At 38.6% G+C, this 144179-nt stretch overlaps 3 protein-coding genes and 1 long non-coding RNA gene across 5 annotated transcripts in view; 3 read left to right on the top strand and 1 right to left on the bottom strand.

Moving 5' to 3' along the window:
• The window catches only part of nrp2b (neuropilin 2b), an 87088-nt gene extending 52666 nt beyond the window's left edge, over positions 1 to 34422 (top strand). The window contains exons 8-17 of one of the 2 annotated variants that reach the window (XM_051906934.1): positions 4636 to 4780; positions 6539 to 6888; positions 7635 to 7779; positions 17622 to 17699; positions 19572 to 19715; positions 22090 to 22355; positions 22487 to 22583; positions 24139 to 24171; positions 30294 to 30356; positions 32465 to 34422. In XM_051906934.1, coding sequence (XP_051762894.1) covers positions 4636 to 4780; positions 6539 to 6888; positions 7635 to 7779; positions 17622 to 17699; positions 19572 to 19715; positions 22090 to 22355; positions 22487 to 22583; positions 24139 to 24171; positions 30294 to 30356; positions 32465 to 32769 — 1626 coding nt within the window. In that variant the 3' untranslated portion in view covers positions 32770 to 34422. Of the gene's footprint in view, positions 1 to 4635; positions 4781 to 6538; positions 6889 to 7634; positions 7780 to 17621; positions 17700 to 19571; positions 19716 to 22089; positions 22356 to 22486; positions 22584 to 24138; positions 24172 to 26592; positions 30027 to 30293; positions 30357 to 32464 lie in introns of those variants that run through there. The other variant, XM_051906935.1, reaches the window with a different exon arrangement.
• A 45761-nt stretch (positions 34423 to 80183) lies between these two features.
• LOC127518305 (uncharacterized) lies at positions 80184 to 89859 on the top strand. Its single transcript, XR_007931529.1, has 4 exons — positions 80184 to 80390; positions 81456 to 81503; positions 82360 to 83350; positions 89475 to 89859. It is a non-coding gene; the product is annotated as an uncharacterized LOC127518305 (long non-coding RNA).
• A 1618-nt stretch (positions 89860 to 91477) lies between these two features.
• abcb6b (ATP-binding cassette, sub-family B (MDR/TAP), member 6b) lies at positions 91478 to 130191 on the top strand. Its single transcript, XM_051904775.1, has 18 exons — positions 91478 to 91957; positions 92074 to 92272; positions 96234 to 96326; positions 96429 to 96621; positions 96753 to 96874; positions 97394 to 97503; positions 97605 to 97670; positions 97748 to 97873; positions 97968 to 98044; positions 99560 to 99623; positions 100199 to 100284; positions 100410 to 100467; positions 100583 to 100687; positions 118332 to 118506; positions 119072 to 119184; positions 119266 to 119360; positions 127104 to 127172; positions 129189 to 130191. The coding sequence occupies exons 1-18, from the start codon at positions 91871 to 91873 to the stop codon at positions 129328 to 129330; spliced, it is 1980 nt and encodes a 659-aa protein (XP_051760735.1). The 5' UTR covers positions 91478 to 91870; the 3' UTR covers positions 129331 to 130191.
• Positions 130192 to 130735: 544 nt separating this feature from the next.
• On the bottom strand, positions 130736 to 138819 carry si:ch211-67e16.11 (uncharacterized). The gene is made up of 5 exons (XM_051904779.1): positions 138692 to 138819; positions 138413 to 138544; positions 138130 to 138293; positions 134095 to 134331; positions 130736 to 132535 (listed from the first exon to the last, which is right to left on the bottom strand). Exons 2-5 carry the CDS (start codon positions 138480 to 138482, stop codon positions 132347 to 132349), a joined length of 660 nt encoding a protein of 219 aa, XP_051760739.1. The 5' UTR covers positions 138483 to 138544; positions 138692 to 138819; the 3' UTR covers positions 130736 to 132346.
• Positions 138820 to 144179: the final 5360 nt, after the last annotated feature.

Genomic DNA, 144179 nt, shown 5'->3' with positions numbered 1-144179 from the left:
GTCTTATACTTGGCAAAATCATGGTGACCTGTTAGAGGCTGCACTGCCATCTATTGACATGGATCAGCTTGATACTTGTGAGTTTTAGACAGTGTCTACACAATAATTAATTCCCTTAAAGGTGCAGTATGTATGATTTCTGTCCGCTAGAAGTCACTAGAGGCCTATTCAAAACAAAGGCGTAGCTTGATGACGCCAAGTTTGAGCGCGGAATCTTGGGACATGTGGTCTTCACCTCAAAGGCTGGTGCAAAAGAATAGGGATAGGACTCGGGAAGAAATCATGTTCACGGATGCAATTATTAACGTTACTGTAGTATGAAGCAGAGCAGGACCGAGTGTTGTGGGAGCTGAACGAGGCCGCTGGAGCGATTGCACAACACACGCCTCACGAGCAGCGGAACTTTTATTATGCCACAGTCGCCAGCGCCGCTTCCGCTTTTCCGGTCATGAGTATGAGGTAACGCAGCTCTGTTTATCTTATTAGATACAATTGAGAGTGTTGAAAATGATGTTATAACGTTACTCTGTGCGTTCGCTCGGTGGCTGCTGTGAGACACTTGTTTGAGACACACTGCAGTAAGCTAGATCGATTTTAGAATATCATATTAATATTGGATGGCTTGTGTTGATAAATGGCATGCAATTAATTTTAAAACGTATTGTATGATGGAGAAAATGCTGTATTACTGTTACTAAAAATAAAGCTGCATCTGATTATGCTATGTTAGCTACTTGACAAAATAGTGTGTTTCTCTGAGGCATGGTAAAGCATGGTACTCGCAAAAAAAAAAAAAAAAAAAAAAGAAAAAAGAAAATTAGATTTAAACAATAAGACTAAGGCAGACCGAGGGTTAACGCGGGTATGACGCAATTGACAGGCGACTCCTCACAAGTCCCGGAGCCTTGGTTAAAATTGCAATTTTCTCACGATTTACAAATAATTGGAAACATTTGTTATATTGTAAGTACTCAAGTGAACAAAATATATAACACTGGCCTAGTGGTTTTTGGATATTTTACTGCAAAAATCTTACGTATTGCACCTTTAACCGGTCCAAAAAAAGTAATCTTGGCCATCACTACTTAGGATTTTCTCCATCATCAAAACTACTCCAACTCGCGTATCAACAGAGGCGGCAGGATTGCCTATGATGTTTAGTGACACACTGCAGGTTCTACACTTCCCAGACCCTTAGTGTCTCAGTTTTTAATATTGTTTATATCATAATTTGGCTAATTTGATAATGCTTTCATCTGCCAATAAGAGTACTCTCAGCTTCGTTTAAAACATTTTACCATGTTTAAATACCCTCTACATGATAGTAAAGCAGAAAAACTAAAAAACGTCTGCTTGTATCTAACACCAAATATACTCAGACCCCACTCACATACAAAACATCATCACCTGAGACAGACAACACATACCTGATACTCCCCACAGACTGCATGCTGGGAAACACTAGCAGCCGTGCCGGAGGGAACGTGATATAAGTAACGTACGCAAATGCATGATTCATGAAAGTAATTTAGCATAAACCTTCCGATGACGGCTGTGTCCATTTGTTATGTCTCTGGCTAGAGGCACGCTTGCACACACAGAGAGTACATCAATCAAAGATTACGCCTAGACTGCATAGTGAGAGAGAAACAACAGAAAAAAAAGACAGTGTGAGGGCAAAAAAAGGAGGGAAAGGGTGCGAGGGTGGCCTTGTATCAGTAGACGGCCCGTGACAGCAGGGTTGACAGCAGTTCTCCTGTTTCGGTGTGTGGGAGTCTGTCATTACCAGAACCTGTGTGTCTGTCAACACAACACCGGTCAGAGGCCATTGTAGCTCAGGGATGCAAAGAAAACATTAGCAGGTGCGCACGTGTGTGGGAAAAGTGAAGGAAACAACAAAGGTATAGTTTCATATTGCTAATATATGTTTGGCTAGAAGCAGTATTGGACTCCGCCTCCGCTATAGATTGACTGCTGCTGTCAGAATTTGAGACTTTATGTCATTTCTGTCATTCCTCTTGCTTCCCCTTTTCCTCTGTCTTAGAGGACCAGTGGGAAATCACCGTTCTTCAGCTTCATCTCAGCCTGCTCCCTAACGTCCTCGCAGTAATTGGACTGCTCTATCCTGTTATGCCTTTTAGTTTCTTCTGTGCTTTTTGATCATTTTGGCATCTTCATGGTTAATACTCTCTTCTTTGTGCTTGGAACTTTATCCATAATGACCAGTATTCCTTCTGTCCCAAATCTCATGTGATATACATCTGTTCGTCTGTTATGAGAGTCTCACAGCTCCCAGTTTACTGCTGGATTGGATTAAACAGGTTGGCTAAACAGAAGCCAGGAACGGGAGCCGTCCCGTCAGGGGCAACAGTAAATACAAACATTTTGAATTATTATTATTATTATTATTATTATTATTATTATTAAATTTGTAATGTTGTGGGTGGTTGCTAAGCATTTGATAATGAGTTCTGAGTGGTTTAGTACTATATATGTGGTTACTAGGGGGTTCGGAGTCATTGCTAGGTTGTTACTAAGTCAAAAGATATGGCTCAGGTCCTTCCTTTAGTGCAAGTCTATGGCCTTCCTATCATCCGCCAGGTGAAAACTGTAAGTCTGAGTGGTTAGAAAAGTAATGTATGTTAAAGGTCCTTTTCCTTGGATGTTCTTAAGAACCACAAGCCAATGTTGTTTTTGTTAACTAAACTATTAAAAATAATTTTCGTTAATTGAAATAAAGCTGAAATAAAATAAAATATAAATATTAGATGAACATCTTAAACAAATGAAAATTAGAAATGTTAAGTTCAAGTACTAAAATTTCTAAATCTAAAACTTAAATAGATATGAATTAAAGCAAAATAGAAATGTAAAAACATAAAACTAATATAATAAAAACTATAAAAACCTATAACAAAATTATTAAAACTTAATCTAAAATGAAATATAAAAATGTAATATATTAATAAATAATATAATAGTATATAAATAATACTAAAATAACACTGCCATGAGTACGGCTTCAGAATATTTCACAGGCTTCTTGATCTAGCTGCGTTTGTTTTTTTCAGAAGTGCTGGGTGTGTGTTAGGTTATATCAGTGAATCGTGAGAAATAGAACTCTCCCACACACTAAAGAGGTGATATATTACACACTGCTTGCCCCCAGTCGTCACACACACACACACACACACACACACAGCACTTGGCTCTCACATACTGCGCTGTGTTGAAAAACTTCAGAGGCAGTGAAGGGGCAAGGTCACACACTCCATCATGAGGTCATTAAACAAAAGCAGATTGCTGCGATGCATGTCTGCATCTATACTGACAACAGCTTTACACACTTCCTTGTTCTCCTAAAGCATCTCTCGCTCTCCTCACACACACTTTTTCCCAAGGTTTCACTTTTTCTGTTTCTGCCCCACCTCCTTTGCTCTGTTCAGTTTCCATTTCAATTTCAATTTAAAATGGAAAAAGTTTATTGGCATGATTGTTGTACATACAATATCACCAAAGACTGACTGATCTTTATCTAGATCTATCTATCTATCTATCTATCTATCTATCTATCTCTGTTATTATGTTAATAGTTTTATAAATATTGCCACATATAAATGTTTCATATACCAAAAGATGGCAGGTAGATTTGTAGTAATCTGTGAGTTATGATGAAATATGTGAACAAATTGAACGATTGTCCCAGGTCTCCTCTGCTTAAACATATGCACAATGATTAATGACCACAGGTCCTCAGTTCATAGTTTTCTTTTTTTATTTTATGATATATTGGGGCGATTTACCAAAGGTCAGAAGGTTTTTTTCTTCTCATTTTTCTAACCCGCCTTTAATCTCTTCCTACAATCTCCACACAAGCCGGCCTAGGACGGACCTGACCTAGGCCAGCTGGCCCGGATGTCATTGGATCCTGAGATGGGTCAGGTCCTTGGGGTCCAGGCTTTGTTTCTGTGTGTGCAGTGGAGCAGGACTCGCCCTCTTCTAGTCCTTCTTCTCTTTTCTACTTCCTCTCTCTGGAGACAAAGACCCTGACAGAGGCTCATGTCTCTGAGGAAGAAGGAGAGATGGAGATTTGCTATCAGAGCTTGTCATCTTGTCCATCCTCAACATCCCAAGATGCAGTGACTGAAGCACATGGCATATTACTATGATACCCTGGGAACTGTCTGCTGAAATACTAATCATCCATCTGACATACTGATGTATACAATGACAACACCCAAAAACATGTGGTTGTGCCTGGTTTTATGTCTTTATGTGACAACATTCAAGCCCATATAGAGTGACAACTGATTTTTCAAACACTCTCACACTATCTCACCCATATTTGTGAGCTTTAACTCATTCCGGAGGAAACAGCATTTCATGTTTGAATTTACGATGCTAACATTGGCGTCTATGTGTGTACACAGTGGTGTGTGTATTTTGACAGCGATTAAGGTTACAATCTCACTTGACCCCAGTAAAGAACTTACTGCGCAAGAGTTTGTGCTTGTTTGTGAGGTTAGTTTGTTTTGAATGAGTGGCCTCAGCCAAACCACCTCCTGAATAGTTGTAAATCTCTCTCTTTTCTCTCTCTCTCTCTCTCTCTCTCTCTCTCTCTCTCTGTCTCCTTAGGTTTTCCATGCAAACGCAGACCCCTCAGAGGTGGTCCTGAACCGGATCCCTCAGCCTGTCTTAGCTCGGTTTGTCCGCATCCGACCTCAGACATGGAAGAATGGAATCGCTTTACGCTTCGAACTTTACGGCTGTCAAATCACGGGTCAGTAAAGCTCACACTACACAACTTTCCTCAATTCTGCAAACAATCTAAAATGTTTGACCAGCCCTTAAGGGAACTGATTTGTGGTTGTTACCTTTTAGATTGTCCTAAAAGTCCCAATAAAATAGCTAGAAAAAGACAAACTTTGAATGTTGGATTGTCTAAACATTTAGAAGAAAGTTGATTTTGCTATAAACTTAATATCACTACACTTAATTTCAACATTTATTCTCCTTATCCAGTCCTGTCCAAAGCATGCTGGGAACTAGAAATAGTAATTTCTGAAGTTATCAAGACAATTTCAATAGGTTACGACAACGTAATTTAAAAAAAAAAAAAAGAAAAAAAAAAAGACAATTAATGCAGAAATTTGAGTTTAAATTACAGACGATATTAAGTTAATGTAATGATCAACATTATTATATCAACAGAACTCTACAAAATAATGTTTGCAGGTTTATTTAAAACAATAAATTAGAATATTTAACTTGCAACCATCAATTTTTTTAAGTTGTAGTAAAATGAATTACTTTTTAGAGTGTAGACTGTATTTAAAATATATTTTTTATATTTCTCCATTGTTTTTAATTAGATTGTAGGTCTTTCTCTCACTAAAGATAGATAGATAGATAGATAGATAGATAGATAGATAGATAGATAGATAGATAGATAGATAGATAGATCGATCGATCGGTCGATCTCCGTCTCGTGAACTTTCGTACGCAGCAGGCCCACAGATACTGCACGTGACAAATATTGTTCCAGACACCCACTGTGTCCCTGTCAAGTGAGCTCAGATGTGTATTTATCAGAGCTCTTTAGGGTCCTGATTGAGTTTGGCTATTTATGGAGATGGGGAGATAGCAGTCATCTAATTCTGTTAGCATGTCCTGCAGCAGAAGAAAGAGGTGAGCTGCTTTTGCACTGATGTTATCAGAGACATCACACTCCATCATTACGCTATTAAACAGTGATTCGCTCCTATTTTCGTCGACACTGAGCAGGACAAATGCGCTTTTAGAGACAGGGTCTTTTTCAACACTGACACAAACGACGTACGGACACGCCACTGGCCTCCATATTAGACCTGCTGCAGTCCCGCGGGGGCCGTTGTCCCTCGGGCATCCAGCCCAGAACAAGCTGCTCTCAGTGAGGCGTGTCGCTGCCCTTCCTGTCTTTCCCACGAAAGAGTGATGCTCGGCCCGCGGGATATCCGGCAGTGCCGAGCCTATAAAGATGCCCATGAAGCCATCGATCATGTTCGTGCCGCTAGCCTCGATCTGTGTTTTACTGCTCTTTCTGTCTGAGTGTGGGTGTACCTTTGGGTGTAATTCAACTGAGATTGTTAGGATGGGCTTGAACCAGATGCCCCAGCCTGTTTTACTGTTCTTTTGTTCTGTGTTTAAGCCATAGGCCAAAATCAATCATTTATTTCTGGTAGCTTTTGTATTTGTGGCGGTTGAGCCAGAGAATGGCTGTTTTGGGCTGAGTGGGCTTGCTTTTAACTCTGTAGAGGTGAACCGAACAAAACTGGAACACGAAATTCTTCTTGTAATAAATCCTACACACAAACACCCACTCCGGGGGGGATGTACACATAAAAAAAAAAACGCACCCACACATGCTCTGTTTATTTATTATTTACTCCTAAGGCCTCTCTCATGACATAACAACATGAAACATTGATCTCTCCAGCCTTAAAATGTCAATTCCGCTTTGCTTCACCATAACTCATCTGTTTGTCCATCCTCCATTCAGACGCTCCATGCTCCGAGATGCAGGGAATGCTCTCTGGCCTCCTGCCAGACTCTCAGATCTCAGCCTCCTCTATGAGGGACATCCACGGGGCCACAGGTGCCGCCCGGCTGGTGGCCAGCCGATCAGGGTGGTTCCCCAGTCCCGCGCAGCCCGTGGCTGGCGAAGAATGGCTGCAGGTAGACCTGGGAGTCCCCAAAACCGTACGGGGTATCATCACGCAAGGCGCCCGTGGGGTGGACGGCAGTACCAGCGCAGAGAACCGAGCCTTCGTGAGGAAGTATAAACTGTCCCATAGCTTGAATGGAAAAGATTGGAGCTACATTATCGACTCCAAGACCAATTTCCCAAAGGTGAGAAGTAAACAAGATTTTTTTAAGGTTCTATCTATCTCTTAATCTGCTTTCAAACTATGGTCTAATAATCAGTTGAGAAATCAGGTTAAAGGGTGATAATTAATTGTACATATTTTCTAGCTGGTCCAGTTTGGTTCAGGTTGGTTCTAGATCAGGATTGCTCAAATCAGGGCTACTGTCCTACAGAGTTTAGATCGAAACCTGATCAGACTCAACCATTTGAGGAACACTGGTCTAGATGGTTGATCACATGGGTGAACCTGGGTTTGACCTGGTAGTTCATTTTAGTCCAGAGCTGGTTAAATCAGTTAGACTTCCTTGGACCAGTAAAAACCCTGCTTGCCCTTCGTTTTCCAGCAGAGGACTGAAGTGAAGAATATGACTGGAGTTGAATTAGGTTAATTAGTTAATCGTGCAAATTTAAATATTGTGGGTCGCTGAAAAGGCTACAGTAATGAACAGTTCACCAGAATCAGATTATTAACAGACTTATTTCATTCTTTCCTGCTCATCTCAGCGACTCAGCATTTCACTTCTAGATTCCCAATCTCCCACTCTGAGAGCAGAATTCAATTATGCTGCAAGCTTTGATAACATTCCAGTGAAATCATCCACAGTTGTGTTAATTAAAACCTGAGCTGCAGAGCTGCGTCAGAGACTCAGAAATACAGAGAATATCCACTAGCTTTCCTCTCTCAATCACACAGCTGTGCTAAAGTGCTTTTGTGATTCTGCTCCTCCAGATTTTTGAGGGCAACACACACTATGACACCCCAGAGATCCGTCGCTTCGATGAGATCGTGGCCCAGTTTATACGGGTGTATCCAGAGAGGTGGTCACCCGCCGGCATCGGAATGAGACTGGAGATACTGGGTTGTGACTTGCCAGGTAAGTTTTTTTGTGTTTGTTTTTGTTTTGTTTTTTGGTTTTAGTTTGGTTTTTACATTCTTTATTCTATGACTTTGGACATGACACAAAGCAGATTAATAATAATCACGATAAACTATTCATCCGCTGAGTAATAAAGTTCTTTTGCTCTAGCTGTAGGCTGTTTACATTACCTGTAGCAACTTCACATTAATAAATAATGCAAATGATGTGTGGTCACAGGTGTGTGTATTTATTGGTTATTGGCAGCAACTTCAATGTCGTTCATCCCTCCAGATTTTTACAGTCAGAATTATCAGTTTCAGCCCCAGCTACAGCAGTAGAAAGAAACAGCCACTCTGTCAATTCCATCTTTGCTCTCTGTCCCCGATGTCCTTCACATCTCCTCCTCCTGAATCTTTTACCTGTCACAGCATGATGATCAGCCAAAAGGACACACGACTGCTCCCTCTGGACCTGGCCTGGGCTTTATAAAGCGGCAGGCCGAGGGGCAGTAATCGACGGGCTGTCTTCATGGCTCTGTGTCTGCAGGAGTGCCGGGGGCGAAGGAGCATTAGAAGAGTTGCTAGAAAGGACGATGTGGGTGGAGGCCAGGGGAAGCCTCAGGGCTGAGTGCCCAGGTTTATTAGCATGGAAAGACTGCAGGAGGAAGAAGGCATGATGAAAAGTCAGACAGAGAGCCGGTGCTGGCTCAGGGTTAGTTGGTGGCACTTTGCAGGCAGAAGATGAGATCCGCAATGAAAGCTTCATGTGTCATCGGCGGCGCTTGGTGCGATACTGGCACAGGTTTGTGGAGCCTGTGGGTCATAAATGAATGAGAGCGAAAGATCAAGAGAGAGAAAGAGACGATAATCAAAGCGGATGAAAGAAATAAGGCAGGGATCAAAGCCAGTGAGTTAATGAGTGACGAAAAATGGACTGACGGCCGATTGTGTTTGTGTACACACGGTTATATTTGCGTGAGGGAATGCGATGACAGTGCGGTGAGGCTCTGCAGCGCACAACTGCGCACCAGATGTTCGAGACACAGGGGGCTCAATCTACCCCACTCACTGTTGAAACTACAGCCCCAGTTCCTAATCTCCACAATAAATCTAATCACATACAGATCCCGAGATACACAAACACACTTGTGTGTTATATACACTTGCATGTGACTTTGAATTTTGTGTATTTTCCTTTCGTATTTTCGTGTTTCCGCCTGTACGCACAACATTATGGTTGTTTCGTTTCCTACCATCTGTTAAGCACATCCACAGTCATCCATACCAGCACCGGTCCTCAAAGGAGCTGTTTGACAACAAAAAACATACAGACCTACAGTTTAAAGGGGTCATGAATTGAGAAATCAAATTTTTCTTGAGCTTTTGATATATATAAGAGGTCATCATACTATAAGAATATCCTGTAAGTTTCAAAACTGAAAACTTTCTTGTTAGTCCACTTAAAGCTTTTATTGACACCTGGCCCAGTGAACGACTCGTCCTGGAATGTGCCTGTCTATATCATAGATAGGTGAAACGCCGCCTCCACAGAAGAAATCAATGCCTACTTCATCATTGTAACGTTAGCCCCGCCCACTGGTGTGTTAGTGAGATGAGGAGGAGAGAAGAGCGAAACAGGACTAAAAATAACATTACCTTTCAAAGGATACTAATGCTAGGAATATGGTTATTTATTTTCAACAATGTGAATGTCTTAGTTGAGCATTATTTATTTGTATTCGGTACATTTCACTGTGGATTCTTTGGTAAATCAATTGCATTTCGGCGCAGGCTTTGCAAACAGACTTATACGATATGGACTCGAAAGTAATGCAACAACATGTCAGTAACTGTGTTAAATCTAATGCCTGATCTGATATGTAATGATTTATGTTCAGTCAGATGTTCTTTGTCTATGTGTCAGTAAATCAAACCAGTGACTTAACAGTCAACTTCACATTGTTTCTCTGTGATTACATTATATATAGAAAGCGATCAAAGAACACTCCCTTTGCAATCGCTGGAGCTGTCAATCAAACAGCATGAGTTTATCAATGACTGAGTTCTGGACTTGTGCCAAAACTCTCGTTTTATTCAACGAATCTCCTAGTTAAATATTAAAGTATTCATTAGTGTGCAGAAATTGAGTTGCGATGACGAGATCACTGCTTTCATGCGCTCAACAAAATGTCTATGATCGACTACAATGTTCATCGATGCAACTTTTCATGCCACGATCTCAGTATAATGCTGTAATCAACACTTTTCACAATTAGATAACTGTGAGAGCTGTAATAGTAAAAACATTCTAAAAGTTTTCGAGAGAGTAATACCAGCTATTTCATATGCAAAGATGTTAGCCAATCACAGCAGTGGGCGTTTACACTGAAGTCTCACAGCAGACACGTCCCTTAAAACAGAGCGTTCAAATCAGAGGGCTAAAATCAGGGTGGGAAAAATGCCTTTTATTTCTAAATTATGACAATTTTTGATGTAAAAAGCATGCTAACATTATAAGTGCACCCCAGGAAACATTATAAAACAATAAAACAGCACAGTTCATGACCCCTTTAAGTGTTGTTTTTTGTTTTGGTTTGTTTTTTGTTTGTTTGTTTTTACATTTTTTACACTATGACTTTGGACATAAGACTTTGGACTGGTCACAAAGCAGATTAATAGTAATCATAATAAACAATTCATCCGCTGAGTAATAAAGTTCATTAGCCTAGCTGTAGGCTGTTTACATTGCCTGTAGCAACTTAATATGCAAATGATGTGCGGTCACAGTTGTGTGTATTCATTGGCTACTGGCAGCAACTTTAATATGACTCATCTAGTCAGATTTTACATTCAGAATTAATTGAAGATAATAAACACACCGTCCCCAGCTACAGCAGTGTTATATATACTTTGATTTGTGTGTATTTTTTCTTTCATACTTTCTTCGTTTCCGTCCGTACGCCCATTATTAACACTGTTTCATTTCCTACCATCTGTTAAGCACATCAACCGTGATCACTACCAGTACCGGTCCTCAAAGGAGCCGTCTGACAACAAAAACATACAGACCTAAGGTTTGAGTGAGATTGTCCTAATTCGGCGCTATAAAACAAATTGTATTTTTGTAAACTGTGGTTGTTTGCAGCTGTGGTGCGAGGGTGAGTGACGCAGGGGCCGGGGCTGCTGTTGTTCTGATTTTAAGGGGCCGTGGGGATTCGTGGAGAGAGAGACACGTTAAATATTCACAGGGCTACATCAGTCTCGCTTCACTGCACAGAGATGTTTACGCCAATCACACACATCTGCCACCACGTTCATAGTCATCTACTGACTGAACACACAAATGCACACATTTAATTTCATAAAGAGAGATTATTAGAATTTATTATTACATGGCGCTCTGGAATACTTGATTCTGATTGGTCGATTGTGGCATTCTGTGGTCAAGTACTGCATAGCTGTATAATTGACCTTTGTTCCCAGCAACCAGTTTCTCTCATGCCACAGTCTTTTTCTTCTCACATGCTACAATAATTTAGACTCAAATCAATATTACTGTCCATTTTTTTGGTAAGGAGCTTTGTCATAAGCAGGATAATATAAAGTCAGGTACTCTGTGACAAAGTTCTGATCACCCTGACAGGGTTTATTTGGTGATAACTATACATTACATATTTATTACATACATTATATAATATTACATATATCATACTACTTCTGTATACTGTACAAACTCATACAAACCAAGGTCATACATTCCTGGAGTTATTCTGAGCTGTGGCTAAGCTACAATTTTGTCCCCAAATCCCATCACTCTCCCAGAGGAAGGAAATTTGGAGTGAGGGACACGAGGAGAGAAATAATGAATTGATGAATAAATAAACAGAGGCGTGGCAGACAGACCTTGTGTGAGCAAGACCGTGAAAGACACAGAGGGACTTTAGATATTTCAATCAGGCACCCTTGTCTATTATTCATTACTGGACTCAACGTCAAGCCAGAGGTTCCTGTCTCCGGGAGAGAGAGGTAGAAAGAGTGAGGACAGTGACCTCTGCTGGGTGCAGTGCGTCTCAAAATTGAAGCTGCAGGGAGACAGCTTCAACACAGTGTCCAACCCTTGAGACTAGGCTAGCCTAGACTTCTCTCCCACACAGGGTGAGTGAAAGTGCTGAGATTCAGGAGAACAGGGTTACTGCAGTTCACGGCATACTGTAGGGGCTTCAAACAACACCTGTGAATGGGATGGCTACACTGACTGAAGGTCAGTTGATCAACTGCCTTAGCATATATCAGCGTATATGTATGAAAAGAATGAGTACAAATGTATCAAAAAATCACCACCTTGGAATTATAAGGTTCTATCAACATTCTGAGCGGTTTTGATATATTGAGCTTCAAAGTTTTTGCATTCCATACTCCTTTGTAGATAAAAACATTTTTGTTTTCTAAATAAAAAGTCCCAACATAATGTAAATAAGTTGTCAGAGAAAAAAAATATGTGAATAACTCAATTTTTATAAAAATGTCTGATAGAACCTTATAATTCCAAGGTGACGAAATGTGATTTAAAATGGCAAGTAAAGGGTTGGAAATGAAGGGTCAGTATTTTTTCATGTTTTTGAAGAAGTCTCTTATGCTCACCAAGACTATATTTATTTGATGAAAAACAGTAATATTGTGAAATATTACTACAATTTAAAATAACTCTTTTGTTTTTTAATGTTTTATATATATAATTTTAAAAAAGAAAACCCTTATTTTAAATTGTAATATTAGTTATTATATAGAGTCAAACCAAAATTTATTCAGACACCTTGAACATTTCATTCATTATTACAGTTTATTCACTATAGTTTAAAAGAAATGGCAATAAAATATGACAAGATCTCAGAGTTAAACTGTGTCAGAAAAAAATTATCTTAATTATGTCAGATAACACTTAAGCAAAACATGGTCAGGTCAAAGTATGTGAATAACTTTTGGTTCCAAATTTTTATAAATTTTACTGGTAGTCCACTGTATGAAGAATTTTTGGGTATAATATGTCACAGTTTACTTTATTTTGCTATCCTCACTTACATAAATGAACTATAGTGTCCTGCACCCATTAGTAAAAATATATCAAAAATTTTATCTAGTGTATATCTAGAGTCTGAAATTGGTTTGACTATATATATATACATATTGCTGGCAAAGGGCTTTACCACTTGAGCAAGCTGACTTTCCTGACTTGTTGTTGAGTTAGCTGACTTGTTGACTTGTTGAGTTAGCTGACTTAAAGGCACTTGAGTCTCAGTTCTGCTCTAACCTGTTACTCACACATTGTACTTACTGTATGTTTAAAGACAACATAAACACACCACATACATGGTAAACAAGAATGACACACACCTGAAAAAGAGAGAATGTAAACTCAGGATGTGCAGAGCTCACTGATCACTCTCAGATGTGCAGGCGAGGCCTGTGGCCGTCCATCAAGGGAACAGTGGGTGTGGTTTAGGACACAGCATTCCACTCTTCGTTCCTTGCCTGGGCAGCTGGAGATGTGATGGAAAATTGTTTCCTGTTCTTCTCATCTTTGACAAGGAGAGTGTAATCACTTCTCTCTGCTCTCTGGCTCGACCTCATTCTCTCGGCAAAACCGAAGGTCTCCCTCACCATCTTTCACTGCTATCTCTCTATCAGGATGGATGCATGTGAGCTGAAGGACGACAGCTCCCCTCATCTAGTTGAATTGGCGCTTTGAAGTTCTCATCCACATGTTTCTGTTTAGTGTAGTCCCCCTACACAACCCATGTTTGCACAGAGGCATTTACCCACAAAGCCCATACGTCATTCTTCATATCCTCCCAGTGTAAATATTTAGGTTGATCTCCTCCCCTCCTCTTTTTCCATACAGCACATCTTCCCTGTTCTTTATTTTATAATGCATGCCTACTTTGGTCTTTCCAGTGTACAGTACAGCTCTCCTACTGGAACCTGAAAGAAAATTCAGTCAAAGCCTGTATGACTTTCTTTCTTCTGCAGAACACAAATGAAGATATTTTAAAGAATATTTCAACTGTTCTTGTCCAAACAATGACAGTCAGTGGAGTCCAAAAACAAAATTGGAGCCCTTTGACTTTCATTATAAAGACAAGAAAATATAAATTTTTCAGAATATCATTTTTTCTGTTCTGCAGAAGAAATAAAGTAATGCAGGTTTGGAACAACATGAGAGTGAGCAAATGATTTTCCATCACACTCTCATGCCAATTCATATCTATTTTGTGTTTTGTTGAGTTTTTGTATGATCTGCTTATGCCCCACTGACTTAGTTCATGCTTTGTGTTTTTTTTTTCTAAAAAGTCATACGGTTTCATATGAATCAAATATGTGAATTCATATAAAATCACCAACTTGTAGAATAGCTACGTTTTCTCATGAGATGGGTTGAAATGTTAATTTTTGTGTGAACTATCTCTTGAAATCTTATAGTTCTAAATAATATTGTGATGTAATCACTCCAGTTATTGTTTTGCCATTGTTGTTTAACATGATTAACATATGCAACACAACTGCATTTGAATATTTAATGAGGCAAGCATTATGAAGGTTTACGATTGGTTATCTGGTGCTAAACAACTCGCCGTAGCATTAAGTGCAGTGTATAACCTTAAAAATTGTTTTGAAGATGACCCTTCTTTATTTTATAACTGTATATTCTTACATTTGAAATGTTTGTGATAAGTATTCACTCTCTATCAAGCCGGTTGAAGATTGTTTTTTTTTTTTTTAAATCGCCGCTGTTGTTTTGCAGCAAGGTTCTCTGAGGACATCTGATGTGAATATGAACACTTATGGCCTGAATATTTCTAGGCATGTGAAGCATATTTGATATTCATCACCTGGAGATGATTTGTTGGTTTAACTGAGCTCACAAGGAAAGTCCTTATCAGAGGCCAAGCACACAGGCCTGTCTGAACTCAGTGTGTATCTGTGTGTTTGTATTTGGGGAATTTACTAGCTGAGAGATAAACATGATAAACCTTCTGTTACTCTCTGTGTTCAAAAGACACAGAGACAAAAGCTTTAATTAGTTCAGTGCCGCTGGAAAACGGCTTTGTTATTGAATTCTGGAGGCCAAAAGCCTCGTCTTTCAAGTTGGAAATGTTTAATTAGTTTGCCTATGAATAAGCATCAGTGTTTGTGTGCGTGCATGTTTGGAGCATGTTTAATATTTCAGTTAATGTGGTTGTGTACTTGAACACATTGTTATAATTCGCTCACATCAGCTTTTGATGATCACTTTCACAGTTGCTGATCCGATCTGACTCCTGTTCTCTGTTTGTTACTCCACACAATCTCCCAAACGCAAATCAGTCTTTGTTTTTCCTTGTTATGCAGTCTCTGCTCAAGATCTCAGTCAGGCGCTGAAGTATGGCCAGTCTGCCTGCCAGGGGCACATTTACTCCAAGGCTTTCTATGTAATTGAACATTTTTTCCATCTTGCTATGAAAATGCTGAGTCAGAGATTGCCGAGGCTCAGCGGGGCCCATGAGGCTGGAAACAGGGCTAACTCCGCTCTGTGCCCTGAATACAGAGGTTAAAAACAAGGTAATCCTTCAGAATGAGGAGGAGTGACCCCAAAACTAGCCCTTGCTTGTAAATATCTGGTCTGTCTTTGAGACTTGGAAATATTTCATGGCCTTAATGTGTTATCAGGCTGTGGAGGAAATCTCAGGCGACGCCCAGAGAGTTCTGGGATCCAGATCAATTGGCTGCATCAGTAGAGCTTTAGAGCATATTGGAAATCTATTGTCGTGTCTTGCTCTGATCCATAGCTGGAGCTTCAGGTATAGGGAGAAATTAGCAGCATATTTCACATAGGGTAAATAGAAATCATATTAAGAGGAATATAGGGTGTCAGTCCAAAAAAAATGTGTAAAAAATATTGAATATTGTTAAAGATTATTCTAATTTAGAGGTAAATGAAGAGACTTGTTGAATGAGCCTGTGATACTATGATGGACCACTTGTGCTCATGTCGGCTTAGTTTGACCTCGCTGTTAACACACCTTTAATGGAAACATATATGGTTCCATATATGGAATCCGTCTGTGATTAGTATATATATATATATATATATGTATGTATATACTAATCACAGATGGATTCGATGATGGTGAGATCAGATCTCCGTGTGGAGCACCGGCTGTTGTCAGACTTATTGTGCATTCAAAAATCTCGCTGGATTATTACAATTAATAGCAAAATGATTGTTTGGAAATATGAACTGATATTTCCTACTGATACACTACAGCAAAAGATATAAATAACTGGCTTAAAACCCTTTTTGGGTTGTGGTCGTGAAAATACTGACGTGCCTAAGAATTTCAAATAAATCCTGTTCCTTCGAACTTTCTATTAATCAAAGAAGCTTAAAAAAATATGGTTTGAAGGATGATGTGACACTGAAGACTGAGTAATGATGCTGAAAATTCAGCTTTGCCATCACAGAAATAAAGTAATATTTCATAATACTACTGTTTTTACTGTATATTTGATCAAATAAATGCAGCCTTAAAACAACATGATATAAAAAACTCCTTGCAAAAACATGAAGTCTTACTGACCCCAGATATGTGAACAGTTGTGTACATTAGATGGGACAGGAGTGTGTCATACTTTTATGTATGTGAAGCTAAAGAATGAAAGGTGTGTTACCTGACAGAGAGTTCTCAGTTCCCAGATTTCCAGGACTTGCTGGGAGGTTAATTGCATTTGTAAAGGGCAGAAAATTAATAGAGTTTAATGTCAGAAGCAGCCAGCTGGTGCATCCCTTTCATGTACGCACCCGCTTATAGAAATTAATAACATATTAATATTACAGTAGGCCTCTCCTTTTCATGTTGTGCTAAAGTGTCTACATGATTAGTGTTACGCCACTCACGTATTTACCAATTAAGCAGGGAATTGTTAAGAGTAATGACATTAATGACTTTAAGAGCTGACAATCATTACTCATTTACGCCTCGTTGTCTCTAAATCTTCATTCGCTTGATCCCCCGCAGGGAACGAAGAGAGATGCAACGGCTGATTTAACATTTTCTGTCATAACAAATTATCACCGCAGAAACCACGTAAGAGCGCTGTTGCAATCACCGACACTGAAAGTTTTGTTGTCGTCTGGCTTGTCATTTTGGCCAAAACTCACATCACTTATAGGCGAGAGATGTGGAGAGAAAGAAGAGAAATAAAGCTTAAGGAGTCAACTATGTTGCTGTATAAAAACGAAAGCGAGCGAGAGACAGTCAGAGGAGGGAATGTCTTTGGAAGTCTTGTGACTCATGGAAAATAGCTGTGGCAGCAATGGTTTCACTTTTAAATGCATTGTGGGTAACTGGTACAGTAACTACAGTTGTCTGAGGTGGAATGGCAATGGTGATGGAGCTATCTACAGAATATGCTCTCTCTCTTCACAGTAAATAGCTCTCAGATGCTCAGAATTTTTTTCTAGTTGTGGTTTTCTAATATTCCTCTTATTGTAAATGCACAATGTGCACATGTGGTGCATGTGCACATTTTTAATTGTCTCAGTCTGGTTTACGTGTGTCTGGTGGTTGTGGCCACTTTTTTGGGGGACAGATGCTGGTGTGCATGCTTGCCTGTGTGCGATCATGCGTGATTATTCTGTCATTTCGTATTTGAGGAGTGTTTGCCAGACACTATGTGTGTGTGTGTGTCTGGGTTAGGGAGATTTTCGTATTCATCACCACTGGTACAATGATTTTCTTTGGAGAACATTATTTGTGCCTTATACATTTTTCTCAGTCTCAGGCTTATTTCTAAAATGTATTGTTTTTTACTTTCTTTTAGAATCTACCACTATTCCTGACACTGCCACGCCAACCCTTCCCCCTCAGGAAGCGACAGGTACCGCCCACAGGACACCAGGTAATCAAACAGAGCACCTTACTTGCAGAATACATTACTATAGTGCACAAGATCAGATCTTGCTGTAGAGTGAATATCAATATATCCAATCAGATCAATATATATTACAAAGACTCAGTACTTGGCTGACATGTAATGGGAATATCTAGTAGAGCATATCTAATTAATGAATGTTTATATAAGCAATTTCAGTATATCACACATGCACTTTTATTTACAGTACTCTGCTGTGTAATTGCAGCTTTGCTTTTCCCAGAGCTCTAATAACAGATTGCCGCCCCTCCATTTCTACACACTTATGTGTTGATGAGTAGAGGCTCGCAGCATGAACGCTAACATTATGCTAACTAGCATAGCAGCATGCCTTTGGATGGATGGCTGATGGAGGCTCGCTAAATGCTGAGACACGGTGCTCCATGTAGATGAGGCTGTCAGTGTCTGCATGTTAATAAAGCAGCAGCAGCAAGGCCAATCTGTGCACATACAGTAAGGCTGAAATCTGTGCACATACAGTACAGTGAAACAGGAATCTGTCACGTACAGTGAGACAGACAGCAGTCTCTTACGTAGAATGAAACTGGAAACTGCAGTGTACAGTGAGGCAAGAGCCTGTGCACATTCAGTGTAAGGCAGTCTTTCATATACAATGAGACTGTAAACTGTCATGTGTAACCCCTCAGGTCCTACTCGACATGCGATGTGCGGGCCTCGAACCCAGGTCTCCGGTGTGGGAGGCGGGCATGCTAACAAGGAGGCTAAAGACCGCAGCCCACACCGGAGACCAGGGTTCGAGGCCCACACAGAGCGGGGTGAGTAGGACCTGAGGGGTTACATTGGTGCCATGACTAGTGAGGACAGTGGTGGGAGTGAGTGTAACGGAGGCCAGCTAGTATGAGCTGTGCAGATAAACCTCACTGCCTTGCCTCAAGAGGCGCACTGGCGACTGACGCTAGCCCTTAAAGGCTGCAGTTTTTAGTGCGGGACTTGAGGCAAGGGAGTGAGGTTCATCTGCACAGCTTTTACTAGCTGGCCTCTGTTACTCTCACCCCACTAAACCTCACTCCCATCCGAGTCACGGCACCAATGTAAACCTTCAGGTCCTACTCGCCATGCACTGTGCGGGCCTCAAACCCTGGTCTCCGGTGCGGGAGGCGGGCATGCTAACAAGGAGACTAAAGACCACAGCCCGCACCGGAGACCGGGATTTGAGGCCCACACAGAGCGGGGCAAGTAGGACCTGAGGGGTTACATTGGTGCAGTGACTAGTGAGGACAGTGGTGGGAGTGAGGTTTAGGGGGGTTAGTGTAACGGAGGCCAGCTAGTGTGAGCTGTGCAGATAAACCTCACTCCCTTGCCTCAAGAGGCGCACTAGCGACTGACACTGGCCCTTAAAGGCTGCAGTTTTTAGTGTGCTACTTGAGGCAAGGGAGTGAGGTTTATCTATACAGCTCTTACTAGCTGGCCTCCATTACACTCACCCCCAAACCTCACTCCCATCCGAGTCACGGCACCAATATAACCCCTCAGGTCCTACTCGCCCCGCTCTGTGCGGGCTTCGAAACCCGGTCTCAAGTGTGGGAGGTGGGCGCGCTAACAAGGGAGTGAGGTTTATCTGCACAACTCTGTGAGACAGGAATCTGTGCACATACAGTGAAACAGGAATCTCTCACGTACATTAAAACAGTATTGCTTGGATAAAAACAGCACTAGTTAGGCTTAATTAAATAAGCTGTGCATTTAGACATATATGTATAAAGACTTTTTTGAAGCAGGAAAAGAGGACACATATAGTATGTGTGTGTTATGGGAGAGCCTACAACAGGGTCTGAGGTCATGGAAAATGAGTATGGTTTGCTTTTTCTCTCTTCCCAGCTCCCACCACTCTGTCATCTTTGGGTGGTCTGTGTGACTTTGAGCAGAGTATGTGTGGATGGACCCACGACCCCATGTCTGATCTGAAGTGGTCGTTGTATAGTTCGTCTAGTCCTAGTCTGGACCTGACATTGGGATCTGACAGTAAGTACATCTTAATAAAAGATATTGCATAGCTTAAAACAAACTAAAAAATGTTTGCACTAATCTCTTCAAATATAAACAAAAACATTGTGAATATTTTGGGATAGCATTGGGAATATCAGGAACTTTATGTGCTTGATTAATAAGAATTGTTGAGAAAATAAACAGGGACTGCAGAAGAAGGTCTAAAGGAAGTCTTGTAATGTATGTTGACCTACTGTGACCGTACTGCACAAAAGACATTTTTAGACCTTCCTTTGCCCTTGTCCTCTTTATGAATCCACACACATGCGCTTACCTCTCATTTTCCATCCATCCATCTCATTACTGGTGTGTAATTAATGTGATGGTTGAAATCTGGGAATAGTATCTGTCACTCTCTCAGTCCATCCTCGTTCTTCCTCTGGGAGTTTGCTCCTCTCTTCACATCCCTGAGCTTACCTGACCTTTATCAACCCTACGTGAAAAAAAAAAAAAGATGAGTGCTTCACTAATTCTGCATGCACACACACACATAGTTCTCCATGTCCTCACTGCTTTCCTGGAGTACTCTGCCTTGTGAGGCTGTTAAAACAATCCTGCGCTGTTTTCCATATGTCAGGTTTTAAAGAGAGTTCCAGTAGTCAAGAGGAAAGAATCCTCTCCTGTTTTAACCATTCCCAAACCAAGTGCACCCCCAAGCCCAAGGTTTTCGCCTCTCTCTCTCTCTCTCTCTCACACACACACACACACACACAATCTCTCTCTCTTTAATGCCAGGGGTGTCATGTCACATTCCTCACCTTCTCCAAACAAACTGTGTAGATCCCCTAAAGTAAAACTTCTAGATACTCAAGCTCGATTTTACACGCAGTTGGTTTCCAAAATGTGTCTGAATGCAATTCATAATTCTTAGCATTGTTGCAAGTAGTGCTTTACTACTGTAGCTACAGTCTTTCAGGTCAAAGGGTCAAGGTTTGGTTGGTAAACCCCAGCTTGTAGACGATGTAAGTACATCATCTGGGGCCAAAAAGCAACTTCCTCCATTGGCTGCCAGATTCGAGTAGATGTTTTGTATGGAAGCCTGTTTCTTCTCAGTAAAGGACAGAAGTAAAAAAAAAAAAAACAGATATGAAGTCACATTAAGAATTACAATTACAAGATTAAAAAGTCACAAAGTTCAAGGTGGAAACAGACTTCCATAGTTTTGCCAGTGATGTTTTTGCATATTTGTGTGGAGTATGTTTCTGGCTTCCCACCATCCTCAGACAAGAGCTGCTCAACTCATTCACTTTATAGCACAGCTCACTCCCATAAAACGATCCAACATCACAGTAAGCCGTGCAGATCCCATGGCTCCTGGAACAGCTCTCTGAGCATTCCAGAGTGTTCATACCCCAGTGTTTTAACCAGGAAACGGAAAAACAGAGGGCCAGAAAGGGTTAATACGCAGTCAGCCTAATTAACTCTAGGTGTAGAAGGTTCCACTTAAAAACAATAATCCCAGAAGTACCTTTCCCTGCCCTCTGGTTACCTCACAGGCACATCAACCTAAGCTAAACTGTGCCTGAGCTACGGTGAACTTTCCCTGTGAAAGGGTAATTAATTGTCCTATATGTATACCCAAGATCAAACAGAGGAAGTTCTTTTGCTTTAATTAAGTGCATAATCTATTTAGGCATCTCATAAAGGAACACCAGCGACAGCCTCATCTGATCTCTGATTTCAGTGCTGTATTTTCAATAAGTTTGGGATGAGAAATGTGTCAAAGTAGGACGAACGGAAATGACTATGCCATTTCTCTATACATCAGTGGAAGGTGGGAGCATTCGAATCATAGCTGAGGGAGAATGGGTAATGATGATAATTTCTGGTGCCATGCTGTCCAGTCAGATCACTCACAGAGTGTTTCCCAACCTCCTCTCTGATTGTTGTTTTCCGCTCTTCCTCTTCTCTCCCATCCATTTTTCTTCCGCTTTACTGAGACATCCACAGTGGGATCTGACAGAGATTGTGTTGTAAGGACTCTTTCCTCTGAAAACAGGGGGGATGTGCTTTTATGTCTGAGCTGATTTTCTGCTTCCTTCCCTCCATTAAAAAATAACGGTTCAATTATTTATTACTCAGCAACATAAAAAAAACATACCAGATTGTTCAGTGCAATGTAACGGCGAGAAAGAAACAGAGAAATTGAGAATTACATTTTGGCTTACAATGATATCACTAAGTAGGACATGTTCCTGGATCTACATCCTGGTTGGTATAGAGTTAAGGTTTTGGTTTAGGGAAATGAATAGGGTTGGGAAGTTGTTGGAACATGTTTCTTTGACAAGAATGTTGTCCCAAGACCAACAAAAGATGTTTAACATCAGCACTTGTTTCTTTCTCTCTACAGATTTTGGGAATTTCCTGTACGTGGAGGCGAGTCCCAAGTCAGAGCCGCAGCGCGCACGGTTAATGAGCCCATCGGTGGGACCCGAGCGCCGTCCCGTCTGTCTGCTCTTCTACTACCAGCTTCAGGGTGAAGGTCAGGACAGTCTCCGTGTGCTGCTCCGGGACGATGACCAGGAGGAGACGCTGCTCTGGGCACTGAAAGGAGACCAGGGGCCCATGTGGAGGGAAGGCCGCACCATCCTGCCTCAGTCCCCTAAAGAATATCAGGTGCATAGATACTCATCCGTGATGTATATATAATGATAAACATTGACTTCAGAGTAATACAGGATGTGAATTGATACCAGTAACAAAACGTACAGTCTTTAATTCTCTTTCTTTTGCTTTTAATTTGCAAGGTTGTCATCGAGGGCTTCTTTGAGCGAGGCAGTCAAGGGCACATCTGGGTCGACAACATCCATATGAGCTCCAGCATGGAGCTTGAGCAGTGTACACGTAAGTATCAACATCTGGATCTTTCTTTGTCTTGCTTTATTTATCTCTGTCAGCCATCATCCACCATATTTGTCACCAGGGACCAAAATGCCAAGCACCAGATGCAAGCAAAATTTGCTTTGACAAGTAAACAAAGGGGAATTTTCTTTAAATTTAGCCTAAAATGAAAATGAAATGAAATGAAATTACTTAAATAAAATAGGGAAAAAATCAGATTAAATTATTACATTTGTCACAGGGATTTGCATTTATTTTTATATTTTAAATATTTATTTATATTTTAAAAAACAGCAAAATAGTTTCTGTTTTTGGTAACACTTCATTTTAGGGTCTTTTAACTAGTTGCTTATTAGCATGCATATTATTATTATTATATTAATGCCTTATTCTGCATGACCTTATTCTACATTCTTAATTCTACTCAATACCTAAACTTAACAACTACCTTACTAACTATTAATAAGCAGTAAATTTAGAGTTTATTGAGGGAAAAGTCGTAGTTAATAGTGTATATATGTTCCCCATACTAGTTTTTGTCACATTTTGTCAGATGATCCATTCTGACCGCACTACTGTGGCTTTCCATGCCCATCCTACTCTTCCCATTCAAGCCCAAGAAAAAAAATTAATCACATAGAAAGTGTTTTTCAAGTGCTCGGCTCACACAAAAAGCTGAAAACTAGGCCACGCTCACCCTGTGGGCTCTGATCTCAATCTATGTTTCATTAGTTTCTTTTCCTTCTCCTCTCTTATTTGTAAACAGAGCTTTCCAGAGCCATGCCAGGGAATAACCAGGCAGGCCTGCTCTCGACGGTGTAGCTTTTCACAAACACAGAACAGACATTAATGTCGAAACAAAGCTCTTCGCTACACGGCCAGTCACTCACAATGCTATGAAGGTTATTTACTAAGCAAAACATTGCTTTTCCTCTGAGGTCATACGACTTATTATACCTAAACAATGATCAGCAAAAGTAAGATTAGTTATGAATCAAGATATTGATGTGAGCTGTCATTCAGTGGCTCACGAACACGTTTCCGCCACAGGCTTTGGGACTTGATCTTATTAATTAAAGCTGTTCGGTGTGTATGCGCCAGCCCCTGTGTCGCTGCCAAATCTGTCCCCTGCCTCTCTGCAGAGTTCCCTTTTAAAGCGACTACATTCCAAACATTCTGAACCGCCATTCTGTTTCTCTGGCAGTCTGAGTGTGTGCGCGGCACAGTTTGCCAAATGACATACAGTCCAATCCCATTCTCCTCCCTTCTTCACTTTTTCTGTCTTTTTTCTTCTCCTTAACCTCCTGTTTGTGATTTCAGACCCCTCTACAAAAATATTAAATATATTTAGCCAATCAGAAGGGCAGAATTCATAGCACGTAAGAATTCATTCTGTCAAGGAATTGGAGCTCTAGAGTCATTTATTCATATAATATTAATCACACTCAGTCATATGTCAGAATTCCATCTGCACTGTTGTTATTTATGTGAATATATTTTATTTGTGCCAGTTTTCTTTCTAATTTATCTTTTTTTTTTTTTTTTTTTCTCGTTTCAGAACCCTTCGCTGCATTCCCCCCTGAAATGACTGGTGAGTTTCTGGCATATTGTCATTTCCTGTGCCAATGTTTGTGCTTCCTGCTTGTTGCCTAGCAGCTTGCATCACCTAAAGTGCTTTTAATAATCATTGTAGTTTTGATTAAGCTTCACACCAGCAGCACACAGGGATTCTGTAGAGTCTGTTTCCAATCCCACAACAAAGTTTAAATGAGTCTGATTCAACACCGATTTTGTGTGTTTAGTTGTTGATTCAGTGACGTTGGTGTCTTGATGTCAAAGCATTACCGTCATCATGGTTATTGTCCTCACCATCATTTATTATTGTCATACAGACATTTGGAGCATGGGCTGTATCCCAGCATGCATCTGTAGCCTCACATCATGTGCTGTGTTACTGTATATGGTGTCGTCATGCTAAACATCATCAAATGTGGCCTGTAGATTCAGTTGGTGTATTACTCCTCATATGTCACCCCTTGACATTTCAAAAACATTTCTCACCAAGCTCTTCCTAAACCAAATTAATACATAAATAGCTCTATAATCATACTGTACATTAAATATGATCTCATTAGTAGTAGTAGTAGTATATAATAAGTATTACGGAGTGTCTATTTACACTAAGTGCAAATAGCGTCCCTTGTTGGCAAATGCTATTTACACTAGCTCCGCCCACCAATGTCTGGTTGGAAAAAGACGTGCAGAATTCAATGTCTTCAGTGGTGCGGAAGTAGCGAGTAAGGCTCGCAGACCTGACTTTTAATGCGATCGACCTAGTCACCTAGTGTAAATAGCACCTTTCACCTAGTGTAAATAGCATATCGCTAAGAAAATGCTGCTATTGTCACTTAGTGCAAATAGAATATATTGCTATTTTCAATTAGTGTAAATAGAATATATCGCTATTTTCAATTAGTATAAATAGAGTATATTGCTATTTTCAATTAGTGTAAATAGAATATATTGCTATTTTCACTTAGTGTAAATAGCATCTATCGCTAAGAAATTATGCTATTTACAGTTAGTGCAAATAGCCACTGCCTAATTATTATTGTTGTTGTTATTATTATTCTTTGTTTTTATTAATATTATTATTAGGAAATAATAATATTAATATTTTTCAATAGTAGTAAATAGTAGTTTTAATAATAATAGTAAATAATATTTTTAATTTTTTTTTTTTTTTGTATTGCACCTTAAATACATAAATTGCTATTCAAGGTGCTTCACAGGTCAGAATATAAAATGAAAAAAATAGACAAATCATTTTCCCTATGGAATTTTAAGAAACATCTGAGACATAGTTGATACAAATCATCACGGTGAACTCTTTTAGAACTATTTCAGTCTCCTGAAAGAGCAATATCTGAGCAGCAGCATTTTCCTCTGGGGTGACATTGCTCGAGTTGTAAACTGGCGAAAAAACATTCACAAATTTTCTATACTGACAACACTTCAATGAGAAAAGCAAAGCATTCTAATATTGATGGTACACCTTATCCTTGTATAAGCATTGTTCTGGTGGTGTGTGTGAGCTGCTGTGCTGCTATGGATGTCATTTGTTTATTCCCCAACAGCTGCATGATTGCGGTCAATCAGATTCAGCTGCAGTGGAATAATCCTCATACACTCCATTTTAAATGATTGTGGAGCGCACAAGCCCACTAATATCCAATTCCTTTTGTAACTAACTCCCCTTTTCTTAATTGAAATGGAAATAATTCCCAGTGTAAGTAGATTTGTTTTCCCATAGCAGTTCCCATAGAGTCAAAATTCCTAGATTACATGCGTGTTTATGCATAGACGAGGGGAAGAGGACATGGAGGGAATAGAGAGAGAGATTGGTGGAGGTTTGTGTGTGTGTCTGTGTGTGTACACATGTGGTGGGTGAGCAGTTTTCATGCACTGCTGGGTTGGGTTCATGGAAGACTTTGGCTTGAGGCAGATGAAGCTGGCACAGATCCATGCATGCAAGAAAACAGAACTTTCCCCCTAGATTGAAAAACTACAGAGCACGCGCACACACACACACACACACATACTTGCCAATATACCGCATTACAAAAGAATGGCTGAGAGAAGGTGCTGGTGTCTTATGACAAAATATGCTTTTATGACCTTCACATTTGATTGCATAAGAAATTAGCACAGATTCCACCATGCATCAGCACATTTCAAGTGAACTGTATCATCTGTTCACACCCCATAAAACACATGTCTGCATTCTTAATGTGATTTAGAAGGACAAAACTCTATCTGAATAATTATCGAGTCCCTGCGAAGGGGCCGCTGACAAGTGACGTGCATGTGCATTTGCGTGTCTGTGTTTGTTTTGTTTGTATGCAGCACCAAATCAGAGCAAAATCATTCACATACAATCCAAGATGGCTTGAAGCTATGCAGTCTGCATGCCTCTCTACCCCAAGCCAATTCTTCTGTGTCTCTCCACCAGGGGGAGCCTCACCTGGCTGGAGCGACCCCACTGTTGACACGACAGTGTCCCTGCAGCCCATGCCCACCTACTGGTATTATGTAATAGCCGGAGGTGGCGCCATTTTCCTCCTGGGCTGCGTCACGTTGGTCATGGTGCTGTGTTGCCATCGCTACCACCTGGCAGCCAAGAAGAGCCAGCACTCTGTGTCCTACCAGAGCACGTATACAGGACAGTACGGAAGTGGTGGCCTCAGGAATCTCGCCGGACCTGGGGTGGAGCCGATGCTAACGATTAGGTTAGAGAAGCAAGAGCCCTGCTCCCAGTGCTGAGACAACACCGACGAATCGCTTCCTCCCACTGTTTCACAAGGACACCTGCATGGTGCCCCTTAAAGTTGAGGATGAGGCGAAGAAGATGTGGACTGATATAAGCACCAGAGTTGTCGAGTTCTCTGTGACTCTTTTGTGGAGCTCCAGTGCTGGGAAGGAGGAGATCTGCTGTGCCGAAGGGACATCCAGCCAAAATCCTGACTGGCAGGGACCCCCTTTCCCCCTTCTCTCTCTAGCTGTATGTGTGGATGGGAACCTTACTGTGAAAGCTCTAATCTCCTGTTCATGACCAATCCTATTGTACAGTCAAAAGAACTCGGCAGCATTGCCAAACTCTGAGGAGAGCCTGCGAACAGCGACGGGAGAGAGGCGTCAGAACAAAAAGGAAAACGGGCAAACATTTCCTTGCATGTGTGCCTCATCTTATGTGCACATAGGAACACTCAAGGAGTTCAACAAGAAGCTTCAAAGAGACAAAAGCATGAATGTCAAACACTCTGGGACAAATGTTCTTGCTGGAGAATCAGGATATGTGCGGAAGGCTTAGGTACCACGTAATGTACTGAATTTTTAAACTCCTGGTACCTCCTTTGACTATTGAATGAAGATTCTTAAAAGCATTTTGAGGGCTGTTTGCCTTCTCAGAGAGTTCATTTTGAGTATCTGTCAATGTGTGTCTATATATAAACTCTTCTTTTCTGAAAGTCACTGGGGCTTTGGCACTTAGAGTACGTCTGAAGAGATACAGTATGTTTTCCGCCTATATGCAAAGGTCATATGACCCCGCCTTAGCCAGCCTACTCCTCTGATTGGCCGACCGACTGACACAACATTGGCCTTAAGACGCTTCAGTGGCATTGGGCTAGTTCAAGCCGATCACTGTTCTCATTTATTATTTAATCCTTTGGTATTCATGCTCAGCCGAGATCAACTTAAGTGTATATGCAGCTAACTGATGCACTGACTTTATTTTTATAGCCAACGCTAAAGCAGTGTGTGTATTTGTGTGTTGTTCCCCCAGAGATTTTGATTTACACATAGTCTTGTAAAAGAGCAGAAGCGGAGAGCTTTGTAAATCTGCCAAATGTTAGACGGTGCAGGAATGCTTCGCTAGCTGATTTTGCTTCAGGGAGTGAGTTGGCACGTTAGCATGTTAGCTGGAGCCCATCTCCAAGTCCACCTTCTATAGTGTCACTCAATACACCTGCTGATGTCTTACTGAATCATTAACCAACCTCTTATCTGTATTTTTAGATGTTTTTTTGCCGTTTTATCAGTTGAGTTTGATAACAGATAGGGAAAAAACAATTAGCATTTTGTTTTATTAGCATTATTTGCATATGACAATCTTGCTACAGATTTTTTTCTTTTCTTTAATGTATCAAAACATATTATATATGCAGGAGAACGTTTTAAAATGCACATAAAAAATTTTCCCTGTGTGCTGCGAGTATTCGCTTTATCTCTTTCATGTGCTACTTGAAACGTAGCGGTATACCTCTGAAAAAAAAAAAACATGCTATGGTCTGTCCAAGTACATAGTGTTCAGTGTTTTCTTCTGCACCAAACAAACACACAAAATAGGCGCCATCAGAGCTCAGGATGGAAATTCCCCCAACAAAACATTTTCCTCTTTACACATAAAGAGTCTGAGGCTTCATCCATTACTGAAAGCATCTGTCAGGCAGCCACGTCAGATTTTGGCTTCATCTAAAGCAACTGGGATGAAAGGAGAAAGTAAATCCTGATATCTTGTTATGTCCTCCATCTGGCAATAGGTGAAAATAATCCCCCATCACGGACGGGCTGGCCCTTTTCTCGCCCGTTTATCTGCTCTTCAAGAAAGAATGTGTGGGGAGATGGAGGGCGAGATCAAAGAAAAGCCTGCTTTAAATATAGACCTTCTCTGCAAAATCCAGGGTCTGAAGGGGTTTGTTTGAAACACAAAAGCACATGAAAGATCCTTGCAGACAGCCAGAGAGACCACCTGACCCGGCAGGCACATTGTGGAGCATTGTCTCCTCTTTTCCAACCTAATCCTCTATACAGTAGAGTGTGTTCTGGGGAGATGGGACACACGGCAGCTTTTCATGCGAGACATCAGTTCAGTTCAGTTTTGAGTCAGGTGGTCTCCGTTGCGCCGCCATATTACGAAACCTCTCGCTTATTTAAGGCAGATTTTGCGATACGCAACACGTTTCTTTGAGTTTCTGTGGCCCACCCACCCCAATTGAATGTGTAACAACACTAGTGTCAAAATTGTCTTGTCTCGTCTTTTTGTTTTGAGCAAGATGCATTTTTCTGTCCTGGATGTTTCATATGCCTGTATGATTAATGTATGAATTTATATCAAACTTTTAACTCAGACTAAACAATTGTGATTCTGTATGTTGTTTTTAGTCTGAATGTATTAATTTAATTTCATTCTCAGTTTTTCTCTTTACTATTTATTCTGAGTTGCTTAAAAGTGACATGTCAGCTGATCATAATATGTTTTTAAATTTATTTTGGTTTTTTAAAGGTTTCTTTGAACCATTTCATATTTCTAATTAGGTAATGGACCAGATTACATTTTCTTAAGCCTGTCATAAGCATTCTTACTTGGAGTGTCTCTGATAGTACCTGCACAAAACAGCATATGCTTTCACCCCTCCTCAGAGACAGAGACAGGAAAAAGAGGGAGACGTCTAAAGTGTCTGTCTGGAGAAACTGAATTTTAATGTGCAAAAAAATACTCCAGGTTGTATGCTCTGTATGTTTTGCTTAAAAAACAGGTGAAATATTCCACCTACAGAATTTGAACTTGATTAAATCAGTTCGGTCTATTGAAGTATTTACTCATGTTTACTTAACATGAATTTTTGATGTTCATTATGTCGACATTATGCTTAATTTGCATCAAGTTCTGATAGGTTTGTGGTTGTGTGCACTTTTTTGTCCTTTGTGAATGTGGGGCTTTGACCCTGCCATCTATATAAGCTTTTTCTTTCCTCTCTACAACGCAGCATTTTCAGCCTGTTTAAATACATACAGTATGAGGTATATTTTAGCCTGTTGAATTTCGTGGTCTTGGAAATGTTGTATGGAATGTTACAATAAAGTGATATTTTTCTACAAACTGCAGCTAAAGTGGTTTGCGCTCTTTTTTTTTATGGGATTTTGATGATTTGATGAGCTGTTTGTACCCAAGTCTGTGTGATCATCAGTGTACAGTTTTTGCTATTTATGTTGGCCATTTTGTGCTCACACATAGTACTGCTGTTATTGGCTCATGGAACAATAATGCACATGTTGTTTTCTTGGAATGTACCAAAAGAGCTTGTTTTCATGTAGCCTCGACTCAATTTGACATTGAGTGTTTCATTTGGGTTGTGTTTGTCTTCCAAACAGAGCGAAGACCTGAAGACCTTGGAAATAATCGTCTATTCAATGGCAGAGAGCGCATTGGTCAAGGTAAATCTATTCATCAACCTTCAAGCGTAGACTGGTGTATTTTAATAATAAACACAAATGGTGTCTTAAACCAGAAACAGAAAGTACACAAATGCGGATGTGAAAGCCTGGCCATTGTAAGCTCACATATTAAGACTTGATTTCAGGGAATATCTTAAATTAAGTTTATTTTGCTTGCTCATTGGCAAATATTCTAAATATTCTTATTTTCAGCATTAATCTAACAAAATTTAGTGAGCTTTATGAACTATATGCGAGTGGAATAAACAAAAAAATCAACTTAATTCAAAAGTTTGGGTTTAATATGATTTTTTATTATAAATAAATTGTTTTATTCTGCAAGAATGTATTAAATTGATCAAAAAAGAAAATTCGGTAACACTTTATTTTACAGTGCCGTAGTTACACGTTACTACATGTACTTACTATAGTAATAACAGTAAATTATGCATAATTACAAGTAACTAACCCTAAACCAAACCCTAACCCTATCTGTAACTTTATAGTAAGTACGTGTAGTTAATTAATAGTATTCAGCACTTATTTGAGTAATTACAATGTAATTATGGCACTGTAAAATTAAGTGTAACCGAAAATTATGTTCTTTTGAATTTTCTATTCATCAAAGAATCCAGATAAAAAACTGTATCACAGATTTGATAAAAAAAATATTAAGCAGCACAACTGTTTTCAACATTATTAATGATGAGAAAAGTTTCTTGAGCAGCAAATCAGCATATTAGAATGATTTCTGAAGAATCATGTGACAATGAAAGACTGGAGTAATGATGCTGAAAATTCAGCTTTGCCATCATAGGAATAAATTATATTTTAAAGGGGTGATATAATGCCACTCTTACAAGATGTAAAATAAGTCTCTGATGTCCCCAGAGCGTGTATATGAAGTTTTACCTCAAAATACCCCACAGATCATTTTTATAGCATGTTAAATGTGTCACTTTTTAAGGGTGAGCAAAAACGCTCCATTTTTGTGTGTGTCCTTTTAAATGCAAATGAGCTGCTGATCCTACAAAGAGGGCAGAGTTTCAAGAGCTTGTGTTAGCAGTGCCAATTACCTCATGCAGAATCACTAAAAATGTCAGAAACTGTTCAGCCTGTTATGTTCAAACCGGAGTCGGACATTGATGGAGAGACTCAAGAAATGACAACATGTAGAATGCAACAGGATGTTTCTGTATGGTTAGTTGATGAATTTATGTAGCTGATGTGGAGTTAACCATCTTAAAGTCATTGATTAGCATATTCTGTCATGATAATCTTTAAATCGCTTGTGTGGGAACTGTTGTAAGATCCTACAGAGCCAGAGAATATATGCTGCATGAAGATAGAACAGGTATTGTTTAGTTTAATTGCAGTTATAATTTATGTTGGCATCTTGCTTTTATGACATGCTATTGCATTTGTGTTATGTACTGTATTGCAATAACATGGCCTCACCTCCTTTGTTGCATGTCCTCGGGGGCAGAGTTTATGTAAATTTTAGGGTAAGTGATGTTACTAACCCGGGAAGAAGCTTGTTGTAGTCCCTACCAGCCGTTTGTTGTAGTCCTTAAACAGAGAATTCTTTAAAAGAAAATATCTCCCTTTGCTTTGAACTTTGAGCGTCGTAACTTTGCAGACGTTGTTTTTGCTCTAACAGCAACATCAAACACTAACTAAAGTTAAAAAAAAGTGAAATCGCAATGAACCACCCCTTTAAAATATATTAAAATGGAAAACAATTATTTTAAATTGTAATAATATTTCATAATATTACTGTTTTTTGATTAAATAAATCCAGGCTTGTGGACATAAGAGACAAACATTAAAAAATGTTACCAACCCCAAACTTTTGAATGGTAGAAAACCTTATTCAACACAATTTAATTTTCATTACTCCAGTAAATTTAATTAATTTTAAGTATGTTTAGATATTTTTACTGGAAATTTGGACAAAAGTACTGATTAAGCTCATGTTTTGCAGTGAATGGCATGTGAAGTCAGTTGCATTTATTTCAACCCCAACTGTTTTTTATCCAAAAGCCATTTAGGTCACATTGATACTTGCAAAATTCAATAACTGATAAACATTCTATTCCCATTTCCAGGGTTCCCTTTCCCTGACTGGACCACGCCCAACCCCTCACGAGAACCTCCGGTGACACGGTTCTCAGAGAAAGACAACGCCTGGCTGTACACCCTTGATCCTATCCTGGTCACCATCATCGTCATGAGTTCCCTAGGTGTTCTGTTGGGGGCGGTATGCGCCGGTCTCCTGCTCTACTGCACCTGCTCCTACAACGGCCTGTCCTCTCGCAGCACCACCACACTGGAGAACTACAACTTCGAGCTGTACGACGGCATCAAGCACAAGGTGAAGATCAACCAACAGCGCTGCTGCTCCGAGGCCTGAAGGAAGCCAATCGGGAGAGGCGCTCTGTCCGCTCGTGAACTGGTGCCAGCCTGATCCAAAACTGTGAATGGACCTTGCGCCGCTAATATAGGGCTGATCTCTTACCGGGATTGTGGAAGGATCACTGGGAGCGTAGAGGCTTCCTGTGGACAGCTCAGCTGGAGTGAAACATGATCAACACATATCAACCTAATGACTTCCCCCCCCCCCCCCCCCCCCCTTCAAAAATGAAAAAGAACTTTAAAGAAATGTATATTGATATAGATTTGTAAAGAAAAATACAATCTAATAATGCTTAATGGAAGTTAGAAGAGAGAGAGAGAGGCACTAGGACTAGAAGACAGACCGCTTGTGAAATCTCGGCCTCTATTGTGTGAACGCTGTGGCCTAGAATATTGTGGACATTTGCTTTAGTTTAGACTCGTGTCTTTTTGCTGACTTGCTTAAGTTCCCATCCCATCCCGTCTTTTGCCACTTTCTACAACTGTTTTGAAGTGTCAACGCCTCTTATGAATGTTTTATACATAAGTTCAGTCTGTTTGTAGCATAATGTTTTTGTTGTGGCCATTAGACAGTGAGGAAAGAAAACACGCTGTATTACATTCAGAAAAAAATCCTTTTAGATTGAAGTATTAGGATTGTCTTTTGTGTCTTTTTTTTTTTCCTTTTTTTTTTTTTTTTTTGCTTTTGACTGTTTGATTTCTAAGCATAGCGTTAAAGACCCTGTGCTGACAATTTCAAACTTATTTATCGCAACCTATGGATTGCTAAGGATTCAGAGCAACTGAGCTAAAGAGTGTTAAGAGAGTGGAAAGAGAGTGAGAGCATCTTCTGTTCTCTCCTTCTCTCTTTACCCTATTCTCGAAGGAACAAAGACTCAAGCTGGCAGAGCGACTTTGGTGAAGGAGCTGGAAAATCCCCAAGCCACTTTCATGTACAAACAATCGAGCCTTAAGCAAACTGTTTTGGAGGAGAGCCATTTTGAAACACCAGTCCTTGGGTTTAAAGCCACTGGGGCCTCGGAGGAGTCAGGCCTTACGCTTGCTTTCTTTCATTTCACCTGTCTGTTTACTCCATGGTTTATTTTGGGCTGCTGAAAATGAAGGCTAACAAGACCAGGTTTGGTGTAAGCCTGGGAGAAGGGTGAGAATTTCACAGAACGTTTCACCTCGAGGTGAAGAGAGCGATAGAACGGGTATGCGCATGGGGAAAGAGTGTGTAAATTTCTTTATTGTACCTCGACTGGCCTCTCGCTCCCCAGAGCCACGCTGGGAGTTCTGTTGACTTGTGGGTAAGCGGGGGGGTGAGGGGCTTGTCTTATTAGGGAGTGCGGAAAGCAGCCGGAGACATGGATTGTTCAGTTGTTGGGAGAGAGAGCGATGAAGAGGGAGAGATTGTGTGTATTCAGCTTGGTTTTCATTGGACTCTGTTGACTCTTTTCCAAGTGCCTTGGAGCTCTGGCCTGTTTTGGCTTTGCTGCAGAGCTGTGATAGTATTACCTCGTCTGTCTGGGACAGGAGGCCAACACCAAAAGACATGGAGATCCCGGCACTGGTCAGAACATTCAAAAATTGTTGTTTGTAGACTTTGTACAGAAAAAAAGGTTTTTTTTTATTGTTATTATTATTATTTAATAAAGTATGATTAACGATACATGTGACTGGTGTGAACTTTATTTTCATAGAGGTCTATCTGTCTGTCTATCATCAATCCATTTATCTGTCTGTCTGTCTGTCCATCCGTCCATCTCTGTTTATCTCTCTGTCAGTCTGTCTGTCTGTCTATCATCAATCCATTTATTTGTCTATCTGTCCATCCATCCATCTCTGTTTATCTCTCTGTCAGTCTGTCTATCATCAATCCATTTATTTGTGTGTCTATTTATCTGTTTGTCTATTTGTCTGACAGCCTATCAGTCTGTCTGTCTGTCCATCCGTCCATCTATCCATCATCTGTCTCTCCCTTTGTCTATCTATCTGTCTATCTCTCTGTCTATCAGTCTGTCTGTCCCTTTGTCTACCTATCTGTCTGTATCTATTCAATTCAATTCAATTCAAAATTGCTTTATTGGCATGACTGTAAGTACAATATTGCCAAATCTCTCTATCTATCGGTCTGTCTGTCCATTTATCTCTCTGTCTCTCTGTCCCTTTGTTTACCTATCTGTCTGTCTGTCCCTTTGTCTGTCTGTCTGTCCCTATCTCTATCTATTTGTCTATATCTCTGTCTATCAGTCTGTCCGTTTGTCTATCTGTCTGTCCCTATCTCTATCTATCTGTCTATCTCTGTCTATCTCTCTGTCATCAGTCTGTCTGTCCCTTTGTCTATCAGTCTGTCCCTATCTCGATCTATTTGTCTCTATCTGTCTAACTCTCTATCTGTCTGTCCCTATCTCCATCTTTTTGTCTCTCTGTCTATCAGTCTGTCCGTCCCTATTTCTGTCTCTATCTCTCTGTCTATCAATCTGTCTCTCTGTCTGTCTGTCTATCATCAATCCATTTATTTATCTGTCTGTCTATATCTATCTGTCTGTCTGTCTGTTACCCTGTCTGTTTATATATCTGTCTGTCTACCTGTCTGTCTAATTACTACTCATCTATTCATCCATCGGTTCATCTATCATCTTTATCATATCGTATCATATCATATTTATCTACACACACATTTCTCTTTATTCCAGCTCTACTGAGTTTCAGTACACATCGATCCTGCAGGAAAAACTCAAACACTGGTGGGGTAAATTTCACATCAAGTCCATTTCAGTCCCATTTAAGTTCAGCTCATCTCAGACAATCCATTGAAATCTGTTTGCAGTCTTAATTCAGCGCCTGACCTCGCTGTGCAGCTGTGTTGAGGGGAGACAGAGGAGAGGTGAGCGTCCCGTCTCCAAAACACTGTCAGTTTATAGACAGCCCTTCTGACTAGACCACACACAATCCAATCGAACGCATAACCTCCATACATGGACAGAGATTCAAAAATAGCGTCCCTCCATGACTCATTAAATATATTGACTAATGATCCATGTGTATAATTATTTTGTTCTGGATCCTGACAGCCCCTAACCAAATAATATCATGAAGCGTCACTTATGTGGCTCATTCAGGAATGTGCTGTCATGTGGATGCTTGCTATCCTTCCTCATTAACAGCGATGCCACATTTGAGAAATGCAAGTCATCATCCATCAAGGAAGAGCAAGGGCCACAGAATTTGTCAGTGATCAGGGCTGAAGTCTTTGCTGACTCAGTGTTGTGGTTTCTCTGATATTACGTGATGTTTGGGTTTGTTTGGTTGAGAAGGCCTTGAATTGGACCCCAAACGTTAGTGTTTCTGGGTGGGATTGTTTCTCTCTGCTGTTTCTTTTGATGATCTTTCTAGAAACCCAAGATATCCTGAGCCAATACTCTCATTACAGCTCACATTAGGCTCTGTTTAAACAACCCTGCTAAGATCAATGAAATACATTAAAAATTGAATTGTTCAATAAAACAGCAGAGGACAGAATAAATTATCTATAAATGATCTAATATTCTTTGTAGCTCCGGACATTGAAAGCAATTTTTCATTAAAAAGGGGATGTGTTGGAAAGTGTAGCTTTCTTTCTGGTCTGTGTTGTATATATATCTGACTCTGGGATTTTCCAAATGATTTAGCTTATTTTCTGATGATTTTGCCATAATCGCAACTTAAGTTAATTTGTTCTTGTTCCTGGCCCAGCATGTAATGTTAAAGATCAATATACTCTTAACAAGACTTCTGTAAACATCTTTGCTGTCATAAGAGCTTTCATCTTTTTCATAATAGGTAAAGTCTTTGCATTGCTTTCTTGCCAAAAGTAAAGATCCAGAGTAAAGCTCTCACGAGTCACAAAAGCTGCTGATGGGAATGAATGTTTTACTATAGACAGACTGGGATGTGTAGAGAGCTGTCAGGAGCGTTTGAATCAAATTCAAACATCTTCCCAGTGGCAGATGGCTGGAGACGGCCTGAGCTGTCAGTGACAAGAGACCTGCAAAGGGGACAGATGCTCTTTTTGTATATGAAAATGACGAGGTCCATCACCAAAACTGTGTAATTGTCATGTCTCTCATATTACTCCACAGCCTCTTTCATCCCACATAAAAGTTTAAAATCAAATCAGTATTTAATGTCCATTTTAAATGTATTTGGTAAGTTACATAATTGGTAAACCACATCAAAGTGGGATAGAGAGCAGTCAGCCAGTCATTAATGCAAAATCAATACAAGCTATGCTTTATGCTGGGGTTTATTTTGTGATAGTGATGGCTGAATGTACATATAATTTATTTATATACTGTATATGCTTATGTAAAATTAATAAATTGGTTTAATTTCAACTTAATTTTTTTTAAAAATTAGTTTAACTGCTGAATTTATTTACAATAAAGTATTACCCATAATCCTACAAGTGACATCCACTAATTAGAGAAGCACCTGTTATCATGAAAATGGGTTTTGGCTGGACAACAAAAGCTTGCAACATAGTGTCATCTCATATCAGCTAATAACTTGTTAGACTGTTTTCCCGTATAAATACAAAGTTCTGTCATGAAACTCTAGATGGCACAGGCTGACGGGTCCTTAACTCAATTTTCTTGCAATCACAACATTCTCTAGGGCACAGCTGATTGGTTCCTGCTGTATCAGTAGCCAATGAGCTTGCTGCTCAACCTTCAAATACTGGTCAGTAGCAGTGCAGCGCACTTTCAGAAACCCTCCACCTTCCGCAGCTCCACCTGTATAGATCTGTTATGGTAATTCATGTACGCTATATTGTACAGCAGCAGCGTGTCTTACTTGCTCACAGCAGCGTGTTGTGCATGTATTGGCAGTAGCAAGTCCCGTACTTTCTCTGCAGCAGCAGCAGCAGCAGCATAGCAGATCTATTCTGCCAAGACCAAACATATCAACATTGTCATATCATTACCATGCCAAACCCAGCAGGTACCTTGATATCAATTTTATGTCAAATATAAGTCAAGACTTGATCAATGCTGTATAACATCATTTCAAATTCAGTTTGGATGGCAATTTCTTCCAGTGGTAATTGGGTGAAAATGAGTTAATCCCACACTGAAATTGGTTTAATGTATATGTTGGCCAATATGTTTGACGTTCAATTTACATCAATTCAATGTCATGTTTTAGACGTCAAATTGATGTCATATTGATATCACATTGACATCAATGATTAGTATGTTTGGCATATGTCGTCAGCTTGATTAAGTTTATATAGCATTTTTTCTTAAATGAGCCCTCAAAATGCATCAATTTGGCAGATCTGCTTTTGAACCGTGTGTAGCTGTTAGATTTGTGCATGTGCCCAACTATAACAAACTGCTGTGGGTGGACTTTAACTTAAATAGTTAAATTAAAAAAAAAATGTATCAGACTGGTTTCTAATTTTATTCACATTACCAATGCTGAAATGAAAGCAGTGGAGTGGTTATTACATTTACCAAAAATGATACTGATTTGCTGATTTACTACACTGAACTGTAATTCTTTATTACAATTACAAAAATGACAAACAGCATTTTTCTGTAACCCCACATAAAGTACTGTACAGTATATCCTTATTTTTATTTATAGTGATGATACCATAATACTGTATAATTACAATACATTTGCTGTAATTACAAAGTAATTGTAATACCACATTACAGTGCCACGTCGGGGTCAAAAGCTCATATGGCCAAAATACAAACCCGATTCCAAAAAAGTTGGGACACTGTACAAATTGTGAATAAAAAAGGAATGCAATAATTTACAAATCTCATAAACTTATATTTTTTTCACAATAGAATATAGATAACATATCAAATGTTGAAACTGAGACATTTTGAAATGTCATGCCAAATATTGGCTCGTTTTGGATTTCATGAGAGCTACACATTCCAAAAAAGTTGGGACAGGTAGCAATAAGAGGCCGGAAAAGTTAAATGTAACTAACCCATATAAGGAACAGCTGGAAGACCAATTTGCAACTTATTAGGTCAATTGGCAACATGATTGGGTATAAAAAGAGCCTCTCAGAGTGGCAGTGTCTCTCAGAAGTTAAGATGGGCAGAGGATCACCAATTCCCCCAATGCTGCGGCGAAAAATAGTGGAGAAATATCAGAAAGGAGTTTCTCAGAGAAAAATTGCAAAGAGTTTGAAGTTAACATCATCTACAGTGCATAATATCATCCAAAGATTCAGAGAATCTGGAACAATCTCTGTGCATAAGGGTAAGGCCGGAAAACCATACTGGATGCCCGTGATCTTCGGGCCCTTAGACGGCACTGTATCACATACAGGAATGCTACTGTAATGGAAATCACAACATGGGCTCAGGAATACTTCCAGAAAACATTGTCGGTGAACACAATCCACCGTGCCATTCGCCGTTGCCGGCTAAAACTCTATAGGTCAAAAAAGAAGCCATATCTAAACATGATCCAGAAGCGCAGGCGTTTTCTCTGGGCCAAGGCTCATTTAAAATGGACTGTGGCAAAGTAGAAAACTGTTCTGTGGTCAGACGAATCAAAATTTGACGTTCTTTTTGGAAAACTGGGATGCCATGTCATCCGGACTAATGAGGACAAGGACAACCCAAGTTGTTATCAGCGCTCCGTTCAGAAGCCTGCATCTCTGATGGTATGGGGTTGCATGAGTGTGTGTGGCATGGGCAGCTTACACATCTGGAAAGGCACCATCAATGCTGAAAGGTATGTCCAAGTTCTAGAACAACATATGCTCCCATCCAGACGTCGTCTCTTTCAGGGAAGACCTTGCATTTTCCAACATGACAATGCCAGACCACATACTGCATCAATTACAACATCATGGCTGCGTAGAAGAAGGATCCGGGTACTGAAACGGCCAGCCTGCAGTCCAGATCTTTCACCCATAGAAAACATTTGGCGCATCATAAAGAGGAAGATGCGACAAAGAAGACCTAAGACAGTTGAGCAACTAGAAGCCTGTATTAGACAAGAATGGGACAACATTTCTATTCCTAAACTTGAGCAACTTGTCTCCTCAGTCCCCAGACGTTTGCAGACTGTTATAAAAAGAAGAGGGGATGCCACACAGTGGTAAACATGGCCTTGTCCCAACTTTTTTGAGATGTGTTGATGCCATGAAATTTAAAATCAACTTATTTTTCCCTTAAAATTATACATTTTCTCAGTTTAAACATTTGATATGTCATCTATGTTGTATTCTGAATAAAATATTGAAATTTGAAACTTCCACATCATTGCATTCCTTTTTTATTCACAATTTGTCCAGTGTCCCAACTTTTTTGGAATCGGGTTTGTAGCTCAGTTGGGAGAGCGTTAGACTGACAATCTAAACACCAGTGCGAGTGTTTGTGTGTGAGAACAGCCGAGTGGTCTAAAGTGTCAAACTCAAGAAGTTTCACTCTTTTCAGCATTTTATTACTTTTGTGTCGTAATATGACATCAGTGTGTGGATGTCAAATGGACGTCAAGTTTTGCTTTTTGACGTCAATGATTTGCATATTTGACCTGTTTTTGACGTCAATGTTTGATGTCAATTTGATGTCTTTTCAACATCAATTGCCCACTGGAAACACTCAGAGAGTTGTCATGATAGAAATGTCATGATAGGGACTGTCTACTTACATACGCAGATAGGAACAGGCCAACTGACTGGTATGTAAAGTGACTAATAACAGTTTGTTTTGTTCAAAGTCATGTTTAGGGGCAGGAAAATGTTGCAATAACAGACCAGCATGCAGTCATACATCATTCATTCAGGATTGGCAAAAAAAAATTAAAGCAAATAATGGAGCAACAATCTGCATTAAAAACACTTAAGAAATTAGTTGAAGATGCGTGTAAAGTTTTCAGAATATTCTAAAACTAAACTAATAAGCACTGTATGCCATTGGTGTGTATTTCATCAATATTAGCCATTCAAATAAGACTCACCCAGTACACATCTGTTTGGAGCACTTCTCTTTTATTGCCCACAAGCTATTCAGGTGATCTGAATACAAAACTTAATCTGCTGGCTTTAATTTCAGCATAAGTGCGTTCATGTTTTCTTGCTGCAGATTGGTGAGGTACTTCACCTGATCTTTCATCATAGATGTGAGAGGATATACAGCTAATGAAATGGGATCACTCTGGGATCCTTTCATGTTGGCAAAGTGTTAGTCAAACTTGGAAAATTATAATTTTCCATATCTTGTAGGTAAACATCTCTTTTATGTGGCTACTTAAAAACAGCAGTTTTGAGCCTGACTGTGACACAAAACAGTCACACAGTAAGAAATATTTTCTCTATTTAAATTGTCTTACTGAGAATCAAAATGAGTCAAAAAACTTTCCTTAATCTAGTCTAATTTAATGTACTTTAATATTCTGCCTCTTTATTTTTTGTGGTTTTAAAAGGAAATAAGTCTGACTCTCATTGTCTTTCTCCACACTGAATTCATTTGGAAAATGTGATGGCAAAGACCACGGACCGTATCATATTTTTGTGAAGAGATTCCACACCTGCTTTTATATCTTCTATTTCATCATGTTCCAAGACCAAAAAGTTCCAGAACGTTCTTGAGGAAGGGTGTCTTTGAGTTCAATTTGTGAGCATGTGCTTGTTTATCACCAGCTGAGAGCGGCTCTTATTATTCTACCCTGAAGAACTGTTTAGCTTCAGCTCATGTAAATATCTACCTAACAACAGATTTACTGTCATGTTGAACAAAACAAAGCACCAACCTGTCATTTTTTTTCTTCCTATACTGCACCCCCTTCCCCTTTTAGGGAGATTGTCAATGCGAACTGCCCACCAACATCTCCCTTCAAATGGGCATGTGGAGAAGGACCTATGCTATTTTCCATTAAGCTTGTTTAAACACCATAAGTGGCATGTTTGGGTTGATGAAAGCTGGTGTTAGCCTCGTCTCGATGCGCTGTCTGCCGCCGTTGAGGTATTTGGCAACAGCGTGCAAACTGCTGCTGAGATCAGAAGGGCCTTTGTATGTCTCACGTTTCCCTTCGTGCCGCAATTAAGTTTCGTATAGCTAAGGTGAAATCAACACCACCCGTCATATTCTTTCTGTAGTTTCACGTCTCGGTTATTATTTCCCTATATGCAAATGAGGAGATGTGGGAGGGGGTGAAGGCAGGTTAAAAATGGCCAGTCATATGACTGTCAGAAAATTAGAGATGTCTTTTGCAGGCTGTTCGCAGTCAGTCTTTCTCCTGCCGCACTCCGAAAGCCTCTGACTCATCTGCCTCCAGCAAAATCAAATTACATTTCTGTAAAAAGGCTTTCTCCCTCGCTTTCCACACAGTGATTGTTTTGAAAATAATTATTTGGGATGTTTTGATCATTTAATATTGTTGGTGAAAGTTGGACGTTCGGTTGTTGTGAGGGAATGGACTTTATGAAATATGATTATATTGATGCTGTAAAAATGCCTTCATCGATAATGACGTTATAAATCATCTTTGGTACTTATTATCTATTCAGACGATAATCAAATTCACGTCTCACTGGGAGAAATGATAAGGTTTGTGTGAGTGTAAATATGTGAGTGTGTGAATAAGAGAGTGAAAGGGCTGCTAGATCAGTTTTTTAATTGCAACATCAATAATGTGATGTTTTATTTTGTTAGTGTTACCTTGAGATAGTTGGATTGGACATCAGAGTCTGGGTAGACAGTTTTTTCAAGCAGAGGAAGAAAGGAATATTGTAGAGTAAATACAGAATGCTAGAAGGAAGGAGACAGATATTCGACTCTGCAAAGTGAGATTGCCAATTATTTCCTAAACAGAAGCAACAGAGAAATTGTCATTTGAAATGCAAACTTTTGACAGATGACACATAGAGAGAAAAGATCCTCTAAAGCAGTGACGGCAGTGTGTTTTTGTGTGAAGTGTATGGTAACAAAGCGAGAGAAAAACAGATTTCGTAGTTGGAATAGAAACAATGAAAGTCTATGAGATGTCCTCAATAATATACCAAAACTGAGTGTTGGGCGATGATTGGTAATATCTTGAAAATGCATTTTGATGCTAAACTTGTGTTCCGAATGTAATTTTTATTTTCATTACACCACATCACAAAGCAACTGTAAGGTTTAAAATCAGTTAAGAGAGATATCCAAAATGTCGTTGTGGGGCCTCCACAAAAACAATTATGTTGAACTGAATTTTGAGCAGAAACACAATCTAAAAGTCATTTAACCTGTTAGCATTGCACTGTACCACAAATACCATTCAAAAGAAACCTTACTTCTCAAAAACGTTTCAGAGAAAATAGCTACAGTACAAATTACATGACAAATGTTTGCTACATTAAGTTTTTTATAAATATGATGGCAATTAGGCAGCTGTAATTAATAGTTAGCAAATTCATGTACCATGGTATTTATATAGTAGGCTGCTCGGTGGTTCAAAGAATACCATGGTACCAACAAGCAAAAAACATGGCTCTGATGATTATATATTCATGTATCATATGGCATTTGCACTGTAGACCCCATTAGCTTAAATTGTAGTTTTTGGTACTAAGTGCTGTGTGCTGTTTCGTGTTTGTGTTATTTTGTTTAGAATTAACTGTCCAATTATTCAGACTGAATTGCAAACCGATTTAGACCGTTTCATTGAATAGAACTGACTCAAACAAGTGAAACATTCATCAGGCAGCCATTTCAGTTAAAAGGATTTAAACTTCTGACAGAAAATATGGACATGACACATGGCATGATCGCTGAAATACTGACAGAAATATTGTGTGTTCAGTAAAACAACAAAAACATACAACGGACAATAGGCATGTTTTTAAGCTAATTAAAATGATACAGACTAACCTTAACTGTGTAATCTGGCATTTTCTCTAAAAAAATCCAGTCATCACCAGTGTGCAATGGATCTTGTGCTAGGCTATGCTATAGGCTGCGAAGGCTCCACTCATTCAATCCTTCGTGACCCAGGAAACTAAGGGTGCATTGGTAGGCTGTATTTGAAGGAGCCTTCAAGCTTTCGTCGCGCCACTGTGATGCATTCGACCTTCAAATGCAGCCTTCAAAGGATGGCCATGGACCACCATAGTCGCTCGAGAACGGGGCTGAAGTAAGTTGCCAGGGGGACGGACGAACTTGCTGCTGGCCGCCTGGGTTGTGGAGGGGTGGCTGCTGTGAGGAGTCGTCGCCATTTGCCGAGGCCGGAGCCTGCTGCCATCCACCATGATGGAGAGGAGCAGGGAACGGGGGACTCCTGCCGGCTGCCCAAACCCAGAGGAGCCGTCGCCGTCCACCAGGCGGCAGAGGAGTGTCGAGCCATCCACCGAGGGCTATCCAGCACCACCGCCAGGCATCGCGAATGAGTTCACCCAGCTAGTGGAGGACCGGATGGCAGTTTTTTTTTTTGCCTCTCTCGTCTCTGTCGCTCCTGATGCTTCCGTCTCCTTTTCTCTCGCCTCGTCTGTCCTATCCCCAAGGAGGGGGGCAGTCTCAAGGGTACCCCCCCGGCCTGCAAGGGGTGATGGGGGTATGTGGCAAGCAGGACAAGGCCAAGGGCCATAAGAACGGGGTGAGGCCAGTGGTGTAAGTGTTAATGAGCGTCACCTGCATGCTGCACTGGTCTCAAGTTTCTCACAGAGGAGCTCCGGGAGCATAAAAGGAGGAGCGATGACAGTAGTGATGACTTTCGTTTTGTGTTTCTTTATTTATTAAAGTATTGTTTAATGTTCGTTTAATGTTCCCGCCTCCTTCTTCCCTTAACAACATACCTTGCTACACACTGATTCATTCATTAATGAAACAATGGATCAGGCAAGTCATTGAATCATTCACTCAGCCGTTTCGTACAAAAACTCAGAACAATTCGTCACAATGCTGTGTTGCTCAGGGAGGCGCAGGCTTGATTTGGAAATTTTTTTGTTGGCAGAACTAAAACAGACAATCCCAGTGCTACTTTCTTATAGCATCCATAAAACAGCTGTTGAAAAATACCAGAGTTTCCTGCTATTTCCGTTGAGATTCTGAAGCTTCTGTGGCAACAGATTTGTGTTATATTCACGTCTATGATGCAAGTCAGTACAATTAGCAATGTCACATTTAATTTTAAATTAAATCATTGCACAATGGCATGTTTAAACTACATATACTAATAGATCACACTAGTACATCCATTTCATTTACAATCTATAGTATACATTGCATATAAATGCTTTTAAATGTATTTTTATTGTTGTACAGTGCTGTCAGTTATTTAATTCTGCTAATGACACACATCTTTGTTCACAGGATTGTTTACAGCATTTTAAAAAACCTTTACAGTGTTATAAAGCCACAAAAATGGCAGGTTTTTGGCCCTGTATGTGTATGAAAACAGCTGCAAAAGGTTCAACAGAGTTTGAATACCTACTTATTGTCCCTCACAGTACACGTACACACACACAAACCCATCCCTCACCCAGCACTTTCCCCACCTTTTAATGGGCTTATTTTTAACATTCCACTGCTTCAGCAAGGCCATGGGAACACAAGAGGAAAACATTACCGTTACCCAGAGGGCGGCTTAGCCAGCTCCAGTGGGTATCGAGGGGTATCATTACTTTCCCTCTCAGGTTCATTCAGTGAGTAAGCACTGCTAGACATGTTTAATCAATCACAGCCTATTGAAGCCCTTCATTTAGCCCGTGTGAATGTGTGTGTATGCAGGTGGTGTGTGAGTTCCAGTATGCAAAGTAAAGAAGCTGGTTTGTGTGTGTGTGATTGCTCTGGAATGGCATATGAGCTCTGTGGTCTTTCCATCTCTGCCTCCATCTCTGTGGTGGTGTCTCAGCCAGGGAATGGAGCGCTGCATGGTCCTATAAACTGCAGAATAACAACCCCCTCAGGAGAAGGAATTACTGACGGCCCCAGCTGCTCAGGCTACAGCCCACACACACATACGCAGACAGAGGTATGCACCATAAACACTAACCCATGAACCTTTGATAGTGTTTACCATCATGCATTTACAGTATATGAAATGCAATGACCCCCAAAAACTATTTGGACACTTATGTCACAGTCAAAATGTATAAATGTCATTGTATGACAAAAGCTAAAGTTTTTTGTTGTTATTTGTTTGTTCTTTGGTAATTTTGGCAATTTTTGATTTAGTGGATGTATGAAGTCAGTTCTCCTTAAGTTAACACAGATGTCCAGAACAAAATAGCCAGGTCTAGTTTTATATCACATGACATGATTGTGACAACATGATCAGATTCAGAAATCGGAATCAGAAAGAGGTTTATTGCCAAGTATGTTTACACATAAGGATTTTGTCTCAGTGACAGAAGCTACCACAGTACAGACAGAATGACAGCGACAAGACAGAATAAAATAGAGTAAGTGAATTAAAAAATAAACATAAAAATATAAAAAACACAATATACAAAGTAGACAACTGACAATATATGTATGCACAGATATGTTATATACAAAGGGACTATCCACTAATCCACTAACAAGTGTCCAAATCCTTTATATGTATATATGTGTATATATTTATATATATATTGAAAAGTTTTGCTGCACAGCATATATGCTTTTGCTGTCTAGTAAAATATATTTAATGTATAATAAATATTTTTATATTTAATAACATTCATATTTTTGCTTATTTTTAAATGTAAAGGTATAAAAGTAATAATACATATGTACATTTTAATTTTATATTTAAAATATTAATAATTAAATAATTATTACTTGGTTAGATTTTCTTCATCAGGGGTTTTCAAATGTTTTGATGCCAAGGACCCCCAAATATGATGAGCTCCTTATGAGGAACCTCTATCCTAATAAAGGCTTATTTATGCAATGTGAAAAAAATATTAAGCGTCATATTACAAATACAACATGTTGTTTCCCAAATGTCATATTTTCTAAAGCAAATTTCTAAAATATTATCTGGTGAATATCTATTTTATATTAAGTTGATAGCATGTCTTTTTTCAACCAACTATTAGAGTATTGTTAGATGTATAAACCTTTTAATTTTTTACAGTTTAAAACTATGGCTGTAAATTGAATAAAATTATTGTTATTAATGTCATGATAAGTATGAAATGAAAATTTGAAAATGTGTTTAAAATATTGTATTAAATATCTACAATCAGGGACATTTCCTCCGAGGAGGCAAAGGAGGCAGTGCCTCCTCAAAAAAATAGAATGAAAAAATAATCCATATTACAAAAATAAAACAATGCAAATATTACAAAATGTGACATTAAAAAAGTGTGTAAAGTCACTCTTATTTCTAAAGGAACACTGTCCAACAGCGACACCCGCAGGTAAAGTTACAGCGGTAGTCTGCGTCTCTCGTGCCTCCCTCATAGAAAATCAAATCAATAATCAATTTTGTGGGGGTAATTGAGAAAGAATGGGGGAAAGTCACATGCGAGGAGGCAATGCCTTCATCGCGCTATGATTGGATATGGTCGGTTATGATTGGATATGATTGGTTTGTGCGATAAATCCCGCCTCATGTTTAGGAGCGCGTTCCGCCCGTCAGTCTGAATGAACAAATGATGGCGTCAGTGGAAAGACTAAATAAAAAGTAAGTAAACAGCTCACCCACTTAGATATTACCGCTTTATGTCACGTCAAAATCAAACTTGAAAAGACCTGAAAACATGATGACTGCAGGGGGGTTTTAGTGCAATCAGCTTGGTGAAATTAAAGATACATCCTAGTGTCTGTGACCGACAGTGTTTACCGAGCATGACTGATGATCCGAAATAGCCTAATTGACTATTAAAAAGAACAGCTAAACATCAATACACAAATAAAATATATTGTTTAAATTCTTACTGCCTTTAGTTAATATTTTGGAATAAATGTAAAAATGCTTAAACACTAACTTGATGAGATTGACTTGGTTTTAATAAATAGAACATCCATTACATTGTTAATGTAAAAATATTAGGCTACATTAAATATTAAAAATATATTTGGTTTCTTTTTTTATGTAATGTAATGTAATGTTCATTTAATGAGGAAAATGTGACAACTTAAGAGTAATGTACTTGAATTTACATTTGATTTATATAAAAAAAAAAAAATGAATGAATAAAAATGTGAGGACTTTGCCTCCTCATTTCAGAACACCACTGCACGCCACTGCTGCATATCTAATGTAAATGTAGATATATAGGCTATAAATGTAAATCTAATTAGTATTTTAAATTATGTTGAAAATTCACTCTTAATGCATCTTAATCTTACTGCCACAACATTTTGTGCATTCTTTTTGAAAGGGTGGCATAAGTGTTCAAATACTTTTTTGGGTCCACTGCATATTCTCTGGTGGTTTCATTACCTACACGGTTAAATCTGACACATCTTGCACTCAACAAGTGTACTTTCCTGTTGATTCGCCGAACACACCGTCTTCACCTTACCACAGGTGAATTCACACACCAAACACTTATCAGCAAAGGGAGAGACAGACAGAGAAAGGTGTTTTCACACACATGTGCTGTAACACCTATCCAATTTGTGCACATCAGAAAGTGAGAGAGAAAGAGATCAGTGTGGCATAAAAATGGCCTCAGCTTCTTAACTACAGGCCGTGAACCGTCTCATTTCTCCTCTCCTGTTATTACACTGTCAATCTGTACATACGTGTGAGGGTTTTTTTTTTTCTTCAAGATGGCATGAACGGACTCTCTCAGTCTTTGGTAACCTGGCTGTGAAGTCTGGCCGATCGTTTCGAGACATAATTCATTTCCTCCATTAATTTCCTCTGTGTTGTTTTAAAGAGTGTATGCATGACAGTACACACAGCCTCGGGGTGAACACACATATTCGCGCCCCTCTACTGCACACAAACTCTCTCAGACATCTCCACCTATACAGACCTGCTGTTACCATAACCATTAATTTACATGCTGTGTAGGAGGAAGATGTGTGTGCATGCGTGTTACAGAACACTACAGCCGTGTATGTTAGCTGAAACAAACCTGTAAAACAAAGGTATTATTAAACTCTAGCAGATGTGCACCTCAATCTTCCTCCTTCCCTCTTGTGTTTTCCGGTGTGATAAAGCAGCAGGCAGTAACAGGTTGTTTTTCTACCTGAATTTGTTTTTGTTTCAGATGTTCACTCCATAGAGAGATCCAGGTGGCTCCAATGCTAATTAAACTCCTGGGCATTCAGTACGGTAAGAGCAGATGCCAGCAACTGGTCTGTGAAAGCCATCTTCGGTGGCTCTGATAGAGAGGAAGGTGATTTATCGTACACATTGCGCACAGATGTGGTTTTCCATTAAAAAACTAAAGTACAGTATGAACATGTGGAAATGTTGAGATCTTGGACTGCTGGACTTCTGAGATGTCGTTCAGCGTTTCCTGTAGCACCAGGACTGAAACATGGTTGCTAGGGTTTCTAGCTGACGTCTTGCTGGTAACAGGCCATTACCAACTGATTTGTCTTCCGTTAACATGCCCATTCATCTCAGTGGCAGTTGCTTGGCTGGCACATGCAGCACCAGAAGTACACAATGCTGCCATCTTTACTTTGTGACCACTCATTTTGTGAGCCTGAGCTATAAATGCCATGTGACTCATCACTTTGGAATCACTGGAAAATAACATCAGTCATGGATGCACCGATACCATTTTTTAAGGACCGAGTACGAGTACCGATATTTTTTTCTGGTACTGGCCGATACCGATGCCTATACATTAATTAATTAATTGGGGGGGGGGGGGCAGTTTTCCAAGCACAACACAGTGAGACTAATGAATGTAGGACAGACTAATGAATGTAGGACAGCTTCTTTATTATTACTCCAATGAAAAAAGTAATAATTTTTATGTGCTTGTCACAAACTTAAAGCACAAATTTCACAATGTCCAATAACCTTCAAAGGGCACAATTTTCCAGTCATAATAAAAAACAAACATCAAGTCTTTTTTTTTAACCTGCCTTTCAAAAAGTGTTAAACAAATATTACAGAACAAATGTTTTTAACATAACACTGTGAACCAATGTAAACAACCTAGGGTCCAGATTTCTCATGGTGGAATGGACGAGTGGGCAATATGACCATGATATGAGTAACTTTATTTCACGATATATATATATATTGTGATATATAAATATATATATATATATATATATATATATATATATATATATATATATATATATATATATTTATGTATGTATGTGTATATATATATACATAAATTTAACATATTTTGTTGTTTTATGAACATTAATGACACACAAATATTTAATTAGGCTACAGTTACAGTTCGCGTTTAAAGTTATTAAAGCATTTTCCCGAGAAGTCGCCGGCGCAAAGATAATACGGAACTACGGATCTACTGCTTTGTGGATAGGCGGAAGTTAACTGACGTCATTGTGAAAAGGGCCTTTTGACCATTCAGGCGCAAGGAGAACTGATCGCGCGCCGTCTGAGAGAACTGGATCTCGCGCGAGAGAGAGAGAGAGACAGAGAGAGAGCGCGCGCGCTTCTGGTCTGTGTCATTCAGCGCGATTTGCATGCAGTTCGCAATGTGTGGGTTGTCATCAAGCGGCAACCTCCCCCAGTTTCTCGTGAAGCCAATACTGAAGTGACTTAAACTGCAATTCATCGACTTTCCGCTAGGGACAGAGTCCCATGTTAAAATGGCAAAGTTTACAGCAAAAAAAAAAAAACATTTTTACAGCCTGGATCAAATTGTGGTTTTGGTCTATACTGCTAACTCTGAGGGGGTGAATTTTTTTTATAACTCATCCGTTTAAATTATATTAAGCCTTAAAGTTCTGCATAATTAAGGGCGTGGTCACTTGAGTGACAGGTAGATTGCCGCTGCTGTCTGTGAGCCATCATGTCACCTCAGCTAATTCGAGCCACTAAATTTGGCATTTCTGCCGTATTTGGGCTTCTTTCTGGATTATTTTATACAATTATAAAATAATACGACTTGCTGCGTTAATGGTCGAGACTCGAGACAGATGTACGTCTGTGTAGATGTGCTCGCATGCGGAAGATAAACAGAACACATGTTGGACCGTGGCATTGGCTTAAAGTTTTGTTTGTGAGATTTACTACAATGACAATGGTCAGGTTGCATAATTTCTTGAAGAACGATGATGGAGAGCAGATCATTCAGAAGAAATGTGATGCAAACAATGGATAATATATCGATATTTCATGGCTTTAACACTTTTGTGGACAAAAAGTACTGTTTTTTGTTTTTCAATGGACACTCATGGACATTTTACCCAATTACGACGGATTGGATTGATCTCGCGATCGCTATTTCATTATAAAGGTATGAAGTCTCGTTTGATTTTTCGTGTTGTTGTTTGCACACCCGACACAAATTAATTACTGGTGTTGGAGCATCTATATCTTAATAAAAGACACGTAGATTGACAGTAAACCTTTAGAACTTTCTAATGATATAACTTGTTATCTTCATTAATATTTTAGATAGTATCTAAGATAGATAGATAGCTCCTTTGCCTGCTAACATGATCACGTCGAGCTAGGTGGGCGTGGTTTCAGCGCCTCAGTTCCAACCACGTCCCGCCTCTTTGCCCATTTTCAGTTATCCGGGAGTGACATGCGGTGACGCGCAGCTAAGATGGCAGCGGCCTCATTTTCGCTTCAAAAATGCTCTTCAGAAATCTACGGGTGACTTTAGGAAACCAGGGTATTGGAAATTAAATACCTCTTTATTACACAATACTAATTATTGTTTGGGTATTAAAGGCATAATTGATTCTTTTAGAAAAAATACTAATATTTCTCATACCTTAAATTGGGAATTGTTTAAATATGAGTGTCGAAAGTTTTCTATAAAATTTAGTAAAGATCTTCTAAAATCAAAAGGATTACAATTTGAATCTATATTAAAAGAAATTAACCGTATTACTTGTCTTGCCAATCCAAATGATGCAGAGAAAGAAAGTTTATACTTATTAAGAGAAAAATTAGACTCCTTTTATATAAAAAGGCTAAAGGGGCCTTCATTAGATCTAGGGCCAAATGGCTAGAAGCCAGAGAAAAAAACTGCATACTTTTTCAATTTGGAAAAAAAGCGAGCCAAACTTAAAAAAATTTCCTCTTTGTATATTGATGACACTATTATATCAGATGACAAAAGAATCTCAAAATTTGTTTCAGACTTTTACCAAAAACTATATACATCATCTTTTAACCCTGATTCAAGTGATTTATTTTTTAACAAGATACGACCTTTCACTCCTTGTATAAGTATAAATAACAAAAATCGTTGTGAGGAGGAAATGTCATTGAAAGAATTAGATGATATCATTAAAAAAAAAAAAAAAACACCTTTTAACAAAAGCCCAGGACCCAATGGTTTACCTTTTGAGTTTTACAGAGTTTTTTTGGGAAGATATTAGAGAGTTTATTTTGAATGTGTTCAATGAGTGTGCAGCAAATGGGGAACTTACAGAATCTATGAAACGGAGTAATTACACTAATTGAAAAACCTAATAAAGACATTTTGCACTTAGACAACTGGCGCCCAATCACACTCCTTAACTCGGATTACAAATTGTTAGCGTCTCTATATGCCAATAGGTTAAAACCATGTTTGGAGGAAATCATATCTGTCACACAGTCTGGATTTATGAAGGGAAGAAATATTTCAAACAATATTAGAGTGGTCTTAGACATTTTAGATTATTCAGATTTAGTAAATGAGGAAGCTATTATTTTGTTTTTAGATTTTTGTAAGGCTTTCGATACCGTTGAGCACAATTTTATGTATCAGGCCCTTAGTCACTTTGGTTTTGGCCCAACCTTTACGAATATGATGCACACATGTTATAATAATATCTCAAGTAGTGTTTCTTTATCTGGTGGTACGTCTTCTCGTTTTGTTATCCGAAGAGGCATTAGACAGGGATGTCCTATTTCCCTGTTTTTATTTTTATTAGCAGCTGAAACATTAAATCTTTACACTCTGCATTGCTCCCAAGTTAGAGGTATTGAGATAGGAGATTTCACTTTAACCATTAGAAAACTTGCTGATGACACTTGTTTATTTTTGAAAAACAAAGATCAGGTCCCTGTTATTCTGGAGGCACTCAAACTGTTCTCTGATGCCTCAGGTCTGTCTGTGAATCAGTGTAAAAGTGAGATTATGGCTGTACACCACCTAGAAGACTCATGTATATCTGGAATACAGGTTAAACAGGTAGTTAGATACTTGGGTATTGTAATTAGTAAATCAGCCTCAGAGAGAATCACAGAGAATTTTTCGCAAAGATTACAAAAAACAAGAAATATTTTTAACTGTTGGCTCCAAAGAAGTTTATCTATCCAAGGTCGTGTATTGATTTCCAAGGCTGAAGGGATCTCCAGACTTGTATATCCTGCATTGTCTCTTTATGTAGATTCTAAAATGTGTGCTGCAGTTGATAAAATTGTATTTAAATTTATCTGGAGAGGCAAGACAGAGTATATCAAAAGGAAAACCATAATCAGAAGTGTATCAGAAGGAGGACTAAATGCTTTAGATTTTGACACTATCATAATGTATTTAAAATTAATTGGATCAAGCACTGTCTTGAAAATAACTTTCCATGGTTCTTTATTCCCAATCTAATTTTCAAAGAATGTGGTGGTCTTAATTTTCTACTTGCCTGTGATTTTAAATGCACTAAACTCCCAATTAAGTTGTCTAATTTTCACAAACAAGCTTTGAATGCCTGGAAATTAGTCTACAAACATTTCTCTCCCAATTCCTGTGTAATTTGGAATAATCAATATATATTATTCAAAAACAAAACCATCTTTTGGAATGATTGGTTTAACAAAGGGTTAATTTTTGTTACAGACTTGATAAATCAGTCAGGTGACTTATATAATTATAATGACTTTGTTAATTATCTTGGGACAAATGTATCTCTTAAAGGATATTTAAAACTCATTCATTGTATCTCATCGAAACTACTCTATCTTATAAAAAACGAAAAGATGTATAATCCTGTAATTGGTTCTCTTCCTGCTCTGACTGTTCGGGGCCTTTCCATTAGGGATAAAAAATTTAATAATATGTATATCAGAAGAATATTAACCAGAGAAAAAAGTGTTTCACCTAAGGCAATGGTGAAATGGAAACAGGATTATCACTCCATTGTTTTTCAGAATTTGTGGTCAGATATAAATAAATTTGTAATCCCTAATAAAGTCAAAGAAACTCACTTTAAAATAATAAACAGATACTATCCATATAACAATTTTATTAGTAAATTTAAAGAAGGGTTTTTGCCATTATGTAGTTTTTGTAAAGAAGAAACAGAAACAATTGTACACTTATTCTTCAGTTGTAATTATACCAAATTATTTTGGTCCCAAGTTTCTGTTTCTTTTTGACTTGTTTTACAAGTTTGTCACTATAACTGATGTAATGGTCTTGTTTATGGATTGTGATACTGGTTTATTGGAAATGGATAATATAATTAAACTTCTTATTCTATTAGGGAAATATCATATACATAAAGCAAAATGTATATCTACTGTACCAAATGGTAGACTATTTTCCACTGATTTGAAGATTTTTTTTATGACTCTCTAACATCAATACAGAACAATCGAAAAGCTGTTAAGACATCTAAGCTGTTGAAAAGGATACTTAATGTAATAGAAACATGTTTGATTTGTGATATAAGATACAGAATTTTGATTTAACTGTTTTATATATTCAAATGTCTTTGAATATTCAAATATTCAAATTCCCCTACTGTTGTTTCAATAAAAAAAATAAAGAGGAACATATACGTGGTCATATGACAAAAAAAAAAAAAAAATTTTCCATATTTTTTTTTACAGTCTATGGTTGTCATCATTAATTTTGAAGTATTTCCACACCCCTGAGGCTGACATTATTTCTGCTGCTGCCGCCGGTGTCTCTGTACATGGAAAATTCTGCCAGTTACGTCACGTAAGGTATCGGTCTTTGGTATCGGGGGATTTTTACGAGTACGAGTACAAGTACATGAGCTTGGTTTAGGCCCGATACCGATACTGCTATCGGTATCGATGCATCCCTAGAACCACAGATGATGCTGATTGGTTGAGAGCACCACAAGAATGCGTGAAGTCCAAAAACCTTTAATAATAACTATTGTGCTAGTGATATTGTGCCATGCTAGTGCATTGGCTACGTTTTGAAGGCACTAGGTGTGGAGAAAAATGTTTATTTCAAATCTATTTCCTGCAGAAAATTGTAGTTTGTTAGAATACTGAGCTGCTTTTGAATTATCATCAGTGAAGAAACGTAACAGTCATCAGTGAAGAAACATAACAGTGTAGTTACAGTATGTGCAGGTAACCAGCCAAAGCTGTTCACGAGAGTGCTATTGGTTCTGTGATTAGTAATTAGACTTGCGATTTTTACATGGTGGACAATTAAATGGGTGAAAAAAAAATCCATAGACTTACTGTGAAGTGGGGATGGAGTGTTGTTATAAACTACAGAAGTGCTAGTGCATTAAATCATTAACCAGATGAATGATCTATCAATATAGACCTACTATTTAAACTCGCTCATACTGCCAAAAATTCCAAATGTCATTCAAAGTATTCTTGTTCGTAATAACCATTATGTAGAGGAAAGGCATCAGTGTTAAACTGCTCATTGCATCATGTAATTAAGAACTATCAATGTATGAATCAAACCCACTAAGAGTGTCAGCAGTTTCTTTTCCATGCAACATTTTATTTTATCCATTGTGTTTAGAGACAAATCATATTGAACATTGAAATCACTCCATTATATGTCCTGTCTTGCCTGCACTTGAGACTGGTGATGTGTGACCTTCACTGACAGTGTTCACTCCTATTGGTCATCGCTCCTGAAAATCATCCTTCATTTGCATTAAGTTAAATAATCCTGAACTTTGCCTTGTCGCTGGACATGGCTTCACCTTGTCACCAAGGGTCGCTGTTGCTTGTATGGCCAAAAGTCACCAGCTCTTCATTGAAAACCAATGACATCCTGTGGCTTTGTTGGGGATTCTTAATAGAGACGATTGGCACTTTTTACTTGGGCTAGGAAGCAACCACCCACAACACCCTAGAATCATGGCGACAAGTTTTGCGTGGACAAGCACCACTCACTTTTCTTCAGATAATGTACATATTTGGCTATAAACACTGTGTATAATGAACTAGTCAATATGTTGATCAGGTCACCTTGATTTTGCCAAGCAAGACATGTTCCTGGATCAAAGTATTTTGTTGATCCTGGAACAACATTCCTGTCTGAAAATTTAGTCCTAATCCCTATCCCTACCCCTAAACCTAACACTATCCATAACTTATCCCTAAAATCAGAGGTGAAATGCACTGATGTAGAAGCACCTAACTCTGGCTGTAAGTGTAAACTTGACATAAACCGTAAACTTGTCCCCCAGATCTGACTAGTTGATTGAAATGTTGTTCCATATGTTGTACTTAGTGAAATAATGCTCACCATGTTGGTGCTAGGCATAATCCTTGTAAGTATGATCCAGAAAAAATGCATCAGTTATGGTTTATGTGGCTGAGAGGCCACACTCTATCAGATGAACTCAGCCTCCTCAAAGCCCTTCAGTTGGTTCTTGAGTGATTAAAGCTGCCTATATGTTTGATCCCATCCAAGTGTGTGTGGTAACTTGTGACCTTTTGACTGTAAAGACTCAAGTCTCGCTTGCCTGAGTAACTTCAGAGTGGCTCCATCCTGCCTGGCAACAGTGGCAGACAGACTATAGAAATGGATTTTATCTTCTAAATCAAACCGCTCTGTTGACCCAGACAGCCAGACAAGAGGATCATACCACACAATCTGGCTGGTCATTACGAGTAACAAGAGATTAAAATCAAAACAACAGCAGCAGCTGTCAAACAGCAAACCGTCACCATAGGCAGAGGTCAGTCTCTGTTACAACATTAAAGTAATAAGTAAATTGTTAAATATATTTTTTGGCTTATAAATATAGAACAGAGTATAGTAAACAAATAAAATAATCCATGTGAAAAAAAAAATGAGTGGAAAGTACAGACATTCTGACCAGTTGTCCCAGATTAAGCCAGCATGCCATCAGCACCAGGTCCTTCAGTTGGGGTCCCCCTCGGTTGAAATTGCGGGGGCCCCTCTAAAGGCCCCTAGAATCATCACCACCTTTTGACCTGCTAGCGGCAGCCCTGACCACCTGCCTAATATGCTGTTGGTCCACCGCATGCTGCCGAACCACCGAGGCATGGACTCCACTAGACCCCTGAAGGTGTCCTGTGGTGTCTGGCACCAAGACGTTAGCAGCAGGTCCTTCAAGTCCTGTAGGTTGCAAAGTGAAGCCTCCGTGGATCGAACTTGTTGGTCCAGCACATCCCACAGATGCTCAATTGCTCAAATGTTCCTCAAACCATTCCTGAATAATGTGTGCAATGTGGCAGGGTGCATTATCCTGCTGAAAGAGGTCACTTCTACCAGAGAACGCCATTGTCAGGAAGGGGTGCACCTGGTCTGCAACAATGTTAAGGTAGGTGGCACATGTCAAATTTACGCCCACATGAATGGCTGGACCCAGGGTTTGCCAGCAGGACAGTGCCCAGAGCATCACACTCCCTCCACCGGCTTGTCGTCTTCCCACAGTGCATTCTGGTGCCATCACTTCCCCTGGTAAATGGCGCACACGTCCATGTGATGTAAAAGAAAATGGGACTCATCAGACCAGACCTTCTTCCATTGCTCCATGGTCCAGTTCCGATGCTCATATGCCCTTTGTAGGCGCTTTCAACAGTGGACAGGGGTCATCATAGGCACTCTGATTGGTCTGTGACTACTCAGCTCCATATGCAGCAGGGTGTGATGCACTGTGTGTTGTAACACATTCCTCCCATAACCATCATTAAAATTTTGTGTGACTTGTGGCACAGTAGACCTTCTGTCAGCTCGGATCAGACAAGATAGCCTTTGTTACCTTTGTGCATCAGTGAGCCTTGGATGCTCAATACCTTGTCGCTAGTTTGTCCTAACTTGGACCACTGTTGGTAAATTCTCCCCACTGTTGACCGGAAGCAACCCACAAGCAGAGATAACCTGACCCAGTTGCCAAGCCATATTTAAAGTCGCCCAGATTTATATTCCTGCCCCATCCAACACCCTGATTATAAGAAGTGATTGTTTGCTTACCATCTAATCTACCCAGACCTTAATATGTGGCCTTGTAAGGAGGCGATCAATGATATTCACTTCACCTGCTGTGACTGGTCATAATGTTTGGACTCATCAGTGTATAATTTATATAATATGTATTATAATGTATTTTAATAGAAACTGTCTACTATGCATTTAGTAAAAGACTGGGTCTAGTATGCTGTGCAGGCCAATATAGCATTAGAAGAATAGCATGGCTAAAAGTGGCTTGTTAGCTCTCCACTGAGATGAGTCAGGGCTGCCCACAGGTGGCTCCATTAAACTGTCTCTACAATAATGACAACACATCTAATAAACAGTGGCACCTCTGTGAGCATCTACAGCCAGAGATTACACATTCTCTCACTGTGTGTCCAGTGAAGGATACTCTAAATCAGTTCAATTAAATAAATAGAAAGCTATATTAATATGATAACAGTATGCATGCATGCAACTGTGCGTGTTTGCATCTCATTTGTCTCAGTTGTACTGTAGGCACTCCATTAAACACTCTGTGGGGTGGGCTTTTTCATGTGATGTTTTAAAGGCCAGTGATAGGCCAGTGGTAAACAAAATTTTTTTTAAAAGAGATGTTTGGGGACATTTTCTAGCATTTCATGGCATTGTTAGTTCATCAGATAATGGAGAAGAGTATTATACTCGGCCATAGTATATATATATATAATGTTGATATGTTTGGTCTTGGCGGAATAGATCTGCTACGCTGCTGCTGCTTTTATTGCTGCTGCTGCTGTTGATTATCGCTGCTGCTGCTGCAGGGCAAGTACGGGATTTGCTACTGCCAATACATACACAACACGCTGCTGTGAGCAAGTAAGACATGCTGCTGCTGTACAATATAGCATACATGAATTACCCGTAGCAGATCTATACAGGTGGAGCTGGGGAAGGTGGAGGGTTTCTGAAAGCGTGCTGCACTGCTAAGGCAAATGCTACTCATGTATTTGAAGATTGAGCATGTGAGCTCATTGGCTACTGATACAGCAGGAACCAATCAGCTGTGTCCTATAGATAATGATGTGATTACGAGCAGGTTGAGTTAACGACCTATTAGCCTGCGCATCTAGAGTTTCATGACAGAACTTTGTATAGATATTCAGCCTGCAAAATAATGAATTGTTGTTTGGATGTTGTTGTTGTTTTGTTGTTTTTTGGATGTTTCCGTGCTATTATCATTTTATTTGCATAATTCCTTTAGTGCATTGGGTGTTTAGACAACAGACACATTTCTCAGTGAATTTCCCCCATGTGCTGTAAATTTAAAAATTCTTCACACTGCTCTTAGGCCCCTGTCATCATAGATCAGAGAGGTCAGATCTAAGAGGACTTAAGCCACACAAAAATAACCCAAAACATTTTCTCATTAGCACACTGGCTGCAAAGTGAGAACCCTGAAAATACTGGATTAGAGAGAGGGGCATCTAATTGTGATTTTAGGCCTGTCTGTTGCCGCCGGCAACTGCCCCCTCTGAAATTTCTTCTGGAGGTGAGAGGAACATCTTTGACAATAGGTGAGGAAATAAAAGGAAAACAAAATTGTTTTACTGCAAAAAAATAAATAAATGTGGTGAACTCCCTGTTGACCAGATGGTGACTTTTGTGAAATCTCATTCACATTCTACAGCGCAAGGCATGTCTGGGAATGCGGAGTGTGTCCCTGTTAAAAAACACAACCTTTCGAATTGATTTTTCCTTTGACAGTCATGTTTTGTGCCATAACCAACACTTTGAGTCAGAATGTCATTCAGGTCTGTGTTGTGTGGAATATATATCAAGCAAAGTAGGGAGGTTTTAGCACAATATCATCCCTGTGAGGATTTTTTTTGCAGGTGAAAATGTAGCATTGCAGGTGGACAGGTCTTAAGAACTAACACTCTCTACAACCCCCACCAGCAGAGGACGAAAGGGTGGGCATACAGCTGGACATGAACGATAAAGTGTTCTCTGACCTTCTTTCGTACATCCTTAATCCAGCCTGAATTGACTGATAGACGAGTGCGGTGGTGTCTGACCAAACCAATGATTGGGTGAGATACAGGTACAGAGTGTGAATGGACATTTAACTGTACTTACAGCTTTGTCGGTAGTGATTACCTGATAATGATAGTGGTGATGGTGAGATGACAATAATCATGATGGTAATGATGGCAGTAAAGATAATGATGTGATGCTGATGATGGTGAGATGGCAATGATGATAGTGATGGTAATGATGAGGATGATGTAATGATGGCGATGACGATGATGCTGGTAACGATGATGATGTAATGATGAATATGGTGCGATGACAATAATGATAGTGATATGGTAATGATAAAAATAATGATGTGATGATGAGATAATAGTAACAATGGGGAAGGTAATGATGACAATAATGATGATGCTGGTAACAGTAATGGTGATGTAATGATGAAGATGTTGGTAATTATGATGATGTGATGATGGAGATATGACAATAATGATAGTGATGGTAATGATGACGATTATGCTGATGCTATTAACGATGATGATGATATAATGAAGATGATTGAATGGTGAGATGACAAAAAATTATAGTTATGGTAATGATAACAATAATAATGATGATGATGTAACACCGATGGTGATGTAATGGTGAAGATGATGGTAATTATGATGATGTGACAAAATAGTTATGTAATGATGAGGATGATGGTGGTGATGATGATGGTGATGTTATGAAGATGATGATAATTAAGATGGTGATGGTAATGATGACAATGAAAATGATGATGCGGTTAAAGGGTACATAACACACACAGTTTCTGCCAATCTCATGTTAATCTTGAGTACCTATAGATTAGTATAGCATCCTTCATATCTCCAAACAGTCTTTAGTTTTATCAGATTTATAAAAGACAGATACGCTGTACCGAGTCTTTCCGAAAACAGCCGAGCTCCTGGAGGCGTGCCGTGGGCGAAGCTAAAGAGTGACGAGTATGCGCAGGTTTTGTGTAGCAATCGTCTGCAAGCTATCGATGGTCAACTAAACAAATATTAAAACACACACAATACACCATTGCACTATCCCTGGATAACTTTTGAATCACTATAATGAATATAGCGTATATGATGAATAATGAATTTATGAATTCACTACGTTCGTGTTGTTTACATTATATGCACTTAGGCGCCTATTGCCAACAAAACAGACATTTGATGCAGTTTTACTCAACACCTGCAGTTCCGACTCAGGACCGGGATCATTACCGCTGCAACCGCTCCATCTTTCGGTTTCAAACGATCTGTAAATCCAGCGTCCAACTGGGCCTTGTTTATAAAACCATAAGCGCCAATCCTGAGGGCTCGAGCAGCCACGGGAAAAACACGAGATATTCTCCATTCATTTTAACCAATAAAAAAGTGATTGCAACTATCAGACACGACTTTATCCTTATTTTGATAGTTAATTTAAGGCGGTTTCTATGGTTATTTTAATGACAAATATCGAGAGTGCATCAATGTAATGCGTGAGCACAAATCTCTCAGCTCCACTTAATGCTGGGTTCTTTGGAAAGCAAGGTTATCTTTCCCTCACAGCCAAAAACACACTTCTTTGGTGACATTGTTGATTTCGTAGTCTAAAAACAAAGTGACAAATCTTTCTCGAGCAAGTCCTGTGCAGGGCTGCCGATGACTTCCGTAACCCGAACAAAGTGTGTTGATGGGCGTGCTCTTGCTCTCTCGCTCTAGTCAATGTATGCATGCACGCTCTTCCCGGAAGGAATTCCCGTGCAAGGAATTCTGCCATGCTTAAAAAAAAAAAAAACGAGTATTTTTGGCACAGAAATACTCCATCATACGTCCAACTTGTTTTTTGAAACTTTGGCCATGTTTAGCATGAGAATCCAACTCTTTAACATTGTAATTAAGTCAGAATTCATGAAATAGCATTATACCCCCCCCTTTAATGATGGTGATGTAATGATAAAAAAAAAGAGGGTGATAATGATAGCAATTATAATAGGGATGATGAAGACAATTATGACAACATTGTGATTATGGTGCTAGTGATGTTGATGTGATGTACTGTTGAAATGCTGCAGAAATAAATGCAGAAAAAAATGTACAACTCCTCCATTGATGGCATTGATGCCTGTAGGTGCTCATATGACTGTGAGGGCATTTATTTATAGTTGTCTTGTCAGTCCTGTGTCATGAGACTCAATGTGGACATAAAGATTAGTTTCCTTTAGCCCTTCCACCAGCAGCAGGCACAAATCTATGGCTGTGCTTCTCATTGAACTTCAGGTCGTGTGAGGGCTTCTCCTCACGATTCATTCTTTCACTCCGTAATACTATTAACAGCCACCTCATTCACAGCACATCTCATCTGTATCATCATAATACAACGATCTGATATCAAGCTACGTGACTCTGTTTTAAATTTAGACTGGGAACATAATGAATTTCTGTATGTGCATATAGGCATGTGATATTTTATTTTTATTACATCAAATAAAATTAAGATTCTCATTCCCAATGTATTGTTTCTTCCTCCATTCTCACAGACTTCCTCTCGCTTTCTCTGATGGATTTGAACAATTTCTTTGGCATTTCTAATATGTGGCTGCTCTATCCCATCGCGCCGTGTGCTGTACACTAAATCCACATGGCGTCTGACTTATTAGCCTCTTTGGTTTCTTATGAGCTCTACATTTCACTGCAGCTCACCGTCGGCACATTTATTAAGGTCTACGCAGCGCGCTGGCACCGCATGCCGCTGAGGGGGAGGAAGGATTAACAGCAATGGAGCTACAGGTCTTAATTTGAGGGCAGACTGTCTTTATGTTCACCCAGCATGCACGCCTGAGAACACGAATGTGTCATTGTATGTGTGGAAAGCAGAGAACGAGACCCTGAAGCATCATCCCTGTTTAGGTGTCCATTAGCGAGTACAAATCCGCATGTAGCCCGCTGTAATGGCAACTGACTCGTAGATTGATGAGACAGAGCAGTTGCTTTTTAAATATTTATATCTGCAAGCCAAAGAGGGCTGGTACATGTCTATGGAAAATAAAAGAGCAGAGAAAGAGAAGACAGCAGACTTTTCACAGGCCGGTCAGGATGGCGGGAATAATTCACCGTTCCGGCATGTCAGTTCTTCAGCTCTGTCGCTTCCAGCGTCTCCGCCCCCCTTTCTCCTCACTCCTTACATGGTGTGCTCACTCAAAGGGATTTTCATGTTCATGGAAACGCTGCTATGGATGCCTGGAACAAAAGATAAAGGATCACCTCCTCTTCATAAAACAGATTTTCAAGACTTTTGAGGAAGCTAACAGAGGGACTTTTTCATGCGTGTTTTGTTTAGTGCGGCCTAGTTCACAGTTCCCAAAGACACGCCCTGCACATAAGGCCGGACAGAAAGCCCCAGCTGCTCTCTCTCTCTCTCTCTCTCTCTCTCTCCTTTCCTCTCCTTCTTGCCCTTCCCAGCCTGCCAACGCACCTGCCCTTTTCATACCATCCGCTAACCACTATTCTTTGCAGCTGGCTTGATCAAAAAAGGATCCTGCCTTACATTAAAAGCACGGTTCTGACAGAATGCTTTGTGGTCTTTCCATGTGTCTGTCTTTGACCAACTGACTCGACAGGACTCGTGCTGCCAGAAGACATGTTTGTGATTTTTGAGGTAATTTGTTTCCCATGGAGAATCGCTGAGGCCAGTGGACATACTTTTTCAAAAGAATGATGTTCAAGAAAATGCCTGCAGCATTTCGACCCTTTGTTTGGTGTATTGTGTCTACTAGGATGCTCCAGACTGGACATAATACCCAAGATTAGGACCCTCACAGGGGGGGGTCTGCTATTCTCATGGTCAGACTAGATCTAATGGAGGTGTTTCATGCGCTCGCAGATGGTCAGGGTGAGATTAGGGATGTACCCCAGAGGTGAATCTAAGGATTGGAGCATCCACACTCCTGGAAAATGAAGGGATTTGGGTCATGTGTTGGGATCATATTGAATTTTCCAACACTGCATAAAGGGATTTAAGGGAATTGTTTCTCACTGGAGTATAAAAATGTTGTCAAGGAATGTGTGATTTATCCTAAAGACATTTTTCTGATCACTACAAGCACCCCCATGATAGTTCTGACCACATGACATCCTGTTTGTCATACAATATGCAACACAAACATGTCACCCTCATGGGACTTGACTAATTGTTTGGATGGTGTTCATGTGTGAAACTCAACTTCTTGCCACGTCTGGCAGCTCTGCAAAACACTCAACTGGGACTCTGCAGTCAAGCTCCACAGAAACCGGCAATGAAAATAAGCACACTCCCATTCTTCCTCCAACAACTGCATTTAGCATAACACTGTGACACCAGGATGCAAAAGCAACAAAATCTGCTATAGTAATTTTCTACATTTAAACAAAAAGTTTTTGCATCAGAATAATATAATTTTTGCTTAAATATTGGCTTATTAATAAAGCCTATTATGCTTCAGCTAGTTTTATGGTGGTAGGGTCAATGGCATGAGTTATTGGGCCCTTGGGAGCCACCAGAGGGCGCACCACCTCAGACTGTTGTCACTCCATCAAGGACTACATTACCCATAACTCATTGCCCGGTCTCATCATCCTTAATTGTCTACAGCTGTTTCTCATTACCTTGTTTAGCCCAGCCTATATGAACCCTGTTCACTCAGCCATTCATTGCGAAGTCTTGTATGTGTCAGCACTGCATTTCTGTGTGCTCTTATGGTTTCCTGTGCCTTGGTTTTGACCCTGTTTGCTTGTCTTTTGGTTGTACCTTGTTCATGTCTGGACTAGGGATGTGCCGAACAAAGCTTTTGAAGCAGTGAGGCTTTTACAACAAACTGCATCGGTGCTCCGAAGCTTTTGAAGCAGTGTTCTACCTACACTACCTGTGTCATTCAGTTTTGTTCGTTGGGATGTCATTGTAAGGTTTATTTGTAGCTATATTTATTAACCATATATGTCATTAGAAAGATGGTGGCGTGTGTGTGTGCAGCGAAATTTCATTGCATTTTGCACAATACAATGACAATAAAGACTTTCTGTTCTTTCTGTTTTTACTCGCATCAAACTTTTATCTTTTCACCTTCTAAATAGATTGTTTAATACGCCAGTAAATTGGGTCTGTGATTTTTTTTTTTTTTCATTGCACCATTTTTTGTGTGTTCCTTACAAAACATGCACATTTAAAAAAAAAAAACACACACACAACGGCACAAATGCAAATGCAATTTCATATTTTTATTCAAGAATATTATTTGTTTCACTGTGCTGGAGCTTAAGCGGCTCCTTTTTTACTATATCACGTCCCCAGCTTTAGAAAATATTAGTTCGTTTGAGCCCGGCGTGATGTGTCAGTGAGGTAACGAAGCTTCATTTCCACAGGTCACGTGACAGCCTCATTTCAAGCAATGCTCCGGAACACTGTTTCGTAGCACTAGTGTGTCGAAAACTCGAGACATGTGTCGACACTGGGTATCGAACTACCCATCCCTAGTTTGGACTGTTAACCCTGTGTTTTGACCTTTTGCCTGGCTTTTGGATTATAATAAATACTGCGTTCGGATCTTCAACCTTTGTATCTCCGAGCAGTTGCATGACAGAACCTTTATCTTTTATTTTTCTAATAAAAAATGACTGTCAATGTTAGTAGTCTAAAATATCAGATAATGTGACCTTTTTATGACATTAAAAGGGTAGTTCAGGTTCTAAAATGTCATGTGGTATAGCCCTGAAAAAACTGTGATACTTATAAATTAGTTCATGAAATACACTACCGTTCAAAAGTTTGGAAACCGGAAGATTTTTAATGTTTTTAAAAGAAGTTTCGTCTGCTCACCAAGGCTGCATTTATTTAATTAAAAATACAGTAAAAACAGTAATATTGTGAAATATTATTACAATTTAAGATAACTGTTTTCTATTTGAAAATATTTCAAAATGTAATTTATTCTTCTGTTGGCAAAAAGCTGAATTTTTAGCATCATTACTCCAGTCTTCAGTGTCACATGATTCTTCAGAAATCATTCTAATATGCTGATTTGCTACTCAAGAAACATTTATTGTGTACAATTGGACAAAATATTTGTGTACAATATTTTTTTTTTTTTTCAGGATTCTTTGATGAATACATAGTTCAAAAGAACAGAATTTATTTGAAATATAATATTTTGTAACATTGTAAATGTCTTTACTGTCACTTTTGATAGATTTAATGCATCCTTGCTGAATAAAAGTATTAATTTCTTTTCAAAAAAATACAAATAAAAATTCTTACTGACCCCAAACTTTTGAATGGTAGTGTATAATGTTACAAAAGCTTTGTATTTCAGATATATGCTGTTCTTTTGAACTTTTTATTAATCAAGGAATCCTGAAAAAAAAAAAAAAGTTTCTGAGAAAAACTGTTTTCAACATTGATAATAATCAGAAATGTTTCTTGAGCAGCAAATCAGCATATTAGAATAATTTCTGAAGGATCATGTGACACCAGTGGCGTAACTTTGTTTTAAAAAGTGGGTGGGACAGGAATGTGTGTGTCGGGAATGTGTGTGTATCATAATAATAAATGCACAAAATTTATTGACATAGACCTCATGTTTAATATGATAGTTTCGTCCTTACATCTACTATAATACAATATATAGTTAGTCTCGAAAGTATTTACATGAGTCAGTAAATATGTAAATCCGCATCTAGCATTAGATTGTCCTGATGGACTCTAGAGGTAGAACTTTTGTTCAGCATGCCAGAGGTTCTGGGTTCTAATCCGCCCTCGTGTTATTTATTTTATTTTTTTTCTCATTAAAACCAAAGATGTTCATCAGTGATTCTTTATCAAGAGCAGAGACACGTTTATGTGCATTTTGTTTGTGATTTCACCGGAACGAATAGAGTCTGTGGCCGCAACATCGATAGATTGAAGCACTCGTCCGTGTGAAGACTGCGCACTGTGCACGAGCGCAAAGAGAAAACTGTTGCGCCACTGATAACAGCGGCAACGATCATTCAACGTGATTTCAAAAACGACACATCCCAGTGGCAGATCGCCTATTATTTAACACAAATGGACGAATTGTTAATAAACTAGAGATGTTTCTTTTGTATTAGTATACATCCGTGCCGCGAGATGTTTCAAAAAGTGGTGGGGACAATATCGACCCTGGCAAAAAGTGGTGGGGACATGTCCCACCCGCAAAGTACGCTTATGTGTGACACTGAAGACTGGAGTAATGATGCTGAAAATTCAACTTTGCCATCACAGGAATAAATTACTTTGTAAAATATATTCAAATAGAAAACAGTTATTTTAAATTGTAATAATATTTCACAATATTACTGTTTTTACTGTATTTTTAATTAAATAAATGCAGCCTTGGTGAGCAGACGAAACTTCTTTTAAAAACATTAAAAATCTTACTGATCCCAAACATTTGAACGGTAGTGTATGTAACAAAAAGTAGTTTAAAACATATTTTAAAAAACTTTTTTAAAAACATAATGATTACGATGTAAAACAATATAATAAATACTTTGCATTTTCATTCAATTAAAACATTTCTAGTAGTATAAAAGTATACAAAACCATATGAAACCAAAATGAATAAAAAGATTTAATTTCTAACAACTTGGTACATACATTTTAATCTAGATGTTTCCTTTTCTTTATCTTCGAAAGTAATTTCTTTATCTTTTCTGTATCAATAATATATGTCATTGCCCCACTGACAGCTAAACAAACAGACTTATTTTTCCTCACGCACTTCCTGCACATCCTTTAGGAGAAGCATATAATCATGTTCTTTAGAACTGTGAAGAATTGTGTCTTGGGAAAATGTATGGCCTGCTTGCACTCTTTATTTGTATGTAACCCTTACATGACGTTTTGCACTAAAATGTCTCTCTTAGCAAAACTCCTGCTTTTCATTTCACGATCAATTCAGAGAAAGTTCATCGAAAGTCTTCGTACAAGTGAGACAGGTCAATAAGCGTGTCCATGGGGGGCTTATCTAATTTAAAATTAATCATAGTTTTTGACTACATGCTGTGCACCTGAGGAAAAATGACATTAGAGAGAAAGAGGTTAGAGATCTGCCTTCCTCACCGCAGTCAGGTGGCTTTATTATGGAATATGGATATTGTTAAAGCCGGTTAATCCTTGCCTGAGGAAAGGCAAGCAGACAGAAGGGATTGTACTCAGTCTGTCATATTCCTCTCAGTCTTCTTTCATTTTTAGTGCACTTAAATCTCATTTGTGGCCGAGCATGGTCTCAGCTTTTTTATAAGTAACCCTGGCCACGGGTGACACTGACCATAATATTACCCACAAAACTTATTTTAACTGTCACAAGACGAAAAGTTCTCTCTTTTATACAGTTATATTACAGTAATATCTTTGGGGGATGAAATACTGTGTGGACCACCAAAAAGCACCACAAAAATGTCTTCTATAAAATTCCAGTTGGTGTTGCACTATGATGAACCTCCTTAAATGCATGATAAAGTCCATCGAGTCTCTAAAGGTGTTATTAGCCCTGTCACCTAATGGGGTTTTATTAACAAAGTTCGGGAGGAGCATGTTCAGATAATTAACCTAATTAACACGGAAGGAGCTTATTCAATTAATTAACTCAATTAGCATATGGAGGTATATACAGCAGACTTAACTCTGTTCTATGACAGTTTTCCAGCATCCCTCCATCTCCTCACTTATAATTATTCCTATCCCAACCTTGGATACTCTGGGTCCGGAACAAATTCCGAGCTTGGAGCCCTCCTCTCGGATAGCATGCCAAATACGCATAACCTTTTACACTATTTAATTACATCTAAGTGTGAACTTGTGAATTTTAAACTGTTGAACTGTCCTGCAAAAAGGCTGCAGCTTCTCTCATCTCTGTGTCTTTTAGGTAATCCACACTCAGTAACGGTTGTTATGGAAACAGAAGCTGGTAACCACTTTGTCACAGATGAAGAGTAGACCAGGAAAAAGCATGGTGTGGGTAGAAGCTGTCCTTTTGTTGTACATTGATCTGAAAGCACTTTTGATGTTTTCCCTCATATGATAGGATTTGAATGTACAGTATATGTGGGGAGCTCATCCTGGATCTGTGTAATACAAGAACCCTCTGCTCGTAGCCAAAACACTTTGGTGCTTTTCAGCAGTTTTATGGCAAATTGAAAAATCTTAAGAAATCATGTCACATCAAATTTGTTAGGAACATGCTAAAGGAGGATGTGAGCGAGCCAAACACAGATAAAAGAAGAATGGCGAACGCTTGTCTCCAAAGCAGCAGCATGCTGGGAACTATCTTTAACACAATAGAAACGTCAGCACAGCCACTGTCCTGCTGTCAGCACCTCATGGGCGGTTAGAACGGCAGTTAAGTCTGAATGAAATCCTGTCTGTCTCATGTGAAGTTTTTCTGTTTTTGTGGCTTAAATGCAGCTGTAGGCTTACAGTATGGTGCTGAGAGACAAGGACATCATACGAGCGCTGTAGGAATATCCTCTTTTCCGGCTCTTTGATCTAAAGATAGGCCTGCCTGTATTAATTGAGCAAAAAAAAAAAAGAAAGAAAGAAAACTTAATCAGGTGTATGACTTCCTTTTGTGTATTACCTGCTGGGAATGAGTGAGTCAGAACAGGAAGACATGGACACAGCTGTGTCTCTTTCCTGTGGGATTGTTGAAGGACATGAATTCTAATGCAGTTTCTCATTCCACTTCTTAGTTTCCTGTGTTGTGAATCAATATACACTACCATTCAATATAGTTTTTGGTCGGTAAGAATTTTTTATGTTTTTGAAAGCATTTTTGAATGAAATATTACATTTTGAAATAACTGTTTTCTGTTTTAATATATTAAAATGTTATTTATTCCTGATGGCAAAGCTGAATTTTCAGCAGCCATTACTCCAGTCTTCAGTGTCACGATCCGTCAGAAATATTTCGTATTATTCTCAATGTTGCTTCTTAATAGTTTTGTGAAAATCATAATGCTTTTTTTTTTTTTCAGGATTCTTTAATGAATAGAAAGTTCAAAAGGAAAGCATTTATTTGAAAGACATCTTTTGTAACAGTGTAAACTGTCATATTTTATCAATTTAATGTGTCAGTGCTGAATATAAAAGTATTAACTTCTTTAAAAATAAGTCTTACCAACCCCAAATTGTAGCTTGAACACAACTTTGTGTGCAATAGGTGTAGTGCTTTACGTTTAACACATTTTTATTATGTTTTACACACTCTTAAGAAAAGAAGATGAGTAGCCTATGATTATCCTTAACTGAACAGAGCTGCTCACACTTACATGTTTTGTTAAACTAAAAAGAGTAAAGACATGATTGGTAGGAAACCAGTTACAAATTGAAAGTCAAAATTTATAGACATTTTAAAAGGTTAGTTCACCCAAAAATGAAAATTCTGTCATTAATTACTCACCCTCATGTCGTTCCAAACCCGTAAGTCCTTCGTTCATCTTCGGAACACAAATTAAGATATTTTTCATAAAATCCGATGGCTTAGTGAGGCCTGCATTGACAGTAAGATAATTTACACTTTCAAACGCCCAGAAAGCTACTAAAGACATATTTAAAAAAGTTCATGTGACTACAGTGGTTCAACCTTAATGTTACGAAGCGTCGAGAATACTTTTTGTGTGCCAAAAAACAAAATAACAGCTTTATTTAACAATATATAGTGATGGGCGTTTTCAAAACACTGCTTCATGAAGCTTTGAAGCTTTACAAATCTTTTGTTTTGAATCAGTGGTTCGGAGTGCATATCAAACTGCCAATCAAGTGATTTCAGTATACGAGGCTTCATTGCATCATAAGTGTTTCGAAATTTCAATGGTTTACCACTGGGGGGCGTGACTTTGGCAGCTTGATACACGCTCTGAACCACTGATTCGAAACAAAAGATTCGTAAAGCTTCGAAGCTTAATGAAGCAGTGTTTTGAAATCGCCCATCACTAGATATTGTTAAATACAGAGGCGGTAATGAAGACTGACGTGCGGCTCAAAGGGCTAATCTGTCTCAGGGTTGTCATGGCATAGTTATGGGTATTGACATATTGAAATGTGCTCCTCAAATGTCACCTTGGACTTTTAAAATCACAGTCATTTTAAAGATATCCACGAATAAATAAATAAATCAACTAGATGGGGAAATGCGGATGTGTTGCCCCACTGTGTATTGCATTGTTGTTATTAACGGGCGGGATTCAATAGCATCGTCATCTTGGCGGGCGGAGTGACAGCACAGAAGAGCGGGAAGGGCGCACGCACCGGCAGCAAACGGCAGCACGCCAGTTTTATCACCATCAGCCATGCGGGTACTGCCAATCAGCGTGGCGCAGGGGGATCGGCTGTCACTCACGCAGACTGACAGGGAGCTGCGCGGGGTTGCTGTGGTGGCAGCTGGAGGCTCGCGATGGCGTTTGAAAGGTACAGTGTCTTCTCCTCAGAGTCCAGCGCGGTGGTGGCCAAACCTGACGTACCGGTGACACATGAATGAAGACGCGGCTTCTAGAGTCTGTCCTGTGGGGAAGCGCTGGCAGTTCATGTGGAAACAAAGCACTGAGCTTCTTTTCAGCACATCGTGTTACCTGTACTGTAAATAATGTGACTGGTTAATCTGTGAGCGCGGAAAAAAAGAAAAGGAAAAAAAACCCTCTCAAAGTGCTCAATTTCAAGAGGGATGAATTCCTGCCAAACCGGTAAACAGTAGACTCAATTACTGACAGGAGCGTCTGACCTCAAACGCATTATTTCCACTCCAGTGCATTTTTATCTGGACAAAATTGCCATACTAAATGATTACCATATTCATGTGCCATGTTATTTACATGGTACAAAGTACACTATGTAGAAGAATGCCACCCCTGTTGGAAAATCCAACTTAGATAATAACTGGTCTAAACTGGTGATTGACCTATCTGCTGGTACACCATCCTGAACCAGGAACAAACCAGCTAACGTTACACATCATACCAGCTTAAAATGGTCAAGCTTATTTTTGGAATATGGTGGCTGATCAGTCAGCTAGCGTAGAACAGCAAGAAGCCAGCTACCATGTGTCAAAACACAGCTACTAGATTTTCCACCAGAGATGGTACAACTATGAGTGTTAGCATCGTAGCATATTAAAAACACAATGGTAGTACTATAGCATTTTTTGTGGAACTTGGTGTGTATATGGTTTATACACCATTCCATTCCGTTTATACACATGCGAATGTGGGAGACAGGTAACACAAGCTTGTGCGATTTTCACTGCGTTCCAAAGTTCAGGTTTTGTTGAACTCTAGCCTATGAATTTATATCACGTGATGTGTGACCAGCATGACCTCTTAGATGAGTTAAAAAAAAAAAAACAAAGTCACCATGAAATCAAAATTTGTTTTAAATTGTTATCATTTTTTTTAAATAATGTGCAATCAAAATCTTAAACCAAAATAACTTCCTTCTTGCCATCGCATCTCATCTCTCATGCCATGTTTAATGGCGTGAGGGCAGGACAACTGTCTCTCACATGAGATCACAGCAATAGCAAACCACAACCATCCAATGATCCAATCAATTTACGTTGGACAAAATAAAGTCCCGCCCTACATTATTTTTGTACGTCATAATAGGGAAGAAAAGACTATCCCAACTTCTGTTTCATGCTGAAAGTGGAGATTTTATATTTTTATTATAATTTGTTATTTGTTGAATTTATGTTTAAAAAAAGACAGCACAGAGCATGACTTTATATCACAACCGTTACAGTGTGAAATTTCACATGCTCAAAGTCTATTGTGACCACCCATAACAGTACCGTAAAAGTTAGCGAAATTCGAAAAGTTAGCGAAATTTTTGTGAGCAAAACAAGGCCTGTTGTCCATTTTCAGTAGTGGAGCGATGTATGAAGCACAGATCACAAAGAAGTCCCTTTCAAACCAAGTAGCTGGTCAACACGTGACCAATTTGAACCCACTGCGAAATCTTTGTAGGGAATTTTTTCACCCTCATGCGAAACTCCTGATTGCATGGATCCCTATTGAAATGACTGGATTTTGCCAGCGAAAGTTGCTGAGCAACAGTAAATGTTACCGCATCTTTTCTTTTCCTTCTCTTCTCTTCAGTGTTGATCTCTCATGAAAACTATCTGCTCTTCCAGAAGAACAGATGCGTGATGAGAAAGGAGCCTGTATAATATACCAGTTTCTATGGGAGAAGTGCTCGGCCCATAGCTTATTGAAACAGCTCCCAATCTGAGCCGCTGTCTGCTAGGCATAATAAATCATTAATTGGACTGAAAGTCCCTTACAAATAAACAAACACATCACAGTTCTCTTCCACCATCTCTTCTGTTCTCCTGGTGCCCAGGAGGTTGTTCTTGGCCTTTGCTACAAAAGTTTCTGGCCTTAACATAGGCAGTGGTCTGAAGGGAGTCAAATGGCTCACTCGGGATCAAGGACACACTCATGATGAATGAGTATAGAGTTAATTTGGATGCTTTCTTTCCATTAATTACCCCCAAGCATTCCTCTGTCTCCAGCTCCTCAGAGAAGCATTTGATTCACAAACAGTCATTATGACTGTAATCAGCTATTTTCCCTCTAAAAATACTCATTGTTTTAAGATGCTACGGTTAATATCAGCAGGCAGAGTTTTTCCTTTGTCATTAAAGCAATCCTGAAGCAAGTATAATTTCATGAATGAATATGTTCCAAGAGAACGCTTGACATTTTCCCCAGCTTACCGTGAGCTCTTTGTACTGATTTCTGCTGAACTTCAAAGACATACAGGCACAACAGTGTCATCCATAGACTTAGACTGCCCCCCAGTGACTCACACATGCACCTCTATTTTAATGAATGAACATCTGCTCTTGGCAGTATCAGGAAAAACTTTGTAAACAGCCTCCTAGTTTTTGTGCACTACTGTTCAAAAGTTTGGAGTCAGTATTTTTTTTTTTTTTTTTTATTAATACTTGTATTCAGCAAGGATGCATTACATTGATTGATTCTATTTTGTAGAATGTTTTATTTCAATTTAAACTAAATGCTGTAATTGTGAACTTTCTATTCATAAAAGAATATGAATCACATTTTTCACAAAAATATAGAAACATTGATAATAATAAGAAATGTTTCTTGAGTACCAAATCAGCATATTAGAATGATTTCTGAAGCATCATATTTGATTTCTGAAGCATCATGACACTGAAGACTGGAGTAGTGGCTGCCATCACAGGAATAAATTACACTTAAAAAATATTGTATGATGACGGTAATAAAGACCCTTTCACCATGGCCAACATTCAACCCTTTCAAGAGAAAATGCGCTTTGTCCATGGAATGATCTTTTTAACAACTCCTGTAAAGGTGGTTTACTTTTTATCACCTAATGTGATCTGAGATTGGACATCCGTGCTGCCATTTTCTGTCTTATACAATGACAATTGCACTGCAGATGTACGATTGCAATCACAGCCGAATGGCCATTTGACTGAGATAGATGCATTTCCTTTCTCCATTCGGAGGCAGTTTAAATTGAATGTGTTAATAAGAAGAGATCTTATCTGCTTGTATTGCGCATGGACGTGTAGGACGGTTCACGGACTCCTGACAGGAAGGCCCATTGTGTTCGGCCACACCACAAGATGTGATGAGATCGTATCCAGTTCTGTGTACAGCACTGGTGAACTCTGGGTGTCAGGAGTGTGTTCTGTGTTATCTGTGACAGACTACTGTTTCTACAGGATGAGGATGTGAGGTTAGGTGTATGTGTAGCAGCAGAACCGAAGAACAAACATCTGAGCTGACTGTTTTCTTCATGCGAGGGGATATAGATTTGATCTTGACAGACTTCATGTTCATGTCTTTTTCGGTTAGACCACAGAGGCAAATAAAAGACAAGGAACCAGGGCAGACAGGGATGCTTTCACTTTTTCTGGATGGGTTTATTGATCATTGGACATCACGCAGAGCTCAACATCTTAGGCTGTTTAGAGAGCGGTCTTTCTGAGAGGGGGTAAAGTCTGGCTTTTTGCTTCTACAAACCACAAATGCTCCAGCAGGACTCCCCAATACCAAGCTCTGTCTGGATCAAGGCTGTACACACATTCTTCCATCCTGCTGTTATAAGACCACAAACTTTTCTATCAGATCTTCTCAAAGGAGCATAGGTGTGTTCACACCATGTTGGAATTACCATAATTACATTCACATCCTTGTAGAACTCATAAAAACATGTAAACGCTAAATATTTTGAGACGTCTTGTACCGCCTGACCGCTGCAACGCCATGCGGAAACTGGTGCCAGAGGGCCAGTGGGACTGAGGACCAAGGCGGAGCCAGAGGGAAGGCAGAGCCAAACGGAGCCAAAGGAGAGGAGTGGAGGCCTGTAAGTCTCTGGCGCAGGCAGGGTGACATCTGACCAAGGCAGAGCTGGAAGGACGAGGCAGCCCAATGGAGCCTTAAAGACGATGGTCCCAGGTGGAGCCGAGAGAGGGAGGAGCCAAGGCAGAGCCGACGGAACAGACAGCTGGATGCGGAGCCTGGGAATACTCTTGACTGGGCAGAGCTGGAGACCGGAAGATCTGAGGCAAATCCACACAATAGAGTGGTGTCAGAGGAGGAGCCAAGGGGCTGAAAGGAACGAGCAGAGGCAGGGCAGAGGAACTAGCTGAAGAGGAGGCGGGAGAGGGAAGCTGGGTGGGAACTCTGGAGACACAGGATACTTTGAGCTGAGCAAAACCAGCGGGGGCACAAGAGTCTTCGAGTTGGGTGGAACCAGTTGGGGCACTTTGAGCTGAGCAGGACCAGCAAGGGAGAATCAAGGAAATATCCTCTTCCAAATCTGGCCTCTGCAAAAAAATTTGCTTTGCAGAGGCCAGCTGCAGCTCACTCTAAGCTGCGAGAGTGTGAGTGGGGCTTTCCTCCATGCCCTAGTACTCCACAAGCAGTCCCACGGTGAAGCATGGTGTTGCGGGCTCATACAGTCCTCTATACTGCCTTGTGCATCGCGGCAGGCTCGGGCTCACTGTCTGTGGTGGGCTCTGGCATTCGCTCTGTGCAGTATGTGGGTGGTGGCTGCCAGGGCTGGCAGTCCGGAGTGGGGCTGGTGATGTCCTCTGCTGGGCAGATGGTGAACGCTGATCCATTGTTCACCAGCACCCACTCCACTGTCTTGGACCACTTAGTCCAGTGGTTCTCAAACCTGTTCTGGAGTACCACCAGCCCTGGACATTTTGTATGTCTTCTTTATCTATCACACCTGATTCAACTCATGAGCTCATTAGTAGAGACTGCAAGACCTGAAATGGGTGTGTCAGATATAGGGAGACATACAAAATGTGCAGGGCTGGTGGTACTCCAGGACAGGTTTGAGAACCACTGGCTTAGTGGGTTAGGCACGCCACATCTAAAAAGCCCCTTGTATGGTCCAACAGTGAATGGTCCTTTTGCTCCAGGCAGAGTTGGATGGCTGGTAGGTCTATTAGTGAGGGGGAGAGAAAAAAAGAAAGAAAAACGCAGCAAAATAAATGTACTCTCGGTCCGGTATTCTGTCACAAACTGGTGGTTGTAATGAGTACACAACGCAGGAGAGTATAACAAAAACAGTCTTTAATTATTAATCTTCCAAGAAATACCATCAAGAGAAATAACAGAAATCCACATGAAACACAACCATGTTACACATATACATTACATTAATTTAATGTAGCTATAGCACAGAGTTCGGTAACTTATGTCCTACTAAATAAGATAATGTTGACCCCTATGTTCATGTTTTTTAGCAACATTATTTGGTATCGTAACGATTATCAGCTATTGTTAATGATTTTTTTTTATTAACTAATTAACTGTATCAGTTGATATTGGATAATGGATTATGGATTATTGATATTGGATTGTTTAAAAACCACTACTTTAACACATCAATCATATGGCCATATATGAAATAAATGGCTTCTCTTCTCTGTTTAGGCACACCTGTATTGGCAGTGGTTGGGCGGCAGGCTGAACAGCTTCCCAGAATTAAAAACAGTCCATGAAAGTCTCTGTTGTACCAATGACTGCGGATGAGGTAAGAATTTGAGATAATATATACAGTAGTACAGATGTGAAGGCAAGAGAGAAAAAAATTATTTCGGAATAGATGGAGTGATTGAGATCAAATAAACCTGATCCCCTTTTGTGTCCTGCACAGAATCGAAAATATCAATCATTTCTCTGGGTGGCACAAGTCATTCTCCCCGTCGAACTCCCTAGGATTAAATTGATTTTTACCTACTTTTTTTTTCACCCTTCCTTCTCCTTAAAATTGCAATTTGCTGGTTCAGATGGATTACAAAGAGGAAAATCACCACTGGAGAGAGACAGGATCCACGCTTTCCCACTAGGCACTGCAATAAGAACTGGAGCGCACAACAAAGAGTGGAATGAAATGAGCTGCGTGATGGACAGCACATGCTCGCTCAATGGGACAAAAGCCTTCATAATGACCAGTTGACAGGCAGACGGCCATTACCACACACACAAAGCCACGATAACATAAAACAGATCTGTAACTGTCCTGTCATAGAAACCAGCCCATTGTGGGCTGGAAATGATAAGATTTGTTCTCCTGCTACTCTCTACTCATCCTCACCCTCAACACTCACAGTTTTTCTTTTTCCCCTCTTTTGTGTGGCTTGGGAAAGGCAGCTGCTTTTCTTTTCTCCTTCCTCCCATGTGGGAAAAGAAAGAGCGAGGATTGAAATAGCACACAACAGAAATGGGCTTAAACTGCTTTTGTAAAAAGAGACAAAGCCGAAAGTACATCTGTTGTTACGTTATTCATTAAGATTACAGTATAATTGAAGAATTACTGAGCATCTCCCACCTTTCCACATTTTTTCTTGTTTCATTCTCATTTGTGCTCACTCACTGACACACTAACTCTAAAACATATCAACAGTGTCATTTCTCCACATTAATGTGGATGTCAGAATATTGTTGGCATCTTTGAGTACTGAGCTGAGTATTCCAACAAGACACCATTTTATACAGAGAATAAAAGGCCCATCTGGACACACATAATCGTCCAAGAATGGCAGGCGGTCTATGTCCGCCGTCTTGAAAAGGTTTAGCTGCATATGCCTTCAGAATTCCACTGTCAAACCCTTGGACTGACCTACCACTTGATTAGTCACCTACTGGCTTGTTAACCAGCTTCCACTCTTCAGTGGCCTAACCCACAGGTCTGGAGTGTCTGCGTCTGTACTTTACGGTAGCTTCTTATTCTTTAGGTCCGTCTGTGCTACAGGGCACATTGGGCAGCCAACATATTCGACTGGTTGCTATTGGCTGCATGGAATTCTACTTAATGCCAGCTTGCTTTAAGTCCTCTTTGAATGTAGTTTGCTAGGTCTTCTTCAGCCTTCGACGTCCATTGGGCGGCATCCATGTCAGTGCAATTTTTGCTAGCCATTGTTCCGATTGCCGCAGAATGTGATCTGCCTGTTTGATGCGACGCTCAGACACAATGGCGGAAAGTCTGTGGGTTTTAGGCCTGTGCAGGTACGTGACGTGGAGAAGGCATCTGAGACACCGCTGGTGGAATACGTCCAGCTTGTGGGCAATGCGCACTGTTTTTCCAGGTCTCGCAGGCATAGATTGCCATTGGTAAGACAGTGGCAGAGGAATTGAATTCAACCTTAAAGCTATCTCCATTGCAAGATAAGTAGCCAGACACTGTCCACAAAGCCTCTACTTGCTGCATTCTCTTTTGACGTCTTCAGGTGCTGTGGTATAACACATTGCTTTTCTTTGTCACCATGGTAAACAGCTAACGTTAAATTTTCTGCCTAATTTTCCCTTAACTTTTGCGGCCTACAATCAAATACAAGATCCATGATCATTTATGGCAAGAAGAAGGTGTAGGTTGAGTAACAAAATACCATTATCAATATATTATCATTCACCAATGAAAATATTTCCTGAGCAGAACTTTTTCATTGTCTAAAGGTCAATTCACACCAATAGATGCCGACAGGCAGGATCAGTGTGTTACCCCTCTTAGTCTGTTGGCGTCTGTCTGAGCTTATTTTCACCTACTGAACATGCTGAATCGGAAATAGAATGTCTGCTAAATGACGGTCCCCTTATGGAACAACAATATATGGGGATATACTGCAAAATATAATGCGATATATTACATAATACATTTCCATATATGGGAAACTAGTGCTTATATTTTTCAATATACTGCAATATATTCATTGACCATGTATGGCTATATATTGATACATAAAATATTTATAAATGAAGAAAAAAATCATTACATTCATAAAGTTTTATCCTTTATTGTGTACATATATTGCACATACATGTTCCCATATAAATGTGAATGTATTGTACACACATATATACACACATTCATGGAATGAGTTACAATCAGTGGTTACAACAGATTTCTAGTTCCCAGCATGCTTTGCTTCTGACTGTTAAAGGAGAGTAAATGTTACAATTAAGTGCTATTCCATGTGTTTTGCTCAATATTGATATAGGGGGAGATCTGTTAGTGTTTAAAGTTGTATTATTTTGGAATTTAAAAGGTTTTCTGGTATGTGTGAGTTTTTGGGGTTACCATTGTGCTGAAGAGTAGAGCCTGAGGTTAGGTTTATGATTGGCTGAAATCCATTAAGATTATAATTTAAAAAGTACCGGCTGTGCACGCTATAGCACAGTGATAGTCTCTTTGGTAGAAACTTTAGTACATGCAGGTGTGCTTTTGTTAACTAACTTGAAAATATGAAACATTTAAAATGTAAATAATTAAAAAATATAAGAAATGTGTTACATAATATATTTTACCATATATGTGTTTATACTGCATGAGAAAATATATCTGCAATATATTATGCATGCAGTACCATATCTGATCACATACAAATCTATATATTATGAAGTATATTACTGAATATAAAATTACATACATTATGATATATTAGTAAATATATTATCACATATTTTTCAATATATGAAAAGCGGCAATTCCTTATGTATTATTCAATATATTGTAATATATTTACGCAATATATTTTTCTGTATATTTTCAAGTATACTGTTAAATCATGTAATAAACTGATCATTCATATATAGGGAAATATATTTTCTTTCCATAAGGGTCTGTAATCTGGTGACTGTCTGCGTTGTCTGCGTCTGACGGTGCAGTGTGGCCTTAACTCATCCTGGACACATTCTAAAGCTCTTATACTAAAAGTATTCTGTGTTTTCTCTTGTTTGCTGGAACAGAAACCATCTCTATCTGTCCGAAAATCATGGAGTGGGCCTATGAAGTCTAGTCTCACAATATAAACAGCAGACCAGGTGAAAGGCACAGGACATTATGAGGTACAGCGCACATGTTCTCCACCACCATTTCCAGCTGATTCCTCACATACACCAACATCAGAATTCTGTGCACTGCTTTTTAGCTATTTTTAATTGGACTATTATTTACTTTCAGGTTACAGATATTATTATTGTCAGCTGTTTGTACCTATAGTCGTTCTATTATAACTAAAAAAATTCAACAAATTAAATGCCCAACTAAAAAAAGTGTAGAATACCCAGGAGGCCACTAAGAAGATCTAGCTGCATTAATGACTAGCATCCACGAGGAGGTGCTACAAACTATGAAATAAGCACATCACTGGGGTCCCATAAGGGCAGAATTGAATTTAATGTGAAATATGTAAGTCAGTAAAGCTGACTCTCAAAATTTTATTAGTCTTGTAATTTATAAGCCAGTACTATCTGCCATAACATGTAAGAGTTTACAGTTAAAAAATTCTTGTCTCTTTATGCCCAACCAGTCAGCATATTAGCCATCAGTAAGATGCCCAGGTGAAAAAAAAGTAAATTTCTATAATGTACTTAAAGTGCTCTATTTTCTATTAAGATAATCTTAAGAACATCTAAGTGTACTCAGTTGAGCTATTTTGAGACACCATGAAATATGAACTAAAATGTGCTTTTAATATACTATCTCTATATTTAAAAAATGTATTTAGATACTACTTATAGTACATTTGAACCCATAGTGTACTACGAGTGGGAACTAACTTTAAGTACATTATAGAAGTGTACTTTTTTTTCACCTAGGTGCTCAGATCAGGTTTGTTCCAGTCTCACTGAAACCAAAACTGTTATTGGCCTGGCTTTAGATAATCATGGAGCTGCTTCTAGTGTCATTGTGTTACATTCAGTGATCAAGGGCTGATGTTTTAGATTGTGATTGAAATTACTTACAGATCATGACAATTTCAAATGACAATTTTGGTCAAAATTTCTATTTGAATATTATGGGCAATAACTGTCATGTAGGCCATTGTTATGAACTTATACCGCTTAAAAACAGCGTTGAGTCTAAAGCGCCAGTCTATTATTTTCTAAAGTCTTTCTCTCTCCTTCTAGATGGCTCTTCTGGCATTCAGTAGCAGCCGTTGACATCAGTAATGACAGGTAAGTGATGCTCTACACTGTTAGATGTTTTCCTGATGATTTCTACACAGATGGACAAGTTTCCTCTTCTAAATTCTTTGACAACCTATTCATTTTGTTGGTTGTCAAGCCAAAAAATGTGATGCAGGTTGATATCATGTTCAGAACTGTGTGTTGAATCCAGTGTTTGTGATTCAAAGGCAGACCACTCTTTAAACTCACCTTCAGGAAATCAAGATCACACATAATCATATCTTGCCTTTTGTCCTGATGTATAAGCATATATTAAAATTATAATCAGGCATGAAACATAATCAGAAAGAAACAGCTTGAATAAAATGTATATTAATATTTTTTCACTCATGCAACCACATAACAACGCTCTGGCAATTCACAACACAGGGTTATTATAGTTACGAGCTGTTGTACTTTAAAAATCTGTGATTAATATTTTATTTGACTGACAGCACTAGTTTTTATGTTTAACGCGCATTTTTATAGAGCATTTCTTATTAAGCTATAGTTATGTTTAGATTACTGATAGTGTTTATCTGTTATAAATAGTAATTGTTGTATTTTAATAGTTTTTACTGCATACCTGTATGTGATCATGTGTCTGAATTTAGAGGTATATGAGCATTTAGGAAATTATGATATAACATAGTTAGCAGTCATCAGATTTGATTGGCCGAATGCTGTTACAAAAATGCTGAAGAAAGTTCGGCCTTTACTAATATTAAACTGTTTTACCTTGTTCTCTTTGAACGGTTGATTCCTTCAATCCATCGATGACTTCCACACATAATCAGTTTGAATTTTCTTCCATTCATGTCATTCTGCTGTTGTTGTTGTTGTAACAAGACTGATCTTCTGCCAGGAACGTCAGGTCAATCTGCTGCTGTCCAGAATCAGGTGGTTTGTCTTCGTCTGGCATCTCAGCTGAGACCTGTCCACTATGGGTGACCCTACCAGTAGTTGTGAAGTACCAGTAGCGTAGCTCTCAGCATCACTGATGCACACAAGCCCTCACAGCACGTCAAGCTGCAAACCGTGTGAGAGACCCTAACCTACCCTAACCTACCCTAACCAGCCACTCAAAACATCCTAACAACCACAGAGCAACGCACGAAAAACCAACCAGAAGAGGCCAGCAACCGCAAAGCAACACGCTAACAACCGTGCAAAAAACCTTGGCAAACGCATGTCAACACACAGGAAACCACCCAAAACATCCCAACAACCTCGTAGCAAAAACCACTTAGAACATCCTGGGAACCGAATATCAACGCATTGACAATCACCAAAAACATTCTAACAACCAGACAGCAATGTGCAAAAGACTTACTCCAGAAAATAAAACTTACTATAGAAAATGAAACTTGCTCATAAAACTATAAACTTACTCTATGACTATATACAGTATTTACATACGTCGGTCCCGCTGTGTGATTCTCCGGGCTCCATGTGACACTGTGATGACTCAGTGTCTGGGCTTCTTTCTCCGGGGTTCCTCAGGCAGGGGCTCTTCACTGATGTCCACGTGGATTTGAGGAGCGAAGCTTCTGCTGGTTGTGGAGAAGCTCTCAGTGATCAGGACGCGTCCATCAGGCTGCTCCGTCTCCACCAGTGAAGGGCACTTGAGTGTCTCCCACAGCCGCTGCTTGATCTTCAGTCCCAGCTCAAGACTGTAGGGACGGCGCCGACCGCAGCGTGTCTTCATCATGGGCTCCGCCACAGAGCTGTAGATGTCCTGGTAGTCCCTGCACGCTGCAGCCGTGGATGGAGACAGGCTCTTCCTGCTGACACACGTCCACTGAAGAGACTGAGGCTGCTGGACGGATTTCAGGAAGGACAGCAGCGTTCTTCAGGTAGCGCTCCTCCAAACACGTGGGTCTTTGAGCTTTCCCAGAGATACAGCTGTAAGTGTGATCCAACCTGATTACAGCTGCCAGCTGTGAAAGCTCACAGGGGTCTGGACTGGAAGAGACGCCCTCCACCAAGAATCCCCTCAGGTGTGTGGGAAGAGCCCTGCTTCTTCTCGGGCGACGCTGCATCATGATGGTGACAGGAGAAACACTTTCCAAACTGGACAACTTGATGAAACTTACCAAATTGTATAGATGTAAAGAGCTTGTAGCACGTGTGATCAGGCTTCAAGGCTTCAGAAACAGTTGTTTTGATTTCAAATATTCAAATATCAGCTCAAGCTGCTGGACTGACATAGAATGTTGAGGCTAATTTAAATGTAAACAACTGCTTGATATCATCAGTAAGTCCATTAGAGCAGCGTGAGCTCTACGGTACATGTACTGTATGCTTCTATATTACCATTATCATCTTCATCTTCACAGTTACACAGTATGTATTTCTCATCTGTGTGTGTGTGTAGTGTTGTCTGTTAAGGCCAGCATCACTATTAGGAACTGTGCTATGTTGTTCATTAACAAATCTGTGTGTTGAATGAATGTTTTAAGTGAACAAATAATTCTTGCACTGACTCTTTTGTTGTATCTTTTGTTCACTGAAGTCTCCTGGCTTTTCCTGCCTCCACAGACAAGCCGGTAGTATTGGAGTGCGGCCTTGTAGGAGCATTTCATTGGTTGTGAATCTACTAAAAAAATCTGTTTGGAGTTTGAATTAATCTTGTTTGTGAATGAATACACATATGCTCACACATATTGTTGTTTACATTTTTATTCATATTTTATCCTTTATACTTTTTTCTAGCTTGGTAAATGTCCAGTACTGACCAAATAAAGCAAAAACAACAGATCTGCTCGTATTTACTTTAGATTTTTTTATAGAAAAACATTATATTCCACAAGCTTGCTTAATGTTGTCCTCCAAATGCTGTTAAAAAGGCAAAAGCTACATGCTGTGTTATCTATATCTATATATATTACACAGCATAACCTACTGTACTGTAGATACGTTCGTTATATTTGCTTTAACTGCCTTTTCCCATTTAATAAACTTGCCTGTCCACAGTTTAAATGCAAAATGATAAAGAAAAACAAAAGCCCAAAATTATCTAAGTTATAATTCTCCTATAGTTCAAAAAAAGATATACAATTGCTTGTTACATTTTGAATTTTAAGTTTTTTGTCCAAAACCAAATAAAGGAGATTTGATTTTTAACGATACCTTCTTAAGCTTTAAAAACAGACCTGCAATGAGCTACGAGGTTTTAATAGATGGTATATGGCTTTATAAAAGCCATCAATCCACATTATTTCTTTTAAACTACTTTAATATTTGTATAGGCTACAGGTGCATATTTTGCAATAAACATAAATTATATATCCTTAAATAGGGCACTATTACAGCCATTTGTAGTGGTCTCCCAAACTATAGTGGACATTTCGAGTGCACTCATTTCATCCCATAATGCACCACAACAGTAAGTGTACAACTGCGCTGCGTCCGAAATCAAATACTTACCTACTATATAGTATGCGAAACAGTAGGACAAAATATTACATCTATGTCTGAATACATAGTAGCCTATTCGAAAAACAGAAGGCGAAATCGCCCTCATACGCTTAAATAGGGCACTATTTGAGGAGACAGCCATTTGTAGTGTTGTCCAAAACCAGTGGACATTATCAAGTGCACTCATTCAATCCCACAATGCACCGCAATAACAAGTGTACTTTTGCTACTGAGAAACCCGGAAATGTGAAAAGGGTTCATTCCCGCCTCCGCGTCTCGCCAGAAGATGGCGCCCGCAGCTGAAAACTCATCCAGCCATTTTCCAATGCGGGTACATCGTAATATCAGAGAGGTAAATTCCTTTTTAATTTATTATTAAATAGTTTAATTAAGGTTTATGTTAGTTTCCATGACAGAGTTCAAGGTAAATCTTTTCATTACTACTGGAGCTGCCAGTTTATTAAGTGTCAAATGCTTATTATACAGCAAGCACAAACTTGAAAAAGCGGCAGATTTTCCGGGCCTCGGTGTCGAATTCGCTCACTCGTTTTCACACTCCTTCAAGTGAACAATATTAGTGTAGTAATGTAGGGAAAAGTGAATGAGTGTATAGGGGGCGATTACGAGCACAGCTCTCTTGTTGTCATTTCGATTACTGGTGAAAATATTCGTTGCTTGTTTTATCTTATTTCAAGGACCAGACGTGACGAAGAATATGAATGATAACGATAATTAAATGTTTTTAATTTAACGTTAAACATACTATTAACGAAAATATAACGAAGAAATGAAAATACGCTGCAAGATATTATTACACCGACAGTGTTTTAGGAGGAAAAAAATGTAGGCCTAACGTTAACCTATAAATAATATTGTTGATTCAAATCCAGTCTGTGATGAAATCGCTTCAGGACTCAAGATCGAGTCATCAGGTGAGTTAAAATGCTGCATTGTGCAGGTGTAACCACATACTTTCTGAAAACAAATAAAATACAGAAATGGCTCTGTGCGCTATTTTAAATTAACCCATCCAGCTATATCTCTGGTAATAACATCAACCACAAATAATAATTTTCAAAAGTTTTTCCAAATATTCACAGTAACGACAGCATTTGGTAAACGTAAGATTACAACTTAATCTGCAAAGATCATGAAGCGAATGCAAGTACATGTATTTAATTTGCGGGCTGGTAAGAATGCGCTGTGAAATGTCGTTGTGAATACAGTAGCAATTAATTCGACCAGGCTAAAACTAATAACAGTCTCTAAAGGAAGATAATAAGATAATTTAACATAATAATGAATTATTATAAATAGAAGGTTATTATTTCATTATCTTACGATTTTCATAACGGGCTGCTCAAGACTGACACCTACAGGCTGTACAGTAAATTGTATTTATATAATTATAATTACTAAGACACATAAAACATTTTTAAAATAATGTATATTGAATTGTCATATTTAGTATTATTTCTTAATATTCAAATGACTATCAAAAAAATGTGCGTATATGAAAATGTGTATATTTACATGTAAATGTGCATATATATTTATATAGTCTAATCAGGTCTAAAGTGTCTTTCTCTGTCCATCTAGATGGCTGTTTTCTCCAGTCATTCAGTAGCAGCCGTTGACATTGTTAATGACAGGTAAGTGATGCTCTACACTCTTGATGTTAGATGTTTCCCTCACTGATGATTTCTACACACATAGGCAAGTTTTGTCCTCTAAACTTTTTAACAGCCTATTTATTGGACAGTCTGTTCATAACTGGTAAATCACGACCCTGAAAGGTTACAGGTCGATATCATTTTCAAACTTAGTGCTGAATCCAGATTGTGAATCAAGCTGACAGACATTAAAGGGATAGATCAGTTAAAAAAGAAAACTCTGTCATCATTTACTTACACTCATTTACTCACCTCTCAACCTGTACGACTTTTTCTCCTGCGGAACACAAAAGAAGATTCTTGGAAGAATGTTTCAACTGTTTTTGTCCAGACAATGAAAATCCACAGTGACTTTATAGGGACAGAAAAACACACATTTTTCAAATGATCTTCTTTTGTGTTGAGTGAACAATCCCTTTAAATCAGTGGATCGCAAACTTTTTGACTTCAAGGACCCTCCATTGTCCACGACAATATTTCAGAACCACTGCTTTATATATTGACTTTTATCTTGATTCATAAAGATATGTAAAAGTATAATCAGATATTATAAACGAAACTCAGAAAAATAACATCTTAAATACAATGAATAGTATTATTTTCTCATATATGCAATCAAATATTTATCACACGCATACAAATATTTCAGAAAATATAATATCATTGAATCACCGGTCTTTAAATTTGGTTGGATGAACACTGTCACCAACAGAAGAACGAATGCAGCCTTGTCGTATACCCTTACTAATATTAAACCATTCTGTGTTTCTGCATCCTGTTCAAACAGTTGCTCCACATATATAATCAGGATGAAGTTTCTTCCATTCAGGTAATTCTGATGTTGTTGTCTGATCTTCTGCCAGGAACATCAGTCCAATCTGTTGCTGTCCAGAATCAGGTGGATTGTCTTCAGTCGTTCAGTAGCTGTTGACATCAGTAATGACTGGTAAGTGATGCTCTACACTAACTGATGATTTCTACACACATAGACAAGTTTCTTCTTTTAAACTCTTTAACAATCTATTCATTGGACAGTCTATTCATAACTGGTAGATCATCACAACCTTGAAAATGGGTTGCAGGTCGATTATTATGTTCAAAACTGAATCTAGTTTGTAAATCAAAAGCAGAGCACTCTTTAAACTGCTTTCAGGAAATCAAGCTCACAGACATTAAAAGGACAGTTCAGTCAAAAATGAAAATTTTGTCATCATTTACTCACCTTTATGTCATTCATGTCTTTATTTCTGCTGTGGGACACACAACTAGATATTCTGAAGAATGTTTCAGCTGTTTGTGTCCATATAATAAAGTCAGTGGGGTCCAAAACAACCAAAATTAGACCACATTGACTTTTGTATTTTAGTTTTAGTATGGCTTAAAAGCATGAAAAATGAACTTAATGCATTCTAACAGGTACAAAATTTATCTAGAGATTTAGATTTCAGCACATTCAAAACCTTTGATTAATTGTGATTAATCATTTACTCAATTCACTGCTCTAGGTTTTATGTTTAACATGCACTTTTTGATTATTGATGCACAAAGAACAGTGTCTGTTTATAAGATTCAGATTACTGTGATAGTGTTTACTGTTATAAATAGTAATTACTGTATTTTAATCATTTTCATTGCTTGCATGTATTTACATGATCATGTTTAGAAGTGAATTATTTCATATTTATCACACGTATATAAGAATTAAAAATTATAATATAATTAGCAGTCATCAGATTTGATTGGCCGAATGCTGTTACAAAAATGCTGAAGAAAGTTCGGCCTTTACTAATATTAAACTGTTTTACCTTGTTCTCTTTGAACGGTTGATTCCTTCAATCCATCGATGACTTCCACACATAATCAGTTTGAATTTTCTTCCGTTCATGTAATTCTGCTGTTGTTGTTGTTGTAACAAGACTGATCTTCTGCCAGGAACATCAGGTCAATCTGCTGCTCCAGAATCAGGTGGTTTGTCTTCGTCTGGCATCTCAGCTGAGACCTGTCCACTATGGGTGACCCTACCAGTAGTTGTGAAGTACCAGTGGCGTAGCTCTCAGCATCACTGATGCACACAAGCCCTCACAGCACGTCAAGCTGCAAACCGTGTGAGAGACCCTAACCTACCCTAACCACATATCAACCAGCCACTCAATACATCCTAACAGCCACAGAGCAACGCATGAAAACCAACCAGAAGAGTGCAGCAACACGCTAACAACCGCACAAAAAACCTTGGCAAACACATGTCGACACACAGGAAACCACCCAAAACATCCCAACAACCTCGTAGCAGAAACCACTTAGAACATCCTGGAAACCAACGCACTGACAATCACCAAAAACATCCAATGTGCAAAAGACTTACTCCAGAAAATAAAACTTACTATAGAAAATGAAACTTGCTCATAAAACTATAAACTTACTCTATGACTATATACAGTATTTACATACGTTGGTCCCGCTGTGTGATTCTCCGGGCTCCATGTGACACTGTGATGACTCAGTGTCTGGGCTTCTTTCTCCGGGGTTCCTCAGGCAGGGGCTCTTCACTGATGTCCACGTGGATTCGAGGAGCGAAGCTTCTGCTGGTTGTGGAGAAGCTCTCAGTGATCAGGACGCGTCCATCAGGCTGCTCCGTCTCCACCAGTGAAGGGCACTTGAGTGTCTCCCACAGCCGCTGCTTGATCTTCAGTCCCAGCTCAAGACTGTAAGGACGGCGCCGACCGCAGCGTGTCTTCATCATGGGCTCCGCCACAGAGCTGTAGATGTCCTGGTAGCCCTGCACGCTGCAGCCGTGGATGGAGACAGGCTCTTCCTGCTGACACACGTCCACTGAAGAGACTGAGGCTGCTGGACGGATGTCAGGAAGGACAGCAGCGTTCTTCAGGAGGTAGCGCTCCTCCAAACACGTGGGTCTTTGAGCTTTCCCAGAGATACAGCTGTAAGTGTGATCCAACCTGATTACAGCTGCCAGCTGTGAAAGCTCACAGGGGTCTGGACTGGAAGAGACGCCCTCCAACAAGAATCCCCTCAGGTGTGTGGGAAGAGCCCTGCTTCTTCTCGAGCGACGCTGCATCATGATGGTGACAGGAGAAACACTTTCCAAACTGGACAACTTGATGAAACTTACCAAATTGTATAGATGTAAAGCGCTTGTAGCACGTGTGATCAGGCTTCAAGGCTTCAGAAACAGTTGTTTTGATTTCAAATATTCAAATATCAACTCAAGCTGCTGGACTGACATAGAATATTGAGGCTCATTTAAATGTAAACAACACTATCATCAGTAAGTCCATTACAGCAGCATGAGCTCTATGGAGTGTATATATATATATATATATATATATATATATATATATATATATATATAATATACTGGTTCATGAATGAATTTGTGTGTTGAATGAATCTTTTAGTGAACAAATCATTCTTGCACTGACTCGTATAGTTTGTTCACTGAAGTCTTTTACTTTTGAAGTGCACAACTGCTTCACTGGCTTTTCCTGCCTCCACAGACTGACTATAGCACATTTACCCCCGGTTTCACAGTTTAAGACTAGTCCCAGACTAAAACGCATGTTTGAGCTGTTTTAATTGAAAGCAACTTGCACTGACATATCTTAAAATATATCAGTGTCATTGTTTTGTCTCAAGATGCACACCAGTAATGTTTTTTTTTTTTTTTTTTTTTTCTTAAGCCACGTTTATAACAGTTACTTAAATGTCCTAATTGAGGGAAGGCCTAATCCTGGTTTAATCTGAGCCCTCTCTGTGAAACCAGGCCATAGGCTGGACTGAACTGTGAAAAAGCATTTTCATTGTTTGTGAATATGAATGAATACTGACAGTCTGTGTTTTAAATCTGAATGAGACAGTCTTGTTTGTGAATGAATATACATAGCCTATGTACATATTTTTGTTCACTTTTTTTTTTTTTTTTTTTTTTTTTTTAACAAATAAAATTGTTTTTAGCTGACAAAGAAAAAGTGAGGTTAGATAAAAAAATTTTTTACTTGTAAATCAATACATATTTAATGTCTGCAGGCTTGTTGATGACTCATAATAAATAAATAAATAAATAAATAAATAATGTCAGACTGAGTTCTAACCTCTTTAAACCTTACATTCTCTCAAACCTCCACGTATGTTTGACCAGTCGGATTGATCATATAAGATTAGAAAGAAAAGATAATTAAACGAGAATTTATCGATCAGTACGCTTACTTTTAATAATTAACTACATTAAAAAGTAAGTACTTTTGTAATTTGACTTAATAATATAAAAGTAGGCTATTACACACTATAATTTAAAGGGATAGTTCAACCAAAAATGAAAATTCTGTCATCATTTACACACTCTCTGGTTGTTTCAAACCTTTATAAAAAAAAATTATGTTGAACACAAAGGAAGATATTTTAAAGAATGTGGGAAACTGAACAGTTCTGGGGCACCATTGACTTTCATAGTATTTTTTTACTACTATGGAAGTCAATGGTGCCCCAAAGCGGCCTGGTCACAAACTTCAAAATATCTTCCTTTGTGTTTAACAGAACAAAGAAATTTTTACAGGTTTAGAACAACTTGAGGGTGAGTAAATGATAACAGAATTTTCATTTTTGGGTGACCTATCCCTTTAATAGAAGGCACGCGGCCCTTCTCTGTCATGTGATACGTGTTACGTTTCTCAGCGCTGTTGAGACTGGACCAATCACAGTCCTTTCTAATTACTTGGTAACACATTTATACATATAATTTTATAGAAATCACTGTGGTGCATTTCCATCTATATTTCAGTTACCAATCCGTGGAATTAGAATTAATTTAAAATATTATACTTTACAACTTTAATAAAACAAAAAAAGCCGTGTGATTTGAATGCGACTCGATGGAGAATCTGCCTTTCTGAGCCGCCTAGCGCCCTCTGGAGGAATTTTGTTTTAGAAACCGCTAGCAAGCAACATTTGCTGCTCGAAACGAAAACTAGTCTTTCACAACACCTAAAAGAGGAAAACAGTCTTTTCAGTGTTTAAAAGCGTCAGCGTTTTCATTTAACATCTGAGCCATATGACCACACGTGTATATGTCATGTGAAAGCTGCCCATATGATAGGCAGAGAGCGTTTTTCTCTCAGCGGAGTTCATACGGTCAGTATAACAGTACACGCGCACAAATGCACTTTAAATCCTAATTTTAGTGCACATCCGTAGACTGCAATATACTTGATGGAATAATGCATTCAGACTGTATTTTTGAGAGCTTGATTGTTTATACGAAGTCAAACAATGGCAAACAAGTACTCTAAAAGACGCACGAAACAAAATGCACAGGGAAATGAAACCGAGCAAGCATCATTTGCCCTGACTGTAGAGGTAAGAATAACAATCACTGGAAACCTTTTTTTTTTTTTTTTTTTTTCAGTACCTATATTTCACTGTCTGAAACTTCTTTGTGTTATGTGTTTTCTTTTTCTTCTACTCCTCAACAGAAGCCTGAAAGACAATGCAATGTGGAGGTGATCTCTAGTTCAGCATGGCAGGGCTTCAGGAGGAAAGTGTGTCTGCTGGTGCCATTCATGTGGCCCAGGGGAAGTGTGCGGCTGCAGGGTCTGGTGATTCTGTGTGTTGGGCTGCTGGGTCTTGAGCGCGTCATCAATGTGTTTGTACCCATTTACAGCAGGAATATCGGTGAGACTAGACTCTCAGACTGTCTTAAGAATTCAGTCAAAGTCTGTATCAATTTAATACATACAGGTCTAATATATACGTGGTAAGTGTTATACAGGCATTCCACAGCAGGGACAAAAAAAGCATCACCTAAAAGCTAAATTCTCAGCATCATTACTACAGTCTTCAATGTTACATGATCCTTCAGAAATTATTCAAATATGCTGATTTGGGGCTCGATATTTTTTTTTTTGTGAAACCATGATACAAATTTTATCCATGTATTCAGAAAGTTCAAAAGAACAGCGCATACACAGTGTCCGGCCAATTATTTAAAAAAATTTGAACAAATTTCAAATCTTGTGTATTGATACAGCTTCTTTTGTATTTGCATTTTGTATATATTGTTTAATTAAGTAATTGATTAAGTATTTGACAAATGGATAAAATACTATATATACTTGAAAAAAATGTCCACATAAAGGTAAAAAAAATACCCTTGAAAATAATTTATAAGTGGCAAATGTTGCCCCTTAATAAAAAAAAAAAAGTTGATTTCTGACATTTCTGACAGATTTATTTATTTTTTAAACAATCTCTAGGGCCTCATTTCTCAATACTTGGGTCACTTTTTCAAAACTCTTCACACAGTTCTAACCCATTTTCAACTTGGTACAGCAGTTAATTTCACATCCAAAATGCACTACAACTACCAAAACACTTCATTCATATCTCCAATCAACTCATTCTTCCACAACACTAGCAAAGGTCACCGAACAAACACACTTTATCACTCATAAAACAATGACCTAAAAACACTAACAGGTAGCTTTACACAGTTTTCTTTTGTAAAATTTCTTTACTAAACAAGAATTGCATCTCTCTACTGTTTATAATTTACTGCAGTATATCTTACATGGTTAGTGTTTACATTACACTACAAAATTATTCACTTGTTTTCACTTGTATGGATGGTAATGAAATTGAAAGACTAAAATGTGCAGGTGTTCAGCTACATCTAGCCTAATTTTTTAATAGTATTTCAGTTTTTTTATATTCATAATATATTTCAGTATGATATTACATAAGAAATGTAGCAAATTGCTGTCTTACTCATTTTTGTATTATGCTAGGTTTTGAACTTAAGTTGAGAAAAGAATTAATGTAATTTGAAAGATCTAGTTATTGAGTGCATTTTGTGCCAAAGCAATGATAAATGATCCACAGTTTAGCCCACATGGACTGATGTTGTTCTCACTGTGTGAAGAGTTTTGAAAAAATGATCTAAGTAGTGAGAAATCTATCCTAGTAATTGTAAAAAAAAAAAAAAAAAAAAAAAACTGGATGCTAAAGACCCTTTCACAGTTTGTTGCATTCCTATACGTGACCAATAGAGGACAGCATCTTTTAACATTTGCCCTGTTACCTGGGAAGGTTGGAGCTGCTTACATTGGGCATTTTAAGATATATATATATCTATATATATATATAGTGTGCATTAATGAATAAATGATTGATTTTTTTTTTTTTTTTTGTAGAAATAATTGGAAAGGCATGCAACTGTGTTGAGGCCATTTTTAAGTTTAAAAAGGGTATAACAGATACATAATTAAAATTAAAATACTACTTAAGTAGCTAAAATAGCTAAAAACAGAGATATTTGTTGATGAAGAACTATATGTAACAAGTCAAGAATGTATATGCGGGAGCATGCTTGTGAAGTCAGATTGCCCCTCCTTTGCCAGTTTTCTCAGCCCCTTGTTGTGGGCCAGCTGGATGGGTGAGCAGCCCCCAAAACCTCTCAGAGAAGTCAAAGCCTTTGGTTCACTTAAGCCAAGAAGTATCGAACTTTCACAAAAGAAACGTGGGACAAAAACCCAACTATGCTAAACTCTTCTGTGGCTCAAGACTTTGCTTCCACCCTTCTTTCTGTCTATTTTTTTTCTTACTTTCGCCCCCATTTTTGAAATTCCCTGTCTTGATTCATTTATTCATTCTCTCTTATCATTCCCGCTCTTAAAGTGTACGCTGTTCATTTGATCTCTTCCTGAAGTTGGTGGTGTGTATGTGCTTCATTATCAGAGACGAGTAACAGCTTTGCATCTGGAGGCACATGAAAGCCACACTAGGAGAAAAGTGAGCTTTTGTGTGGCAAAGAGAGATTGAGAGGGGTAATAGGGGAGGTCACCAACCCTGCCAGTCACGATTAGGGGGCATTAGGGGCTTTTAGCCGAGTTAACACGCTGGTACAAGGGCCTTTTTGTCCGCAGCTCTCTCTGCCCCCATGCCAAGGATAAAAATCAACTCTCTCACCATCCATTTCTACGCCCCCAGCTCAAGAGAGAGGAAGAGAGTTTTTGCTTTTGCCATGGGCATTTTCTTGTATTGTTTTGATTTTTTTTTTTTTCTCTCTCTCTCTTTTTGCTTCAACTCTCCATCTTTTCTTTCCTCATTTGATTCCGAGTGCACAATCAAAACGGCCATGAATGTAAATGAATCGCATTGAGGATCTTTCTCAGCTCCCAGGACGGACCAGTGTGTTCGCTCTGTAGATACATTATGCTGTGGCTCCTGGCTCAGACTGCATCCTTTTGGATGTTTTGTTATTTTTGTTGTGGATTCACATAAAGGTCGGTGAGTTGGCAGTTGTTAAATTTTGGTGTATTGAACTGAAGTCATGTAGTTATGCATGACTCAGGATATTAAAGTTTTATTGTCTATGTGTGATTAAAGGGAGGATGTTTTGCACACACTCATTAATAGGAAAACACAGCAGTGAAATGTTCTCACTGTGTGCCTCCTATACAGACCCTTGAGGATATTCATGCAATTAAAGGGAGAGTTTAGCAAAAAATCTTAGTGTTCAAAAGTTTGGGGTCAGTAAGGGTTTATTATTAAGAAATTAATACTTTTATTCAGCAAGAATGCATTAAAGGGTTAGTTCACCCAAAAATGAAAATTCTGTCATTAATTACTCACCCTCATGTCGTTCCACACCAGTAAGACCTTCGTTCATCTTCAGAACACAAATTAAGATATTTTTGATGAAATCCAAGAGGTAAATTACTCGTCCATAGACAGCAATATAATCAACACTTTCAAAGTCCAGAAAGGTACTAAAGTCGACGTGACTGCAGTGGTTCAACCATAATTTTATGAAGCGACTAGAATACTTTTTGTGCACAAAAACAAAACAAAAATAACTTTATTCAACAATTTCTTCTCTTCCCTGTCGTTATCCTTACGTAGTTGCTGCAGTAAGCACAGTGAAGGCTTCCGTGTTTATGTCCGAATGCCGGCTCAGTATTGGCCAAAGCTGATCACGTGAGCAGCACGACACGTGTGTCTTACAGGTGTAGAATGACGTGAGTGTGAGTAATTAATGACAGAATTTTCATTTTTGGGTGAACTAACCCTTTAAGTCAATCAAAAGTGACAGTGGACACGTTACATTGTATATAACATTTGTATATATTTCTATTTCAAATGCTGTTCTTTTGAACTTTGTTCATCAAAGAATCCTGAAAAAAATGTATCAAGGTTTCTACAAACAATACTGAAAATAATAAGAAATGTTTCTTGAGCAGCAAATCAGCATATTCCTGAAGGATCATGTGACACTGAAGACTGGAGTAATGATGCTGAAAATTCAGCTTTGCCATCATAGGAATAAATTACATTTCAAAATATATTAAAGTAGAAAAGTTATTTTAAATTATAACATATTTCACAATATTACTGTTTTTGCTATATTTTTGATCAAATAAATGCAGCTTTGGTGAAAGTAAAAGACTTGTTTCAAAAATATTTTAAAATCTTGAAGACCCCAAATTTTTGAATGGTAGTGTATGAAAAGTTTCTTTTTTTTTTTTTTTTTTTTTTTAGCTGATCCTGACTCAAAACGAACATTTACCAGTTGAGCCCAGCACAAGTGTAAATGCACTCACATCTTCTCTGTGTTTCTACATTTATAATATTCCAGTGAACCAGCTGTCAGCAATGGAGAGCTGGAGACCCCTGGCCATCACGGTCTGTGTTTACGTCCTCCTTAAGTTCTTGCAGGGCGGAGGGGTAGGTGAGGGTTGACATTCATATTGATATTGTAAGGTAGAGGCATATGAAGCTGGTTTTAAACAGTACAACTCTGTACAAACCATTAACTGTCATCTCTGCTCAGGGACGTCAGGGTTTGTCAGTAACTTACGCAGCTTCCTGTGGACTCGTGTCCAGCAGTACACCAGCCGTGTGGTGCAGGTCCGTCTTTTCGGTCACCTGCATGGCCTCTCTCTGCGCTGGCACCTGGGCCGCCGCACCGGAGATGTCCTGCGCAGCATTGACCGTGGGACCTCCTCAGTAAACAACTTGTTAAGGTCTGATGATTTCCTTTCATTTTCACCCTATTGCTCTTTTAAAGAACTTTGTTAGTTAGACATGCTGTGCATTAAAATGGTGGAAATTTTTTATTTTATCTTTAAATGTTCTTAATTGATTTGTGTTACAGCTATATTGTGTTCAGCATTGTACCCACTATTGCTGACATCGTCATTGCCATCATCTATTTTGTGACGTACTTCAGTGCCTGGTTTGGCCTCATTGTCTTCATTTGCATGTTCCTCTATCTCAGTAAGTGCAGTAGTTGTGCTGTAAGCAGTACATTTATGTTCATATTATGGATGTCATTAGATTAAAATAAAGTCAGGATATTTTTGTTGTTAATGTGATTAATCACAAATTTTGTATTTGAAAGTGTGGGGTCAGTAAGATTTCTTTAATGCTTTAAGTCTCTTCTGTTCAGTTAGGCTGCATTTATTTTATAATACAGAAAAAAAACAGAAATATGTGTTCTATTTTAATATTTCTTAAAATGTAATTTATTCTTGTGATGGCAAAGCTAAATTTTCAGCAGCAAATACTCCTGTCTTTAGTGTTACATTAATCTTCAATTAAGTAATTCTACATTTTATTATTAATGTTGAAAGCAGTTGTGCTGCTTATATTTTGGAAAATTTTATTTTATTTTTCCCCGCAGGAATCTTAGATGACTAGAAAAGCTCAAAAGAAAAGCATTTAATTGAAATATTTAAGAGCTGACAGTCAACAGGCACATTTTGATGTCTAGTTCAATTTGACATTTGTTTTCAGCTCTCACCATCATTATCACTGAATGGAGAACCAAGTACAGGCGGGAAATGAACACACAGGACAACAATGCCAAGTCAAAAGCAGTGGACTCACTTCTCAACTTTGAAACTGTAAGTGAACAAATGCCATAACAAAGTTGCTCTAGGTTGGCCATGGAGTGTTGTTAACGGCGTTAACCTTGCAATTTTACAAAATGTCTTTCACCATTCAGGTGAAGTACTATAATTCAGAGGGTTTCGAAGTCAGGCGCTTTGAGGATGCTATCCTGAAATATCAGGTAATGCAATCACTTAAACGTAGACTTCATAAGCAGTTGACTGGAGAGACCTTGAGTTTTATTCTCTTTCTGCTCAGGCATGTGAATGGAAGACCAATGCTTCCCTGGCCCTCCTGAATCAAACCCAGAACCTGATTATTGGATTGGGGCTGTTGGCCGGATCGCTGCTTTGTGCATACTATGTTACAGTGGATAAGTTTCAAGTACAGTAATCACCACTCATAAAATTAAGAAATCTAGTTCTTCTTGATCTTGAGCATAATTTTTGTTGTTCATGCTCTGTTGTTGTTTTCATAGGTTGGTGACTATGTCCTCTTTGGAACCTACATTATCCAGCTCTACACTCCACTCAACTGGTTTGGTACATATTATAGGTGAGATTAGAAAAGGAGGATCTGGTGCCAGATTCATGAAAATCTTCTTAAAGAAATTTCTTAATATAAATTCTGAGAAGTTCTTAAGAATGTTCCTAAGTGCAGTTCTTGGAAAAAAAAAAATAAGGTCTCGACTCTCAAATGTTTTCTAATGAACAGCTTTTTTCTTAAGAAGAAAATTACAGGCTTTGGTGTTGATTAGTTCTTGCTGAAGACTCAGTCTAAAACACTTGTATCTCTGTGTGTGTGAGTGAATGCGTCCTGTGTATGAGCACATATCTGCTGAATGCTGCCAAAAATTGTTGTTATTATTAGATAAAATAAAAAAAAAAAAAAAAAAAAAAAACGATTTGAATCGTTTTTGTAGAGTTGTTACTGAATTTCCAATTCAGCAAAAAGTTACATCTCACATACATGACCAATCTTTAAGGTTTTTAGTCATTAGTTTCATGTACATCTCTAGTAATATGTATTATATACTGTGTATGTAGCTCGAGTTATGTTGTAATGCTTAATTTTTAAAACAAATTCATCAAACATTATCTTTGGGGATTTTACATAAGTTGGAGGTTATCATAACTTTAAGAGATTATTTTTGATGATTTTTAAGAACATTCTTTTCAGGAATTAAAATTCTTCTTGTCTTTAAAATAATCTTAAAAAATGTTTTGGTAATACAAAATATTCTTAACTTTATTATTAAGTAAGACCAATTTTATTCCCATAAATATTTTGTGAATCCGGCCCTTTGAATCTTAGGATGTGTTCAAACTTGGTAGGTTTGGTTAGATTAAAACGAACTCTGGTGCGGTTCATTTGAATGTGTGTGAATGCTGCCATCCGAACCTAACAAGCGGACTGAGACGCCTGAAAAGGTGGGTCTCGGTCTGCTTCCAAACAAACCCTAATGCGGTTTGATTGAAATATGAACGCAACATGGACCAAAGACATCTAAACGAACCAAAAACATTACACGTGTCACAAGATGTGACCCAGAAAGGACCGAATGCTCAAGGATACCTGTTTCTTAAAATCATAGGAATAATGTTGCCATTACAGTTCCGTACAGATGTCGGAAATGCCGTCTCCCTGCAGCAAATCTTCGTTTGTGTGTAATGGAGGAATTCTTGATGCTGTTTTGACTCCTTTACACATTTTTTAAGCTCTTTGTGAGTTCTTAGCTGGTGAAATAGCATTATATGTACGCACATACAATGAGCGCATGTAGCCCAGCACACAGCATTGTTTTGGATGTTCGTTTAGTTACATCGCAAAATCTTCTTCCTTTTTTTTTTTTTTTTTTTTGTATCATTAGGTTCGGTCTTAAAAATGACAGTGTGAATGCTAAGCAAACCAGGACTAAATGTATCATTTTCATTTTTGGTCTGGACCATGTCAACACACCCTAGAATTTAATTTATTTTCTTGCTTATATATTTATAATTCAGGCAGTTACCAAACTTTTTAGTTTGGTTTTACATTGACTTGTTCCATTGCACTGTTGTGTTTTCACAGAATGATCCAAAGTGCATTTGTTGATATGGAGAGCATGTTTGATCTACTAACAGAGGAAAAAGAGGTGAGTAGTCACTAAGGATGGACGTTTTGAGTCATTTTGTACTCAAGTCAAAGGTAAATCACTTCCAAATAGTACTTTTACTAGTCAACTAGTTTGTACAGAAGAAGTACCCATCTAATCAATTCCTAAAAGCCACAGTGCGGCCCCTCTGTATGTCCCAGCGTTGGTCTTGTGGGCCAGTGAGTGTTGATTTATTGTCATGACCTCCTGCACTGACTCAAGTTACCCCCGTCCTTTGTGAACCCTCTCCCCAAAGTCACACAACCAACAGCCGGCCATTCCTCGACACTCCCAGTCCCTTTAGATTCCATTCATATGCAAATAATCGTACTAAAACCTTATTTGATCTTCCCATTTCTTTTTATTTATTCTCTAAAGCTGTCGCAGTGAATTTGCAAACGAATTCTTGAACTTGACCAGAAAGAGGCCTCAACATTTTTGCCATGGATTCAATTTTAATGCATTCTTCAGGTTTGCTTAATTCACTGCCAACCCAGTGCCCTGCTTGTCTACGTGTCTCCTGTAATACATACCCAGATTGCCCTTTCTAACTTCCAGATTCCTCTCTGCTGTAGGTAAAGGATGATGTGAATGCCGGAGACCTGTCGTTCACAGAAGGAAGGGTTGATTTCCAAAACGTGTGCTTTAGTTACACTGCTGGGTGAGTCATGCTAATATCGATGAAGGCAGATGTTTGGTAAGAACTTGTAGTATCAGCTTGGTACTGAAGAGCAGTACTTTTAACATCTAACCTCTTTTAAATCTGAATTTTTTATTTCCTGACAGAAAAGAGATTCTTAGTGAAGTCTCATTCACAGTGATGCCTGGCCAAACAGTTGCACTGGTAAAATGTTACATGAATTCTACATTTGTGAATATAGTGTACTAAAACGTTTACAGAATAAAGAAAGTGTGTAAAGGTGCAAGATGTTCACCTCTGCTAATATCTTATTTAACAGGTTGGTCCGTCCGGATCAGGAAAAAGCACCATCATCCGCTTGCTTTTCCGTTTTTATGACGTGCAAGGAGGCTGCATCCTCGTCGATGGTCAGGACATCTCAAAGGTCAGAAAACATGACAACAAAGACATTTTTATGGTCAGGTGAAAAAGCTTCTATCCACCTTATTTGTCACGTAAGAGCAGGTGTGGCCATTTGTAAATTGAATGTGTCTGGCATCCGGTATCATCTACTTCCAGTTATTTTTAGCTGTGTAAAACAGCTTGTTATGCTGCTTAATATTGTAAACTCGTATTTCTTACCATATTATGTATTGTTTTAAACATAAACACACTGCACCATTCTTCTAGTCGTTTACTTATAGCGGCTAATGAATTGGAAGTCTCGCACATTCACAGAAAATAGCTTACTTCTGCGTTGCACAATAAGGTGGATAGAAAGATTTGTACAATTACCATAACAGGATCTGTAAGATTTTAGAGAATGGTTAGATTTAAGGTTAAAGGGTTAGTTCATCTAAAAATGAAAATTGTCATTATTTACTCACTCTAATGTCATTCCAAACCCATAAGACTTGCGTTCATCTTCGAAACACAAATGAAGATAATATTAATATTCTCTCATCATTTTTGTCCATCCATTGATTGAAAATCTATGTAATCAACATTTTCATAAAGACATCATAAAAGTAATCGATATAATTCGAGCGATCCATATGAATCTGCCCTTCTGTGTATTCATTAACCTTTATAGCAAACCAGACTGGTGTGAATAACTCTGAGTACACCAGTGCGTCCAGCTCGCATTGTTGCCTACATTTCACTTAATATTTCATGCACAAGAGAAGCTGCATATTTTATATAAAGGTCTAGACTGCAGCTATAAAAAAGTTTTAAAATTATACCAGAAATCTTCCTTGACCCCCACCTGCATCTCTACTGACCTCTAATGTAAGGTTTAAATAGTGACAGGGCTGGTGTTAGAAGAGAAGACAAAGAACTTGCATTAAAATGTGAAAAATTAATTTCCTACCAAGCTTGCTTCAGACAGTCAGCTTGACAAGAGATTGTCCTTTAGTTATTCTAGTCACAATTTAATCTCAAACTGTTGATCGTAGTGCAGTGCTAGCATTGATAATGTTGTTACTAATGTCTTTTTAAAGCACAGAGTGAGACTTTTATATCTATTTCTGTGAGATTTTTAGTGCTCTGCTCTCAAGCATTTCCATTGCTTACGCAAACCTGGCTGTTCAGTTTACCTTTCTGAATAGCCATGGGAATACAAATGCTTAGTGATTGTACAATGCAGAACAGTGTGTAACAGGAGCCTGATTGAGGTGATGTTATACCAGACCATACAAGCTGTCTCAATGTTAACTACAATGCAGTGACACCAGTGATGTAAGATGCAACCATAGATCATATAACCTCCACTACACATGACAAGGTTCTGAGAATATGATTTACTGTTCGCTCTTATTTCCAAGTAAACCTGCCCCCTGTGAATTAATCATAGTGAGAGAGACTTAAATAATGAATATGGAGCTGTAAGCTGCTTTTACTCCAGTGTCCTGAGGGAGACGGTGGCCTCTTGCACAGCGCTGGTCTCTGCTCACAACTGCTAGATTCACTTTTGGACTGCTGGTCTGATCCAGGACAGAAGGTTGTTATCTTTACTCGCAGGCCTATGTAGCATGACTTGGCTCCCAATCATAAGTTGCATCCCAAATGACGCACTATACACTATGTACTTATGCACTATGTACTCATCCATGTAGTGTATTTATTTTATAAGCTTATTTTGTCATTAAACATCGGAGTCTGGTCCCCCCCCCCTCCTCCTCAGAAACGTAATTAAAGCTGCAGCAGTTGAGTACATAAAGTGTCCAACATTCTACACTTCGTTTTTTCCGTTAATTTAGTGCATCATCCGGGTATTTAAAGTGCACTTTTTCTGTGTGAACACACTCCTCGCACAATTTGTACTTAAAAATGTCATAGAATAGTGCATAAGTACGTGAATTGGGACGCACCTATATATTTAGCAAATATTTACATAAAAAAAAAAAAAAAAAAAAGTTGTTTATAATGAAATGCACTCTTTATGCACTGTTTACATGCAGCCTGGTAATCCGATCTGATCATCCAATATTAGAGGGTTCTTTTAATTGAATTTTTTTTTTTTTTTTTTCACATATATTTAGGTGATCTTTGCTAACATTCACCTAACACTCACTTATATTTAATTTTTACAAACACTGATCATTTAATAACACCGTTAAATGTAATCTTTAATATCAGTTTTATCAGTTTTCATGGGCCTAAATCTGATTTTTAGCATTTGAAATAAATTGATTTTGGCCTTTTATTTTGAGTTTAAAGAACAGAATTTTAATGCCGCACATGTATTAGAAATTGGCTATAACATAATAATTTACTGTAACTAAATCTATATATTTATTTGATGTACTTACATGTGCACTACAGTTTAAAAGTTTGGGATCGATATAAATCTTTTAATGTTTTTGAAAGAAATCTCTTTCAAGTGACAAGAATAATTTTTGTGCGCAAAAAACTAAAATAACGACTTTATTCAACAATATCTTCTTTTCTGTGTCATTCTCATACGTTGTTTACGTTCAGCGCTTCCAGGTTCTACGTCAGAACGCCAACTCATTATTGGCTCCTGCGTCAGCATCACACACACATGCATCGTGCTGTTCTCATGATCAGCTTTGGCCAATACTGAGCCGGCATTCGGATGTAAACACGGAAGCCTTCACTGTACTTACTGCGTCACCTGCGTATGGATAATGACAGGGAAGAGAAGAGATTGTTGAATAAAGTCGTTATTTTTGTTTTGTTTTTGCACACAAAAAGTATTCTTGTCTCTTCATAAAATTAAGGTTGAATCACTGCAGTCATATCGACAGTTGTAACGATGTCTTTAGTAACTTTCTGGACCTTGAAAGTGGTGATTATATTGCTGTCTATGGACGAGCCATATTCCTCTCAGATTTAAACAAAAATATATGAATTTGTGTTCTGAAGATGAACGAAGGTCTTAAGGCAGGCGTACACGGTGCGAATTCTGATGGCCGGAAAATTGTATGTCCACGCACACGTCACGAGTGAGTTTATCTGAAAATCGTACAGACGCAGTGATATACGACACGATTTTACGACCTGCTGACTTTCCGAAGCAATCTCACAAAGTTCCGTCTGTCTGTCTGTGTGTGAGAGAAAGACAGAGAGAGAGAGAGAGAATTAAAAAGCCTAGTTACACACTATAGCTAGCAATAGCTACAGCTAACAATATGTAACATCCAGTGATGGGAATAACGGCGTTATAAATAAACGGCGTTAATAACGATTTTTTTTCAGTAACAAGTAATCAAACGAATTACTGTTTCCCCCGTTACAACGGCGTGATGATGATTGGTGTGTGACTAGAGATGACAGACCTGCAAAGCGTTTTGTTGTAAAGAAATAGTACAGGTTAGCCATACACAAATATAATTTTAAACTGATAATAGACCTAATGTACGATGCTCTCTCTGTCTCTCTGTGTGTGTGTGTGTGTGTGTGTGTGTGTGTGTGTGTATGTGTGTGTGTTGTTCAAGCCATTAGTTGACTAATCACATTTATATTAATTTCTTAAATACTGGAGAGAATAAACCATAATAATGAGCGTTTACATAGCACTCAAGCGCACGCATAAAGCTTGCCATAAAGAACCGTCAAAAGTAATGATTATGAATGTGACAAAAACAGCAAGGAGACATTTTAATTGTTTATTAATAAACTAATGTTTTCTGAATCAGTGTCGGCTGCAAAGATATTGACATTGCTGACTCTCATCATCTCCGCATGTGGACGCGCTTAGAGAGAAAATGCACATTTCAGTCGGATTACATAATCAGAGAGTAGCCTATTTCTTTTCGTTTTGAATTTTCATTTAAAAGTAGGCATTTCAAGCTTTCTATAGATATATTTTCACGTCTGTGAGGCAAGCAGCTCCAGTTCGTGTGCAAGTGATCGTGCCAGCGCCTCCATGTCATGATTATATTGTCTGCTTTATTTGCTTCTTATTTATTAAATCCAGGCAATTGGTTGATGAAACATTGATTAAAATTAAGATACAATTTTTACAAAATGAAATTCTCTTTAAAGAAAGGCTTTCTACAAAACAAAACTTTATGAAGTGGTCTAAATCGTGTCTGACTCATTCCATGTTTCCCGATATATTGCGCATCTTATGATGTATTCTATCTTACTCGTGCTGTTCACTTTTCATAATCAAATAGATTAAATTAAAAAATAACATAGGCCTATTTAAACATAAATATGAAGCTAAATACGTTTTCTTTAATGGCTACCAACACATATAGTACAGTGCAGAGAAATTTCATGTCGTGAGCAAGAGCGGCTCATGAGTTGAGTCGGATCAAGCATAATTTATTTTTTCACCTGATAACTGTAGCTCTTGGGCGATCCGCTGTAAAATATCATCTCGGATATTTATAACCCTGTCATGGTACACACTGCTTGACACATACAGCGCTCGCTGTTCCTGCCAGAGTTCAGCTAGTATACAGTGGGTACGGAAAGTATTCAGACCCCCTTAAATTTTTCACTCTTTGTTATATTGCAGCCATTTGCTAAAATCATTTAAGTTGATTTTTTTTCCTCATTAATGTACACACAGCACCCCATATTGACAGAAAAACACAGAATTGTTGACATTTTTGCAGAAAAGAAAAACTGAAATATCACATGGTCCTAAGTATTCAGACCCTTTGCTGTGACACTCATATATTTAACTCAGGTGCTGTCCATTTCTTCTGATCATCCTTGAGATGGTTCTACACCTTCATTTGAGTCCAGCTGTGTTTGATTATACTGATTGGACTTGATTAGGAAAGCCACACACCTGTCTATATAAGACCTTACAGCTCACAGTGCATGTCAGAGCAAATGAGAATCATGAGGTCAAAGGAACTGCCTGAAGAGCTCAGAGACAGAATTGTGGCAAGGCACAGATCTGGCCAAGGTTACAAAAAAATTTCTGCTGCACTTAAGGTTCCTAAGAGCACAGTGGCCTCCATAATCCTTAAATGGAAGACGTTTGGGACGACCAGAACCCTTCCTAGAGCTGGCCGTCCGGCCAAACTGAGCTATCGGGGGAGAAGAGCCTTGGTGAGAGAGGTAAAGAAGAACCCAAAGATCACTGTGGCTGAGCTCCAGAGATGCAGTCGGGAGATGGGAGAAAGTTGTAGAAAGTCAACCATCACTGCAGCCCTCCACCAGTCGGGGCTTTATGGCAGAGTGGCCCGACGGAAGCCTCTCCTCAGTGCAAGACACATGAAAGCCCGCATGGAGGACTCCAAGATGGTGAGAAATAAGATTCTCTGGTCTGATGAGACCAAGATAGAACTTTTTGGCCTTAATTCTAAGCGGTACATGTGGAGAAAATCAGGCACTGCTCATCACCTGTCCAATACAGTCCCAACAGTGAAGCATGGTGGTGGCAGCATCATGCTGTGGGGGTGTTTTTCAGCTGCAGGGACAGGACGACTGGTTGCAATCGAGGAAAAGATGAATGCGGCCAAGTACAGGGATATCCTGGACGAAAACCTTCTCCAGAGTGCTCAGGACCTCAGACTGGGCCGAAGGTTTACCTTCCAACAAGACAATGACCCTAAGCACACAGCTAAAATAACGAAGGAGTGGCTTCACAACAACTCCGTGATTGTTCTTGAATGGCCCAGCCAGAGCCCTGACTTAAACCCAATAGAGCATCTCTGGACAGACCTAAAAATGGCTGTCCACCAACGTTTACCATCCAACCTGACAGAACTGGAGAGGATCTGCAAGGCGGAATGGCAGAGGATCCCCAAATCCAGGTGTGAAAAACTTGTTGCATCTTTCCCAAAAAGACTCATGGCTGTATTAGATCAAAAGGGTGCTTCTACTAAATACTGAGCAAAGGGTCTGAATACTTAGGACCATGTGATATTTCAGTTTTTCTTTTTTAATAAATCTGCAAAAATGTCAACAATTCTGTGTTTTTCTGTCAATATGGGGTGCTGTGTGTACATTAATGAGGAAAAAAAATGAACTTAAATGATTTTAGCAAATGGCTGCAATATAACAAAGAGTGAAAAATTTAAGGGGGTCTGAATACTTTCCGTACCCACTGTATCTTCCTTTTCAATGGTGCAAATTCGCCATGGTGCATCTTCATCTTTCTTCTTCTGTGGTTTTCCTTAGTTCCTGATTGGTCAACTTCAGATAGATCGACAAATCGTCTCATTCAACCGCACACGTCATGAATTAAAACCAATAGCTCCCGAACTTTTTCGATATGTTTAAAAATGATCGGGAGGTCGGGAGGTGCTCGTAAGGTACTCCGATTGGCTCGTAATTCATCGCGCACTATACGAGCCGCGACCATAGGAGCATCAACAATTTCCACGCGATTGAAAAAAAATTGCCTGCGAGCTTGTATGACAGCAAAAATTGCACCGTGTATGCCCGCCTTTACGGGTGTGGAACAACATGTGATTAATTACATAATTTTCATTTTTGGGTGAACTAACACTTTAATTTCTTTTAGAAATTGTACTGACCCCAAACTTTTGAACTTTTGAAATTTTTTATTTCTTTTGCGGAGATGTTTTAACAGTGACAAAGTACCAGAATAGTAGTGCAGAAAACATGGTTTATGCAACCTCCTGTGTGCTTCTGCTCTTGAGAGAGCTGAAATAATCGATTGGCTGAGAGTGTTTAGAGTTGGAAGCTGTGGTTTGTCATTTACATGGAGGAAGTACTGCTGACAAGCTGTGCTGGCAGAGTAATGAGGTGATTGAAAGGGAGGACAAGTAAATTGTCTTATCTCTCTCATCCTCTCCTACACACGCACTCACATCCTCTCCAGTATCATGTCAAATCCATGAGAACCACAACCCAGCATTCAAAAAACCACCTTCACACTTTCACATGATGGCCACACATTCCTGCTGCGTTAATGTGTTTGGAGCGCAGCAGGAAGCATGAGGTAGGTCAGCGTGCCAGTACACTCATAGGGAGTGATCGCTTTCTCACAGTACAGGCATGAGAGGAGATTTACTTTTATAGAGCAGCTGTCATCAGTTCAGCATCTCATCCCTTTCACTACAGGCCAGATTGAACTCATTAAACTCACTGGAACATCAGCTTTGGACTCCTAAAGCATGAGCTGGCAAATGAATAGATCTTCCGCCAAGTACTGCACTAAATGAAGTGTGTTGCATGAAATTACATAACACTCCATGAATGTGAAATATTTATTAGACTGAGATGCACTCTTTGTCTCTTGGGACTTCAGACAGGCATCAAAAATCGATGTTGTTTTTTTTAGGTGCTTTGAAATGATTAAAATCAGATTTTTCTTAATCCGTCTCAGTTTGAATTATTATATCGTATTTGATGTGCGTTTTCTTGTGCGATGGGTTGTTCGGTCAGGTGTTGAAACGAGAAGACCTAAAAACAAAGAATGGGAAAAACATTTACAGCTGAAGTCTCATACAGAGTAAACCTACATAAATTTGCGTTCTTACTATGACACCCAAACGCAACTGCAATCTGAACAGAAAAAGTTTGATGTAAATGCCTAAAAATTGCCTTTTTTTTTTTACCTAAACTGTTTTAACAGGATTGTAGACATCAGCGAAAGACAATTCTAAATAAACTAACTAGAGGTTAGATGGGTCCGATGGTTCTTTGGGAGAAAGAAAGAAATGACTTGTGGGACTCCAACAAAATATAATTTGTCTAAATATATAAGAAAAGGTACTCAAATTAATTTAAATTTTTTTAAAGGTGCAGTGTGTAAATTTTAGCGGCATCTAGCGGTGAGGTTGCAAACTGCAACCAACGGCAGCTCACCCCTCCTTTTCGAAGCAAAATAGAGAAGCTATGGTGACCATCTGGCAGTCAAGCAATGAGGTTTCTTCTTTCTTCTAGCAAAGAACGTTCTCTGCTCCTAATAAACCAGACGACTACTACTACTTGTTCTTTGTGCGTATTCAACATAGTGACGATGCAAGCTGCCTCTAAAAACATGAACGATTTACAAGAAGAACAACATGAAACGCCCTCTGTAGAGTGTTTGTCCATTTAGGGCTGCTGTAGAAACTTGTTGGCACAAAATGACGACTTGACATGGAGGGGGGACCCGTGGTATATGTAGATAGAAATGGCTCATTCTAAAGTAATAAAAACATAACGGTTCATTATGTAAGGTCTTTATACACCACTGAAAACATAGTTATGTGTACTATATTGCATTTCTTTCAATAGATCCTTCCAAACATTACACATTGCACCTTTAAGGTAAAGAATGTTATTTGTCTATTGTGCAACAAAGAATAAACCATTTACGGGCGCAGAGTTAAATGTTGTCAATGGTTTCTGATTGTTTGCGACAGCATTGGAAAACACATTCCTAGTGCGTTCTGCGACAAATGCAACGAGGTGCTAACATACAAGATATGAAGCATCGTGTGTGTGGGATTTGAAAAAAATAGCCTAAAAATAACCAGAACGAGACACATCTAACTGGGCTCGAAAAATCCACTTAGACCTCCTACTGCAGGCAGGAAATTATAAATTTAGTAAATTATGAAAATCTATTTTTACTTGCCCACTTAAAAATGGAGGAGAAAGCATTAAAATTGTGTTTTATATCAGGCAGAATTTCATACATTTCCTGTAATTTTAGAAGTGAAAATACAAGTAGTTGTTATCATGACCAAGCAGTTGTCCAACCAATCTTGTAATATTCAACAAATCAGTCACAGGATACAGACACGCACACTCTTAGCAAGAAACATCTGTTGGTCATTCTTCATGCTAATTTTCTCAGGTAAGCACTTTGACGGAAATAATAGATCAACATTTGAATCCCAAAGCCTTTGATGGTGTGGATTCCTCAAGGCTGTTTTCATTCTAGTAGTGGTCAATGATTCCACCTTCTTCATGCATCATTGACGCCCTCGTGTCTGTAAGAACTGCACGTGAGACATGAATTCATCCTGTCAGGTGACAAGGGGAAAATGACTCAGAAATATCAGAGCTATTTCTCATCAGCTTCACAGCTGAATGAGTGTTGCTTCGTGAAGGTTGTCATTGAAATAAATGGACAAGTGCATTCCTTCTCTCTGAGTTTCCTGACTTGTAAAACAAACAAACGCAAGCAAGACGGAGAGAACAAATAACGTGGTCGGGCACAAGGCAGGGAGAATGGAAAAGATTGTAGTACGCTAATAACGGCTAACATGAAAGCATTGTTAAATGCCTAACGTTTTCGAATAAGAAACTTTGAGGGTTGTAAATGTTTCTTTTCAAAGGAATTACAAGTGGCTTTTGATGGTAGAATATTTAAGTTGTTTGCCAGCGTGATTTAGGGAGGGGTGCCCACTGGGGCTCATTGATCTTCTAAGCGATGAGAGCAGAGAAACACAGACACCACACTGACAGCTGACGGGCTACATGTTCTGTTGCGCTCACACACGCATACACATACGTCATGCACCTGACAGACAGCACTGTTCATGCTTAAACCCTGTTTCTGTCATGCCAACAATGTGACAAGGTTAATTTCCGTTGGTTACATTCTAGCACGTGTTTATAAGAACACCTTGTGAGAAGACATCCTTTACTTCTTTAACTGCGTCATTTGCAAAAGTTATGAGATTTATACTACTGTTCAAAAGTTTGAGGTCAGTAAGAAATTTTTTTAAAGAAATTGCTACATTTATTCAGCAAGGATGCATTAAATTTAGCAAAAGTGACAGTAAAGACATTTGTTAAAAAAAAATCTATTTTAAATAAGTGATGCTCTTTTGAACCTTCTTTTCATCAAAGAATCCTGATTAAAAATGTATCAGTTTCCTGTTTTCAATATTGATATTAAAAAAAATATTTCGTAAGCACCAAATCAGCACATTAGAATGATTTCTGAAGGACCATGTGACATTGAAGACTAGAGTAATGAAAAAAAAAACTTTTTAAACGTTTTTTTAAAAATCTTACAACAAGACTTTGGGTTCAGAACCATTAAGACTAGTCTCCACAGTGTCTGTTAGTATTTTTTAAGTTTAATTTTAAATTGTTGTAAGAGCATTTTGTAAAATGTATTCTTGTTTGTTTGTCGAGTAAGTTTAACATTGAGCATGAGTTTATGCTTAAGCTCATTAAGCATGAGTTTATGCTTCATACATTGAGCCTTGGTGCTCATATGGATGATGTAGATTTGAGTTCAGCCTGCAACATGTCTTGATACCATTCTTTTTCTCTGTCACCAATAATTTCCTGTCACTTTCCAGTGCACTCATTATATTTTTAGAATATAGTGTTATATAGTATTAAAGGGTTAGTTCACCCAAAAATGAAAATAATGTCATTTATTACTTACCCTCATGCCGCTCCACACCCGTAAAACCTTTGTTAATCTTCGGAACGCAAATTAAGATATTTTTGTTAATCCGATGGCTCAGTGAGGCCTGCATAGCCAGCAATGACATTTCCTCTCTCAAGATCCATTAATGTACTAAAAGCATATTAAATCAGTTCATGTGAGTACAGTGGTTCAATATGAATATTATAAAGCGATTCATACGCTGATTCATAACGCTCCGAAGCTTCATGAAGCAGTGTTTTGAAATCGGCCATCACTATATAAGTCGTTATTTTGTTTTTTTTGGCGCACCAAAAATATTATCGTCGCTTTATAATATTAATATTGAACCACTGAACTCACATGAACTGATTTAAATATGTTTTTAGTACATTAATGGATCTTGAGAGAGGAAATGTCATTGCTCCCTATGTAGGCCTCACGGAGCCATCGGATTTCAACAAAAATATCTTAATTTGTGTTCCGAAGACTAACAAAGGTCTTAGGGGCATGGAACGGCATGAGCGTGAGTAATTAATGACAGAATTTTCATTTTTGGGTGAACTAACCCTTGAATAGTATTAGAATACAGTATTATTATTTTTGTAGTAGTAAATGTAGTAATTAGTAGTAGTAATTGTCAGTTGAATAACACGATTGGTCAAGTGTTTTCAACAAGGGGTTTCCCATTTTTAGGCCACCTAAATATCTAAAGTCTTCATCTCATGTGAGTGTACATCATTGTAAACATATATTCTTCAGAAGTACTATATATACCTTTAAAGTGTAAAAGTTTAATTAGCAAAAACAACCTTTAACCAACCTTCACCAAGCTGCTTGTTTTAGAGTACTAGAATCCAGCCTTATTGATTTAAAAAAAACATTCATCCATTTTACTGCTGGAGTAGTAACATTTTGATGACCGTTCATGCTGGGATCTGTGCTTCTGTCATACTCCACTATATGGAACACTTCATAAAATGAGGTTATTGATTCAGTTGTGGTTGATTACAGAAGGCAATTGGTCGCCAGAGACATTGTCCAGTTTCAGCAGTCTGTCTTTTGATTCATTTTTCTGACTGTGGTGTTGTCTTCTTTTCACGTAACATAATAACATGTAACTGTAGGAAGAAACAGAAGACAGAAACAAAGGCTGGAAAGAAGACTGAAAGAGAACGACCCCTTGCCCTCGCTGAACCTCTGTATTTCTGAGGCACTGTGCTTCATTGAAGTTATGACTTAGTGGATTGCAGAGGAGAAGAGACTGGAGTCTATAACAATCCTGTGAAGTGTTAAACAGAGCAGCATGTTGAGGTTCGTGTAAACAAGATGTTTTGCGTACATTTGGTCCAGGTTAGGCGCACATGGGTAGTACCCTCCCAGCCTTTTCTTGTGCCTTTCAAGTAAACGGTTGCAGCCCTGATTTGTGCGCACATCTGGTTGGATATGCAGAACAATACTTGTGCCTGCTTCTCACCAAGTGGATTCAATTTTAGCATGCTTTATGTTTTGCAAATCACAATTTTGCTTGGGTTTCTCTCATTTTTGAGCATCTGATAACGCCTGTTTTCCCCGTCTGAGAGTCTAGACATGTTGTGCCATTTGAAACACATAACCAATTGACTTACAAGCATGGACAAATTTATAAAATTGTTGAACTACACAATTTTGTTTCTAGCTACACTGAGTGGTCATTAAGTAGTTGAACTCTATTACCCCTAATGTTCCAAATACAAGACGACCCCCCTTTTTCAAGATGTACCTTTTGGAAAAAGGCTTTTTGAAGACCGAATCTTGTCTTTTATAAAGAAAATGCTTTATTTGAAAATAATTTTTATATTCCATATTTTTCATATTTTAATTTTTGTATTAAAAGTAGGGTAAATACTGGTAAAATGTACCAATTCACATTAAGAAATAAACACTTTATTGCATACCATATAACCTGTAGTTCTCATTTCGCAATGACTGATTTCTCTCCTTTTTTATGTAGTGACAGATGCTGGCATGTCAAAAAACACAGGCGTTTGATCTGCATTACCTATCCGATCCAGGGGATATGAATGTTTTTTCCTTAGGCAGATCACATACACTATAAACCCTAACGCTCAAAATAATTAATTGGTTTAAGTAGGACAAACTTAAATTAAGCAAATTAGTTTAGTCATATTAACTTTTACGAATATTTAGCACTTTCTTTTTCTTTCGAGTTTGCAGAATTGAGATATTTTAAGTAAACTGAACTGTTTCATTGCTTTAAGTTTTATGAACTAATTTCTTTTAATTTAGACAAACTTAAGTGTAACTAAAAATGGACAGGGATTTCTGTTTTCCAGCATGCTCAAAAGGGAGAGTTAATGTTAAAATTAATTGTTATATGATGTTGGCATCTACTTAATTTTGTTTAAGATTATTAAGTGGGAGATTTAGTAGTGATTAATGTTTTGCTATGCTAATTTTGAAGAGTTTCTGTTAATATGGGTTTTTGGAGAGTTACCATCATGGTGACAAGTGGTGCATGCGGCTTGGTTTGAGAGCAGGTATGTTAATTGTTATATATTGCTTCACTCATTCAGCAAGTGCAATACCATGCTATTGTTATAATGTTAGCAAATTAGCAAGTTAACATTTTCTGTATTAGCTTGTTATAACTAGCTAAGTTTACTCTAATAAAAATGTTCACATTGAGGTTACATGATCATTTTAAGTTAAATGTATGAATTAGTTTACTCAAATATTTCAATTTAAGAACAATTAAAATGTTTGAGTACAAAATAAAAGTGCCAGTTCTGCTTACTTAAACTTACTGAAACAGCAGTTTCTCCCTGAATTTGGAGGGCAAGCGCTGGGCAAGACTTGTGCTAATGCTAATCCATTACGCCTCATCAAAGTGGCCACTTCGAAGATATTGACAGACAAGTGTGTCAGTACGTAGCCGAAATAAGAAATGAGGGGCCTCACTGGTGGGTAAGTTCAGTTCTTTGGCGATATCCAGTGCCTTCAGCTGGATGACGGCTTAGGTTATGGGCGGCCCCTCGCACTTGCCTGTCAGTTTCTTCGAAGCGGTCACTTTTAGGACCGTGGTAAGCTTTTCTTTGACTGTTAGCATTTTTAAGACTGTCTTTTTGGACTTGCCATCTTCTAACATTACACTCTGACACTGTATTTCTTGGCTACGTAATGAGAGTTGTTTGATGACTTCGCTGCGTTTATCAGTCCTGAGGGGCACACTCCTTTTGTGCATATTTGGCGTTCCCTATTGTTGCGGGTGTGTTATTCACACATGTAAAAGTCTAGACCCTGAATATAAGATGACCCCATTTTTTCAGATGTAGGCTGTTTCCAGGAAAAAAACATCATCTTATATTCATTCTTATAAACGACCAATTCGCGGCACGGTGCACTGTAACTGCATTTTACATGCACATTAGTCATAAGAAATTCAAGGGTAAACAGTAATATGTGCCTCATTTTTCTTATTTTGAACAACTTGAATAAAAGGCAGCATCCAAACAATGTGCTATTTAAGAATTATTACCATTTAGCGACTTGAAATGGAGGTCCTGGTGTATTAGGGCTTCCATGAATACTAATTTTTACTAGTCAACAAATATAAATATTTATCTTATGTAAATGACACAGTGAAACTTTAGCTGTCTAGTGGCCAACTATAGAAGAGTGTGTCCTATGCAATGGAAGCTTGCGTATCGCCATTGATGCTTGCTTTGTTATAAATGGTACAAATGGTTTCTGTGAACCTCTGGGCAGCATTTAGTTTTAGCGGTTTATTACGGTTCTGGCTTGTAAGTCATCTTCAAAGTCTTCTGTAGTTTGCTTACATGCAATATTAGGAGCACTCCAGTTTCACTTTATTTTCACATCTTGAAATTCCAAATATATTGGACCTTTACTCACAGGACACACAAATATCCCAGCACACATTTTGTGAACAGAGAAATGCATCTGTCAGCATATAGAACAAGTGCAACTGAATATATGTGATCTGTGACTAGTTGACACAGGCTAGTGGTAGAACTTGACTAGTCACTGCTGTTGAATACTACTGTATATGAGTCTTTTCGGTAGAGAGAGTCCAGTGTTCCTCACTGATGGCAACCTGATTTTAACCTGAATCAGTCCCAAATTGTAGCGTTTATGATCGCAAGAAGGAAAAGATACTCAAATGCAGGTAATATCTAAATGACATAGACTAATGAAAATAAATGTCTGAATCATGCTGGTTGAGAGGGTGGACATACATGTTTTTTCTTATGAGCCTTACTAAAAGTACAGTATTTCCTAAATATTGTCATGTATAATTGTGCCAATCTTGTCTGATTTGTTTCTTCTTAGACTTTTTTTTAAAACTTCAATGGCCTAAACTTCTTTCACTGTTTGAATTCTTTCTTCTACTGTTGCAAATAGGACCGGAAACTAGAGCGAAAGTGCCGTCTCTTTGGATAAAAGTTGTATTGTGAGGGGACAGATGCTACACTCCCATAAAGATCTGGGAAGCCATTTGTGTTTCACATGGCTGCAGTAAGCCCTCTCTCACCCGGCCCAGTCTGATGTTAATTAGTTCATAAATTAAGGACATTGACTTTTTTTAAGAGCCAAATGAATGGGAAGAAGGAATGGAAAGACGGCGAATTAAGCGCACTAAAAACAGGCGAAAAATAAACAAAAGAAAAAACAAAAAAGCAAACTTCAAAGGGGGATCTAATTCGTCAGGCGTTTGAAGTGAAAACACTGAGGCTGGTTCCACTCGCCACATGGATTAATGGTCGACTGAACAGCCAGAGCACCACACGCTCTGCTCTCTCTCTCTCGCTATGTTATTATCAGCGCTCGGAGACGGGGGCTTTTCTTTAATGTGATCTAAGAATAATTTTGAGTTTCCCTTGTTGTGGGTAAGATTACGGTCAGTTTTTCTTACAGCACTTAGTTAGATTCTGTTTGTACATCATTGAGGTTTGTTGGGTCAGTTTTCCTGAGCTGAGTACAAAAGAAAGAAAAAAACTTTTCTCTAAGCCCCAGAGCCTCTAAATCTCTTATTTAAAGCCGAAGTGTGTCATTGTAAAATGTTAAATTATTTTCCTATCCCAGCTTAATATGCAGACACAAATATATACTATAAAAAGCCATAGGCTGATTTCTCTACCTATCAATCAAAACATTGGGTCTCACTTTATATTATCAAAAAAAAAAAAAGAAATGGCTTAGTTTAGGGTGAACTACAGCAGACACTAGTGTTAGAGTTCACGTTGTTATGGTGTTTGAATCACACTACAATTTCAAAATGTCTTCATAATCATTTAAAACATCTTCGGTTCATTTGTATGCACCAAAATTCAGACAACATCTTTAGTTTAAAGGCTCTTGTGGGACATTAGGACACAGAGAACATATTAGATGTTATCACAAGTTCATAACTATCAAGCTGAGACAATCATTGGGCTTGTGATACCTGTGCTATGACCTCATTGCCACAAACTCTAATCTGTATGGATAATCTCCCTTAATTGAATATTGATTTGTAGAGATTTTATGTCTGCACATTTCTGTTCATTCTTCAGATAAGATGCCTTGACATTCCCTCTAATAGTTATGGCTTCAAAGCCCCATTTTCTTGCTTTCTTGGTGTCTGAATTCTCAGACACCACCACTTTGGCCCCAATATCCTAATCCTGGATGACTATTTTGAACACTCTGGATTATTTGTTTCTTTTGCCAAGTACCACAGCTGTCCACATGGAATTGTATAACTATTCCAAAAAAAATATTGTCCAGACCTCCGGTGGGAAAGAAAATACAGAGACTGGACTTCTTGAAACTTTAATTAAACACCCCTGCTTTAATATAGCAGCTTTTCCACGTCAGGCCGAATGGTTCTTAGAATGGTAAGGAATGGTTCCAGTTGTTTCCACTTGATCCTGGTACGGCACGGCACGATTACAAACCATTCTTGGCCCGGAATTCTCGGCATGGTTGTCTAACCATGCTTAATCGTGCTGGTAGAATCCGTGAAGTGACGTCGCCACTCAGGATTGGTCACTTGTCTGTTGCCTGGCTACCATTTTCTCTGTAGCTGGCTAAGCGCTCTATTTGAGTGACGTAAACACAAATTAATAATAAGATTGAAAGAAATATCTGATCATCCTCCATAACGTGGTCATTATTTACATCTCATATCATCAGCGTTACCAAGGCAATGACTGACGCTTTTGTATTACATTCCAAAGTGCGGCCATTATCAGCCCCACAATGAAAAATGAAACATAACGCGGCACGGAATGGAATGGTTACGCAATGAGAACCATTCGGCCCGACGGTGGAAAAGCAGCTTATATAACCAGCGTTCATTCTTCTCCAATGCAAAATGTGGATAGGTATGATGAGACCAGTCACAATTTAATTGTGTATTTGCCCTCCAAGTAAGTTGACTTTAAAAGCTTTAAAAGTGGCCTGCTTTAAAATCAAAACGTTAAACTTAGCAACCCATTTTTATTGTATTGATAATGATTTATGAACTGAGATTTAAGAGTTACAGGATTTAATATATATTGGTATTAATCAAAATATGGCAATATGTTTCTCATGCAGTCCATAAGCTTGTGCTCAAAGAGACAATGTTTGGATGATCTGATTTAATCAAAAGTGGTGAAAAGTTTGAAAACCATATATCATATAACACATCAAAATGTTATTCAGATGGAAACGACGTAGACCGTCTCCGCAGTGGGACTCTTGATATATTGCTGAAAGGGGGTCAGCGCTTAGCGCTTCCTTAATTTGTGCCCATTCCAGACCTACTTTGTCTTGTCTCTGCTCCTCTTTATTCTGTTCGAAACCCTTGATGTCAGCTGGCACTGCCTCACAGAGTTTGCCAAGCTTTGGATCTCGGCAGGGGTCTATCGCCGCACCCCTCCCAACAACAGGCAGCATGTGAAGATTGTCACCCTGCTTTATAATTGGGGTTTCAGATCTTCAGAGCTTGGGACCCCTTCATAGCCCATCAGCACCTGGCTCCTTAACTTTCAAAGGCAGTGAAGACCTCCAAACCCTCAGGTGGTGAAATACTTTAAAGTTCGATCCCCACCTACCCACGATTCACCTGTTGTTATAATGTAGGACTGCGTAAAGCTAGATAGTCTTTGTGTGGCAATAAAAAAATAGAAAATGGCAAATGACTAAACAAAATGCCTCAATCATTTGCATATCCTGTACAGCAACATTTTCTAGTTGGTTATCAAGTTCTTTATTTCAATGACATGTACCTCTCTTGGCATGTTCATCTTCATACCTGCAGGTGAGACAGAACTCCCTCCGATCCTACATTGGTGTAGTTCCTCAGGACACTGTCCTTTTCAATGACAACATCCGTGAAAACATTCGCTATGGACGCATCTCTGCAAGTGACCAGGAAGTAGAAGAGGCTGCGATGGCTGCTGATATCCACAATAAGATATTATCCTTTCCGGACGGTAGAGGACTGCTAACTTTTCATAGCTAGCTTTAGTCATTTTTTGCCTGCTCACAAAATAGCAGCATTACACAGGAAATTGCACAAGTTTTATGATGCAGCCAAAACATAGCTACATCCTTGGAATACATACACTACCATTCAAAAGTTTGGGGTTGGTAAGACTTTTTAATGTTTTTGATGATTTGGTGCTCAAAAAACATTTCTTAATATTATCGATGTTGAGAGCCGTTGTGCTGCTTAATATTTTTTGTGGAAACTGTGATTTTTTTTTTTTTTTTTTTTTTTTTTTTTTTTAATCAAGATTCTTAAAAGAATATGTTCAGCACAGCAGGAACAGCATTTATTTGAAATCTTTTGAATAATTATGAATGATTTTATGATCAATTTTATCCATCCTTGCTGCATTTATAGGCATCTTTCTGACCCCAAACATTTGAATGGTAGTGTACATAAGTGATTACAGTTTTGCAGTGCATTCATATAGGATTGTAATTACATGAGGGTCTGTAAATGATTAAAAAATGTTAATTTTTTCTTAACAGTCCTTTTATTATTATTGACAGGATATGATACTGAAGTGGGTGAAAGGGGTCTGAAGTTGAGTGGGGGAGAGAAACAGAGAGTGGCCATCGCTCGTACAATCCTAAAATCCCCTCGCATCATTTTGCTCGATGAAGTGAGTAAAGGGTTCTCTTGAATTTTGACAATTTATGATTTGGGCATGTATTCAATCCTGCTTTGCAAATTTTACTTTCAGGCCACATCTGCTTTAGATAGTCAGACGGAGCGTAACATTCAGACTTCTCTTGCTAAGGTGTGTGCCAACCACACCACTCTCGTCGTGGCACACAGGTAGGTCTGATTCATATTGCTAACAGGAGTGCTAATGCAACTTGTAATGATGGTCAGTTTGGGGAAATTACTTAAAACTGTAGCTTCACAATCTACAAGCCTCTTATCTACAATCTACAAGCCTCTTATAACTTATAGTTATTAAATTGCTGTTAAAACCATTTAGCTGCTTCATGAAGCTGTACATTTCATTAATATAATATTTTTACAAAAAAAGGTGTAAAATACTGACTTCTTGGGACTTGTTACATTCTTCTCAACACAGTTAAGTGACTTTAGTTTTGGTTAGTTAAGGCCCGTTCACATCAAGGACGATAACTATAATGATTACGATAAAGATATAGTTATAAAAATCGTTAGCAAAGAATATAAAAGAATAGCAGAGTCCACAGCACAACTATAACGATGACGGCACATAGAAACTATATCATTGAAATCACTTTCAGAATGATTTTTTCCTGCTGATGAACGATGAAAACATTGACAGCCAATCAGAATCCATCCTGCTTTAAGAGATCATGCATTTAAAGCGGCAGATGACAAAATTGCAGCCTGCGCTCATAATAAAGAGAAACATATTGTCTGTTAGTGCGGATGCTAATATAGTTATCATTATACTTATCTTTATAGTTATTGTGTTGGTTTATGTTTGGTTTTGCTTATAGTAATTGTTTATCTTCACTACCAGCACTACTAATGGAAGTCATGTTTCTATCAAAAATAAGAAATAAGGTGCGGTTACATTTACCATCACATTTTCCATGAATTTTACATTTCATTTTATCATTTTAATAGGAATCCACAAAATCAGGAATTTTCATGAGGGCGAAAAAGTTCCCCACACAGATTTTAGGTTCAAGATGGTCACATGGACACATTGACCAACAGAAAGCTGCTTGGTTTGATAGTGCTTTGCTACATACATCGCTACACTATTGACAATGGACAATTTGTCTGCGAAATTACACTGAAATTTCACTAATGTGACCACACCTTTATATCTGTCCTGATGATACACTATGTCCAGGCCCTGAAATAAATTTGTGTACCTCTCTAAATGCAAGGCTTTATCCCTCAGATAACATCATGTATTGATAAAAGCTTTTGTTGTGCCATCTGGGCCAAATCTCTAGCATTAATTAAATTGATCTGTTTGTCCTTAAACCTAGTGTCTTCAGAATAACACCCTAGCCCAAAGAAATGAAAGGTGTATGAAGGATAATCCAAACAATAGCAAGCAGCTGTCTCGCAAATGAGATAAAGCTGTACATGACATACTAGCTGAGCTCATAGTTCACACCTATGTGTTTGTGGAGTTGTCCATTAAATGTGTTTTTTTTTTTTTTTAAATCTGCAAGCTTATAAAAGAGAATATATTGCATTTTTTTTTTTTCTTGATTTTATGAAACAGCTACTCTACAGCAGTTCTTAGTTTCTTTGCCACAAATTTTGCGCACAATAACTTTTTTTTAATGAAATGAAAACAGCTTAATTGAAAAATAAAATAACTTAAAGGGTTAGTTCACCCAAAAATGAAAAAATTGTCATTAATTACTCGCCCTCATGTCATTCCAAACCTGTAAGACTTTCGTTCATATTCGAAACACAATTGAAGATCTTTTTGATGAAATCTGAGAGCTTTCTGTCCCTCCATAGACTGCCTTAACAACTAGAACTTTGAAACCTCAAAATGTTCATAAATAGGTCGTACGCACGAGAACAAACCTCTTCTGGAAGCTCAAACGTGCTGCGGCATCAATGAGGTTCGTTCTTGCGTGGTACACAGCACATTTGAGCTTCCGGAAGAGGTTTGTTCATGTGCGTCATTTAAACTTTTGTTTATGTTTGCTGGTCAAGGTTTATATGTGAGTAAAAGCCTGAATTAAATCTGTTCATCATATAAAGTGATCGTGTCTAGAAAATTTGGACTAAACCGCTCAATACGTATGGATTAGTTTTACCATCTCCTTATGAACTTAGTTATAGTTGTCAAGGCAGTCTATAGAGGGACAGAAAGCTCTCAGATTTAATCAAAATGATCTTCATCATTTTTCTTTCGAAGATGAATGAAAGTCTTACGGGTTTGGAATGACATGAAGGTGAGTAATTAATGACAGAATTTTCATTTTTGGGTGAACTATCCCTTAATGAACTTTTTGTGGAGAATTCTGGTGTATTTCAGTGTGAATGCATGTTAACTTCAGACATACCTTTGAGTCTTTTCAGTTTTGTCAATGCGCTTCTCTAATATTTCAGTCGGATGGTTATCGTATAAAGCCACACATGGCGGCATTTAAAACATCTGTTCAGAGCAGCGGATGGTTGACAGGTGAGCGAGCGGTTCTTCACTGTTTTCCATGACTCATCAGAATAGATTAGTGTTTACACTACAGATGTGATGTGATGTCACATTTGTGTCTGACCACCTTTGGATGTGGTTTCAGTGATTTGACCACAAAATGTCTTTTTACTCTTTACAATCTCTAAACAATATTTAGTGCTGTCCAATTGTGATTGGATGACAATGGTGAAGATGGTGATCAAGAGGAATGTAATCATACCATCCAATATTTTAACACTATGATCATGAAAATTTTCAGATTGTGAGAGAGAGAAAGATAAGATGGAAACATATCACTGTCCCTGGTGACACACTTAAAGGGTTAGTTCACCCAAAAATTCTGTCATTAATTACTCACCCTCATGTCGTTCCACACCCATAAGACCTTCGTTCATCTTCGGAACATCTTAAGTGATGAGAAAAACAAAACAAAAATAATAATTTTTTTCAACAATATCTTCTCTTCTGTGTCTTTCTCATACATTGTTTACGTCCAGCGCTCCCAGATTCTATGTCAGAATGCCGACTCAATATTGGCCGGCTCCTGCGTCAGCATCACACGCATGCGTTGTGCTGCTCACGTGATCAGCTTTGGCCAATACTGAGCCGGCATTCAGACATAAACACAGAAGCCTTCACTGTGCTTACTGCGGCAACTACGTAAGGATAATGACAGGGAAAAGAAGAGATTGTTTAATAAAGTCGTTATTTTTGTCTTGTTTTTGGGTCCAAAAATATTCTCATCACTTCATAAAATTAAGGTTGAACCACTGCAGTCACGTTGACTATTTTAATGATGTCTTTTGTACCTTTCTGGACCTTAAAAGTGTCGGTTAAATTGCTGTCTATGGACAATTCATATACCTCTCGGATTTCATCAAAAAAATCTTAATTTGTGTTCTGAAGATGAACGAAGGTCTTACGGGTGTGGAATGACATGAGGGTGAGTAATTAATGGCAGAATATTTATTTTTGTGTGAACTAACCCTTTAAGTAACAATCACTAATAATTAATTTGTGAGAGGACCTGTCATTGACGTCTTTGCAACATAGACTGTAGCTGCGTTACAGCTGACATGATCCCCAGTGATCACTGCTGCCTACTACCTAAGCACAGGATATCTTTTGAAGTTCACTTCATTTGACAAAATGCATTTATTTGGAAGACGCTGCATCATCAAAAACGAATATGAGGTCTCTGCGGAACAAAAGTGGGCGTTTCTGTATTTGTGGGTGTTTTCAAACTGGTGGGTGTTTATATATCATGAAATGAAAATGATCCCCTTCACCCGACTCCACCCCTAAACCCTACCCACACTCTGACATGGGCAAATCAGGTAACGCTCTCAAAAACGCCCCTCTGTTTATGGCCTCGCCCATCATTAATGTCCTGCAGAGACCTGTACTTGTCAAAAACAGACAACACTTGAGTCGTGCATATTAAGTGATATACAGGTTTGCTAAGAGTTTAAGATTTGATGATATATATAATATACTTCTTCAAATACATTATCATTCAAACGTTTGGAGTCAGTAAGATTTAAAAAAAAAAAAAAAGAAAAAAAAGAAAAGAAATTACTACTTTTATTTAGCACACATTAAGTTGTTTAAAAGTGACGGTAAAGATGTATAATTTTACAAAGAATCTTGAAAAAATATTAAGCAGCTCAACTGTTCAACACTGATAACAATAATAAAAAAAGATTTCTTAAGCTGTAAATCAGCATATTAGAATGATTTCTGAAGGATCATGTGACTAAAGACTGAAGATTACAGACCCTGTGTAATATAAATTACCATACGTTCGTTTAATATACATGTGTATTTATAAAAATATACATTATTAATTTAATATAAATTGTCATTTATATTAAATTAAAGGACTAAAGCTGTCAGGTTTTATGCATGCAATTTTTGTCAATGTATGCACAGTCTGAGTATACTTTCATTACAAGTATACTTGTATTTGCATTTTTGTTTGTTGTCTAATTCATTCAATTGTACGTCCATCTGTAGTTTCTTCTCATCCTCTCTAATTATAGTGATTCAGTGCTGATTACTCAAAATGCAGTTGGGCAATTGTTAATCATGAGATGAACCGCAGTACAAATATGCACCAAACTTTTTTTTACAGAAATTGTTTCACCTCTAGTCCACACGATAGTGTTTGATAAAGATCTGTTGTGCCTTCAACAGAAAACACATGTGCGCCTGATAGTTATTAGTGTGGAATTATTTTATATTGGTGTTTTATGAGAAGAGCGAACACGTTTCACATTGATTCAAACACCTCACTCGCTTCCTCTCTGCTGGTCACCTTTTTTTCTCGTCTTTCTGTGTCACATTCCACCACACTCGTACTCCTGCCGTCACTTTCGGAAAGTGTCTCTGCCCGTCCAGCGCATCTGTTTCCTTCTCTCTAATGTTTTTCCCTCTGTCTCTCATTGCTCTCCTCTTTAGAAAATTGTAAACACATCAGGATCAGAGTCTGTGAGCTTTGATCCTGTCCAGCCTCTGAGACAGTGGTGTCACTTTGATCTGTTTTGGGGTGGTGGTTCTGGGGTTAGCGATCAATAAAGAAGTCTCCGCTCCTTTGTTTGAAGATGAAGGGCAGCTGAGAGGATGACCTGTAGAAGGTTTCGGGTGTGAATTAAAGAAGCCGTGTGTGTGGATTAGATTAAGGGGGATCTAGTGCTTAAAGATGCTGCTGCTTTAAATTAGGGAATGCGTTTACAGTACAACGGCGGCTGAATCGCTGTGCTTTGTGAACAGGATGCAAACAAGGATTAAGTTTTGATGTGATGCAGGAATTAAAACAGGCTTTAATGGCAGAGTAAATGGTCTGTTTCCTGTCTGTGCCCTTTAAAGGTGAAGTCTAATGTTTTTGATGTTAAATACTTTTTCTTATCATACTAAAATACTTTAAATACTTTCTCCTATGTAACTTTATATGCAGACAACTACTAGAAAGCTATTTTCATGTTGTAAACATTGTGGCTCTGTGGAGCTAGCAAAGCATTGCTCTGTATCCTGATTAACCTGATACAGCAATACTGACTCAGCCAATGATATGAGTTTGAGGTGGGACTGTCCATATTTTCCGACAAATAAAAAGGCACAGACACACCAAATCAACATCAAAAAATTAGCAGTCATCTGCATCTAGGCCCAAAAGTTGCACTTGAACACACCGCCAAGACTACAGTCAGTGGCCAACTAGCACATACATTCTGTGCCAGCATGAGAGGACATAACTCTCCATACCAGTAGGTGGCAGTAGTCTGTATTCATTCAAAAAGTGTAATAGAAGAGCTGGGACTACAGCTAAACAAATCATAAACAAAGCAACGCTTGCTTGCCAGTGGGCCTGTCCCAATACTGCTTTTTATCACTTAATTAGACATAGGGACTACTAAACAGACATTTAGAAGTTTATTTTAAAGTGCAAAGTATTAAAAATCATAAAGTTCTACTTGCATTTTTAATGACACTATAAGTGTGTCCCATTGAGTAATCAAAAGTTTTACACACTTGCGGGCTTCACACCCACTTAAACACTAGGGCCAAAGACCAGAAATATGTTATGCACAGCAGTTGAACAATGAAACGGAAACACTGGCCAATATAGTGTTGGAGGTTTCACGCCTATATATGCGTGGCCTGGTGGCCAATCTTTGGTTTTACATTTCATCAGTAGGAGCAGAATATGAAGGTTGAATTAACAAAGCAATAGCACAGATGTACATAAAATATTGAAAACCACACAACATAATGGACATTTCAGAGTTCAAAAAAGGACAAATTGTTGGTGCGCCTCTTGCTGGCTCATCTGTGACCAGGACAGCAAGTCTTTGTGGTGTATCGAGAGCTATGGTATCCAGGGTAATGTCGGCATACCACCACGTAGGATGAACCACATCCAACAGGAGTAACTGTCGACACAAGGGGAAGCTGTCTGAAAGGGATGTCCAAAACTGTTAATTGGGAGCTGCAAAAAGTCAATATTCATGGTTGGGCTACTATAGCCAAACCTTGAGTCACTCGTGCCAATGCCAAATGTCGGTTTCATTGGTGCTAGCAGTGCAAATCTTGGGCTGTGGACAATGTGAAACATGTATTGTCCTCTGATGAGTCCACCTTCACTGTCTTTCCCACATCCGTGGGAGTTACGCTGTGTAGAAGCCCCAAAGAGGCTTAACACCCAGACTGTTGCTGCCCAGAGTAAAGCACAGCGGTGGACCAGTGATGGTTTGGGCTGCAATAACATGGCATTCCCTACTGTGCTTGATGGGCTCGTCACTGCCATGGACTACCAAACCCCTCCGGAAGGACCATGTGCACCTAATGGTTCAAACATTGTACCCTGAAGGGGCTGCCATGTCTCAGCATGATAATGCACCAATACACACAGCAAGACTTTTTGATAAACATGAAAGTGAAGTTGAACATCTCCCATGACCTGCACAGTCACCAGATCTAAATATTTTTGGAGGAGCAAGTCAGAAAACGTTTTCCTCCACCAGCATCACACAGTGACCCAGCCACTGTTCTGGAAGTGGAATGGCTCAAAATCCCTCTGGCCACTGTGTCATTCCCAAGACGAATTGATGCTGAATTGGCCACAAAAGGAGGCCCTACACCATGCTAATAAATTATTGTGGTCTAAAACCAGGTGTTTCAGATTCATTGTCCAACCCCTGTAAGAAGACAAGTGGTCAAGTGTAAAGACTGAAAATGTGGGTATTGGGACAGGCTCTTTTTCACACCAATCTTGCTCACCATTTGCTTTCGTCACTTCCATTTTTCTTCTTGTGCACTAGTTCGCTAAGCTGAATTAGAGTGAACTCTCACTGACCAATTTAACATGCTCATTTGGCCGAAAAACCACAAACGGAGGTCCAGTTGGGGGCAATGGTGCAGAACACCTCGGAGAATTAGGCTGACAACGGTGGCTCGTCATCGGCTGACTGTCGGCTTGATGTGTCATGCCCTGTTTTTTGGAAACCTGTATGAAAACAGGTTTCATAGTTCACCAGTTGACTCCTCACTGTCAACTCTCTGCTCAATATGTTGTTTGCACACATGACATTAATTAGGAATGTATAGTAACATTTTGTTCAATACCAAAAAGCTTGTATTTATTTTCTGATATAGGCTGATAACCAATAACCAGCCAATATTAAATGTCGATAGTATTTTGCGTGAATATATTAAAAATAAAATGTGTTTTAATTAAATTAGGACATCACAACAATATGATGTACAGTATGGAAAAGTAATGGAGGTTTGCGAAAGATTACATTTAACAGTGTGATTAGTGTTTTTAAAATTTAACTTAAAGTAAGTGTTAGATTGATTTAGTATTCTTTATTTAATCCAGTAACATTCATTTGTATTTTCAGGTTATCCACCATCATCAGCTCCGATCAGATCCTCGTTCTTCATGACGGGCGGATTGCAGAACGAGGAAGGTCAGTAGTGTGTGTGTGCATTTGTCCTCCAACATCTGTGTTTCAGAGAGAAAAACCTACTGTAAAGATTCAAACGACACACCCTGCTTGGCCTTTCCCCCCTCAGAACGGCCAGATCCCAGGCGGTATAAAAGAGGAAATGTGACACCCTCTCTGTCCTGATTGAGTGAAATTCCTTAAGTTCGGTGGAGAGTGAACCATAGACGTGTTGGGACAGACAGGGTCTTCTTCATCCTTGGGAAACCTAAGATCTGTGTGTGAGAGTGTCCCAGAGGCGCTGTTCTTGTTATCAGTCAATCTGTAGTCTTAACCTGAGGGCCGTCTGAGTGCGTCCTCATCTTCCCAGAGACAGGATATAGTCTCTCAGTGTCCGAGCAGTCCACACCCAGCCTGATCGCTGTGTCCTGTCTCGCTGCAGGCCCTCAGGTGGTACACACACACACACAGAGTTCTTCCTTTAAACCTGACGCACACACACACACACACACAGAGCATCCCACTAATGGACTTCTCCATTCATCCTGACCGTTCAGCCCTGGTGTTAACCCTGTGCTCACTGTCCTTCACTTCTGCCCTTTGATATATGAGCTACAGCCAACAGACCGTCCGCAAGACACACACAGCCATCAGGGATGTAACTCCACACCAGGCACATTCAGCCCTGACTGACACTGCGATGTAAACACGACCCACACGGGCTTTTAACCCATAGGAACAGCATATCGGAATACTCACGTTCACAGGAACAGAGCAAGGTGGGAATGTCCATTCAGGGAGGTGAAGGGTTAATGCTTTCAGAATAGAGGAATTAATAGATACACCTTGTGCTGCCCCTTAACAGGCTGCTTCCTGAAAAGAGACGTCTGTGGTCTGGGAAATCTCTGAGAAAAGGTTTGACAAGGATGGTGGATTCTGGGTTCACATGGTCATTGAATAGCTAGAAGTATCCGGGAATTTTTAAATAGTGATTTTTTTTTTTTTTTTTTTTTTCATGCCTGGAAAATTCGTGCCTATAATTCTAGTTGTGCTCAGCAAAAAACATGCATTATATTAAATTGTATTTTATTATATTATAATTTGTATTTTTTGACCAAAAGGTGTGGGGATCCTGGAGGATAAGAACTGGCCATGTCATTAATTTATACAGGGAAAAATCTGCTTTTGCGGCTGTTACAGAATGCTTCCTCATATCGGTTTAAAACTTCTGGTGTGACCTTCCATTATGATGAAAACATTTTCCACACTCTCATTCCCAAAGCTCATTGCCCCATACTGTGTCTGCTTCACTTTTGATGTCATACTTCCAAGTAATTGATGCCTCAACAAACTTGACCCTAGACCGACCCACCTAACTCTCTGTTTTAGCAATCTGAGAAGAGAAAAGAAAAGAAAGAGAATGGAGATGGTCCTGAGAGTTTCCTTGCCCTTAAGTGATTTTTTGGAGCCAAAGGGAAGCTTTCATTTGGCTTCCCCAACCCCCTGTGAAGTTAAACTGCTCTAAAGTCCTTTTAAGGCAAGCCAGTCCACTTTGGCAGCCATCTTGGCAATGCCCTGGGCTGCTGTTTTCTGTCTAGGTTAAAGTCAAGCAAATTTCTTATTTTAATCGGAAATGTCAGAAATCTCAAAAACTGTTGGCTGTGCTGAAGTTTAACTCCCATTTTTCAAATAGATGCAACTTCCTTTCCTAAGGCAAATTAACACTATACCGACCAACACGGACAATCACCAGATTGCAGTACGTCACTTCTCAGGCTTTCCACGACCTGACAAATGACAATTCAATATGTTCAATTGGCGAAAACCAACTGATCAACGGTTACAGATGCCGACAAGGGTAATGCACTGATCCGACAAAAAAACCCGATGAAGTGTCTGTTGCCGCTGGTCGACGTCTGTTGGTGCAGTGTGAATTGGCCTCTACAGCCACCATCATATTTAGTGTTGCAATTTCTCTTGTGCACTTTTCTACAAGTGATCTGTCTGCTTATGTTGTCTCTGACTGCTCTCTGTCTATAGGCATGAGGAGCTGCTGGCCATGGGGGGACTGTACGCAGCTATGTGGTTAAAACAGCAGCAAACCCCAGAGTCAGAGGTCTCCACAGAAGAACAACCGCAGGAGCCTGTAGCAGAGCGGCTGAAGCTGATAGAGCAGCGATGATGAATGATGATGGTGAAATCGATCAGGAAAATGGTAAAAAAGCCCACCAAGCTCTAAATTTCATCTCAGACACAGGGGCACCAGACTCCACAGAAGTTATGAACTACAAAGAGTGTTTCTCAGGGAACAATTACACAGGTCTGCTTAAAGATCAACCAATCATTGAGTACCTCTTAATATGTTTTAAACGGTTAGTTCACCCAAAAATAAATGTCTGTCGTCATTTGCTCACTCTCATTCACTGTCGTTCCAAATTCTAAGATTTTATTTCTTCTGAGGAAAATTAAAAGACGATATTTTGAAGAATGTTGGTAACCATTTTGGTCCTTATTGACTTTCATTGTATGGGGAAAAAAAACACTGAGACATTTCTCAAAATATCTCCTTTTATTTCTCACAGAAGAGAGTCATAGAGGTAAATGATAACAGAATTTTTATTTTTTTGGTGAATTATTCCTTTAATGTTTAGGAAACAACAGTAGTATACAAATACTGTCATGTGGTGACTATATGCAGTCATTTTTGTTACGTTGTGTTTTTATATTATAACTTCCTTTGTTTACACTCATATTTATCGCTGTAGAATGTGAGGAATGGAAGTATCTCTATCCTTGATCTACAGATGGTAATTGTGGGTAATATGCTCAGGGTCATGTTTCTTTCATTATAATGCTGGCACAAGAATTTTTGGTCTTACTTTATATTTCATCGTTCATGTTACTCTGTATTTACTCAGTTCATACTGAGTACATCTAATGAAATGCATGTACAGTATTTCCCTGCATTCAGTTTACTTTGTTTGATTTCAGTAACATGTAGTGTGTCTAGCATGTACACTGTAAAATAAAGTCTTCCCAATTATTTTTTCTCCAAAAACAAAGGACTATATTTAGGCTGAGCCAAAAACTTTCACCAAAGTGTAGATGCTTTACCAAACCATATAAACAATGTATTCCTCCTCAAAGATCATATCTGTTGTTCACATTTATAGTTTGAGATTAAAAAAATTATATCTACTGTACATTAAACCAGTATTTTAATATAAATGACATGTTGAACTTAAGAGGTGTTTGACATACAGTAAACCTTTCTTTTTTTGATGTCTTTTCCATATTATTTGGAAATGTTTCTATTTTTGAAAGTATTGAAAGGAATTGAAGTCTGAACTATTTTTAAGTGATAAATTGCTTTTCGAAAGGTGAAAGATATTTCACTTTCAAGAAGGGACTTACATGGACCACAGAAATATTCAGGAATACCAAAGAAGGAAAGAATAGTCTGGCTCTGTAGCTGCATTTTTTATGAAATTTTTTGTTTTGTTTTTATGTGGAATATGCACAAGTTGGTAAGTACTTCATTTTAAAACAAAAGTTTAAAAAATAAAGTTTGTAAATGCAACCCCGACTATGTACAAAAGTTAATTTATTTAGAGTATTTACATCTTTTCACTCCAGCTACAGTTTAACACAAACAAGGACATGTATATTCCTTTAAGACAATTGACATTAAAATTCATTCATTAAGTACAACATGACAGAAATATTTACAGGATAACACATAACTATACAAAAACAGATATTTATCTGTAATGATTTAGGCTTAGACGTAGAGTTAATGACTGACTAGAATGCACTGAGGTTTGATGGGGCTTTGACCCACTCACATCAATATAATGGGAAAAGCAGGAAGGAATTATCATCCATGAGGGAGTCAGTTAAAAAGTTTGGGGTCAGTAAGGTTTTTTTTCCAGTAAGGATACACTATATTGATCAAAAGTGACAATAAGAGGCATTTATAATGTGACAAAAGATTTATATTTCAGATCAATGCTGTTCTATTTGTCAAAGAATTCTGAATAAACTGTTCTCAACATTAATAATAAGAAGAAATGTTTCTTGAGCACCAAATCAGCATATTAGAATGATCTCTGAAGGATAAAAATAAATTCAAAAAGATTAAAATGTATTGAAAAACAAAATGCTTATTTTTAAATTGTAATAATATTTAACAATTTAACCATTTTTACTGTGTTTGATCAAATAAATGTAGCCTTGTCAAGCACAAGAGACTTCTTTCAGAAACATTTAAAAAATCTTATCGACCCCAAACTTTTGAATTTTAGTCTGTTTCTGACAGAGTAGATGCACTGCAGAAAAATGTCGTCCCACTGTATGTCATTTCTGAAGAATGTGTATGAATTCCCACAGGAGCTGGCATGGAGCCTGAAATACCTTCTCGTCACTGTCAACATTATCAGTGGTTGGCGTTTAAATGTTTGCGGTGATAAGGGAATACTGCGGACAGAGTGGTTAGTTCAGCGTGGAAAAGAGGTCTGACTTAAATACATGCTTGCAGAGCCCAGTGTCTGCTAGGGTCCAGACGTGGTGAGGGAACATTTCTCATTACTAAATCATGCTGGACCGCCCTGTCCCTTATTGAGCTGAAGGAGGGACAAGGAGATTTGTCCTGAAATGTTCAAGTGAGTGTGAGGTGTGTTTCAGAGTGGCCTTGTCACCATTGTTCAGTTCCAGGCGCGCCCTGTGCGATGACCCACGGAAGAGCACTCTGGTAAAGGAGCGCGGATGCCCCTGCGCTGAACCCCCGCGGCAGGCGGAGAGAGGAGAAGTTCGCATGGGATGCTCCCCACGGGACGCCTTCTACGGAGCAGCAAGCAGGGGAACTGAGGTTCATAGTGAGGACATGTCAGACGCTTTCTCTCTCTGTCCTGCATTACCGCCTCTACTTAAACGAGCACTATATGTAGTCTCCGTTCCTCCACAGCTTGTCAGGGTCTATGTGCATCATAGGGTGAATTAAGTGCGCACACACAGGTAGATCATTTTGTGTGTGTTTGTGAGAGGAAAGGGCTGGTCATGGATTTGATGTTTGTGCATTATACAAAATCATACTTCTAGGACTACTCGTTGGTACTTGTTTTCCGCGGAAGTACTCCACTGGAGTGTCCGAATTACGTATTGGAAACAGTTGGCTCTAGTCATTCTGGAAGCAGTCAGTTTCAATTCCTGCTGTTGTCGGTCTTGGGCCGTTTTCGGTACCACAGAGCTGTGGGCAGGTTCTGGCAGCCCATGTACTCCTTCCTCATCTCGGCCTCGGTGAGGGGTGGGGTGGAGTTACACGGAGCACCGGCCAAAGTCACGTTCAGCAGACCCAGAGCAGCATCACCCAATCGGGGCGTCATAGAACTCTAGTGGTGGATTAAGCAAAGAGAGAACTAATTTAAAGTTCTAGTTCACCCAAAAATGAAAATTCTGTCATTAATTACTCTCCCTCATGTCATTCCAAACCCATAAGACTTTCGTTCATCTTCGGAACACAAATGAAGATCTTTTTGATGAAATCTGACAGCACTCTGTCCCTCCATAGACTGCTATGCAACTGACACTTTAACGCTTCAAAAAGTTCATAAAGAGATCGTGAGACCAATCCATATGTATTGAGCGGTTTAGTCCAAATTTTCTGAAGAGACTCGATCGCTTTACATGATGAACAGATTTAATTTAGGCTTAAATTCACATATAAGCATTCATCAACTCACACATTAGTTGTGGTAAACAGAAGATGAAGCATGTTTTCTTGACGCACACGAAAACCAGTGAGGTTTATTCTGGTGTGTTACACAGCACGTTTGAGTTTCCGAAAGAGCATGAAGCAGGTTCGGTTGAGCTTCTGTTTATGTTCGCTGAGCAATGTTTATATGTGAATAAAAGCCTAAATTCAATCTGTTCATCATATAAAGTGATTAAGTTTCTTCAGAATATTTGGACTAAACCGCTCAGTTCATATGGATTAGTTTTACCATCTCCTTATGAACATTTTAAAGCGTCAAAGTAGTAGTTGTGTAGCTGTCTATGGACAGACAGAAAGCTCTCAGATTTCATCAAAAACATAATTTGTGTTCCAAAGATGAATGAAAGTCTTGCGGGTTTGGAACGACATGTGGGTGAGTAATTAATGACAGAATTTTCATTTTTGGTTGAACTAACCCTTTAAAGACTTCAAGTCATACGATAGCTTTGTGTGGAAACAGACAGAAATATAAGTTGTTATTCCACAGAAGATCTGAAATCTAAAAGTTGTGTTTACTACAAGAATAACAAATCGACACCAAGCCATTTGTCTTGTGACCATTTTCATTTAAAAAGGACTTTTTTAGATTTGGGTCTGTTCCACAGAACATAACATTTAAGAAGACAGCAGAAGTTCATGAGTCGTAGGATGTACAGTAGGTCATCATAAACATAGAACTACTTTGTCATTTTGGAGTTTGACAGTCTCCATCTCCTTTCACAAAGAAATGAGCAGCTACATGAGTTTCGGTAACACTTTACAATAAGGTCTCATTAGTTAATGTTAATTCAACAGTGAGCTGTTCATTTAATATTAATCTTTATTGTTACTTAATAAACATAGCTCATTCATTAGCCGCAAGTAAAAAACTAGAAGAATAACAGTGCAGTAATTGTAAAACTAGTTGCGCTACAAATCAGTGTGTTTATGATTACGATATTTAATATAATAACAAATACTAGTTTGCAATATTAAGCAGCATAAAGGACTGTTTTTTGTACAGCTAAAATAACTTGATGGGGAAGATACTGGAAGCCAAACACATTCAAGTTACAAATGGTCGTGCCCACTCTCATGTTAAAAATAATGTCGATACTTTTTCTTTCTTTCTTTTTTGTACAATTAAAAAAAAAAAGGTTCATAGGTATAGCTGTGTAAAGGCTTGCAAAGTCTCACCTTACTGCGGTGGTCTATGAGGCAGTCAGATGATTGCAGAGAGGCCCAGAACTCAGCTGTGTGCACCCAGGGCAGCCCGTTCAGCAGCACCACATTGACGTGTTTGAGAGATCCCATCAGTCTCTTGCTGAGGGCCCCACTGTAGCTCTGCTCCACAAAGAGCAGCACCCGACTGGCCCTGCACCCAGCCAGATCCGACAACAGTTCCCCCACAGAGTAACGCTCCTTCAGATCTGCCTGGAGGAAAAAAAAAATATAAAGCTTTCTTCTTTTATACATTCAGCAGCAATCCAGAAAAGTCTGTACATTACATTTGATTTTACTAGGGGTAAGGGTTGTTCTTAAGCACAACTTGAGGTAAAAGCAGTCTAATGCAAGGACTCGAGTGGATCATGCTTTTATAAAACTGGCAACAGCAATATCATAATATATGATAAATACACTACCATTCAAAATGTAAAGGTTGGTACAATTTTTTTAATTGTTTTTGTGTGTGTGTGTGTGTGTGTGTGTGTGTTCAAGCCTTCGTTTATTTGATCAAAAGAACTTACGGTAACACTTTAGTTTAAGGGTCCAGTTCTCACTATTAACTAGTTGCGTATTAGCATGCATATTACTAGGATGTTGGCTGTTTATTAGTATTTATAAAGTGCATAATGCCTTATTCTGCATGACCATATTCTACATCCCATAATCCTACCCCATACCTAAACTTAACAACTACCTTACTATTAATACGCAGTAATTAGGAGTCATAGTTAATAGTTAGTTAATAGTGAGAATTGGACCCTAATCTAAAACGTGACAGAACTTACTATTGACTTAATATTGTTAATGTACTATTAATTTTGTGAAATACTGTAATTTAAAATAACTGTTTTCTGTTGTAGTCCATTCCTGATTGCAAAGCTGAATTTTCAGCATCATTACTCCAGTCTTCAGTGTCACATGATCCTTCAAAAATCTAATATACTGATTTGCTGCTCAAGAAACATTTCTTCTTATTATCATGTATGTAGAAAACAGTTGTGCTGCTTAATATTTTTAGCATATTTTGATAATTTCAAAAGAACAGAATTTATTTGAAATTTAAATGTTTTATAACATAAATGTTATTACTGTCACTTTTGATCAATTTAATGGATCCTTGCTGAATAAAAGTATTAATTTCTTAAAATTCCTTAAATATATATTACTAACCCCAAAATTTTGAATGGTAGTGTATATTACTATTAATAAAAAATATTATATGAATAATATTAATATGAAATTATAATATAAAATATATTATAATCAATTATGAGAGAATATTCTAACATTAATTTTATATTTTTTCCCAGTTTTTTTTTTTCACTAAAATGACTGTGGTCTGTTGTAAGGTACTTCAATAGTAGAGCTGACATTCATTTGTCCTGACATTCATGCTAATGGCAGTTGTTGAAATGAACAGTTTGCCGAACTCTTTCTACTTTAAGATGAAATGAGCAGCTTTCCTGTGGGAAGCCGAGCGTCTGGTTGCCCTGATCCTGTGTGGTCCTTTTCTCTCAAGCCCCCCTTTGTCACTACATCCCTGTCTGGGGATCAGGTTGTTGCCTTTGTCCCTAGAGAGTCTGTCCCTATTGTCATGGAAGGGTGGGCTTTACTGTGCAGTCTGCTCCCTTCTGTTTGCCCTGCTCTAAACATATGGCCGGGATTACTTACCACCTTTTTGCAAAGGATTGTGGGATTTTGGTGAAGCAACATGAGTGTACTCTATAAAAGCAATATAATTAAATGTGTGCACAGTTTCTGGAATGATTGTATTAATGATAGATGAAAGAGGCATGAGTTGGATGGCTGGTCTATTGTGAGTTGATAAAAGGACCTGTCTGTGTTTCTTAATAAGATTGGGGACTTAAGTTTGTGCCATATTTCTCTATGAAATCCGATCTAATCTCCTCTCGTCTTTCTTGTTAAGTGAGAAGTTTGCTCTGGGTTGTCCATGTGCATTAAGGGAATGCGGTTTGAAGCATCCCCTCTTGGATGTTTGCTACACAGGTGGCGTTCTCATTAGCAGCACTAAAAATACTCCGGTTGTAAGACAAGTACCACCAAAGTGCAAAGTGTCTGCATATTCATCCCTTCCAAGAAATGAAACCGAATGAACAGATGAGAGTCAACCAGAAGTCAACCTCCATAGCGTAATACTTTTATCCTTTGGTTAGTGGGCACTTTGAAGTGGTGGGCTTGGGGAAACACGTTGGATTCGTTTACGGGAAGATAAGAGATTCCTAAACTCTTCTTATTCATCTGTCCTCTCTGTGCTTCCTGTAACCCCACATTTAAAACAAATCTACCTCAGCGCCTTCAGAATAACATAGTAGGCTTGACTGTGAAAATACAATCCTGTTACAAGAAATCCACTGAACTAAGATATTTTCACAAATAAATAACAGGTTTTAAATCACTACAGAGCTCAACAGTGGGGTTCTGAAAGTAAAAAAAAAAAAAAAATTATTTATTTTTTTCCCCTCCATACCGAAATAGATATAGATATTTAATGGTAACGTATAGACCTTTCAAAACAGTCCTAGATGTCTGAGAATGACAATATATGCTTCTGTAGAAGCCATAAGTCAGTGTAATTTCAATTTCATTTTTAAACAGTTGTTTAATAGCTTATTTCTAAATGAAAAACTACACTAATCATAATCCTGAAGAAAATGATCCTGCGTTTAGAGAAGCTGCTTTTCCTGCAGATGTGGAATTTGTGCCAAAAGATCTCGTTTCCAAGCACTTTTCGAATGACATAAACCATGTAATCAAACTGCTCATATACACTACTGCTCAAAAAGTTTGGGGTTAGTTAGATTTTGTTGTTATTGTTGTTGTTGTTTTAAATGTTCATGAAAGTCTCTTATGCTCACCACCAAGGCTGCATTTATTTATTTCTTTATTTCTATTTTATTATATTTTGAAATGTAATTTATTATAAGCTGAATTTTCAGCATCATTACTCCAGTCTTCAGTGTCACATGATCCTTCAAAAATCATTCTAATATGTTGATTTGCTGTTCAAGAAACATTTATTTAGAACAGCATTTATTTGAAAACGATCACAATATAATAGATTACAATATAAAAGAAAAACTGTCATTTTTGATCATTTTAATTAGAGATGCACCAAAACTAAATGTAAAGATAGCCGATTATTCAGAGTGATATCTGCTGATACTGATAGTTTGGGGGTTCTGCCTTTTGTACCCTTTTTAAATTAATGATAATTTCATCATAATGAATAATTAATCATTATATTTTTTATTATTATATTTTGAAAGAAATGCAAATAAAAACTTTATTCTCTCCGTTTGATCAACTTGTTTCAGTAACTGGTATCAGTTATAAACCAACACATTGCTCAAATTAATATTAACACATTAACTAAATTCAGAAGATTAATAATTTCTTAACTTTCTGAATGATATTAATATAATTACTATTAATATTGTATATCAAACTGGTTTCTTAGCATTTTCTATACATTACTTTTATTGGCCGATATATTTCTAATTTTAATGCATCCTTGTTGAATAAAAGTATTAATTTCTGTCAAAAAACAACTTTTGAATGGTAGTGTATTTGTATCTGTGTATTTGTATAATTTCTACGTTTTTAGGTGTATTTATTTATCATTTTATAATGATAGTTTTTTATTTGATTGCGTCATTCAAAATTCTTCATTGGATGAGTAGTTTGTTGCCTCACACAATTCTTGTACGTTTAGTCTTTTTTCTAGTTTTTATATAACTTTTCTAATTGTCATTTCTAATAAAAAAAACTTTGAAATGTCTGTAGACAAAATGAAAGGGAAAAATACTTTGGGAACTGAGGCCACTGTAAAAATTGGGCAGATATTGTTGTGCTCTATAGTGATTGTGTTCATGTTTTTTCCTTGATATTAGATGTTTGAACATTAACATTAGTGTATCCATTCCCAGTTCAGTACTAGTTATACTAAATGATCATCGGAATGTCTGATCGGACGCACACACTCACAATGCCGTTGTTATTGCGGTCCCAAAGCAGCATGGTGCCGTCATTGCGTGTGGGGCTGTTCAAGTACAGAACCAGAGAATCCACACAGTGCTGCTTTCGGCAGATGTAGGAAATGTGATTCCTGATCACCTCTTTCTCTGTGGCTGGATACATCCCCTCGGTCTCTTTAGATGTGGAAATAAAAACAATTATTGTATCTGAATGTAAAGCATTAGGGTGAATTACCTTTTTTGCAGTACCTCAATAAAAGATGAAATGATGAAATTATGAAATGTCCTCTAACCTGCTACCTGTCCGTTCCCAGCAAAGAATGTCTTTATGTGGTCTTTATGGAAGCCGTTGTTCCTCAGCATCTGGTAGAAGAGCTGCAGGTTCTGCGCATGCCGCTGGTATGTTATCTGCTCCTGCCAGCCACCTGCACGTGCACAGGTTAAAGGTTACATAAGAGCTGCATACCTGAGACAGCTGATAAGTCCAAGTATTCGTCCAGCATTTCAAACATCAATAAGCTGATCAAGGGTCAGATCATACAAATGAGTTCTTTGAGTCAATGTTTTTGTACCTGACAAGAGAACAGCATGATCACAGGTCTGGTAGAGACGGCAGGACAGGTGTGTGGCCAGGCGTTGCTGATAGGCACCGTCGGGTGTTTTTATTGAGCTCACAGCTGGATATGGGCGCACTGGGGCTGGTCAGTGGCAAAGGCTGTGGGCATCTGGCAAAGTCTGGGTGATCTACAGCAACAACCACATCACTTAGCTTTAGGTTTCAGGTGAGCAGCATCAAAAAGTAGGAGAGAAGAATTTCAGTATAACTTTATTTTACGACCCGAATTTGACATGGTTAACACTTAAAGGGTTAGTTCACCCAAAAATGAAAATTCTGTCATTAATTACTCACCCTCGTGCTGTTCCAAACCCGTAAGACTTACGTTCATCTTCGGAACATAAATGAAGATCTTTTTGATGAAATCTGAGAGCTTTCTGTCCCTCCATAGACAGCTAGGCAATTGAAACGCTTCAAAAAGTTCATAAAGAGATCGTAAAACTGATCCCTATGAATTGAGTGGTTTAATCCAAATTTTCTGAAGAGACTCGATCGCTTTTTATGATGAACAGATTTAATGTAGGCTTTTATTCACATGTAAAAATTGATCAGCGAACATAAACAGAAGCTCAGCCGAACCGGAATGACATATGAGAACAAACCTCTTGCAGAAGCTCAAACTTGCTGCGTAACACACGAGAATGAACCTCATTGGTTCTCGCATGTCAAGCAAACATGCTTGAGCTTCTGTTTACCACAACTATGTGAGTTGATGAATGTTTACATGTGAATATAAGCCTAAATTTAATCTGTTCATCATATAAAGCGATTGTGTCTCTTCAGAAAATTTGGACTAAACTGCTCAATTCATATGGATTAGCTTTACGATCTCTTTATGAACTTTTTGAAGCATCAAAGTGGTAGCTGTCTATGGAGGGACAGACAGCTCTCAGATTTAATTAAAAAGATCTTAATTTGCATTCTGAAGATTAAGGAAAGTCCTTTACGGGTTTGAATCAACATAAGGGTGAGTAATTAATGGCAGAATTTTCATTTTTGGGTAAACTAACTCTTAATATTATGCACGAATTCGCCACTTTGTTCTGTTTGACCAAGTGTGGTTTGAAAGTGACCATAGACACTATTGATTATAGACAATGGACATTTTTGCCCATGAAATTTCATAAAAATATTACTAATGTGACCACACCTTTATGCTGCTGAATTACTGTAATTACTAGATAACTCAGACGTTCTACTCTGAGCTTTTTGCGTACTTGGACTCGGAATTATGCATTATTATGGCAACACTATTAACGCCGTTATGAAAATGCCTGAACGTTGTTAAAAAGCTATTCAGCCCTGCTATAGCTGCATTAAACTATATTGAATGTCTTTTGATTATTTTCAGATTATTTTTAGCATTATTTAGACATTAACAATAGTCAGTTATAGGAATTATTAAACAGAAATATTATGAAATATTTCTACTCAGAGCTGTTCTCGGAATCGGATGTCAAAATGAATCAGTGAAAATTAAGCAATCAACAGACGAAACCACAATATAACAAGTAAGAGATATGTACATGCCTTATTAATAAACAGATAGTTTATTTAGCTGGCCATTAGAAAGTTATTCAACTCTGCTAGCTACAATAAACTATATTGTATGTCTTTCATTGATTTTCTGATTATTTTTGCATACTGACACTGCTCAGTTATAGGAATTATTAAACAGGACCATTACGAAATAACTGCTTAACTACACTTTACTGCCATTAGTGTTTCATCACGGTAATTCCAAAATGACGCACCTTTAAAAGTACTTAAACTGATTTTGGGAGTGCATACTTCACTGAAATAGGTGTTCTAAGAAATGTCTCAGTGACAGCAACAACAAATATTTGCCAATCAGAAATGCTCTCTGCCTGTGAATCATTTGGCATGGCTGACATCAGGTTGATGTCTTTGGACGGTAGATTTTTGGAGTGGAGTGGCAAGTGGTTGAAGTTTACAAAATGGTGGGAGATTCAGGTCTTATTCTCTTCTTTTCACTATATAAATAACTTGTTTATACTGGCATAATTGCAAATTGTGCTTCCATTGCTTCCTCTTTCTTAGAGTTTGTCATTGACATTCCAAAGATAATTAAACCTGTTCAACTTCACAATTTGGTGACTCACCTACACAGCGCAGGCGTTGTGTTCGGTTGCTATCTTTCACACCCACAACCAGGGGGAGAAAGTGAATCTCACAGAGTCCGCTGCTGTGCTCCACACGGCCGGCTCTGGCCACCGTACTCCTGCGGGCCCTCGCTCGGCTCGCTATGCGATCGCTGCGACTCCTTCTCCGCTTCAGCTGGTTCTGACAGCGTGTTTTCACAGCCATAGTCAAGCACTCCTCCCCTGTATATATGTTGCATGAAACAGTTAATGTACAAATACAATCTGCTGATAGTCACCTAGATCAGCTGTGATTTTCAAACTGGGTTCCAGAGACCCTCAGGGGCCGCAAGGAATGATGGGGTGTCTGTAGAAAAGTCTAGAGAAATACTATTAAAAAAGTAAAAAATAAATTAAAATAAAATATTAATTTTTGGTGTTTATAAAAGATAGATGCCTTTTAAATTTTAGGTTGGAGGTCCCTCACATTAGGATAATCATATTTGGGGGTCTGTGGCATCTAAAAGTTTAAAAACCCTGGCCTAGATAGTTATTGAAACATTTATCCAAGCAACAATCCCTAATAATGAGGGATGTTTTTGGTTTATTGCACGGTGATCATTCAAGAACATGCCAGCGTCAATATTTGCGCGATGTTTGTGTGAAAACCTCATGACTTAGATAAATGAGAACATTCAGCGTAATTTGTCCAGGGTTTATTCCTCTACCGTTGTCATGCGATCGTCCACCTGGCTTTAATAAGAAAGAGCTGCCTGCAATACTAATTTCTACCCTGAGAAAGTGACAAAGAGAAACTGTCCTTTCAGGAAAAGCAATAATGATGACTTTTAAACAGGCATAGCATCAGTCTGGGCAGAGCAGCTTGCATTCCTTCAGTAATCTGCCATAACTCCAAACTATCCATTCAAGCACATGCCGCACTTTAGACAAGACTGCAGCGGGGCTATTGACGCCAAGCAATTTTTATCAGTTTCACGCTGAGGAAGCCTGAATTAGACAGCAGCGCAGGAGGTGTAATCACAAACCATTATAAATCCATTTCACTTAACAACTAAAATTGCCTCTCGTAATGAAAGGTTTCCTTGGCTGGCCGTGATTTGGGAATGTGGGGTAAGACAGCATCAGTAGCCCTAATGAGTCTCTCTCTGTGGTCAGTTGTATCCGGAGGCCCATTACAAAAACGCAGAGAGACTTTGGGTGATTTTAAATGTGGCCAGAACTAAACCCAGCTTCCATTCCAGTCTCTGATTATCACCACATCTTCGGATGAGATGGTCAAGCTTGGACACAGTGAGACTTGAAAACGGTTCCAGATTTGAACTGAGTCACACAAGCCTTGTGCTCATGTGTAAACCAGAGCATTTTTGTTTATCATTTCTAATGTGTCCGCTCATTATTGCCCTTCCTGAGCTTCATTTTGTCTTCAGTTGCCAAATATATTTCTTGAAACAATTTCGATTGAGGAAGGCTTGAGGCCGACATGTGTGCTTAGCCTTTAAGAATTTTCTTTAAATGAGAGTTTATTTAAATATATTTACATAATTGCCATGGCTGTGTCCAAAACCTAAGACAGATTCTCTAAAGAAGGGGGGGGGGGGGACAATATATCATTGCTTCCACAAAACTGTTGAGCCGCACAACTGTTTTCAACATTGATAATAATAAGAAATGTGTCTTGAGCACCAAATCAGCATATTAGAATGATTTCTGAAGGATCGTGTTCACAGTATTACAGTTTTGCTGTATTTCAGCAAATAAATGCAGACCTAGAGATTTTTTTCAAATCTTGGCAACCCCAAAGTTTTGTACAGTAGCGTAGATTGAGTAATAATTTGATGAAAATATCATTTGTTATTAAATGTACTCCTTTGAACACTCATTTGCCATTTAATTTATCCACAAATGGCCTACCCAAACACAGAGGATTATGGGATTTCATAGAAGGACACATCTATGTTGCCTTCAAAAATTCATCAGAAGACAGCATCTTAGTTGCCTGGATTTTAGTATTGGGTATGGATATCTCGAGTCCTTCCTTCCAGCATAATGTTTCAGCTTCAGATGCAGTCCATATTAAATCATATTCAAACAATCCAGTCTAGATATTAAATGACTTTGTTCTGGATGTTATTAGTACATAAGCTGTCAATGTGATACTTTAAGACAACCTGATACTTACTTAATACTATAAAACAGTCTGTTGAAAAACAGTTTGTGCCCTACACTCTTAAAAATAAACAGCGATGCCATCGAGGAACCATTTTAGTTCCCCAAAGAAACTTTGAGTGAACAGTTGTTAAAAGAACCATTTATTTTCTTAGTGTGAAGAACATTTTAATAATCTAAAGAACCTTTTGTGCAATGGAAAGGTTAAATGGATGAACCATTGATGCCCAGAGTCAACAAAATGTATTAGAATAAGCTTTTATCACAACTTTTCTTGTATCTTTCAGCAGTGATGGTGCAAATGTTCAAGTTTAGTGATGGGTTGACTTGAGCCCTTCACTATAGTGAACCAGGGGCACAGCTGGGCACTGAACCCAGTGTTAAGAACTGAACTCTCAGTCAGGAATGAATTATTGACCACTCTTATTGTGAATGCATGACTCTCAGCTCAGTCGTGCGTCTGCCCTCCACTTTCCCTGCAGGGGGTCTGTGGCCCGACTTCCTAAGAGCAGATCTTCGTGCAGACTAATTCACACAGCTTCATGTCACAGGGCAGATGACCTTTGTTTATGTCATGACGTGTTGAAAAAACTTGCTTTTTATAGAGCAAAATGCTCACTATTGAAATCACTGAGGAAGACTTTTACCAAACTTACAGTCTGATCTAGATGTTTGCTTGTCTGCACGCTTCTGTGACGCTTCAGTGTTGTTCACTTCTGCAGGATGTTTTTCTTATTCCTCAATGCCCATCCCTTAAGAGTTTTATTTCAGTGTATGAAATGTAAACAAACATTATGCATCATAGTATTTGTTACAGTGTAATTTGTTACTCATATGTAATTATTTTGTGCCGTTTTAGCTGCTGTAAATACACATTATTATGCTATTATAGTAATTGATTATAATTACATATAATTTCATTATAATTAGTAAGGTGTCCTGATAGAAGTTAATGTGTAACACCGCTTTTACCATGGTAATTTACACCAAAATACCACAAATAGACATAAACATTTGGAACTGTCAAAATATTAACACATTTAATTACACTGGTAAAACTTGTCTAAACTTGTTGGTGTATTTTGCACAGAGTTTTCAACATTTTCTATATTTGTACATGGCTGGTGTAAAAAATCACATGAACAGAACTTTTTA

Source organism: Ctenopharyngodon idella, chromosome 9 (assembly GCF_019924925.1).
Source record: "Ctenopharyngodon idella isolate HZGC_01 chromosome 9, HZGC01, whole genome shotgun sequence".
NCBI lineage: Eukaryota > Metazoa > Chordata > Actinopteri > Cypriniformes > Xenocyprididae > Ctenopharyngodon > Ctenopharyngodon idella.
This window is presented reverse-complemented; position numbering and strand designations above follow the sequence as displayed.

What these genes read in the sequence shown, in the direction of transcription:
- abcb6b (XM_051904775.1), top strand. Translation starts at nt 91,871, where the DNA reads ATGGCAAACAAGTACTCTAAAAGACGCACGAAACAAAATGCACAGGGA. An exon ending in TGCTTTAGTTACACTGCTGG is followed by an intron (nt 100,285 to 100,409) that starts GTGAGTCATGCT and finishes ATTTCCTGACAG; the next exon opens with AAAAGAGATTCTTAGTGAAG. An exon ending in GATATTATCCTTTCCGGACG is followed by an intron (nt 118,507 to 119,071) that starts GTAGAGGACTGC and finishes TATTATTGACAG; the next exon opens with GATATGATACTGAAGTGGGT.
- si:ch211-67e16.11 (XM_051904779.1), bottom strand. Translation starts at nt 138,482, where the DNA reads ATGCTGAGGAACAACGGCTTCCATAAAGACCACATAAAGACATTCTTT. An exon ending in ACCGCAATAACAACGGCATT is followed by an intron (nt 134,332 to 138,129) that starts GTGAGTGTGTGC and finishes TTTTTCCTCCAG; the next exon opens with GCAGATCTGAAGGAGCGTTA. An exon ending in TCATAGACCACCGCAGTAAG is followed by an intron (nt 132,536 to 134,094) that starts GTGAGACTTTGC and finishes ATCCACCACTAG; the next exon opens with AGTTCTATGACGCCCCGATT.